The sequence below is a fragment of the Hetaerina americana genome, unplaced genomic scaffold, assembly GCF_022747635.1.
Source record: "Hetaerina americana unplaced genomic scaffold, ioHetAmer1.1.p SCAF_4, whole genome shotgun sequence".
In the NCBI taxonomy this organism is placed as follows: Eukaryota; Metazoa; Arthropoda; class Insecta; order Odonata; family Calopterygidae; genus Hetaerina; species Hetaerina americana.
The window spans coordinates 20,708,016-20,842,098 of NW_027286985.1; the positions used below are offsets into that span (position 1 = coordinate 20,708,016).

Below are 134,083 nucleotides of genomic sequence, written 5' to 3' on the forward strand. Positions count from 1 at the left end.
TGGGAATCTGGAGTGTGAGGTACACTTCCACGATAATAATAATTATAATTGTTCAAAGAGCGATGTGTAGCCATAAATTAGCCTTGTCAAACATACGTAAAACATGTGGCATCAATGATCATTTTACTGCAGAAACTTTCCCCAGAAATGCAAGAATAAAGTTGATACAAAATGCCATAATTGGAGGTTTAAAATAGTTTTCAGTTCACATTGCGTCCATTAGTCTGTCTGATTTTCGTGGTCTAAGTGAAGGCATGCAAATCTCGATTACATTTATTTCATGCATGATTATGGGATAAACATGCAACGTTTTTAATGTACAAAGCGAACGATAACTACGGCCGTATAAATATAACGGGACGAGTCCACCCCAGCCGTACTCTTATGAAAGGACATGTTAATAACAAATGGAAAGGACAAATCCAAAGAAACTGCGGGAGATGCCGCAACAGTAACTTTTAACGGAGTCATCCGCTAATGTGCATTTCAATGCAACAATTTCATTTCATTTCAATTCCTTTAAAAGCCCCAAAATTTCAAAATTTCAGTGTTTAAGAAGACGCCTCGGTAGCTTAAGTGGCTAAAGCACTCGACCGGATATTGAGGGATCTGGGTTCGTATCCCAGTCAAGGCGAATGATTTTTACACTGAAATTGTTGCATTGAAACGGAAAGGAGTTGTCATTGGTAGAAGAAGTGTAGTCGTTTTTTGGCAAAATGGATTGGGTTTTTCTAGATAGACAGAAGGATTTGTTACGGTATTTGTGTTTTATTAGAGTATTTATTAGATATTTGTGTAGAATAAGAGTACGGCTGGGGTGGACTCTTCCCGTTAAACGTTTTTAATGTAATTTACGTTTTACGAGCACTAGGGCCTCGTATATGAATATGTTGATTACACTTATAATTGCCTCACCTTTAATGATAATGGCTAAGTCAGCGTTAAATTTAGCGTTAGTCGTTGGCGACAACTCTTTCTTTTGGGTCAGCAGTACCTAACCTGTTATCCCTTAGGTGTAGCTATACCGTAATGCAGTGTGCTCTTTGTTTTCTCGGACCACTGGGGGTAAAGATGAATTGTATTGCGTTGTCCATCACCATTTAAATTTATCAATATACGTAACAACAGAGAACCAATCAGCGGCTTCCCTAAGTGTCTTCATAGCCTGAAAATTCAGGCAATGTGATTTCTTCTCTGAGACGTAGTCTATCGAATCATCCGTATGCAGAAGCGATTTAGCGGTTACAGTTGTGCCACAATATACTACGAGGGTCATCCGGAAAGTAGTACCCGTTCGTGAAATAAAGACACAAAAGTAAATATTAACAAACATAAAAAATTTTATTTGAAAGAGGATACTTTAAACTACTTCTCAACATAATCTCAAAGCAAATTAAGGCATTTGTCATAACGTGTGACAAGTTTCTGTATTCCTGCTGCATAGTCCTTCGCCGCCAGCTCATTGAGATACGCGAGGGACCCATCTTGCACAAATTTTTGCATAATGCAGATGGTGTTTAACAATTTCATGAACAATTGTTCGAGAAACATTGGGAAAATGCTCACAGATGTCATCAATTGTGACGCGCCGATCGTTCCTCACGAATTCGTCAACTGAGCTCACCAGTTGGTCTGTAATGACAGACGGTCTCCCCGAACGCTCATCGTCGTGTGTGTTCCCCCTCCCCATGTTGAAGTTGCGACACCACCGCCGAACAGACGACTCGTCCATTACATTGTCTCCATACACCTCCTTTAATTGGCGATGAATATCACATGGGCGAACGTTTCTTGCATTGAGGAATTTAATCACTGCCCTCACTTCACAACTGGCGGCGTTCTCAATTTTTTTAAACATTGTAAACAATCACAGAAACAACACAGGCAATGCTAGCGTCACGCAACTTGGCTCAGAGAAGGCAGACAAGCCACTGAAGCTATCTGACCTCGTCCAGCGGCTACTCGCGTCGTCAGCACTTCATGCGGCACGAACGGGTACTACTTTCCGGATGACCCTCGTATATACATACTCGGACTGTATTGTATTCGACTGCTTCCTTTCTTGTCTGCGATTTGGACTTAGGCCAAGGATTTTTGTTGATGTATTGGGCCAAAAAAGTATTCTTCAACCTAAAATCGTATCGTTTGCATTCGAGCTTGTATGGTGTATGTTTTTGTAGTTTGGGCGTTGACTGATCCACCGGAGCCGCCTCCAGGGATTTACTGGAAAGAAGTGACCCCTCCAGCTTCACCACCGCCACCACCACCGCCTCCTCCCAGCAAGCCACCCGCTGCCGCCGAAGCGAAGCAGGATGACGAGGAAGAGGTTCGCCGGGAGAGTGTAGAGGAGGAGGTGCGGTTGGATGCGTCATCCGCCTGCAGTGCCGTAGTCCCCGAGTTGGTCCCCTCGGCCGATCCAGTCCAACCGGCGGTCAAAGTGGTCCGTAAAGTCGTCGTGGTTCCATCCACAGTCCAGAAAGGCTATCCTGGGTTTTGCGATTCCAGCGAGGCCTTGCAGGCTCTGAAGAATAAGAGAAGTACGGCCGACGAGAACGGTGCGAAGAAAAGGCCACACGTGCTTGAGAAGGACGACAAGAAGAGACAGAAACCGAACGCAAGGCTTCCCAAGGCTCAAGCTGTGCAAGTGAAAGCAAAAGTCCCCGAGGGTAACAAAAAGAGTGGTGAGTTGGGTCAAGCCATGCATGATTTGTCACCATTTCTATATCTGTTCCCAGTAAAAAATAAATACTCTTTCAGCTTCATTTTTCCACGGTTATAAAGATGGTGTCATAATATCAGGCTAGATTTTTACTTTCCAATAAAAAAATAAAAATGGAAGAATACACAGTTTAAACAATAATTTAAAAGAGCAATATTAATGGAATTCCTCGTTGGTGAGTTTTTTCTTGGTATTAGGTCATTTAATCGAGCTTGATTTCAGGCCCACTCTTAAGTAAAGTTTATAAATTTGCCTTTTTTCCCTTCTTATTTTCTCAATACAAAATATGTAAAAATAAGGCAGTATCTATGGATTTATTTTCTTCCCAGTTCTTGCCTTTAGTTAAAGCAGGGACATTGGCATTTTTCATTCCGCAATGGCAGAAAAAAAGAGGCTGGAAAAAAGAAAGAATAAGTAAAGGTTGGGTAATTGCAGTCATGATTCCCTCCTAAAAAGCTTTCTCTTTTTAAAATTATGCCCGGGGAAATAAAGAGGTATCAGTAATTTTCCTTTCATTATTATGTAATGTTACCGGCAAATTATCGTCTTAGGTGATTTACTCCTTTCTGAACTCAACGGACTTGTTTCCTACGAATAAAAGTTAAATCATTGTTGTTGCAATTACTTTGTTTGCGTGTACAAATTAAATATTTATGTATTTGCCAGCAACTTAAACAACTTAAATTAAATGATTTACGTCAAATTGCTAATTTTTAAATTATTATTAAATATTCTTATTTATTTATTGCTCAGTCGCAAAGGAAATTACTTACTGATGTTTTTTTACCATTTTGTATAAAAAGTCGAGCCTATTTACGCACTTCGACAGTTTCCATCAATTCTTGATTCATAAATTAGCCACCAGTGGTGTAAGTTTGCGCAGGTAACTTTCGAATCAATCTAATCAAAAGCACCCTCCCTCTGCAGGAAGATGGACAGTGTAGAAATTATGGTTGTGTGCCACTAAATTATTTTGCAGCGTGTTTTTTACTTTTCTCATGAAGGAATGCCCTTAATTAAAGTCTGAGACTTACTTTCACCACTCCAGGTTTGGTCACAGTGTGTTGCTCTATGTTGCTATAATCATTATCCTTCAGTTGTTCCTCTGTCTCCTGACATGACTGTTTTTCCTCTGCACCAGGGCAGTCTTATATCCATTCCTGGTCTACTCTGAAATTCTCATCCTCCTAAGACCAATTCCAAGAAACCGGCCGAGTGCTTTTGCTCGTTAAACTATCGAGGTTTCCTATTACACCCAGAAATGTTGGGGTTTTAAGGAACAAGATGTTGTGATTAAATACCATACCGTTGTGGTTACTAAAAAGTTTATTATTTTTGAGGAGGCATAGTTATCTCCACACGTGACCCCCCCAAACTTGAGTACAAGGGTTATTGAAAAACTACGATGGGATTCCCTCTAAATGCATAGAAGGCAAGCGAGTATATATGAGAATTTTATAAAAATACAGGAGGCTTAAGTTTACTATTGGAATAATTTTATGCCTATATGTATGAGCAGGTCAGACCATGAGGATAAAATTAGACAAAATTACCTCCCACACAGAGAGAATTCAAATACTCGATCTTCCTGCACAAAATTTGCAATCACAAAAAAAACAAAAGACTAAGTACCTCAGTGGTAGTATCCAAAGAGCCGGAATGTAAACTAGTTTACCATGTAATGCAATTGTTTCAGTTCACAATGCTCTGATATAATTCAATATCAATATTTAACTTGAAAAATAATTGTTTTGCCAAATCAGGTAACCTGAGTGTACTGTGATAAGTCTGTCCCATGCCACAACACGAGGTCAAATCCATGTCACTGACATGTATGTGAACCCCTGCTCTGGATTAATTCCAATCAATCAACAAAGTCTTTATTTTCAGAAGAATTAAATTTTACTTTGAAAAAACATCACCTTTTGGAGTTTCCAAAATATGATCATGTTATTGAATGTGTTCTCTTTCCTTTTCATTGTGTCTAGAAATTTCAGGCAGTAAGCTTGTGCAGTTGTAGCATGCACTTTAATAGTATGTTGATTTTTACAGTGGCAGTTTCATTCATATAGGTGAGTCATTTTTAAATAATTAGATATCATTCTATTGCTTTTTTCTTTTGCAGCAATTATAACAACATCAGCATGGAAGACTGGCTTGAAATGGGCCAAAAAAGAATTGGGGCCGAAGAAAACTGGTAGTGGAGGCAGTAACTTGAACAATGGAAGTGTACATTCAAGCTCAGAAAAATTTCTTGAAGACAAGTTGAATGATATACACAAATTTGTCAACGAAACTGAAAATAAAATTTCTGATCATAAATTTCTTGAAGCTAATGAATCAGAAATTCATGCAAAAGTGCCGGAAGTTAGTTCCTTTCCCAAAGAAGTTAATAAACCTGTGAATGCAACGGAAGAGAAATCTGATGTGCTGAGGACATTAAATGATGCTAAAGTACTGTCCAGCTTATCAGATAAAGATATGCTCACGCATGTCATATCAAAAGGAGACAGCATTCACATAGACAAGCGAAATTATGTGGAAAATAAAGATGAAGAGGTTGAGTCTCCTGTTAAACATTACAGCCAGCTTGAAAACTCAAAGAAAGCAGGAAAAGATGAATCTCGTCACACTCAGAGTGCTCATAATTTAAATAATGCTTTCATAGAGGATGAAGAATACAAAATTCCTAAAAAATCCAATTCCTTGTGTAATTTTTCCAGTAACCCTGGTATTAAGTGTTTTGAAGGTAATTGCTTTGACTGATTAAATTTTAATTGTGCTTTGTTATATATATTGTGTCTTCATTGAGGTGGTTTGTCCTTTCAGATATGCCCCTAAAATGCCCTCAGCCATCCAAGCCATATGATCACAAAAAGATCAAAGAATATATTCGCATGCAGAAGCAGCTTAGGCATAAGAAAATGGTGGAGGAAAAAGAGAAGAAAAAATTGGAAGATGAAAGAAAGAGAGCAAAACTATTGGAATTGAGAAGCAAGAGTAAAGAGCTGGTTGAAGTAAGCGTGAAGAGGAGAAGTGCCATTCTCAAGCACCAAATAGAAGACCTTCAGGTAAAATTGTGGTTTTTGTATGCCATGAGGCTTGAGCTTATTTTTATTCATCAAGTCAATTGGCATATTTGTTAAACATACATTTTTGGGATCATCTTTTAAACTTCTTTTCTGACATACACAGATGAGTGAAACGACATAAACACACAAGTGAGGCAATATAAAGCATGGTCAGCTCAAAATTTCTCTAATGCTTAGCTGTCGTTATTAATTTATTTCTGTAATGCAAAGTGTTTCTTTGATAAAGTGCATTTGGTTTTGATAATTTGTGCTTCATCTGAAAAGTTGACATAAACTAATGAGAAATGCAGAATGAAAAAAATATTCTCTATGGGTGAACAAATGAAAATGTATTATTAAGCATGTTCATTAGAATTCAGAGAATTTTCTTTAGAAGTGAGTTGTGAAAGTTACTTGTTCACGAATTAATTGTATGCATACACATAAGCAAATATGGATCTAAATTTTGTAGGCTGTTTAAAAATAATCATTGATTGCTCTTAATTGTATTTGGTGATTCAAAAGACATTGTACCCCTCTTAATGTTCACACATTGCCGTTAAAACATGCATTATTTTAAAATTAGATCATTTTTGCCAAAGTTCAGTCATTATACTACAAGTTGGTACCACTCATGAGAATACGAGATCTTGAAAACAATACAATGAAATTTTCTTTTTGCAATGCTTGCTTCTTATATCTGCTCTCTTGTTTCAAGAAATCAATTCCCATGATATGCACCAGAGAAATTATGTATCAAGTGATGACTCTCCTAGGAGACCATCATTTTATGAAAAGCAAAAAAAAAGTTTTCAAAGCCAGATATATGTGTGAAAATGTGTATCAGTGACAAATCCTATTAGCAGGTTATTTGGTTGGCAGCTTTTCCGATTTAGAACATAGGTTTAGAACATAGGTTTTGCAAAATCAATGATGAACAAAAACATATAATTTCCACTTTTATTGTATACTGGGAAGGTTAATGCCACCCTGTATACATACAAATACGGTCCTGAAATTTTGTGGAGGATAATTTCTTCAAACCATACTGCGACATGGGCTTCATCGGCATTGTTGGAATTTACCATTTTTTATGACTTTTCTTCATGTTTGGTAGTGCTTGTGATGGTCTGTGAAACTTTGATGCATCAAATTTGATGACTTTTCTGTCAATCATATATTTGAAAAATGTTCAGTCAGTTTAAATGTGCATCAATTTAATATTTTAAATTAACTTTTGAATCCTCTTGCATCATTAGGAAAATGGTTTAATACTAATTGTAAATTAATTTTGTTATTTTTGCTCTGATTAATGTGTTTTGTAATAACGTAACATTTAAATAACTGTTTTATTTAGAGCTTTTGTCTTTTGGGTGTAGTTATATTCTTTCTTTAATGAAATGTTCATCATTTTATACCTGAATTGGTTCTTGAAACGAAGACTTTCATGCATGCATAGTATTCATATTGATCAACCTGAGATGGATTTGTCATGGTGGGAATCTTGAAAGGTATGCAATAATGCTTTCTTTAAGAATCAAAATATGTGTAATTTTTTTGTTTTCAGCATAACACTTTGGATGTGGGTGATACAGTGCAAACAGCTCCTCTGACAGGAATCACAGAGAGGTCTGAGGTGCTCAGTGAAAGTTTTAGAAGCAAAAACAATGGTGTTACATCTAGTGGTCCAGGTGAACCCAAAAATCTGTGCTATAGTCATTCAGATGAATCTGTCAATCTTAGAGCAATAGCAAAGCCTGTGAGTCATGTCTGTCTGCAAACTGGTGACTCATTAGTAGAACTAGAGCCTCAAAATGAAATAATTGAGGGTGCTTTAGAAAGTGACAAACTAGTGAGTTCCTTGAGGCTACCTTCATTGATTATTGATAATGGACACCCTTTGACCAATCCTGAGCAGGGTGTCAGAGAGGGCAATGTAAATGAAAAATCTGATGCCTCTAAGATTGAGTCAAGGAGAGTGGTTCTTGATAAAGAGACATGTACTTCAATGCAGAGAGAAGTGGAAAAACTGGCTCATAATGTGAACATGCTTAAAAAACATAAAATGATTGGTGTATTTACAGATAAACCCATAATTCACCCAAGTCCCATGCAAAGAAACGATTTTGAAGTTGCCGAAAGACAAGCACCTCTCCTAAAAAATACAAATTCAAGTTTATGGGGAATGGAACAGCAGATGTGTGCCAAAAATCCAATTCCCACCCATGTGTTTCAATCAAACAACTTACTTTCAAGTGAATCCTTAAATTTGGCCAACCCTCTGGGCTCAACACAGCCTGCACATCACCCTTTAGAAAAATCAACTTATGTAAAATCTTCAGGTGAGGAATAGTTTTATCCTTAAAGCTGCATAAATGAATCATAGCAGTTGCTCTTTTTCTGCATTCTTTGATGATATTGTATATTTTTTTCCATTTTTAGTTAATAATACTTCATTGAAAAATGGGAATATCACTAGTGCCAATACATGGAATTCTTCAAATGTCATAATACCCCATTTTAATGAGTCAAAAGATAGAACATGTGACAACAGACAGTTTCATGAGATCACTTCATCGAGTATGATAAGTGAAGGTCCTCTTCCTGTAAGTATGGTGATTGTTATGAAATACTAATACATAACCCCATTTCCACGTAAAATCTGTTTGTGGTGAAAATTCAATTACCATTTTTAATGGCAACCTGTCATTTAAAGTGTGTTTGGATGGACACAGAGTGTAACAACTGATACACTTCTAAGCCTTACTTAATATGGCACTGGAATGCAACCATCAACACTCTAATAAACCATTTGGTGCTTAACTAAACTTATGTTTAAGGTATGAATACATATTTGGTGATTAAATTTAGTTTATAATTCTAATCTATTTAAGATTTTTTGATATGTGTGCAAATGCTTAAGATTAGGAAAAATATTCTATTATTTAATTGACTATGAATTAATCCATCTTACAAATGCACTATAACTTGAGGAATGAAAGGTAAAAAATTGGTTCCCTGATGAAGCATTATTTATAAATTTGTATAGATTCACATTATTGTATATTGTTGATAATCGTAGCTCTGTTTACAGTTCTAAAGTATGGCCTTCTGAATAGCTTTATTTAAATTAGCTTGCTGAATAACAATAAAAGAATGCTATTCTTCAGTTGACAGTCAAATTATTTCAAATTGAATTTGCTTTATCATAGCAATCAAGAAAAAATTTATATTTTGAAAGTTTATGTACTCATATTAGCTATAATCACAGCATTTCAAATCTTGTTTCATTGTAATTACGCAGTGTGGACAAGTGACAAGGAAAAGTAATTTAAATTGCCCGTTTAGTGTTCCCATTTGAACAGCTGAATAAAAGTATCAATCCTATTCAAACAAGTTAATTTGTAGTATAGTCAAAAATTGAGCTTTGAATGTAATATATTTTGGGTGTAATGTAAGAACTCACGATATTGATAGGAGGGAACCTCAAGTAATACAAACTGTGGCTAAATATTTTCTCCTATAAGTTAAGTATCATTGCTAAATTATATTTATGTTTATATTTTCTTTTCACAGGAAGAAGACTTGATTGAAAGTGATATAAAAGGGGTCCCAATAAATAATTTCTGTGGTCCTTCCTATGCAAAACACTCCGAGGAGATTAGAAAGAAAGAAGTGCCATTTTGGCTCCAAAACCTTTCAATCGAATCCCGACCATATAATTTTATTAGTGCCGTAAAGATGAAATTGAATAAGTTTTTAGAGGAGCAAAATGAAAAAAATATTGCTGAAATTCCCTCAAATACAGCCCAGCAGCCCTCAAGACCAGAGCTCAGTGTTGCAAACATTGAAAATCTAATCTTGCCCAGTGATAAGTTGGTATCTGAAGAAAAGTTGACTGAAGCCCACATAGAACAAGAAGTCCAATATGATAGTGATTTTGAAACCTCAGCCAGATCAAGTACTGTTCCCAATCAGGAGGAGGCCTTGGATGTTGTCTCTGACAGTTCAGATCTTGACACTGCCACTGAGGATATTCTGCCCACAGATGGAGTACCAAGGCCAAATGTTTACCCTCCAAAGCCAGTTAAGGTCATTGAGATCAAGAGTGACTCCATCTCAGAGTCATCCCAGTCTACTGCTTCTGTCCAAAGCAATTACAGCCATTCTGATTACAAATTGGTAGTTCCACACATTTCCCTTTCTCGATCACTCAGCAGTCGTACTTCTAGATCCCTTGAATCTTCCAAGTCTGAATCCACAAGGTCCTTGCCCAGTGGTGCCAAGAGTTTGAAAATGAGTGAAGACAGTAGAAAGGAGGAAATTTCAAGCATACATGAAGTGATGGCATCAAGCATAAAAGACCAAGGCTCTAGTGTGAAATCTAGTGAAACCAAAATATCTATCACATCAAAACCTGAAAGAGTTGATGAAAATTTATTACTAGCGGCTTCGTCATCTGAAAGTGTAAGGAAATCTTCAGGTACAGCTATAAGAAGTGCACTGGCAGGGGAATCAGTTTCCAAATCCAAAGATGCTATATCCAACAGTTCATCTGGAGCAGATTTGAGAATTTTTTCAGGAAGCCATGCCAACTCAATACAGGAACTGGTAGGATAACTTGATGATGATTAGCTCACATGTTGTTTTAAGCTTCTAATATTTTACCAATAGCAATTCCTGTTTAGAGAATCAATTTTCAAATTCATTGACCCACAATCATTATATTATTTTCTAATCTTGAAAAGTTGACATGCATATTGTTCATCACTCATCATTATTGGTTTGGAAGTATTTTTCTAAACAATAATTTTAAAAGCCTCAATAAGAAATATTCAAATGAATTAATATTCAAATTCACTTAATGGTGAGGAATCAGAAATTTTTGATAATTTAAAAATATGTAATTATATATTACATTATTTCATCTTGATCAAGGATTTTGGAAAAAACTCTGTGAATGATAACATCTATGTTCAGCTATGCAGTATGTGTAAATACATATGTTTTATACTGCTTTTTCTAAATTTTCACCCCCATCTTTTATCAATTTTTATATTTATTATGGAAATAATTTCCTGTTTCTTTATTCAAAAGTTATTATGGTTCAGCATGAAGTTGATTTCATGTGCTTATCTTTTAATTTCATCATCTACATTCCAGTTTCATGCTGAGGATTTAAAGTTTCCCATAAGTTCTCCTCTCAAACTTCAAGTGAAAAATAAAAGAACAACTCAAGAGGTCACAATGAGTTGTCAACACTCCCCAAAGCTTGGCTGTGAAGAAAATAGGGTGGCAGAAAATTCAAAGGTAGATAAAGTATAGGACATGTAAGAATTCCTGAAACTTTTGTGTCTGAATCACAATTTCATGTGAAATATTTTCGAAAAAACAGAATAGTTTGGACCCCTTCAGTTGTCAATTAAAGGTTGTTGAATTCCCTTCTTATTTCACTTCCTGTATCACAATATTATGAGCCATGATTTTTTCACATCATTACTCTGAAGAAAAATGAATGAAATTGACCAAGTTCATGATGAAACGTTCAATAAGTTTATTGCTAGAATGGTTGCTGACTAAAATGCATTTACAGACATTGATATAAGTAGACATTTAAAGTTTATGACATGCAATGTCAAGCTAATGCGGTGACTGATCCAATTCTCTAGAAACTTCCAGTCTCAATATTCCCTAACTTCATTGTAAAAATTTGCCTGGGTATGTCATTCCAATATGTCATGAAGACAAAAGTTCCAAAGCTTTGCCATAAATATGTAAGCTCCAAATTCATTCTGTTTGAATGGTGTTCATAATTTTTCATGATGGATTTCTGCAGAATAAGTCTCAGACCGTGAAATTACCTACTAATATTTTGTTTTCTTGGAGAGTTCTTAACTGCTTAGCTCCAGTACTTCTTGACTGAGGTGTAATACAAACTAAACCTAAATGTAACAAGTTATTTTGCCTCACTGAAAAAGTTTATAACTTCCAGGTAGTCGTACTCTGTTTTTAAGCTTTATATCTGTCATTCTTGAAAATAAATAATAGTTTAAAGTGAAAATATTGTGTTTTCTGTTGAAGGATGTTAATTTTATTAAGATTTCCATATTCAAAATTTAACTAAACTGAGAACCTGTATTTTTTGGACCTATTGTTTCAAGGTGACTGATCAGAAGCCTTAAGCTCTCATACCAAAAACACAACAATCAACCTGAGGTCAGTTTGGTAGTTTATGGTAAAGCTCACCATTGGCTCTCGTACCAAAAACACAATAATCAACCTGAGGTCAGTTTGGTAGTTTATGGTAAAGCTCACCCAATATGATGTTTGATGGCATGTGAAATTCACACTTCAGGGCAGGGTGGCCAGTTCCTTTCCCTGTGCCAGCTATGCAAAGGCATTTCCTTTTCCAGGAAGATATGGTACCTAAAAAAAGCACTCAACTCTGTCGGAGCTGAGGATGTCCAAAAAGTTGTGCCTGAAAATCGAATCTGGGCCCTCCAGTCTGTAGTCCAATGCTGTACCTCTGGACTGCCACGTACCCACTATTTACTCATTATGAGGTGTTATTTTTCCAATTACAGATATTAACTGATAATCACTGACTCATATTTCTGTTACAAAAAATACACTTTTCTGCCCCGTGTTAAAGCTATTTTTAGTGTTCAGGTCATTTTAATATTTTGATTGCATTTTATGAAAATGATGCCTTACATGTTTGAAATCCAAAGATAACTCTTTTCAGAGGATGATCAATAATCATGCTGAGAAGCTAGCTGAGATGGAAAGGAAAGCATTTGAACATAGGATGGAAATGGAAAGAGCTTTTGAGAAGGAGAGGCTTAAACTTGAGTTGGCCCTTGCCGAAGCAAAAAGAACCGTCTTTGACTCAAAGTTAGAGGCCAGTAAATTTATCAGTGATGCTGCTGTAGAGTTAATAAAAAGCCAAGCAGAAGCAACTAAAGCAAATGCTGAAGCCACCAAACACCTATCTGAAGCTAAGGTCTGAGATACATATTTATTTTATGTAAATTTTTTTAGCCCATGTGACATCACTTGGTTCTGATGTCTTTGTCTATAAAATTTGGTGATTTAGCTTGAAAGGTGATTGTCTGTAACATGGATATGTGGGAATTATGATTTTCTCCAATAAAGTAAAACATTAATTGGACTTAGTTTGAGATTTTAATACAAAGCTTAAGGCTATTTGTTTGTGATTGATGCTCCTGGTAATTAAATTTTGCATGTCTTGAGCTCAGGTTAAAATTGATGTTAAATTTCTTTTGCTTGATAACTTAATTAAAATGTCTTTTTGTATTCATCCAATAAATTAGTAGTTCATTCTCATATTGTGTTTCAAATATGGAAATCATTTTGTTAACAATTGCAAATTTGTCATTAACAATTCATGTTAAAATATTAATAATGCATGTATGCCAGAAAATTACATTCCCATTTTTTTAATTTGGGAAGGATAGGAGTGCCCACATTACAGTTGCCACGAAACAGCATTTTCCGTGCAAACTATCTGATGATGGGTATCTATCAAATTAGTCCTTCTCGGAATTCTCTCTCAAATTGTTCAATCACATATATTTTAGCCTTTTTTTTTCTTCCATCTGATGATTTGATTCACGCTATCAAAATGGCTACCAAATCTAAATCTTTTCAAGGTAAAAATTCTTTCAAACAAAGGGTGAGAGGAAGATATTTGAGGGAAGGGAAAGGGGTAAGATGGATTTTTCCTCTCTGTGTGATCCCACTGATTAATTAGAAAATCATTTTCTGATCCAATTTTCATATGATGCAATAATAACAGATCTCACGTTATGTTGAGGGTCATTATATGTTATCATTATTATTTTTAGACGTATTACTTAGCTTTGTTTTGGATTTTTGTTAGCTTTCATAGAAGTTCAAAAAATGACTAAAAGATTAAATTGAGGCCCCAAAAATGCTGTCTGAAGCATTTCACCTGATTGATGATGATGTGCATTCATGTAAAGTTTATAATAGAGGCTAATTACATTATATCTAGGTATTTGTCAATTTTTCACTTACATATGATAATCATGAGCCAATTAAATTTAAATTGGAATATTGGTCATGATCTAGTTAATTGTTGTTTATGCGGAAACCTGGTATAAAGTCCAGGTTGTATTCTGTGTACAAAATACACTTCCATTTATTTATTTTTTTATGCACAATACAAAACGTACTCGTATGTTTTCTGATTGGAGATTTAATGCACAATTGACTTGTATATTTTGGATATAAAATACTTTTTTCAATAACACATAGCAGAGGTTACCTGATGGAATGAGATGCACATATTTGGTACAATGGTGTGCCATATTTGAGAAAGCTTCAGTTATTTTTAACCTGTATTTCCATGCATTCTGATTTAAGTTACCCCAGCAAAATTTGGAAATGTATCTAGTAATGGAAGATCGCTTTGAGAGACTGCATATTACATTCAAAGTTGCGAAGTTTGTAATTTTCAATGAAAATGCCCTTTACCATGTCAAATAAGTAGTTTCATGAAACAAGAATGTATAAGTTTCTGGTTAAAGTATGAAATATATACTAGGAAAAGTTTTATTTCATGTCCAAATCCTTTGAAATATGTATTTCTTAATCTAATGAAATTTTTATCTCTGGTATACACATGTTTGAAATTCATACTTTTGCCATTTTTATGCTCATCTGCTGTTTATGATTTATAGCACTTCAGATTTATATTATTTGATGATTGTTTTTTTTAGCAGAAAACATGTTTGACCTTTGAAGTTTCATACTGTTCATTAATGTATTAAAATTTAATTCCAATAAACTGCGGGAGATGCTGTAACAGTAACTTTTGATGGAGTCATCTGCAAATGTACATTACAATGCGACAATTTTTAGAGTGTAAAAATCATTTGCCTTGATGGGTTGATCCTGGGTTTTTGGGAGCCCATCATGTTATCATGGTAAAATAGTACTATTTCTTTTCCTCTGTCAGAGATTTCAAAATCTCCAGCAGAGATGAAAAGCATTATGTTTTACTCAAGACCTCATGGAGGACTCCTAAAACTGACATTTTAACTCTGTTCCTTTTTTAATTTTATCCTTCCCCCCTCTGTATTTAAATACTTTCTGTACAACAAGTCCACATTTCTTGTAATTTTGAATTTCAGGTTATTGATTCTCTTAAGCTGGAGGCAATATCTGCCCAAAGTGCCTCAGCAGCTGCCTTTGCTGCAGTTCAAGCAGCCATGAAACAGGTATTCATCATATTTCAGACTGGCATGAGTACTGTAAAGAATTGTTTCAGTCAATACATTTTGAAAATATTCTATATTCAAATTTATTGTTCCTTTGTAATTTTTCACACCCCAGTTTGTCAAAGTCTGGCTGTGGTTTTGGCAAATGGCTGTCATGATCAAGATTCAAGAAAATGTGTCCATTTTTGATACTGTGGTCAGTGTTTGATAAATTGTGTTGTGATAATATACAAAGTAAGGGTTCTTTTCAAATGAGTAATGCTAACCATTTTTAGAATTCTTGTTCTCAATTTTTACAAAATACAAGATTGCCATCTTAAATGATTCAAAACCATTTTTACAGCTTAAGAGTTTTGCAAAAGTTAAACATACACCCAGGAAGTCAGAAAATAGCATCAGTTCAGAGCGATCGGAAACCAGTTCACTTTTATCTGAGGCAAATGAACAAGTGTCCCTTAGTAAAGAAAGTGACAGTGCATCCAATGTTGAGGAGGTAATGTATAATATTTTGCTGTTTTATTTTTTGAGTGCAAATATATGTATGTACTTAGAATCTACTGATCTAGGTGGCTGCTTTAAGTGCCAGGGTAATAACCCCAGAATAGTCAGCCATAGTTTTAAGTAATCTTTTCTCATACATTCTTCATGTGATTCTTTTTTGGCCATAAAGATGCCAAATCATATTAAATTTGTCTTCCTGTTTTATTTTTAATAAGTAAATGGTGCTTGCAATTTGTAAGTGAGTTTAAAGAAATTGTAAATAGAGAAGTAGAAACACATCCAACTGTAAACATTATCCAGAGTGCTTAAAAATGTTTATATTTTGAAAAAAATCCTCAATTAACAGATTTTCAGATTATAATTTTCAAATGTCTAGGTTAACCCTCTGGGTTTCTACTAACCCTCAATTTCCAAAATGGCTAAAGTAATGGTATCGGTTTACTGCCTTTAGTCTTTACAAATCATTTAATTTTCATTTCACAGAAAATGGCTCAGAAAATGAGTGAGGTGGATAAAAGGAGTGAGTCAAGTGTTGCTGAAGAATTAAATGTGGAAGAAAATGTAGATGATTCTGTTGAGAAAGCAGGGGATGCTGGAGGAGAGGAGTTGAATGATTATCCTGTGGATTCTTCAATACCATCAATAAGCGAAAATATATCAGAACAAGGTGTGGCTTCTAATTTGCTAATTAATGAATAATATTGCTTCATTAGCATGGTAATATCACGTTTTTAAGTGTCATGCCATCATAATCCAGAAATTCTCTTCTTTCTCTATGCTCCAGTGTACTTACAAATGAGAAAGCTTTTGTTCTATTTTTCTCTGGCCCAAGCACAACTCTATAGCTTCATTTCTAAAGTGATTTTGATGTATGAGTTATGTATCATGGCATCTGATTAGCAATGACTCTCTTTTGTCCACAACAATAGATATGAAGTCGTATTGGTATTGATATGAAGTCTTTTTAAAAAGTAACAGTTTCAAGCATAAAAGGGTGGAAATCTTTCATGATGAAAGAAGACATTCAGCTTTTCCACATAAAATAAATTTTATGTTCTTCCAGGAATCAAATTCTGAAAACAAGCAGTTGAAACAAAATTATTCATTGTTCTTATATTTAAAATGGATGAAAAATTATTTGAATTGCATTAGAAACTTGTGGAACAAGTGGAATAAACCTAGAACATGTTAAAAAGCTAGATTTATGGTGATAAAGGATGAGTACTCTAAACAGCATATAAATTCCAATGCTTTGTTGTTTTATTTGAAGTGTTAAGCCTGTTCATAGCTGGGGACAATTGAAAGAAATGCCAAAACATATACCCCAAATAATCGATGCACATTGCAGAATAATTTAATTATATCCATTGACAGGAGAAGAACTAAATGGCTAATGGTTTTTCATTATCAGAGTGGCTATCATATCATATTTGTACTGAATTATACTTCAAGATCTTCAGCTTAATAAGGTGAAAGGTAGAAATATTCCTGGTAGCAGTGTGTTTAGCATTTTCAAGTTGATGGTCAAATCCCATACAATTGGAGTTTAAATTATTTTTCACAAATATTATTTTTGTATAATTTCTCATTCTAAGACATTTTATTTACTTGAAAGAATTGTTTACTGATAACAGAGATGGAGACTACTACAATTTTCCAGTAAATAATAATTTATTCATGACCAGTTTCGATGCTCTACATCATGGAAAATGTGGAAAATTGTTGTAGTCTTCATCTCTATTATCATGAAACAGTTCCACCACATCACACCAGAATCTGTAAATTATATTAATTGTTTACATACCATCATATTTGCATATTTTCTGAAGGAAAAGTTAATAAATTGGTCTCATGTCATATTTTAGTTTAGGCCAATGGAAAAGGTTGGATGGTTTAAGCAGGCATCAATGTATTGATATTTATTTACTGATATTTATGGAGTATTTATTGTGCTTGGTGTGGAATATACATGATGGAGCAGTATTGTTTTTTTCTGTGAAAATAAATCACTCCTGGTTGAGGTATGATCTGTTTACAGAGTATATCCAAAGAATCAGAAAAGTCTTTTAGGCTGATGCTCCTTGCATTTCTGGAGAATTGATGTACCATCTATGGATCAATAACATAAACTGATCACTATAGGATCACTGAATGGAGTGGATGATCTCTTGAGTTAATACATTGCCCAGGAGGAATTTCAATGAAATTAGTTGCAGGACCTGCTAGTGCATGGATAAAGGAAGCCTTTTAATATCTATGGATTTGATGAATGTCCTTTATAAAATATGGGATCTTACAGGCCAAGGATGGGCTGGAGTTTGGTAGGAGATAACAATGATGATGTGATAACCTCATCAAGTGGCTCGCTGGAAGTAAATTGTTAGTGGTGAATTTTGTGCCAGCAAAGGAATATTTATGATGACATTTATGTGAACCCTCATTGCGACTCTGACATTGAATAAAACTGTCAGAGAATTTCATAAATTTGACGGGTATAAAATTCATCATGATCCCAAATCACACATTAACTAATTTTCATAACTTTCAAAATGCTATATTATTTCTCAATTTTAGTGAATAATGAGTTAAAAATGGAACTTCTTTTCATTGCCCTCAGTTCAAGTTTTACCCAGCCCAAGAATTTTGTTAATATTTAAGATGTAAAGTAAAATTAAGTGTCAATAATCTACCTAAGCTAAAAAAGAATGATTTATTGGGTAAAGTTGTGTATGTATATTGGAGGATATTTGGATTAATATCTGAGGAAATTCATGTTTCAATAAATTTTGCTTGTATTGATTCAAGCCATAATTTTTCTAATTTCTTTTTGTGAATTTTATTCATTGATTCTTGTAATTATTGATCTATCCCCAGAATTGAGATGTTTTTCTGAATGCTGCTAGAAGACATTCTTCCATTTACCTACCTAGTTATTCATGATTTAACAGCAAATTAAGGGGTATAGATCCCGGCAACATTTTTATCATGTGAAAAGTTTTTTAAAAACTCATTTATACCAGAATGTTAATGTGTTTCCCTATCAATTTTTTTAAATTCTTGTTTGTTTATCATATGTATTATCACACTTCCATTAACAATTTCAATATTTTCTTATGACAATTACAGAATATTCTTCCAAATTTGATGACACAGCATCTGAAATTGAAGTTAAGGCCAAACCTGAGTATGGGAATTTGGATGCAGTTAAAAATTCAAGACTAAAAATAAAGGGAAATGCAGAAAATAAAAAAGGTTTGTTTTCAAATGTTATTATTTACAATCTTCTTTGTACTTCCAAGGGAAGGATATGGTATAATTAGCATCATTGTTTGTTTTGATCCATATTATTTAGTTCCTATGAAGAGGAAACAAGATGCCCTGACAGACAAGCATAATTTGGGCTCTGTTAGTGAGATGCAAGGTTTTTTAGAGTACCCTGATATCAATGAAGATTCCTCCATTTCAGGCAAAGACTCTTTCACAAAGTTTTCGCTCAGCATGGTAAGTGTACAATGCAGTAATATTATGATACTTACTGTTATTAGATAGATTTAACTTGGTATCTGATTAACTTCCTTTCAAAAGTTTCAGCAACTGATGAGAGAAGAAGAAATGAGAGCTCAGCACCAGCAGGCTCTCTTGAAGTTAAGAGAGGAGACCTTAATTGATAAAATCAAAGCTGAAATGACATTGCTTGAGCTGAAGAAAAAGTATGTTAAAGTGATTTTTATAGCTTTTTCATTAAAATTATAGTTATACCTTACTTCTTAACTGTGAAACATAAGTATTGAATTGGCCTTGATGCTGATGGGAGAGTTATTTGTGAAATTGTTTTTACACCTTTAATTTCAGGCATAGTAGGGATAAGGGACATGAGGATGTCGTTTCCTCCATTCGGAAGAAGCAGAGAGGGATGTTGATTAGACTTAGGTTGGAAAAGGATGAAATCCAAAGGTCTGTATGCTACCTTGGGTGATAATTATATTTGTTCTTTTATCATAGTGAATGTACTGTATTCATTGAATTCTCACGCTTGAAAATCGCTTGCTTTGATTATTCCCCAAATAGACTGAAGAAATCTCATAAAGCAGCATCACACGAAAGACGCATGATGCTAATCCAGCAGCAGCATATCATCAAAATGAGAATGTCAACAAAGGAAATAATGAATAAATTGCAAACCAAGGTATTTTTTTTCATCATCTCACTATGGTGAGTCATCAGCTCTAGGATGGGCTTATGTGAGCAGTAAATAAATATGGTTTGGGTGAAACAGTTGAAAATAACATACTGAAAAATTAAACTAAATCAAAATGTCTGGGATATCAGGCAATAAAGGGAAAGTTGAGTACAGTGGTTAAAGAAATTGCTGTGCAAGAAAATGCATTTTTATATTTTATTGTATCCAATCAATCATTCAAAGAGTGAAAATAATTTCAGTCAAATTACAGATATATCAAGCGACCATGTACATACTATTTTTGAATAACATGATGAATAAACTCGTAGTAATACTTTTATCTATCTCTGCTGAAAAAAAATCCCATTATTATTAGATCATTCAATGTCTGTAGATGTGGTATTTCAAGTGATGAAGACATAATAATAGTTAATGCTTTACAAGCAATGTTCAATGTGAATAATTCAATAATTTGAATAAGTTGCGTGTTAAAACAGTACTATGGTTTTCAATGAATGAGTCACAAATATAGTGTCGGGGAAGCACTATGGAGAGTTTGAAAAAGATAAGGCTTTACCAGAATTCCCTTTATGGAGGCTACTAAACTGGCTTCGACATGCTGTGGGGGACAGAACGGTGAACAGAATATTATTTATTTCATCCTTTCTCTTTACTCTACTAGAAACTTCCACCAACTCCTAAAGCAATCCGATCAATGGGCTTAATGAGGTCTGCTCTGGACTCGAGCAGATCTTCTGTGGATGCCAAAACAGAAGAGTCAGCTCTCGGCAGTAGAACCCAATCCAATGCTCCCATTGAAGAGCTGCCATCATTGGATGGAACGCAGTCTGATGCATCCCTCCCTATGGAACCTGCTCACTCTTCCCATGCCACAGCCTCAGATTCGGAAGGCCACAAAGGTGGTAAATACGACACCCGGGTGCTTGAGAAACAAGTCATTCATGGCCTAAATGATTTGGAGAGGAACAAAAAGTATGTATTCATTCTTTTGTTTGTATCGTTTTTGTGCAGTGTCAGTGAGTTACTTGAAAAATGTGATTGGGCCCAATTTCATATGGTTTAGTGAAAAAGTAATCCATGACAACAAATAGCTATGAATGCAATTCATTGTGTTGACAAATAAAACTCAAACACTTAAAATGTAAGAAAAGAACCTGCAAGTGTTCTCATCATACCTGCTAGTGAAATTGTCATGTTAGTAAAGTCCCTCTGTAGAAAATATTTTTAATTTACTCGGGACAAAATTGTTAAGTACCTAAGGTTAGGATTATAACCAAAATATTTGTCATGAATTGGTAAAGATTTATTAGAAACTATATTCTTGAATATTTTGACCTCAAGTGTCCCTTCAGTCTCAAATTCAAGAAAAGGTCTTTATCTCCTTTGTTGTGTGTAATCAGTTTCTCAGATGTGTTGGTCAGTTGTATGCACCAATCGTAGATTATGGGTAATGATTGCAGCAGTGTCCTGATTACTTATGACTTACATGTATCATAGCTAAAATTCAAATTTGTAAATGTTTACTCTAAAAGTAAAGTTCCTGTTTCAATTACAGATAATCACCTTACTTGTTATTGATTACTTCTTATGAGTCATTTTGCCATTATGAAATAACATGCATATGAGAATACCTGATCATGATAAGTTGTGGAAGTTTTAGAAATGAAACAAAATTTTTAATTGAGGGAAATAACTCGAAGAACTTAAATCATTTAATGCCATGGAACTTCAATTAATATTTTCATAAATTTAGCCCTTACTGATAATAGCTGTCAATCATGGTAATTTTATGTGTCTGCACCCTGGGAAAATAAGTAAGAGTGAACGAGAAGTGGCGCACTGAACAGGAAATAGTAGAATTGTGTGTCAAGTCATTTTTAATCACGAAGTTTTTTTATTATAAAGAGAATTATTAAGGCTTAGATTGTAGATGATATCAAATTCTTCTGTGGTATTGTGGATCATAACTAGCTGAAACACAAATTGATATTCTGTGAAATATATATTATATTTATATATATATATTATATTTATATAATATTATATTTATATATATTATATTCATATACATTTATGTCAATGGAGTTGAGTCTAGTTACATTCAGTTCTCTTTGTTTTTCTACTTAATTATAGGTTATCCTTGGCCCTTATCATGATACTCATGGAAACATTTAATGACATTAGAATATGTGCTTGTTAATGGGATGATTTATGTGTATTTTACTTCAGAAATCTTCAGAACATGAGTATCATTGCTTTTTAATTCATTTGTTCGACTCAATGTTTTTTGACACAGTGGATCCTTTTACAGGTTTCTCAGTGAAAGGGAAAAGAATTTGATTCATCGAAGACAAGCAGTTGAAGAACTGTTGCTTTGGCGCAAGCGGTTGGAGCTTGAAGAGGAACGTGTTCGTGCCCTAGAGTCTAAGGCTCTGGTGTCCAAATCACCAACTTTCAAACCACAGACTTCATATCTGGGAGATCAAGATTTTGTAGGATTGAAAGGTAACTACCAAATGGAATGGTGGCATTGATGAATATTGTGAAAGTATCTTGATTTATTTATTGAATTCATATGTTACAATCAATCAATTACTTTGGGTGAAAAATATTTAAAAACTTTTAAGTTGGCATAGAATTCATTAGCTATACCTTTTGGCATTTCACCCTAGGGAACTCAGCTAGATCTGTTCCAAATGGTGTTAAGAAGGTCCTCACTGTGTTTTGCTAATTCCCAAATCCTATTCTTCTGTGTAGGAGCTCCGGAGTAGGGCAAAAATTGCACTGACTCACTTTACATTGGTTGAAATATCCCTCTCTCATGCAATTATACCATTTGATTGTTGTATTTTCCATGATATCTAATTAATATTGCAGTATTTCATTGTTTTAATCCTTCTGACTAACAATAAATCTTATTGCATGTCCATTGATACAGTTGTATTTTTCCAGCAGGATTCCTTGCTTTTGCCATAACTGAACTGCATTGCTTCCTGACAGGTCCAATCTCATATTTCTATAGTGTTTCTTGTCTAAAAATTCAGTAAACTCTCTAGTATCCATGCACAGATTATCCTTATTCTCTACCTAGCACCTCAAAAATGTAATGAAATTTCACCATTAAGATAATTAAATACTTTAAAACTTCATTATCCTTTTTTTAAATTACAAGTTTGAAGTACCTTGGCTTTCTTCAAAGATTTTAATTTAACAAAATAAAAGTTTTCAATAGTATTTAATGTACTAATTTAAACATTTATGTACTCTCCATCCATTCCCATTATTGTTTCTCTCGCGTTTATTAGTCTTAAGATTGCCATATTCTCTTTTGAGATGAGCAAACCCATAGCTTTATTATCTAGCAAATAAGTCATTAGTTATCTACACTGCATTATTTTAATTGGCATCACATGGCAAATATGAATCCATGTCTGTGATCTTTTGTTAATATTTGTTGTTTGCGAGTCATTTTTTTTCCTGGCTATGGCTTTGGTTCAGCTTTGATAAAAATAGGTTCTGGTATTCATTTTATGTTGTCTTGCCTATGATTTCACTCTAATAAAATGGCTGAAAAACAGAAAAATATGTACTTTCTCTTCCAAAAAATGTTGATTAATGATATGGATTGGAAAAGGAGAGTTCCATAAATATCCCCTTGTATCACCATATTTTCTTCATATTTTGGTTGTCCATGCTTCATCATTCATCCATTAGCACAGATCAATCAATCGACAGTTTACTATAATTCCTTTTCAAAGAGCGTATTTGAATGTGCAATATTTACCTTATTAGTTATAATCATTGTTTGTTGTATTAGGCACTTTTAAACATAATGTCAAAATTTGTAAGTAATTGCAATATTTATTATCATGTTATTTTTTTCAGTTTGAGAATAATACGTACATAGGTACCTGAAATTTTTATCTTTAGTTTTATTGTTGCATAAGGCAGAAAATATAGTGAAATGGTTCACTTTGTGAAATCTGTAGAAAACAGTTCTGTATAGTTAAATATTGTAAATAACTTAGCATTAAGTCGAAGCAATGAGATAATATTAATTCATTCTCATAATTTCAGCTGACAGAAGCACTTCACCTCTCCAAATAGATGTTGGACTGAAAATGAGAGAAGATGCTGCAACATCAATGGCTGACTTCTTTTCTACGCATTCGGAAAGCATATTAGAAGATGTGCCCGTCCAGTCACAAAAGTCAAGGTATTCTGAAATCTGACACTATTAATGTGATGTTTATACTCCTTCTGTGTTTAAAATTTTTGTAGTATTACATATAAATTATTTTCATTAGAATACATGCTAAATAATTTTGATATAATCAAAGGTTTTTCCCAGAATTTCTTTGGTTTTCTACAATGCATTTCATTGTGAAATGCATTGTAGAAAATCGTCTCTCTTTTATTTGATGGATATAAAATGACAAAACTTCCATGAAGTGAAGCCTGACCCTGTATGGTTTCTTCTTTCTTTCAGTTTATCGGTAGCAGCTGAGGTTGAATCTGACTCAAAAAAACTTGAGCAGTTTAGTACTGAAAACTTACCTTCACCAAGTTTTGAATCTGTAGTGAACACTCAAATGAGCGTTGAACAGCAATCCAAGGAGGAAAGTTATTCATCAGTGAAAGAAAATTTGGAGGAAGAGAAGGTTTCTAAATCAGTGGCTACCTCCATCAAACCTGTTGTTACCAAAGACGATAGCAAGCCATCATCTCTCAGTATCAATATCAAGAGTCCATTGACACCTTACTTTGTAGGGAGACAGAAGAGGCGACATTCCAGTGGATCCGATGACTCAATCATCCTCTCTCAAAATGGTATATTTAATGCTATTAATTCTGTTACTAATTTCTTAGCATTAAATAATTATAGTTAAGGTTCCACTCTCCTTAATATTAATCTCACCCCCTTAGTCCCTCTCATCAACTCCCTCCTCCTTGTGAAAGCCTCTTTGCCTAGCGCAATTCTTCTCCTTACGTCCCTACTACTTTGGCCGTGTAGGTCCATAACACTACCGAGATACGTAAACTGCTCTACCTGCTCCAGTTTTTGCCCTACTATTTTAATGTTTAGCTTAGCCTTTTTCTTTCTATAAAATCGCATAGCCTTTGTTTTATTAATATTGATTCTCATCCCATGCCTGTCACACTGAATTTCCAATTCACTAAGCGATGCTTGCAACCCCTTGGCTGACTGACAAACTAAAGCTTGGTCATTAACAAACCTAACTGATTTAATGAATTCCCTGCCCACTTTCATTCCTACCTTCAGTTCTTCCCATGCTTCTTTGATCATTTCCTCTGCATGCAGGTTGAACAGCAACGGTGACAATGGGCAACCCTGCCTTTGCACCTCTTCCTAACACTGCCCATCCGAACTCCCCGTTCCCAACCCGCACCTGAGCAGTCTGAGACATGTACAGGTTGCGGATTAGCCTCCTTTCCCTCCAATCTATTCCTATTTTCTGCAGAATACTCATTAGTTTTTCCCAATTCACCCTATCAAATGCTTTTTCAAAGTCTACAAAACAGGCGAATACCTCCTGGTTGTGTTCTATATTTCTCTCAATTAATAATCTCATTACTGCAATGGCATCACACGTACCTCTCCCCTTCCTAAACCCAAACTGATCATCCCCTAAGTAATCATTTTCCCTACTCTCTATCCTTTTGTTTATGATCCTGAGAGCAACTTTAGCTCTGTGGGATATATATATATATATATATATATATATATAGGTATACATATATATATATATATATATATATATGGGTATACATTCCAAAGAAACTGCGGGAGATGCCGCAATAGTAACTTTTAACGGAGTCATCTGCTAATGTGCATTTCAATGCAACAATTTCAGAGTGTAAAAATCATTCGCCTTGACAGTCAAGGCGAATGATTTTTACATTCTGAAATTGTTGCATTGTATAGGTATACGTATTCAAACATGAAATCCTGCCATATGGTGAACAAACATTCATTCACATTGAAATAGACATAAGGAAAGGGGATTGAAATACGTATAAAGGATGAACACTGGAGAGGTGGGGAAGGTGGAATCGAGCAGATCACAAGGGCTAAAATATTTCCTTGACCAGGAGTTGAACACCGGATCTTTCGACTTGCCGGGCCAATGCTCTAGCTCCAGATTCTCTGCTTGTTTTTCAGTTTCACCAGTGTTTGACTGGCTGACTTGGACTGTCAATGTAGGTCAACAAGTGTTGTAAACCCCAGAAACATGCAGAATTTATGAACAAATAGTGTTCCTTCTATAATGTCTTTTGTGCTGCTATAGGCTACTGGAATATTTGCTTTGGGCTTTTTTTTGGGTGTTGAAAATATTGCAGCATAATTTCAAAGTCATATAAACCATCTAATTCTTTTAAAATTAAATATATGTACTTATTTATATACAAATTTTTGGATCATTAATTTTGTGGAACTAATAATTCCCCACCATGTTCCAGAAACTGCAAGTGAGCAAAGTGACATTGAGAGTAAAATATGTGCCCTGCAAGAGCAGTTAAGGAGGCGAAAAATGGAGGCTGATTTGCTTAAAAAGGAACAGAAGCGGTGTCTTAGAGAAAGATTGAAAGCTAAGGAGCAGTCATTGATAAAGCAAATACAGGTAATGGTCTATTTAGATTCAATTTCAGTTACTACAATATTTAAGTTGTGTATATATTTGGGTGTATCTGTACTATATTATTATTATTTTTCTTTCTTATTATGCTTTTGCTATACTATATTTACTGATTGTATGAAATCTTGCTAAGAAGTACTCACCAGTGGATAAATAATTACCATTAATTATTCATTATATAGCTTTTGTGCATACATTTTCCATCCTCAAAAAATATAAAACCTAAGTTTATTTAGTTTTTAGAGTCAAAAACACATTTGCAAATACACATTGTGTGGAAATTTGCCATGAAAAAAACAATTTGATGTGCCTTGAAAATGAACCAGCAGTGCCTATTTTATGCATGGGCATGTAAATTATAGTTACTCCATTGAAATGATTATCAAAATGGAAGGGCAATTAATTCCAAAAGATATCAAATTATTTTCACTTCCTAAATTTCAGCGCACAGTACTGGACTGTGACTGTACTTGTACGCAGTGACATTGTATTTTCTCAACCAGCCTAGACGAAGCCAAGAAATCAAGCGTGGGATCAGAAATTTGCATTCATTATGAAAACCTGTACAGTTTATTTGTTTTAAATAACTATGAGACCAGCATTCACTAAGTGAGACTTTTTCTGCATTTTAATTTCTGTCTGCGACATTTTCCAGAAAAATGTGTTGCATTATTTGGCTTTTCAATTTATGTATGATTTATGTCATTCAGTGAATATATTTTATGATTATCTGCAAAATCCATCCTGATGACTTCAGTTAATTTTACCTTGGTCCTTCTGTACTCACATGATGTGGTAAAGCTCACGTAAGGTTGAATTTACATATGTCTGTCTCTCACTTTGTGGCAGGGTTTAGGGTCAATTTATTGTTTGTGGTTGATGTGATAAAGAATTAAAGTTTTTATTATTGTGTATCACTCTTTCAGGCATATGATTCATACATCCAAAGAGCTCACAAGGAGCTGGAGCAAGAGTATGAATCACCTACTACATCATTGGTGAAACCCCAGATTAAACAGCGGAGAAACTGGAAAAAGAAACTGGATGAGTCAAAAGATATCCACGTGGAAATAACAGATAAACATTCATTGGTGGATTCGATCTCTGAGGCAGTGGAAAATCTTTCTGCCACAGCATCAGCTGTGGAGAAAACTGAGAAGTCACCCTCAGTTGAAGAAGTTGGGAAAGCAGCCTCTTTGTCTGAAAATGAAGAGTCTCAAATAATCCCTGATGACATCTCAGGAGGACATCTTGATGGTGGCCCGGCACAGGATAAAACAATGGGCTCTGTATCTGAAGTAATGGAAGAAATACCTGATCTAGCAGAAGACTTTTCAGAAAACAGTGCTCTATCATTGTCTAGAGGCTCAAGTCTGGAGACAACCATTGAAAGCCCCACAAAGCACAATAAGCAGACTGACTCATTGATTGCTTTAGAAGCAGAGGATCAAGGAGAACTGAATAAAGAGTCTGCATCAGTGGAGAATGATGTTTCAAAACCTTTGACTGCTTCAGCATTAGTTGATCGAAATGATTTGTCTAAGTTGGTTGAAGAAAATAAGTCTGATAAGTATGATGAAGATACTTTTGAACCTATATCTGAGACAGGTTTGGAAATGAAAGAGGCAACAATAGAAAATCATAGTGAAGATGCTCACTCTTCTTTTTGCCCAATCGGGGAGGAGATTATAGAAGAAATTTCACATAATAGTGCACATGAACTGCCAACTCAGCTGGCAACAGAAGAGGCTGTTCATGACATTTTGACTCCGGAGAAAACAATTGTGAGTGAAGATGGAGACAGTCTAAAGGATGTAGCTGTTGAAAACCTGGAGATTTTTCAATTTGAACAAACTTCTGGGGAGCCAATTAGTTTGCCATCATACATATTTACTGACCCCCCTCCCTCTCAAGTGGAATTACATGAGACGTTTGTTGTCTCAAAAAAGATTGAGTATGAAAAGGAGGCTGATGAAATAACAATGGAAATATTTCAGAATTTGTTTGAAGAATCTGTTGTGGAGGCTGAGATTTTGAGAAATAAAAACTCTGCTTGCACTTTAGAATTATCTGATTGCAATGAGAACGTATCAGAACTCTCCCCTCTGTACAGACTTGGAGATTTTGAAGAGATCCAAGAGCACAGATATCAACTGCCCATCAATAAGGAGGATCTCAAAGTAGTGAGTGTATGTCTTGGGGAATCGAAAGCTCAAGGTGTTGCAGAAATAGAAACAGGGGATAGGAAAGAGACTATGGAAGTAGCGGCAAAGGAAAGTCTAATATGTGATCTCTTGATGAAGTCATTGCTCCAGGATGCAATATTTGAAGCCATAGAAATTAAGGAGAGGAGGAAATCACTGTTTTTGGCGAGAGAGGGATTTGGCCTTTTAGGTTCCCCACGTGGAGAATGCAAGGACAAAATGACAGTAGACAAGAGGAACTCTGATGTTATGAAAAGGGTGCAGCAAATAATGCTTGAAAGTAATTTGTCACAGGTGTCTCCTCGAGAAAAATCAAGACCCCAAGACCTGATGATCACTACATATGATGTACTGTCCCCTGAAAGCTCCACGTGCAATAGCCCTGTGCTGGGTATGTACCATCTTTGCCTTCTATTTGCAATCAATATCATTTACATTACTGTCATTCATTGGATCACTTGTACATTTTTGTGAATAATTCCATTTCATCTCTTAATTATAAATTGCATTTTGTCTCGCCATGTTTATCTTTGCTCTGGTTTTGAATTAGTTGAAGGCCCATCTATGACTGATGGCCTTTCACGCATTCATAGGAGATATGGATTTCAAAGATTGGAGGGAATAAATGAAATAATGTCTTCCTTCTTTGAGTCTCAGTATCTTGTTTTATCATTTTCAGAGCATATACACACCTGAAGATCATAATATACACCTCAAGGTAACTTAAAAAAAGACTGATCATGGATCATGTACTAAACTATGCACGCCTCCAAGGGTGGCTTTATTTTCCATTTTAATGATTGACTTGGGTTTCTTTGTGTGTGACATTATCAAGTCATGCAGCTTCATCTTTTTCCACTTACTTGGAGTCATTTTTGAAGCATGGTCAATGATATAAATTGACATTTTTTATCCCTAAAAACCTATACATAGAATGCCCCTTTTCCAAACAACATGAAAGTACTCCCTTTTTAGCCCCGAAAACCATGTAATACTATATTATACTATTGCGGCATGTGCAATACTAAGTAGCCTTTGATTGGATCATTACACAGTGTATGTTGAATATTTAATCCCCTGTAAAAAGGCTTTCCTAAACATCTCTTGATCAGTATTTAGACCTACTCCATTTTTACTCCAGGTATTCTTGTTCTGTATAATACCCCATTTTTTAAACCTATGAAACCCATTCCTTTTCCATCAGCAGTTGATTAATCCTGTAGTGGCACCATTAACATTATGAATGCCATTGTTTTACCCCAAGTTGCACTAAGCTTTGAACCCCTGCTTCTCAGATCTTAATAATATGTCATCCAAGAATGCTGTTTTGTGCATTTTTCATACCCTACTTGTAGTACGTGACTGTTACTTATATTGAGGTTGACTTCATGGACTAATATACCCACCACAGTTGTTACTTCTGTGTACCCTTAACCATACCTGCTGCATCATTGTGTGTGATATGGCTATTTTATTTCATCAGGTGATAAGTGTGACCATTAAAATTTCTTTCTGTTTTGTGGTAACATTTATTTTGAATGCTAACTAGATTGAATGGAGAAAAATGTGATTTTAAAGAGTTTTCCTTTATCCTTCATAAAAGTCCTTATATACCTGAATAAAAGAATATAATCTTATATATTTTGATTTATCTTATATAGGCCACTCAGAAATGGAATCAGTGTTTGCACAAGTTGAAAAAATCTCATCCAAACAATCTCAAAAACAACAAGGAGGGAAGCCGATACAGTTTCTTCAAGTAAGTAATATTATCTATGTTTTTAAAATACTTTCCTTGTATCATGCACCTGGATTTTGTGTGTACTCCTACTTCACTCCCACAGATATTTTTTTTTGTTTAGGAAATTGCTTAATCTAATCAGATGCTTGCTATTTGCCAAGGCTTAGTTTCCAGCAGGTGCCGTTCAGGATGTTGTATTTAAATTAAAATTAGGTTGTAGTTAATTCACTAAAATATTTCCTGAGCCAGCCTCATGATCATTCAAGAATAATTCATTACAAGGAAGGAAAGGGAGGTCTGATTGTTCAGAAAAAAATCCAAGTCACGCAATGCAAATTGAAATGTATATGAGTTAGCAGAAAAGGCAGTGAATATATTCAGGGTTACCTTTAAAGAAATATCTTGAAGTGTTGTCACGGCTGTGTAACTTGCTTTTGCATGAGTCATTGAGATTACATGGAGAAGTGCTTAAATGTAGTAATTGGAGTACCTAAGAGCCCATAGAGCACCAATGCTTAATGCTGCTCTTCATGGTGGCTTATTGACTATTTCTTCACGAGCAGATGTCAGCAATTATGGTCATATTTTGTGGTTACTAATAAAGGAAATAATTAATTACGTGTCAAACTTAAATATGATAAGTAGTGGAGGGAATTTAGTTAATGGACCCTCTTTTTATTTAATTGTCAAGTTTTGTGGCATTTTTTGTAAAGCAGTCATTGTGGCTTTCTCTGGTAAGTGTGCACCCTTGCAATTATGTCTGATGCTTTATTGTGTCATTGCCCCTGAAGAGGAGAGCGGAATGTTTCCCATCGCGAAGAGTGCTTTTTCGGATAGTAATGGGCGGTTCACTCCTTCTTTCTTGAGTTAAGCCTTGTTTGTTAACTTTGCTCGGAGGCTAAAGCCCTCCCCCAACCCCCCATACAAAAAAATCATTTGGCATTTCTTTTCCCTCCATTACTCACTATCCATAGTCAGTCAGTCGTTTGTCATTCCGCAGGAACAGGTGGGAGTTTTGGCCTTGATGGACATAACATTTCATCACTTTCAAACTACTGTTCCCTTCGCGTCCACAATTATCTTTACTTGCACTTGTATCATTAAAGAAGGTCCGTTACGCCTTTGGAGTGCTCCATCACTCCGTCGCTTCTTTAAATAAAAGCGAACGCTCCCCTTTCAAAATGATCCGTTGAGTAATTCTGGAGTGGGCGAGAGGAGGAACTTTCTCCCGGCCACTGAAAATAAGCCCCTTTTTCACCATATTTATGTGACTTGCGAGTTTATTTGCGCGGATTCCTGGTAGCGGTGCCAGAAGCCTGGCGCGCTAGCATAATGTTAAAGAACTTCGCCGGCGAGTGACAGGGTTACGTTTGGTCGAGGTTTGATGAGATCGTTATGCCACGGAAATGTGCTGGTTAACTGCCGTCTTCCCATCCACGGAATGTGCTTTCGTTTGCGCAGCCGGCACTCCAGGGGAGTTAATTCTCGCGCTCCGCGTTGAGAGAGATTTCCATCTTCCGCCTTGTTTTTGCGTGTAGAAAACTGGGATAATTTATGTGGTGCACCTATAGTGGTTTGCGCGGAGTTAATCGTGATAACAATCATGTTGACATTCATCTGGTCAATATTGCAAGTATTTTAACTTCATTGGGAAGAGTAATAGCCATAGTATTGGAGGGAACTAGTCCATTGCATGCCTTTAGGACGATTTGCGAAACATTTAAGTGTGCGGCATGTAAGCGTGAAGCACCCCGGCTCCTCGAAAAGTCTCTCGAACAGGTGTTCAGTTATTTAATCACAAGTGGCGTTATGCATTGCCGAGGTTCGACGAGTGCTTCACTGCGTGAGGAAAAAGCGATGCCGTGCCTGCCTGTGTGTAGTCCCATAGAAATTAATGTGCTTGTTGTGTACACTGGTGTTTGGCTACTTACGCAGCATAGGTTCTAGTGGTGATTTTGTCGGAGCCAATTCAGCAGAATGTTTGAAATTATTATTATTATATGCAAATGATTATTAAATATACAAGTATAATATGTATATGTAAATATTACATACGTACATATGAATTTCTTTTCTAATTAAATGTAATGGTCTCTCCTAGTTGGAACATCCCCCTTTTTCTTGCTCTTTACTTGTGAGATACATATTTGAGATTCTTTAAGCGCGTCGTCAATCGAATTATTATATATTTATTCTTCTTTCCCTTTTTTCATTTTTTATCTCTCCAAAAATATATTGGTAACGATGTGGGAAGGAATCCCATCGATTCTAAATGCGGCGAATCCTTCACAGTATATAAGGAATAACCAGAAAGCCAAGAAATAATGCGAATTTTAACCTAACATTCCTCTGTGTACACCTTACATAAGGCATCATCCAAAGTATTCCCATTCTTAATTTTCGTTTTAGAAGTAGTACGTTTTTTCTCGACTGCATTTTTTTCCCTTAGATATATTTCTTTGTTTTAGATTTTTCGTGTACGTACATCTTGCGGTTTAATAAACCTGCGTATGTTAACTTTAACTGTGGAATTTCTTAATTAAAGACATGATTTCATGGTTCTATTAAGGAAGCGTCAAAGATTATAGTGGCATTTAATATTTTCAAATTCAGTCACAGTCGCTTTTCTCAATTTCCCTTGGGAGAAGTATCGCTTATTTTAATAAATGGTCCTTGGTGCTTTGACAGCAGAGCTTATTGCACCGTAAGTAATGGATACATTTCATGATAAATTAAATGAACGATCTACAACAGAAAAACTGTTTGACAACGTGAAGTCCGTGGCAGAGGCGCGGAGTTGCCATGGCGGCCAACAGATTACCCAACATCAACGGGGTATCGGGATAGACGAATAGCATCAAGTATCCAGAAATGCTGTGAACAAAAATCACGTCTGTCCTTCTCCGAACACATTTTTAACTTTAAACTAGGGAACTGGCATCACTAAAAAATAAAAAAAAACATCGAATACCCCAAGAAAGTAAACATGCGCAAAAGTCATACCTCTTTTTATTCCAGTACGGTTGACGAATTGAAGGAGTGGCCCTCATGGATATTCACAACGAACAGTTGTTCCCGAGCTTCGCCTTGAAAGCACTGGCCAGGTTGGTCGCCTCCCTGTTTACGCGAAGGAAGTCTCAAGGAGAATTGACCGACTTCACGAAGCTTCCAGAAATCTCCCCCCCTGTAAATCAGGCTCGAGTCACAGGTGTCCGGGCGTCATTATTGTCCACGTTGCACGCGCCAATCTGCGAGACCATCCATCAATTCCTCCCCCGAACGCCTGTGCCCATCGCGTCTTCCACCACTCTTTGCCTGCGTCGTTGCGCCCGAAACTATATTTACATAAACACCGCCGCCAAACCATTTCGTTCGGTTGTCTCTCAGCACTGGAAGCATGTGTACGTAACGTGTGTCAAACGAGCAATATCCAGACAAGCCCACGAGATGGGGGGCCCGCTAGACTCCATTACCGTTTCGATGACCGGGCCCACCACCCGTGCCACGCGCCCACCCCGTGCTTTGCGTGGGAGACGGCTCGGGGTGGGGGTAATTTTTCCTCGGGAATAAACTGGCCCTTAAGTGAGGCGGTTAAAACGTGACAATTTCGTCGGGCATTGTGTGTGCCGTTTTTGTTTTTTGTTCGGTGCACAGGCAGGAATATCTGAGAAGAGCCGTAGCACTAAAGCTGACAGGTTTCGTCTATTAAAAATTATATTAGGCATTAAGTAGGATCATGAAAGCAATCATTGTTCTCTGCCAAAAAATATTTCCCTCGTCGAGATGCAAGCTTAAGCTGTTAAAAAATATTTTTTCCGATTGAAGCTTAAGTGGCCCCTGTAGGAAAATATCCTCTTGCTCACAAATGTGAAGGTTTTACTGATATTTGTTATTTAATCCCATGAATGATAAATGTTCTTTTATTATGAATTATTGAATCCTAGCCAGAGTTAAAAACAATTAAAATAGCCACTGAAGTCTTGGAATGGTTATGGCCAATTCAGGTATATGAAGTAAGGCTTGCTTAACGACTGGAACGGGGTTTAGTAAAGGTCATTAATGAGTCAGTGACTCCTGAACCGTGGAGTGAGCGGACTCGAGGGGTAGGTACGGACTTACGTCTACTACGCCTGTATTACCTGTAGGGGTCACAAAAATAAGAGATTATTGAAAATTGAATGCGTAGAAATTCTAATTTTTATTATTAAAATCCTTTTACTATGATACTGTTAGGGGTTTCATGGTATTTAATGAGGGTGAGTGGTTTTGATTGAGTAATTTGTTAAATTATTAATTTAATTGTGAATTTAGCCTTCAATGAGACTCTAAAAAACAATTCACTGGGTGTTTCTCCAGTGTGCCCGCATTTTGAAGACTTTCAGTGTCATAATTCGTCATTGCGATCTGATGTTTTTTCGAGTTGATACTTGGAAGAGACGGCAGAAAAATTTTAATAGTTCAGGGAGACGTCAGTACAAAAGATGAGTAACTCCAACGTGCAGTGACTATGTTAGCGTTACAAGTGACAATCGGTCAATGCTGGGCTGCATTCTGTAACGATTTTTCAGGCAAAGGCTAACATTGGCAGTGTTCATTCAGTTTGTATGAATGCAATGCCGTTTCGAATTATTTTATTTAGGAAAATGCTTAAATAAAAGGACTTCAATGAGTCGCACATTCTCTTTTATTTGCCTCTTGGATTCATTATTACGGATATCTTTCATGGAATGCTTCTCCATTGGTTTTATTTCGGTCTTAATAGGAATAAAATCAAGTTGTGGGCCCACAGAAATTTCTAGTTATTTCAAACGCTTATTCAGGTGTCGTAAGATATCGAATTAGAAAAATTAGTAGCTATACCGACGTTTGTGTCGTTTCGTTATTTTTGAAACGACAGAGTGCTCTGTCAAAACTCGTATTTGTTGCATCTCTCATAGCAGATAATTTATTTGATATTAGTGTTTAATTGCTGAGATTATTTGCGGAGTTATCTGTTAAAATCCTCACTTAGTTTTCATTTGCATTTTGTTACTAACCGGAATTGCATTCCTCTATTAAAGCTATTTCTCGATCCCCTTATTTATTTTGAATGTGATGTCGCAATTTGAAGAGAAAGTTTTAAAAATTTAAAAATGAATTGAAAATCGTAAAAAAAAGAATTGTGGGGACTGGAAAAGAAGCGGTATCCGGAGATTGGATATTACCCGAATCCAAGCATTATGGGCGCAAAAGCGCTAATATTTGGCCGTATGCTAATTTATGGAGGAAATAAGCTTTTTAAAAACCATTCTAGGTATACATTTATTTTAAACTAATTATAATTATCCGCTGATTTATATTGACTATGTGAATCATGATTTAAGATGTCTAGTTCTCTATTTGTGTTACCTGAAAATGGGGATTTCATCAAAAATGTTTTTTTTGCATTTTATTTGCAACATGATAAAAGTTTTGTTGTAAATGATAAAGCTAGTTGGTACGTAGATAGCATTCATCGGATTATTTTGATCACGAACCTAAATATGTATTAGCAAAATATTTGGGCTCGCATTTCCAAAAATTATATTCCCTCACGAGGAGTGTTTGACCCCCTTACTCAGCATTTTGCCTTCGCTAAAAAACATCTCTCCTCTTGATCCGTTGAAATGATATGACTAGGTCTCAAATTAAAAAAAAATTAAATATTACCAAAACTGTGGCCATTTTCTCTCCTCACCGAAACAGGTCGTCGCTAGAAATACCTAACTTTAAAGACGCTTGGGCACTCAATGATTGGAACTCAGACGTTTTCATTATAATTGCAAAAAGTGAAGGTAGAACTTTACGATAATTTTATTAAGAATGTATTGGTTTCTTTAAGTATCACAGGAAAGATAAATTCGGTGAGCCTTCTACGCAAAAAGAAATAAATGTTGAGCCATCCGTCAAAGTCGACCTTGAAGAGGTATAAGTGTGTTATTTGGGCGTGATGCAACGTGACGATGCGTCGTGAGGTTCCGGTCCACTTCGAATCTCGTCGTAATCGCCCGCGCTGCCTCGCCATAGAAATCCTCGGGAGCAGTTGGCCGCTGGGCCTGACTGATCGCTCGAGCGCGCTGGTGCAATTGGCACCGAGATCCAGGACTTCGAACTTCTCTCTGGCCAGTCACCTGGGACCGTCCTTCGAACACCCACCGCCGGCCCCTGACGCGAGCTCAAAATTAACTCCCCCGTTCAACTATTTACTGCCTTATTTAGCGGTGGAAATCCACGGCGGAAGGATCTCAAGATTCGACCAGGGGGAGGTGGCCGCCGGGGGCCCCCGGTGTTCGGGGGAGGGAATGGGGATTGGAGGGAGGCGGTTGACGGGAGGCCAAGGGGAGAAGGGTTGACTGCGACGGGTCTGACACTCCCGACCCGAAAGCCTTCCCATCATTTGACGCGCCTCCAAACAATGCAAACGAAACTTTCGCAATGCCTTCCCGCTCTTACCCCTCTCCCCCCGCCCCCACCCATCCTCCCTCCCTCCCCCCATGCCGTCTCCCACCACCTCATCCCTCATTCCGATGCAGCTCATTGTCTCTTGGATGCAGTCCCGCCGCCTCCTTACACACGAACACATAACAAGTCGCCCCTACCGACTCTCTGCGTCGAGTTCCCTCCTCCCGCCCCTCCTCCCCCTTCAGTTCCATCTGTGGCTCCCCTTTATACTCAACCCCCGACTCTCTCGCCTCACCCCCTCCCTTTCTCGCAGGATTTATTTCCGTTTACCCCTGGCATCCCCACACCCCCTACTACTCCCCCCCACCAGATCCTTCTCTCTCTCGAAGGGAAAGGAACATCTGTGCATCCATCCAAGCTCCCTTTGCCCTCTCTGTCCCACACTCTCCCCCTCCCGCAGTTCCCCCGCGCCCCCTCGTGAGGGGCCTCTTCTCTCTCTCTTCTGCCGTCTTGTATATATCAGACACATCTCAAGCCATCAAATCCATCGAAATAGCCAGCCCTCTCCCCCTCCCCTTCCTCTTTGCCTCCTTGTGTCGTCTAAAATAAGACTGTTTCCCTCCTCCTTCTTCCTCCAAAATCTTTCCGTCTCTCTCTCTCTCTCTCGCTCCTATTTCCCCTCGGCTCCGCTCCCCCACTCACCTCTTCTCCCCACCTCCTCCCAACATCCACTCTGCTTTTCCTTCGTTTCCTTCGTCTCAGGGCCTTTTGCCTGTTGTCGCTGCTCCGATTCTTTTTTAAAAAGTTTCGCTTTCAAATAGGTTTGTGAAGTCGCCGTGCAGCAAAAGGACCTCAGGTTAAATCAATGCATAGATACGATCCTATAAATCCCTAGCTGGCGTTAAGGCGCTTAAAACGAGCCTTCGGAGTCTATTATTATGTATCGATATTTTTTGCATTGAACTAGACTTGCCAAGTATTAAATATGGTATAACTCTTCAGAACTATACTGTCGAGTTAGTTACAGAGAATTAGTGATTCCGTTCCAAGTAATATGTGGAATCGCAGTGTTTGTGGGTGTAGTTTGATTGACTGCTTATGTGTGTGCCCGTGTGGTGTGATTAATGAAGCATGCATTAGAATTTTTTATTAGTATCATTTACTTGGAATTGAAAAAATATTTTTCGATCTCACAGCTCGCTTAAAAGAGTTCTCAAGTTTTATTCAATGTTTATTAAATGCTGCGAGAAGCCCTAGGCAGTGGAATTTCGGTCATCATCGTCTGTGGATATTCATACAGTCCAATGTTTAGAAAATCTGCAGGAAGTTCATTCGCAAGTTTTGATGTCAAGGGCGACTTTGGGGGAGCGAAATGCATTTCGTTACTCGCCCTTCTTCTTGAATTTGATTTTTGTCATTTCAGCTATCAGCTAGCAACGTCGGGACAGTTACCGCGCATTCCCTGTCTTTCGTGTATTCCATTGATAGTGGTTGAAGAGAATCGGTTTCCTTTGCAAATTTTCTCAGTTAACGTAATCTAGAAACTCATTGTTCAAAGATGAACTTTATTTTACGCTTTCTTATGTTAAAGCGTCATCCGCAAGTCGAAGCCCATAGTCGCTGTTAGTATAGTTTATCGGGAAGATTGTAAGGGTCACGAGAAATAGCGGGAATTGATGGTTTGATGTCATTATAGATTTCGAATAAATTGTAAATATGTTGACGCTTACCTCATCCTAATCTTACCTTGGGGAACAGATATGTGTACGTATTACTCTCTTCAGGTGAACTGTTTCAGGAGGATTTGACTGGCGCCAAACAATTAGGTTAATTTATTTTGGCTAGAAAATATACTAACGGATATAGACTTTCAGTTTCAAATATGACCCCAAAATGTCAATTGATTACTATTTATATTACCATTACCCTATAATTTTTCCAGATTCCTAAGATTATTGCACCCTAAATCTTCCATATATACCATTTTAACCATGCTTATAATTAGTATTTTCACATGAAATTCAATTGTATTCGTAACAATTCAGCAGCATATAAGACTTTTTATCTAATGTGCCCATTTTTTAAGTGGACAGGCGATTAACCATTTACACCTTCTACCCGTAGATAGTATTTGCCGTTTCAGCAGCAATGCTACTGAACATTTGGTCACATAGGGGGGCATCGGTGAAGGAGTTGATTAAGGAATGTATCGATTATTAATTCTAGTTGTCACACGTCTTGATGAGAAGAAAGGAAATTCAACGAGGTTATCAGAGAAAGTAAGATAGGAACCCTTACAGTCACGCAGGGAATAAGTTAACATTTCATTAGTAAAAATGAAGACCTAATGTAAGGGGACCTCGGATTAACGCGGAGATTGGACAACCCGCTTAAAATGTAGCTGTTAAATAGAAGATTGTAAGACGTAATCCTGACTCCGGCACTGATAATATTTTACCATCTTACAATTTTCGATCACATCCGGGTAAAGATTGAACACCTAAAACTCTTATGATAAATGAACCATGTTATTACATGTTCCATAAGAGTATCTTCATAAATCAAATAAATAAATCGCGCAAATTAGTATATCATAGAAGGTTGGTGGTTTACCAACATCATCCGTTACGCGCCTTTGTGGCTGCTCACAGGTTTTGATGGGATTACGGATGAAGATTTCCAAACCGGACAAGGAATGATTCAGTACATACGTATTTATCCTTCACCACTTTCTCTTTCGGTTTATGTACTGTCAAGAAAAACCTGTTTTTAAGTTACGAAATGAAATGTACCCTTTTACTGCATCTTTTAAAATTACCATGGCCTTCCGTGCTTCTTTCACCTTTTTCACGTGCGTGCTTTATTTCACGCATGATCTTCCGTCCTTGGGCGTGCTAACATACCTTGTCTTGATTGTATCTTCGATCGCAGTCGCTCATAACTTTCTCGGTGTATTCCTTCCTAAAAAAAATTAGTTATGTTCAGTATTTTTCGACACATTTTATTCATTATCAAACAAAAAATTCCCAAAGAGTATTTATTTTCAGCTCCATTGGGCAAGCATGGCATTAGAAGGCCCCATTTGGAGGAACAGGTCCTAAATAATGTGTTATCGAAAATTTTATGTTCACCAAATCCCATTTTTGTTTATTTTTATCCCCTTATCCCATGTGCTGAAGTGTGGTAGCCCAGGAGGTAAAGCGCTGGGTTACTAACTGGAGGGCCCGGGTTCGATTCTGGGTGACACCTTTGGGTACCCTTAGCGTCATCCAAGCTTGGTGATTTTGTGAGTTCCACATCTTTTTGGTAAACCATACTCGTATGTAGCGCAGGGAAAGGAGCATGCCCGCCTAACCTGAAGAGTGGATTACACATGACTTTTGGGCCTAGTACAAGGTAAGCTGTACCCTCACATATCAAGCCGACTTTCGGGTGGATAACCGTTGTTTTGGTATCCCTTCTTCTACCCAATTATAAATAATTTAGGCCTCGTTATAAATTTTCCAATATTTTTTTAGCTAATGTACAAGTGAATAAGTTTATTTTTTGGGTGACGGCACAGCTCATTTTTTCATCGCTTGCGCTTAAATGCTCGAGTTTAATAGAGGTTTCCTGCCGAGGGCGAAGCTACTTAACGGAAGGCCTCTGGGAAGTTGAAAACGTCGCGAAAGGAGCCGACGTACATTCTCCTCGTAGGGCCGTGCTTGCGTATTTATCTTGCCCATCTCCGTTGCCTTTGCCTTCCTCCGGACAGAAACAAAAATAAACTTTGTGTCGGCGCGGAAAGAAACTTAAATGCATTCCGATATTGGTTTAAAATATTAGATAGAAGGGGTGAAAGATATAATTCTCGGGAGAGGAGTGATTCAGCAGCAGGTATTCGGTTCGTGTGTGTTTGTGTGCCCGGCGGGGAGGGGATGGACAGCAGGGTAAGGTGACCGTGAATGAACTGACACCGTATGCTTTTGTCTCTCGTGGAAAAATCTCTCTCCGGGATTTGAATGTTTGCCACCCGCTTTCAACCGCCACGGCACGCAAGGGTTGCCCCTACCCTCTTTCTGTTCCGCGGCACGCGTGAAAGGCCGGCTCTCTTCGTCTCTAATCGCCCAAGGGGACAGACGAAGGAATTCGCGGTGGCTCGTTAAGGTTGGAGGAAAAGGGGCGAGTCACGTAGTCCTCTGGGGGAGTGCTCAGTTTGAAAGGAGAGTGGGGTGTTTTGGAATTAAACTGATGGAGAGTGGGGTGGGGCGAGTGAATAGTATATCCTGACGTAGTCAGATCCGGGCACTTCGTAGACTAACCCTGACTTTTAATGAACAAATCGTGTGCATACTCGCATCAATTCCTGACAGAGTTCGGCTTGAGCCCATTTTATATCAATTTTAGTTTCTTAAAATCCTTCTTCCTCTTCATCATGAAAATCAGTGTCAAAAGATCGTTTTTTGATAAATGAATCATGAAGTGTACAGTACATATCGATTTTATGATCTATAATTAATAAAAAATGTGTATGTATGCCCCTGTTCGAATGCTGCGAGAGTAGACGATGTTTAATAGGGCTCAAGTAATCAGGTCAATGGTATTCAAGGCGTTTGGAAGGACTTAAAGTATTGTCATAATACTGGTCATACTACTAATAGAAGAGCACATTTTATGAATTTGTGTCAAAAGTACACTCTTTTGGGCAAGGCTAAACCAGTGCATAACCCGATAATATAGTCACATAAGGCAGGTGTCGTTCTATGCACATAACCCAACATCAATTACGCAATGACGTTCGTTGTGAAGAAAAATTGGACCCAAACAATAAGTGAAGAACATTAAATGATTGGAATGTGAGAAGAGCGCGGAAGGCTAGTTTACCCGTAAATTCCATGCACGTTGAAATTGTATTAAGATTAGATTTTGGATATTACTCCATGAACTTCTTACTTCTTTCCCAAAGGAAAGAAATAAATATTTCATGGTATTGGTTTCTCCCGAAATTATTCATCTTTATTTGGTCGGTTGAGAAAATATGGGTTTCTTTTTTAAGTTAGTTTATTCCCATCCACGTATCTATCCACAAATCGTAACCTCTTCCAAAACGTCAAATCCGGCACGGTTTACCTGCCACCTACCACACCAAGCAACGACGCCTCCGACTGTTTCTAAAAGGAGGTTTCAGAGGATAGCTGTAGCCATTTAACTGAGTAGCGCCCAGAAAAATGGCGATCTTATTCTACGTCCAACGTCCAGGGTGGATGTCATTATCATGGATTATTTTTTGATGTGATGCAGTTAAATTAAAAGTATATCTCCACTTAAAAATCGATAGTGGACTCAATGGTTGGCATTTACGTTCTGCTGGAAACAATAATCCCAGTGTAAACCTTTTCAATAGCGTGAAGGACATAACTCACTGCCTAGCATAAATTCTCGAGTGAAATTGCTCATTAGCTTGGCAAATATTTGCATATACTTTGATTACTTGCAAGGAAAACTGATTTTCACACTGTGTGGTTTGCAACTCAGCAATTGAAATAGTTGGAAAAACATGTCGATATTTATTCGTATATGTATCATAAATGATTATATCCATATCATACTGCTCTAATTGTTTAATTGTATCCAATGAACGCTTAGCCGTTCATTTTTAAATGAGACTTCCGTTATCATTATGAAATTTGATAATTTGTTTTCTAAGATCGAAGTTCAATTTTAATTTGGCCTTGTATCTTAAGATAATCCCAGTATTCTCGATCGAAATAGAATTTTTGAGCGTGAAAGAAACACTTGAGTTTCACAAGAATACTCCAAGCAGCTTCAGTTCTCTGTTTATTTCGGTTTTTGATTTAAGCTGGGCCTTTCACTATGGCTACCCACGCCTTCCCGGGGAGTATTTTTACCTGTCCAAAAATTAACAGCCTTAATAAGTGATTACCTGGATAAAGAGGTCGATGGAAGAGATGTTAGAATTGGGGAAGACCGGAAGTTGTTGGAGGAAATCGGGGAAGACAGAGGCATGTGTCGGTTGGAGAAGAGATATGGAGCGGTTTTGGGATGCCGAAGGATGTAATACGTATAATGATACGCCTATAGATCCAGCCCTGTTTATACTTCGGGGTACTCTTCATTTAAAGTAATAAATTGTACATAAATTCACATTTCTTGTGGCAGCACATTCATTTTTGGCTAACATTTTATTTTCAAAAATAAGACGTATTTTGGTTCGGATTGTAGCCAAAGGCATCTGGCTAAGTAGGTCACATTTAAGGTGTGAAAATATTGACACACATTTGCCACATGTCTATTGCATAAGTAGCTATAAATCGGCTGAATAATTTTCGAATTGATTATTTTTTGTTCAAATATGAATTTACTTTACCAATTATTGGCTCCCATGACATTTTTTTTAATTTCTCCGTGCCTCAAAACGTGTGGGACTGGTAGCGTAAGTGGTTTAATGATGCGCAATATATTTTGAATCAACCGAAGTCCATCCTCCATGTTGAGAAAACATGTTTAGTGGCAATGGAGTAATTGAAACATGGCCTTGAGGTGAACACTCGTAGATTGTGAAGCATCCAGTCAAGTGGTAGCGACGCTTGGAAGAGCACATGGCGATGTTTCGGCGTTTTAAGCATTCGATTTCAGCCGCAAGGCCTCATTCAGTCATAAAGTAAGCATTAATTTGCGGATAGGATCCTTTCGATGCGATGCGACCCAAACTGCGAAACAAGGCACGTTCCAGTATTCTTTTCGATTGGAAATGGAATGGATGACGTGTTTCATGGTTTCGATAATTATCTAATTGCCTTGAGATAAGGGCGCCGTTGAAAGTCATGGTAGTGAGTGAGTATGGTAATGAGTAAAGGGTTAGGCTGCTGATCGGAAGAGCTTGGGTTCATATCCAACTAATGCCTTTGGAGCCTTAGTTAGCGCATCGTAGTGCGTATCGCATGACACGAGGTTTTTATATTTATATTTTTTTATATTACTGTAATCTCGTTGAGTAGGAGTTTCTTACTTCTAGGCTAACATCAATCGCCTTCCTCGCTGATGGAGCCCCGAAGAAAGGTGCGTCTCCTAGCCAGGGTTAGAACCGCTAGCTGATTAGTCACTCCATCCAGCTGATTATAATAATAGACGAACTTTTAACTTTGCTATCCAAACTTTCCGCTTGGATCTCCGAAATCTATTTAAAGGCTGCTGAACTCCCTTGAGATCATATTATTTCTATGGTATTGGTCGTGACTCAATGGATACAGAAAAACAAATTGTTGACTCATTGTCTCTCTCATTTGCTTAAGTTGAAAAAATAACAAACATGGACGAATATATTGGAAGTGGGTTAGCGTATCAGGGCACTTGAACGCATAAGTTGAAGTGAAGGAAATGGCGCTAGAAGGTTGTGGATCGTCGGCTTTCGAAACGGTTTGATGATGCTGAGGAAGCGTGTGTATTTCGCGGCTCGGAAGTTTCACTCCCGAGTTGAAGTGAGCGGTTTCAGGAGTGGAGTGATTTTTGGATGTTTATTCGCGCCGGCCACTTCCCGCCTTTCTCTGCTCACGTGAGGAGTCGGCTGTTGTTGTTTTCGTTCGCGTGCTCAAAACGCAGAATCACTTTAAAGCTCTCGGGGCGGAGATTAAGGGTGTTTGTCGGCCAGGTTCAATCGCGTCTTCTAAATATGTATTCGTTCCGCCTGAGGTCGTTAAATGGCTGCACATGTACTCACATGTATACCCTGCAAAGTCACCCAAAGATATATGGAAGCACTTAATGGAATTGTCTAGAGAATGGAGTTGGGTTGTAAGCGAATGGATTCGTAATTTTGACCTCTAAGTTGCTGAGCCTAATTGTTCGCGTAAAAGAAAAGCCCATTAGCCCCATCAAGTCCATTAAAGGTTTTTGGTATAATTTCTTCAAGTTTTATGTCGCTGTTCTAATCGACAGATCTCCGATCAAAAAGCTGTCGCTTTTACTTGAGATGGAAGCTGAATCTCCGTCATATATTTTTTTATTATATGAATCTAATGCTGTATACTTCTTTTTAGTAGAACGATTCCCAGTTTTTTTTCCTGAAGCACTTTTGATTTTACCATTTTCATTTTAAACGAATCGGGCAGCCTTGCGCCCAGCAAGTCAATTTAACTCCGAGAATGAATATTTTACGTAGCGATTTGTGCGTAATATCATTCGGTTATTGAAGACTGTGGGGAACACTAATTCCTCTGTCCGACCGCGGTGGGGATAAAAATATTCGGATCAAAATTAGTCTGGTATGTATTCAAACCCTGCCACACACCGTAGCGGTGGCTTGCTGGTTACTCAAAATACTATATACCAAACAGTGAAATTTCGTCAAAGTGCCTTCACCGTTTATTCATAATAAAAATCCAAGCTTATAAGCGTTGCATTATAGGTATCATCAAGGAAAAGAAAATATACTTACATTAATTGGTGATTCTCTTACGATTTCATATCAGGATCAAAAATATCTAAATTCGAATTTTTAATAAAACAACCGTATTGAAGAAATCGAAAGAAAACATCGCAAAGAAAATCTACAAAGCCAGAAATGAATGTGGTAAGGATGCATGGCATGGATGGTGCTACACTCTGGTTCAAATTCGACGTATTCGAAATTTTGTTTACGCGTGGCGAAGCCTCCGCTGCCGGCAGCGGTGGAAAAAGATTTTTTCTAACCCTAATCTTGGTTTTAAGCTAGGTCGAACAAAATAAGAAAGTTGCAGTAATCACCGTGCCCGATGGGCATAATTTTTGGGTGGTCGCGCAATTTAACTTTCCTTGGGCTAGGTCACGTACTCTAGTCGTAGTACTTATCTTGTTTTTATTGAATGAGATGGAGATAGGTTGTGAGGAGCCTTGGGAGTGGATTATCTCCGGTGTGAGCTTGATGCGATTAATTCAAATGTGGCATAGGTGTTTAGCGTTTCTTTCGACGGAAGCTGTGGTGAAGTTGTAATGATCAATTTGAAGGTTGGATAAAAACATGAGTGAAGGCGAATGGAGTTATGCTTTATTGTGTATGGTGCACTCCCTAATACCTGTACCGTTAATTTATACCTTGTTGTAAGTGGTTTATTGGTCAAATTTCACAAAAAATAAAAGAAAATACAGCACCAGATTGTATTTTAATGCAGTTTGTAAACAAAGGTTTATAGTTATAAAATATTAAAGTTCGATAATTATACAGTTTTCCTAGCCTATTTATTATTTAAATTAATCTGAGTACAATATTGTATTTTTTGAGTAAGTATTTTTCTGTTCAATAGTCGGGTATCAATATCAAAATATATAATTAAGACAAAATGAATACGTTTCGGAAAGCCTTATAGACTTGATTTCATACAGTCAGGAGGTTCTTACCATTTCGATTTTTCCTGGTTTATTAATTACTCTGTGACTGTAATACTTCAATAATTTTACTTTAGGTTTTCTTTTTAAGACTTACTCATTGTGCGGTTTGCTTACCAAGAACATAAATATAACCGGATTAAATGCTCGTTTGTGTGCGTATTGAGTGGGAATTCCGCCAGAATATGAGGAGCTTACCATCTTTCGTGAGATTTGGGAATACGCTGTCCCTTCGACGGTCTGTTTCGTAGCAAATCTGTTAGCCTTTGAAAAAACGAATTTTGCCAACAAATTCCAATGTTGCCAACCTCGTCATTCCCCGACTTGGTTTGCAGACAAAAGCCTCGGGTCTTATAAGTCCGAGAGATTGGGGTGGGAATTCGAAGATAGATGTACGCCTTGATCCATCGTGGAACGGAAATCGCCATCGGTTCACACATTTTCGGCGTTCCTTCCGGCGGACCGCGTGCCGCGCCCGAGGAGGTGAACCCCCCTTAAAAAACCGGGAAACTCACCGAAAATTATAATAATTAAATAATAAAAATTTAATCCCATCGGTGTCCCCTCCCCTATTCCACCCCCATTTTCGGGCTTCCACAGCGGGGGAGAACTTGCCAGCGATGACACGCGGCTCATGCTGCCCGCCGCCCTCCCCCGAAACCCCTCTGGCGCCCCTACCCCCGCCACCCACGGCCCCCGGAGTCACCGACGCCACCGCTTCCCACACACGAGAGCCGCCCTCCCCCACCCACCCACTCTCCCCCTTTTCTATTTCCTTCCTTCCAACTCTCTCTCCCTCCCTCCCTCTCTCCCAACTCCTCGCCCCACCCGCCAACCCTCTCGAAAGCTCACACACACACCCAAACACGCATGCCAGTGAACACATCCACACTTCCCTTTGCTTCCTTTTCTCTCTCTCTCTCACTACTATTTCTCCTCCTCCTCCCCCGTCCACCTCTTTCAATCTCCTCAGGGCTCTTAGTCCTCCTCCTCCAACTTCTCCTCCCTCCCACTACCCTCACTTCCTGTCCCCCTACCCCCCTCATAATCTTTAGTTCTGCCCTCCCCACCCTACCGTCCCATTCCTTCTCTCCACCCATCCCCATCTCGCGTCTCTCCTCTTCACATCTATTTTGTTGTTTTAATTCCGACTTTTGGGTGGGGGAAGGACCTAAAGTCCTTGCGCTTCGAGTTTGGTGGCGCGCCACTGAGTGTTCGCCGGATTTCGGGCTGTATCCCCCGAAGCGATAGGTACTCGATTTATAAGTCATCCTTCCCTTACTCTGTGATCCACCACGCAAGGGCGTATGGAAGGGTGAGTTTGGTGCGACCCAGCCTCCCTCAGGGTGATCGATGTAATCCCGCGATTAGTCGTTACATTCTTCGTCATTTCTAACATCCTCGCCGCTGTTTCGATATTTGACGTTTCGCTTCAGAACGCCCCTCCCTTCTCTTGACGCCACGTCGTGATCGGAGTGCAGGCGTCTCCAACGTGGTGGAGCGTCAGTTTAATTTTGTCAATGTCATGTCATGATATATGAAACGCACTGGCGAATATCTGAGAATCTGAGATTTTTGTTTAAAAAAATCGGTCCAGGTTCCCCCTACGTTACGTTCCACTGTAATTGTAATCTGTCCCGAAGGTGAGTGTGTGTATCTATATATAAGAGGCATGGGAAGAAATAGAGGTAGGAATGAAAGTGGGCGGGGAATTCGTAAAATCAGTTAGGTTCGCTGATGACCAAGCTTTAGTTTGTCAGTCAGCCAAGGGGTTGCAAGCATTGCTGGGTGCATTGGAAATTCAGTGCGACAGGTATGGGATGAGAATCAATTTTAATAAAACAAAGGTTATGCGATTTTCTAGAAAGAAAAAGGCTAAGCTTAACATTAAAATAGGAGGGCAAAAACTAGAGCAGGTAGAAAAGTATCTAGGAAGTGTTTTGGACCAACACGGTCAAAGTAGTAGGGAGGAACGGAGAAGAATTGCGCTAGGCAAAGAGGCTTTTACGAGGAGGAGGGAGTTGATGACAGGGACGTTGAGTAAGGATGTTAAGAAAAGACTCGTCAAAACTTTGATATGGAGCGTAGCTATGTACGGCGCGGAAACGTGGTCTTTGAAGCAGGAGGATAGACGTAGACTGGAGGCTTTTGAAATGTGGGTGTGGAGAAGAATGGAGAAGGTGAAATGGACAGAGAAGAAAACAAATGAGGAAGTACTTGGTATGGTGGGCGAAGAGAGGAGAAATTCTATGGTGGCAGGAAAAGTGGATGACGGGGCAATTGGCCGGCAGTGGGATGTTGAAGACTGTAATAGAGGGGAGAATGTTAGGCAAACGAAGAAAGGGAAGGAACAGGATAGGGATGTTGGACGGGATGAAGAAAGTACTCAGAGATGAAAAGGGGTCTGATGTAGAGTAGGATACTGGATTTTGTATTTTGTTAGGAAGCACAGAATATTTATCTAGTAGCTGTGTCCATCCAAAAACCTACCTTAACCGGTAGATTACCTAATCATAATATACACACACACACACACACATTCAAACACAAAATCCCACCAAACGGCGAACAAATACTCATTCACATAAAAATAGCTATAAGGAAAAGGGATAGGAACACTAATAAAGGACGAACACAATAGAGGTGGGGAAGGCGGAATCAGGCAAATCATGATTGTAAAAATATTTCCTAGACCGGGAACTTGGTTCGTGAACGTTCCGGAATAGAACTCCGGATCTTTCCACTTGCCGGGCGGAGGCTCTTAACCACTTGAGCTATCTTGGAAACGTAATTTACACTGAGATCTGCGGTGCTTTATGCAGCCAAGTGTCACGATTCTTTGGCCAAGTGATGGCGTTAGGGGGCTGTTTCACCCACCAAAGGAGAAGTAGACAACACACAAGAAGAAAGAATAGTAGTTTAGCAATCATACAACATCATAAAGGATAGGAACAGTGCGTTTCGTGGCGCGCGTAGCCAGAAGAAGAGACGAGCCGCATTGGCCTCATTCACATTCAAACACGAAATTCCGCCAAATGGCGAACAAATACTCATTCACATAGAAATAGGTATAAGGAAAAGGGATAGGAACACCTATAAAGGAGTGCAAGTCCTTTAAAGTCCTATAAATCCAATTTTTCCTGACGTGTGCGTGCTGTGCTGAATGCAGACCGTCGTTTAAGTGTGAGAATGATATTGATAAGATGTCATTGTACACCATTATCAATGAAAATTTGGCGTTGCGAAAAATCTGCGTTAAACTCGTCTCGAAGGTTTTGACAGACGACCAAGCGCAGGGTCGAGTGTATGCTGGCAAATACCTTCTGCAACGGCATCGTGATTATTCCCCAATCCCTTTACAGTCCCGACTTGGCACCAGCAGTCTAATTTAAACGAAATCCTCCCTCAAAGTACACCGCCAAGGGATCCGAAGAACCATCAAATAAGCATGCACGCGTACCCTTACGGAACCTCCGGAGTACGCCTACCAGGGAGCCTTCTAGTCGTGGAAAAACCGCTGGCAAAAGTGTGTCGACGCTCGAGGGATGTATTTTGAAGAATTTTGAGGCATTATAGCCATATCTGAAATAAATCTACTTTTAGATACTTTCTATACAAAATATTTATATGTACAACTACGGAAATCTCCGCGGCCTCACTCAAGGAAGTATGGTAGGGGTTCTTAGGATGCTATCGTATGAAAATAAAGTGGAAGAAGTACGTGAAAGGGGATCGATATTAGTTTGTTTGTATCACTATTTGTGTTGCGATCTTAGATAATGTGAAGGGGAAACGAATCTTTGAATCTGTTTACAGTATATCTCTCTAAGTTTGTTATTATTTTATAGCCAGCTGATGTAGTAGGGATAGAAAGTATTTTGTGGCATGTGTCGGGTTTGAAATCGCACTAATAATACCATAGCAATAACCAGGATCCTTTCGAATGAAAGAGGACTACATGTATTTTCCAAAAATAACTTTTTTATTTGGCAGAACTAGTTTCAACGCAAATATGTCATCCTCAGGGACATAAAGATGACCCTTATGCATTGAAACTAGTGCCAAATAAAAACGTTTGGTGGGAAACACAGTATTCTATTTTCATTCAAAACTGGATTCCCACGTTGTCAAGTCTGATACCACCGAGTGTAACATGAATCCCTATAAACTCAAATGCTTCAGTATTCACTTACTGGAATGTTGGAATAATTATATCTAAATACCGATACTTCTAGGTACTTTACCACTCTGTGGAAAATAGCTTTTAATCTGTGTTTTGACATGAAATTGAATCCCATTAATGCCGTTGTGCCATCCTATGTGCAGATGCTCTTCCATTATAGAATACCATTTATCCATCAATTTTTCAGTCATCTTTTCCAGTTACGTCATGATTATCCGTATAATCGTAGATTTATCATTAAAACCCCGCATAGGCTATCGCCCTCGATTTCGTGAAAGACATCGCCGGATTGTTCCTTTTATTATGAGTTTAATCTAGTCTGCGAGTCACATTCCAGGTTATGTAGAAATTGTAGGTCCGTTACTGTTCTTACAGGCTAATTTATCACGCTCCGGTTAGATTTATGCTCTCATTCTTTGTGCAGTGCCGGATCGAAGAGGGATGGAAGGGAGCAAACATACAATCGCACCTCTCCACGGAAATAACTTCGTTTGCCAGCGAGACTAGCCCTGGACGCCGCGGGTGCCGTAGAATATCCAGGCGATGTGCCTGTTGCCTATCCACAGGGATAGGCGAAACGTCCTCCTGGTGGGCAGGCAACACTTCTCGTCAATTTAATCCCCCCCACTCACAAACCTGACTGATCCATGCGGGTGCTCTGGTGCCAAAAGTTTTCTCTATCCCTGTGGAAGCATACGTAGGTGCGCCAACAGCTGAGGTCATTTCGCGGCCTCGACCCAAGTTTTACTCAGCCATAATGTCAAGAATAAACATCCGTGCCCACGGTGGGATTCGAAACTGGCCGTCTCCGGGATCATCCGCGGGGTGCGCAGCCTCGCCAGACGAACCAGGAACGACTTTTGTTTTCCATAATTTATAGTATTTCCCCTAACCCCGTTTCTTAACGCTTTACTCCAAATTTATGTGTTTTCCTCTCGGGTGTCTCCGTAGGTAAACAAGCCGAGCCAAAAGGAACAAAAGGATGTGTAAAGTGAATGCAGATAAGAATTATCGTAGCATATTAAAAGCATGTGTAAATTTTGGCTTGGACGCCCTGTATTCTTAAAGTGAATCTCGTGTCACTAATTTTGAATAATGTTCCATGCCAAAATTAGAAGAGTATTCGTAAATGTGCGTGCGCGCGCTCCTACATACCTGTATATGTGTGTATATATAATAATAGTGGTGGGAAAACTCACAGAAGTCGAGCGTTGGTAGCAGCAGTCATGTTTTACTTCATAGTGTCGACAAATCTCGATTGTGGCGTGCAAGAATTGAAGTTTTTGATAATGCATTTCTGTTTTTTGACAGGTGGCTTCCCATCAGAGGTGGTCTGACGCTCATTGTTTGCATAGTATTCATTGACCCATCGGTCTTGATCTTTATTTAGATATTACTACTTGTGTAATTTTTGAAGTTTTACATCCACTCCATAGTTTTATGATTAAAAACCGTTTCTCTTAATGATGGTAGTTTTCTTAGTAGGCCCAAATGTTCGCGGAATCATTCCAAAAATTTCTCCACGCACCTGTACCATGTCCTCACTCCATATAAGTCCGCTGCAAGCTGTTTCGTACGACTTTTAGTTCGTTTTCTTATCCTCGGAAACATTTCTTTATCCCTACCTTTCCCCGGATGTATATTTTTAACATATTTCGTCAGTGTTTCCACATGTCTCCCTACCTTAATTATTCAATTAAACAGAGGCACGTTCTCTTCCTTAGTAATGTGACCTCATTTCAAGAAGCTTCCCGATGCATCTAAAGAAATATTTTTATTATTTATTTTTATTCACTTACTATTTATGAATTCATGTACGTGCTAACTGGATGAAGTGACTTGGGCAATGTAGGCGGTTCTTTTCGCAAAAGATATATTTCTGCTGTATTTCCTAACCCTTTTACATGGGGAATCATTCACGGGTAATGTTTTCTTACAAATTAGTTAGCATCATGACTGGGCAGTGGGTGCAAAACTCGGCTCAGGTTCAAATCAGTGTCTCCTCAGAATAATCAGAGCCAAGCTTATTGTTAGTCTCAGTGCACTTCGATGTTCCCAAAGGATTTGTGTAGCAAGTGTAGGAAAAAGAATTACCAGCTCCCTCGAGCGCGGGTATCTTAAGTAGGAGATGGGCCATACGAATGTATTCAATTTTGTGAAAAGCTAGAATGCTTACCTATCTTACCAAATCATAGTTAAAGTGAATAAACCAGTTATTTTCTCATATGTCCGCAGAAATTCTCTAACTCGTCCTTTTTCAACACTATAATGTGGTATACAGGGTTCGTCCGGAAAATAAGTGTACTGACTCCTGGGCTGGGCGCGCCTGGAGCGGCGCGCCCAGCACCGCTCTGACGGGCTGCGATTGGAGGGGGGTATGTTGGCCAGCGACGCTGAAAAAGGCAGTCGGCTCTGAGCTGTGGTGTAGTGAGGAGCTCTGTTAACGCGAACCTCCACGCTCGACCCACGTCACGGAACGCGATGCCGAAGTTTTTGGAGCAGCGTTATTCCATCAAATTTGCGGTAAAGCTTGGGAAATCGTCTACCGAAACTGTCGGTATGATTAACCAGGCTTACGGGGAGTCAGCCATGTCCAGAAACATGATCTTTCGGTGGCACAAGATGTTCGTGGAGGGCAGAGAAGAGGTCGACGACGAACCACGGCCTGGACGCCCATCAACGACACTCACCGACGAAAATGTGCGAAAAGTTCGCGATGTACTGAACTCTGATCGTCGTCTTAGTGTTCGGATGATAGCAGAGCAGTGTAATGTGCCAAAAACAATAGTGCACGAGATTATTAGGCACCAATTACAGATGCGAAAAATTTGTGCAAAGTTGGTGCCGAAAGTGCTCAGTGATGATCAAAGACTCAATCGTTTGGAAATCGCGACACAACCTCCGGATCACTGCAAAAATGATCCACATTTTTTAGAGAATGACGAGACGTGGATCTTTGAGTACGACCCGGAGTCGAAGAGACAAAGTGCGGAGTGGCACACCCCATCATCACCCCGTCAAAAGAAAGCTCGCATGAGCAAATCTCGGATCAAGGCGATGCTCATTGTCTTTTTTGACAAAAGGGGAGTCGTCCACTACGAATTTGTACCTGAACGACAAACTGTAAATGCTGCATTTTACGTCCAAGTGCTCGACAGGCTTCGAAAACGAGTCGCCCGCGTCCGGCCAGCGATCAAAAACATCTGGCGGCTGCATCACGACAATGCGCCGTCTCACACCGCGCTTGTCGTGTCGGACTTCTTGGCCAAGCACGGCGTGGCAACGCTGCCGCACCCGCCCTACAACCCGGACTTGGCACCACCGGACTTCTTTCTGTTCCCGAAGATAAAGAGGAGTTTGAAAGGAACGCGATACGGGACTTTGGACGCCGTCAAAGAGGCCGTGACGACGTGTCTTCGAGAGGTTCCCGATGATGCCTTCGCGGGAGCGTTCCAGGAATGGGAACGCCGCTGGAACAAGTGTATCGACTCATAAGGGTCCTATTTTGAGGAATATTAGCTTAAGATATGTAAAAGTGCAATAAATTTTTTCCCTGAGCTCAGTACACTTATTTTCCGGACGAACCCTGTATATTTGAATGTAAATGTACAATCATAATGAGGATATTTGAAGAAAGAGGTTGAGGAACTTCTAGTCAACCAAATATATGAAGTGCAATTATTTTTTTACTGCTTCAATCAGTTAGGTTCAAGGAGAGATATAAAGAGAAAAAATCTTAATGTTTAGAGAAATGGACACCATTCTGTCCACTTTTATAATACTTAATGAGCAATATAAATTAGAAATAAAGGAATATGATACAATTAGAAAATCTCAGCAGTGAAGCATACCTTGGAAAACATTTGCATATAATTCTTAATAAGATAAATTAGAACATTACAGAGGTTTAAAGAAGAGGGGGTGGAAAAAGCAAGTGGGGTAGAGTAATAAATGGGGAGTGAAGCTTTCTATCCAACGAAAAGACTGCAAATAGTACTAGTCTAGACATTAGGAGGTGACTCAGAAGAGCTTACATTTAGAGTGAAATTCTTGTGGGAATGGACGGATTTTAGACTTGAGAGATAAGATAACCAAAGAAAAGAAAATTGAAGGTGATGGAAACGTGATTATGCGGAAGAATAATGAAAATAAAATGTAGAGACGGAGTAAAAATTGAGGAAGTACCAGCAGGAGTACATGAAAGAGAGGTCTGTGGAGGACACTTTAAAGAAGAAGAGAGAAGTTGCATAAATAGGATATATCCTGAAGAACGATAGCCTACTGAAGACCATATTTGAAGTAAACATGAAGAGGAAGAATTACTGTGGAGGGCCAAGGCACGAGAAGCAGGTGATGGGAGGTATCGGCAGGAAGGAAGGAAGTGAGACTTTTAAAGATTGTCGGGTGTTCCAGATGGTATTGCATTTGTAAGGTATTATGGCAGTTTACGTCAAATCCATCACGTCCTGGGGGCAACACAGTAGCCGGATATTTGAGGCGGGCCCAAACCTTTGACCTCTGAATTAGCGAGCGAACACTTGACCAAACTTCTCGATTTAACTTGATACCGGTCAAGTCCCGTAGACAACTTCGATCCGTCTCGTTCTAGAGTCCAGCCCTGCCAGTAAGTACTCTGGTTGATGACTCAGATTAGAATGGAGGCCTTCGAGATATATTTCTGATTGAGTAGTGCGGCTCTTAGAAAGCGAGTTTCAGATCGGGTTCAGCAGGAATGGAGAAACAAGGAGGCAATTTGTGAGAGAAGCCGGGAAACACTGAAATATCACGTTACGGAAGGCTTGATGATTCTTCAACTAATATGGCGTTTTTCGAAGAGTTATTCAACCTCTGTTCTTCGACAAATTTCAAGAAACTGCTGGAAATGCCGCGACTGTAACTTTATGCGCAATCATCCGCCAAATGTGCATTGCAATGCAACAGTTTCAGAGTGTCAAAGTCATTCGCCAATCTAGGCAAATGATTTTTACCCTCTGAAACTATTGAATTGCTGTTCTTCGAAAAACATATATTCGATCAAAGTTATTCCACCAATAATTTTTCGTATCCGCGCTTTTTTCGTGTCTCGAATGTTTGAGTACAGTTCTTCGAATCAGAGATATTTATATCAAAGTTTTTCGAATCCACAGTTCTTGGAAAATCATTCATGAAGACGGAATTGCGTAATTTTCCGTAGATTTCTTCGAAATGTTACACGTCGAACAAAGGCTTCGAAGTACTATTCGTCGAATTTACATTTCTTTGAATCACAGACATATGAATGATATTTTTTCCAACTACAAATTTTCGAATACACAATTCTTCAAATTTAATTTGTTAAAACAGATACAAAATAGGAATAGCTCTGTGAAGTTCTTCCACTACAGTACATCGAATCAAACTTCATCAATCAGTGGCCCCCAAATTTCCGTAATTTTAATTAGTTATTCATCGGAGTTAAATTTTTTTACAGTATTCATTGAGTGGAATTTTCATCGAACTACATATTTCCAAATCGTTTTTTGGTGGGAATTTCTGTGGATCAGAGATAACGAATCGTTGCTACAAAGATCTCCGTGTGTTATTATGAATACAAAGCGCTTGTAAGTCGAAGTGATGGTATTAGTGCTCACCCATATAATTAAAAATTCCTCAAGAGTATTTGTTTGAAGTCAAAGATTTTTTATCAGCTCGTGTATCAAAAACTTACTTTATCCGTGGTCTAAAATTGTGTTAAATACATTAGGACACAGATAAATGCTAACCCTAATTCGTGAATTCCAGATTTATTTTTTACATTAGCGCGAAATAAATTCTGTTAACGTTAGCAGCACAAATTGATCCCTGTAAATTTTTGACAGGTTTACTTGCTAAAGCAAAATTCATGGATATTACGGTGCTCTTTCATTACTGCCCCAAGTAATCCCCGACCTATCCTGATCGCTTCCGTATTGCATGGATAAATCTTCATTTGCCAATGAGGATATAACTATAAAAGCCCACTTGTTAGCACATAGCATTTGCTGCTACTATTTCTAGGGGAAATAAAGCTGCTCCGTTTTTCTATTTTAAAGTTCACTCAATTCAACGAAGAATTTTTTAAAATTAAATCAACGATCGCTTTTGAGGCATTTTAAATTGACTTTTGCTTTGAGATGAGGGCAACTGATCGTCGTTCTTTTGTTTACATACCTTGGCCTGTAAATTTAAATTCTTCGTGAGTTTAATGTTGATGGAGAAGGCCATGTGTTGACCAACTCTTTGTTTTTCCCCATCGGTTTGCACCGAAATGGTGGCGGCGTTCCCAATTTCACCCGAACGAAGTCCGTTGACTGACTCGTCTCCGGAATCCTCATCCTTTTCCCACCCTGTGGCCCCCTCCCCACCCATCCTCCCCCGTCCTCCTCCATTTCTCTCCTCCCTGCAGAAATCGTCTGCTTTTCCTACTTTCCCCATCCTCTCTTCCTCCCACCTTCCCCCTCCACCACGAACCCATTTAAATTGAGTCGTAAGCCGAGATGCGAGGGACGGGGGGGGGGGAGGTCCAGAAATAAACCCGCCAGCGGGAAGATGAAGGATTGTCGCGATATTTCCTCTCCCACCTTATCCTCGTCTCCTTCCCCACCCTCTTCGCGGGCAGCACTTGTTGTTTCTGCCCCCGATTCCGTTTATCCTCACGTACGGCAAAGACGTCCCTCCCACTCTGTTTCCCCAGCGTCCCCCTCAACCGCCCGGCGAACCGCGGAACCGCAGCACCGCCATAAATCATTTGTCGTCACCTCCACAGTGATTTGGGAGTCACTGCCGCTGGGGAGGAAGAAAAAATACGGTAAAAATCGACAAACCTTCTGGGTAAACATTTAAAATTACTTGTTGCCATACTATATCTGTAGTCGCATTTCATGTAAAAAATACTTCATTTGTATCCGTGCTTTTGTTTTATACATAAATATTTTGTTTATGTACTTATGAATTTCATTTTGTTAATGGTATTAATACATCATCGCAACTCATCTCTGGTTTTATACTCTAGAGATATTTGTTCTCAATGAGGAGGTACACGTAATTATGTTGGACTAGATTATGTTAACGATCATGGTCTCTTTCATTATCGATAATTATATCTTAATTCACTCATTGCTTTGTATGAGGCAAGCTGTTTTTTCCCATGATCCAAGGAAGTCTGCTTACGAGTGCGGCACATAACATGCTTTTTTTACATGTTACCCGAAGAATGTTTTAAATATTCATATTTATATGATAACTAAAATTGAAAAAAAAATATTTCATTGCTTGTTTTCTTACTTCCGATGTTATCCATAATTCTCGATAAATGTGTAATTTATGGAAATTAGGTATCGAGTAATCACCAACTTACTAACCAATTACTTAATGAAACTAGTAATTTCATCTGTTAAAATTATTGTGATGTAAAACGGGGCACGTTTACGTCTAGTGTCAACGGAGAATGTTAGTAATTACTTGAACAATAAGTATTTGAGTAATTTAATGAATATATAATTTGTAATAAATATGTAATTTGTTAAATTGGTAATAATAATGTTTTAGTTCATTTTATTTATCGATTTTAATGTATTTCTAATTTTATGATTTGGAGGAAATTATTGAGCAAGTAACTCGTGAGCAAGGTGACGAAAGTCGTGACTCCTGTGGTACGAAAATACGGCTGCAGTTGGAGAAATTCCGCTCTTGAAGGGGGTATTTTACCCAGAAAAGCAATAATCTTATTTGTTAGCGCCTCCTCCCCCCACCCCTTTCTCCCTCCCCTTCCATCCCGCCTCGGCTCTTTTTGTCGGCCTCGTCGCCCCCGGCTCCCCATTCGCGATTCTCGCCGCGAGGTGGTTTCTCCACCCCTCTTATACTCCCGCCCCACTACCCTTCCCCCTCCATCCCCTCTTCCTGCCCTCCTCACACTCTCTCTCCCTCCTTCCCTCCCTCCCTCTCTCTACCCTCGCTTACCCGTCGGCGTGCTGTGAATCTTCCGCGAGGATATATCGAGCGTCCCGAGGTGATTCCGAGTCGATTGCGTCGTTTTTGTCTTCGTCGCGGTGATTTCCGCGGCTCTCGGGTGGTCCGCACCGGACGTCCAAAGCCTCCCCTCCCACCTCCCTCCCATTTATCCCCCTCTAATCCCACCCTCCCTCCAGGAGTATAAACCCCTCCTCCTCCCCGGTCTGCACCACGCATTTTATCCGACTCCTTTCAAGATTCCGCGACGACAAGGTCGGAGTCACGCAATTTGTTTGGCGTCGGGGGATGAGGTGGTGTGCGTGTGTGTGTATGTGAAGGGGGACCCTCCCGCTTCACTCCTCTGCCTCCTTCCCCCCCCCCTCCTCGCCCCTCTTGGTGGATCTCGGAGGAGCTATTCCCACAACGTGTGGTTTGTTCGCGGTGGTCGGGGGTTGTGAGAGTTCCCCGTGACGCACTCGTGACGTATCCGTCCCTCCATCGCAGAATGGGAAGCGTCGGTCGGTGGGAGTTCGCTCGCCGCCGCGTGTGATCGCGGAGTAATCCGGCGAGGAGGTGGGATGCAAGTATTCATTTCACCAGGGAGGGGGGGATCCTGAGAGTCCACCGCGAAACGGTATGGCTAATTTCGTACAAATTGATGCAGGTCGGCGGCATGTTTCGAAGAAGCCCCCGCGACTGGAAATGAATCGGTATGACGGAACGCAAACGGTGCTGAGTTACGCACCCAGTTCCAAGTTACCATTTGCGAGATATTTGTAATAGATTTGTGACGCACCGAGCATATTCGATTATAACATTCGAAAAGAAAATACCAAAATATACGCGTTTTATACTATATTAATAATGAAATAATGGCATTGTAATCCGAATATAATATGCAGTTCTCCTCTTAATCATTCCTGCTTACTTTGTCAATTGTTTTTGGCTCATTGCATTCCATTCTTTCATTTTTACATTTTTCAGTTATGTTAGATTTATTCCAATCTTAAGTCTTCTACCGTTGAAAAATATGGCCTCATCACTTACAAATAATGGCTTGCAGGTTATATCTTAGATAATATTAAGATTTGTTTTGTTGCATTTCATCTACTTGGTTACTGCATAAGAGGAAAAGAATACTTACTGCTAAACTCATCAGGATTGCGTCGCATCAAATTATATTTCCAGCATGACAACCTCTCCAATCACAATAACTATATATATCCGTTCTGACGACAGCGCGTGCGTTTATCAGTATAAAATCTATACTATAAAAAGTTATGAATTCACTATGGTTTAACTGATTTTTATTGAACCCATTAAAATTCTTTATAGAATACTCAGAACTTTGGAGTAAAATCTTAATATTTTTCCGCCGCATTCTTCTATCATCTAAGGACTAAAATTCTTCATACATCTTTCTTTTCAATGCCTTATTTCCCTACGTGATCGTCTTCAACGGTCCTTCATGAGTTATGATCACTGCTGCACACTCATTCAATTGTTCACTTAATTCGTAGTGTGCATAAATCTTTCGTTGCCGAATTGCTGAATTTCGTTGCTCTTCTTTTACCTTTTGGATCCCACACCACCTTTCGAACCGAAACACGCACTTCACTTTTAACACCCTTTAAAGTGTGCCAACACAAGATACCTGTGTACAGACGAGAAGCGAATGGAAAATTTAGGTGTCAAAATGAAAATAGGTATTCAAATTGATACCATAGGTTAATGCCAGTATATTCAAGTTTATTAAGACATCTGTTTCTTTATTTTCATTAAATTTACAGTAATGTTTTTCGGAAGATAAGGAATTCAATGATTATTCCCTGTCTGTTGATGAGATGTCAAGGGGTTAGTTGTCAAGTGAAAAGTCCGTAGATATCGATTCAGAGGGTTAGTGTGAATAAACTTGAATACTATTAGAAAAGAGTTATCGCTGACCAATACATTGCGTTAAGCCCTGGACAAGGAAAGAATTGTATTGTTTCTTTTTTTAATGACTTTTTTCTTCATTTTATTTAACTACTCAAATAATGACCCCGGTCTATTCCCTAGTGGTCATTTTTCGGCATAGTGCTCAATCGATTGAATGAGACGCTAAATGTTTAGTGCCTGCCGCAAATAGCGAAAATAGTGAAAATTGATATTCGCTACACTTTTTTTTGCCTTCCCCGCATTTTTCTTGCCCTTAATTTAATTTTATTTAACCGCCGGCCCCGGTTGCGGCGGGGTAACGCCCTCGCTTGCCAACTCAGGTGGCGAGTTCGATTCCCGCTGCGGTGGGTTTTCCTTGGGTTTGGGTTTTTATGGCTGTCTTTGCTGTATGTATGTATAGATGTGAGATGGAATAAAGGACTATGAAGTGTCAATCTCGCCCCAATAAAAAATTCGTTTAATAAATAAAAAATAAACAAATGTCTTTCAATCCTAATTTGCATATATTATCTCGAAAGTTCTACGATTCCCACGTGTACTCCCAGCTCTTATAGGTAGCGAATCCATTAATTTTTCGAACCTATATAATTTTATTTATTTTTACTGTTATCTGTAATTATGATTTGACGCCTGGAGAGGGGGTAATGTCTTTCCAGTTGAAGCGATGTCTTTTGATTAGTCCTCCAATTTCCGCACTCGTAAAATCCTCGCCAACTCATGGTGATGTAGGTACAATTTCATGGATGGCCTATTATTACGAATTTTTCCTGTTATTAGAGCCCTGCGCTTATGATCAAAATAGGATCCGCAGAGTTTCACGACGAAACCATAGTTGTATCCCTATTCACGAACATCACCGAATCCGCGGATATGGGAGATATGGACATGCGTTTATTTTTGTGCAGCATTAGGGTGTACCCTATCCAATTTAGACTGTATTACGAATTGAATCAGTGAAATGAATCTTAATATTAACGTATGTCATTTTTAATGAACCGCTGTCGAACTGGACCAATAGAATTACCTTTATTACATCTACCTGCGGGTATATTTACATTTAATGTGTATTATCGTCCAGTTATAAAGCCCTATTAAACTTTTATTGCGACTATCATTTGTAAAAAAAATATTTCACTCTTAGTCACGTAACTGAAGTACAAATTCAGAGAAGAATAAAGTTAGGCACTCAAAAAAAGAAAATCCTTATTTTGAGGATGTCATTCCGCAGTAAGAGAAGGATTTGTTTGATAATATTATTTGATGTAACAAAAGTGTTTGTCAACCCAGAACAAAAGTAATACCGATGTCTCTCGTGAATTCAGCTGAAGTATATTATTATTATTATAAGGTAATCTGGTTAAGGTAGGTTTTGGATGGACACAACTACCAAATAAATATTTTGTGACTCCTAACAAAACACAATCCAGCAACCTACTCTACATCAAGTCCCTCTTTATCTCTGATTACTTCTTTCCTCCCTTCATCCCGTCCAACATCCCAATCGTTTGTGCCCTTTCCTCGTTTGCTTAACATTCTATCCCCTATCATAGTTTTCAGCAACCCACTGCCAGTCAATACGCCCTTCATCCATCCCATTTTTCCTGACTCCTTAGGTTTTCTCCCAACAAACCCCTCTCCTCACCGTGAAGTATATTTGATTTTATAAATGCAGCATAAAAACATAATGTTTACTGCAAAACAAATGTTTGTAGCGTAAGTCTTGCTGGAAAATATCCCTCTATATTAACAACCGCGCTTGGCGATATGCCATGTGCACCCTTTTCTTCACTTAAGGAGCCTAACCAAAGAATTCCTACACACTCCGTGCAGTCCTGTGCTATTCTATATTTATTTCCCCTCGATTCTTTAAATTTTGTTATTATATAAAATCTCTACTTATTAATTCTACATTATATCGTTATTATTTTTTACGGCCATGAGTAACTACTTCATTAGAGATATTATTTATTTTAGCAGGCTTGTGCATTTTTTTGAGACATCCAAAATGACTCAGGTGAGTCTCAAGCTTCAGAGGTTAATTTATTCTGTCGTTCGGAATAATATACAGTTTACATTTGCCTCAGTGCTTCCCTTATTTTAATGAGTCTAACTTTTACTTTGTAATAACGTTCTTCACGCATCGTGCGACTCGAGAATAGAAGTATGGTGAAGAGCACTGTCGTGCCTAAGGGGTTCAGTGAAGGATTGCTTCCTCTCGCCTCCCCTATTGGCGTAAAATCGGCCGAAACTTCCGTAGTCTATTTGGAGTAATCAGTGGGCGGTGCAGCCTTTGATGTCAAGCCAGAGTAATTCAGCTAAAGCGACTGTTATTCTTATCCTAACTATGTGGTATAACTAAAGCCTTTTATTGTGATAAATATTTCAATGCTTGTGGGGAAATTTCGTTGTTTTTTTATATGCGAGGATCGAGTTTCACTTACACTACTTTTGTGTAATGCAAGGTTGGTCTCTGGGTTAATCGGAAAACGAAGGCCTTACTACATGTTTTAAATGCCTTATAAATAAATAAATAAATAAATATATATATATATATATATATATATATATATATATATATATACATAGATGTAGATTTTTAGACTATAGAGACACAAAGAAAGGACACTCACAATATGTTATTTGACGTTTCGACGGCTCGGCTGTCGTCTTCAAGCCGAGCCGTCGAAACGTCAAATTACATATTGTGAGTGTCCTTTCTTTGTGTCTCTATAGTCTAAAAATCTACATCTATGTTTTTATAAATTTGTGCATCGCCGAAGAGCGTTCCATTTCGAGGATATATATATATGTATACACACCCTCCATAACCTTCACGTTTTACGTGTCAGCTTCACTAAAGTGTACGATATAGAGTGCTTTATGAGTAGATATATCAATGGGATTTGGATTGGAATATATGGAGATTGTTCGGTGATAATATTACGTGTAAATTGCGACATAATTAGCACAGGATTTAGAATAATTATGGATAAAGTGCCTGAGAGGATAGGGGTAAAATATTTTAGAATGCAAAGTCAGTTTAATAAATAAATCATGTTACACTGCTGGGTTATTGTAAGTGTATTCCCCTGGTCAGCGATATTGTTGCGTTTGACGATTACTTGCACTCCGGATAACATAGGATTAATGGTGTAACTCCATCTGATTAGCCACACCTTCTTGTCTTGGGGACTTTCATTCGAATACTTCGTGATTGTGGACGTTTATTTATCATTGCATAGGTTTTTGTTTTCTACGTGAAATAACCCTTGTTTCCATAGCTTCTTTGGAATCAATCTCGTGTTTATTTCTTCCATAGATTTAGTTCTAACGTGGAATATGGCAGCTGAGTCTCTTAAAAATGAACATGCAAGTAAAACTAATACACCCTGAGTAATTTTTCTAAATCCAACCCCCATTTCTTTTACACGAAAGTGCAGTTTCAGAGGATTTCCTTGGCCCACCTGAAATGGCAGTGGGCACCTTTTCAGTTCGTAATGCATAAACGCAGTCACTGCTCGGGATAATTTTAATGATGCTCGGCGTTCTCGCGAAAATTGAATCCCTCGGTCACGGATTTCTCTCTCAAAAGGAAAAATAAAAATCTCCACCGTAAATCTCGCGCTCAATTCCCACCGCCGCCGTGTCCGTCTCGCATCCCTTCCTCTTCGAGGTAAATGGGCCGCGTCAAATGCCGCCGCCCTCTTCCACCCTGGCGGAGTGGGGTATTGAGGAAGGGGAGGGAGGGGGGGGGGGAGACCGAAAATGCTTTCGCGGCAGTCTGACAGGATTTTTAATGTAAAGAATTAGGGGTAATAGTTGAACGGATAAGCTTGCCATCCATCATTCGCGGTCCGAAAATAAAAATGTTGAATAAAGAAAACGAGGGACGAGCGGAAGTGGACGACGAAGGGAAAATGAAATGGGAAGGAAGGGAAATGTTCGCGAGTTGACTCTCGGGACGATATTTCCGAGCAAAGAGGAGTAGTGGCTGCGTGTTTGTGTTTGTGTGTGTGTCTCGCGGATAAGAAGAAGACGACGAAGGCGGCGTTTCTCTGTCCCGTTCGGCGGAAACCTTTTCCCCCTTAATGTCCGCGTCAGTGTTCCTTGTCCTCGTGACACACCGTGAGCGTGAAGGATGTCCCAATCCGTGAATCTTCGGACCTCTCCCACCCTCCCATGTTCTTCCTCTTTCCACCTTGCACCGCTTTTCCTCTCTTTGCCTCCGCCTCCGGTCCCACCTCCCGTATTTCCCCCCCCCCCTCTGCCCCCCCGCCCTCTCTGCGAAACCAACCGGCCACACCGCGCGCCCAAGTGACACTCGTGTGCATGTCATGTCCCTCATTCTCCCCACCCTTTGCTTGATCTCATGCCAGCCGCGGTCCGTGTACAACAAGAGCAGGGAGGAGAGGAGACAGATAGGGTCTTCTGCCAGCACTGGAAATCATTGGATGATCATGGAGTTATCGTAGAATTTCTCATCAGCAAGGTCAGGGGATTCCCAAAATTTTTAGATTGACACCGCCCTTATGTTTCCCGCGGACCTCAAATCAAGTTTCACAATCATTTCCCAATTTCAGGGAAACGATCAATCAAGTGGGTTATATACATGCATGCTATATATAGTGAATGTAAGGGTGTAACGATAGTAATAACGTAGAGAGCTGAATTTACCTTAATTAAAATAATATGCAAATAAATGCTTCTGTGCAGTACCAATCAGTCCTGGAAATTGTTTGAGGATTAAAAATTAATGATAATTGATTGAAATGTGAATGTTTTCGCTTTTAAGATGTATTTATTGATATTATGGTACATCCTTTTACTGTCCCTTCGATGAATCAAGCGAAGTGTGAATTACCGCCGGTGTAATTATATTTATCTGGGATTCCGGTCCCTACTAGAGCATCGGGTGGAAATCTTGCGAGAACTATTGAAGTAGCCTGAAGAGTAATATATTCCCGTCATTTTGGACGTTATGCTGTGGCCCCTTACCTCCATTCGTCTAGGTCGACTGAGAATGATGCTGAATCTATAGCCATCGTCTTCTTCTGCACCTTATTCACCGAATCTGAAACCATCTGGAGAAAAAATTCTTCACGCGTGCTGCTCCCGGTAGTTCGATCTTGACGCTGGTTTACACGATTAGGCAATAATCAGTATGATGCCAAAAAAAAATATAGCGCCCAAAATATTGTTTATTCTCATCAAGTCATCCTCGAGGCATTTCTGTGCTCAATACGATGGACCGTATTTTTATCCTCGTATTTCAGTAGTGTTAGTCTCGAAAGAGTTGCATACATTATGGTACCCCCATGCCCCCACCCCCATGGGGCGATTATACTGCTTTTGGCACAAAATGCTTTTCCCTCCTAGCCCAGTCGGACAATGTTATTTAGATCCCCTGTCCTTAGCTTCCTAATTAGAAAATGGTATAGTTATTACTCTTTGTCGGATGAAATGCCAAAAATGCTCCTAGAACAGAGAACGGGTCATCAATGCAGACCTAAATATTGTTTCGGCTAGTCATCCTGACCGCATTTCCGTCTGTCACTTTTCACGAATTTCTGTTAGGGAAACCTATTAGAATATTCATTTAACTCTCCTAATTTTAAAATGTATGCTTATAAAATTGAATATAATTAGGAGCATATTAATATTTTATTCCAAGTATTAAATGATAAATATGATTAACGTAGATATTGAAATGACCAATAGTAAATAAAAAGCAATTATGATTACAGCTGAAACTATGTTTGTTAACAGAATGAAGCTTAATTAATGAGTATTGGTACGTTACCGTTTAATTAAATACAGGTGCACAGTTAAAACTTGATGCATGCAAAAATGTGCGTCGTGGAAATGTTTTTCTTTTTAAGCAATATTTATTTGTACTTCATTTTCTATTTACTCATCGCTTAGTATTGCCAAAGAAAGTTTATTAGTAGAGAATGTAGCTTTTGAAATAGGAACAGGAAATGTCAACACACATAATTTTTGTAAATATTTGATTGATGCCCGCAGCACGTTTCGGTATATACAAACGAGTGAATTATTCTTGCATTATGTCTCTTCAAGGTTTTCGCCTTGGCCTTTCTGAAATGAGATGTACTTAGTTATGTAAGCGGGCGTTTCATTAAGACTGGTAAGTCATTATGCCTTCTAAATTAAATGCCTTGGGTTTGAATTAGATATTTTTGTTTTTCACGAAATATCGCGTAATCAGCGTTCAAACCTAGTTCAACTGATTCTGAAATAATCCAATTCTCTTCTTTGTTTCCCGTCTTCAACTTTATTACATAATGAATGTAAATGAGAAGAGCATTTGAACTTGAAGATAGACGGTTTTGAAAATTTGAAGCATTCTTTTTAGCGTGACTCGATTGATTTCCTTAATTAGAGAGTGGATATGTGATATATGCTGGTGGGTATCAATCGACTTCCCTACACGACTGACTGGGAGGGTCCCTTATTCAAATCTGGTTGAAGTATTTTGAGATCGCACCCTTTAGAACGTGGAATTGGGTGACTCCTGCCATCACTTGTAGAAACTGACCTTCGCGTTGAAGAATGTAGTGGAAGATGAAAAATCCTATATTTTAATTATCAATGATTAATGCTCAAGCGTATTATATTTGAAGTGCATATATTGAAGAAACATTACATTTTAGGAAAGGGATAGAAATATGCAACTAAATTCTGGAAAACCTGAAAATTCTGAGAATTCGGTGATAAAGAATTAGTGGTAGCCCTGAGAGTCGTGCTTATTAGATATTGGAGGGGTTTGAGAGCGATGTCCTGAACAAATCCGTCTTTCCCCACCCCCTTTGCCACCCCAGGAAAAGATTTTATGAAGAGCTTCTATTTTATCAAGGAGTTATATTCGTTGTAATGCCATTGGAGATGTTTTTACCTTTTTAAAATAATGATTTCGTTGAGCACATTCGTTACTGTTCTGCGATCCTCCTCTTCTTGCTCGAGAGTCTAAGGTGAAGGAAAAGAGGTGACCTCTTTTCCTCCACCTTAGACCTAGTGTTGGTTGCAACTTACAATTATAATTTGTTTTCAGATCTAGGGAGATAGATTTAATTATTTCCTTTCAATTCAAGGTCACCTGTAAATTTACCTTGATTTCCGCTCATGGTTGTATTTCTTGCACAATGAAAAATAAATGTTTATCCCATTCATAGTAACCTTTCAATTCAGGAAATAATGCATGCGACTCCTGTTTATCTCTTATTATGGCATAATTATTTGCGGAATCGTATTCGTTCCCGTTACTGGCAGAAATCGGATTACATTGTCATTTTTTGTTCTAACAGAAAACTTGGGATTCATAATTAATTTCCCCATGAGCAACAACGAGCGAATTTGTTTCCTTTGAGTCACTTTTGGTGCCCCGCCCATTACTGCCACGGGAATTTTTCTATGATTTCTGTGCATATCAAAGGCCACAAGAATTAATTTCATATTTATTTCACTAAAGAAGGAAATGTATCTAAATTGGCCAGTATATAAATACTGATTTCTCTGTCGTAAAAACAAGGCCACTGTCGTGTCTGGACCCGTTTGATATAATAAATATATCCTGACTCCCATTAAAAATACATTAAGGTAATACATTGGTGGTTCTAACCAGGTGCCCCAGGATAAATATATACATTAAGATCAATCTACCTTATGAAACGAATACTTATTGTATTACAGCATATATATATATATATATATATATACACACATTGTATATGTGTATATATACATACATTATATGGTCCCGGGTTCGATTGCCGGGCAAATCACTCTGGGCACCTGAAGCTCCACCCAAGCTATGTGATTTTTCGGGTACCAGGTCTTCCTGGGAAAACCATAACAGGCGCAGGGAAAGGAACTGGCCCCCCCTACCCTGATGTGTGAATATTCACACCCCGTGTAGGGCTTAGTACTGGGTGATCTCTACCACCACCTACCAAACCGACCTTCGGTTTGATTACTGTGTTTATGGTTTATATATATGAGGTACACAAGAGTGAGAGTAATATATTGGGAGAAATATGATGAGCAGGCTGAAAAAATGGATGCAGGATATATTAAGAGACCAGAGAATTGGTGGAGGACTAGCGAGGTGGGCGGCGGAAGAGAGCGGGGGAAAAATAGGAATATAGGGTGGGTTGAAGTGGGCTAGAAACTCTGAAGAGCAGATGCAGGCAATGTTGTATGGCGAATGGTGATTTCGTTGCGCGGAAGTGCTTCACGAGTTTTTATAAGCGTAATGGTTATCAGTTGCCCTCTGAGGTCCACCTCAAATCCGTAGACTGTGATAAGAAATGTATTTATTATAAGCGCTTCCCACCCCTCCTCACTCACTTCTCACCCCTCTCTTGGCCCACCCCGTCGCTCCCGTTCGACCTTCCCTTACCCCCTCCACCCCAACCCCACCCCGCCCCCGCCATTCACGCAAATGAACCCTCCTTTTCTACGCCTTCTCCTCCTCCCTCGCTCCCCTAGTCACTTATTCCTTCCACCAATCCCACACGTCCCCCTACCCCCCCCCTCGTTCCCTCGCCAGCCTTTGTTACCGGCCGCCAAGGGCGTCGTTGATTTTCGCGGCGCGGCCCTCCCTCCTCCCGCCGCGTCGGACCGACGGGGGAGGCGGGGAAGGTGGTCGCAATTAGGGGACGTCCTTCGTGGATCCCACCCCCTCCCCCCGACCTTAGCGTCACCGGCGGTGTCTTCTGTGCTGCGCGACGCCCCGCGCACTCCGGCGCCAATCCCCTTAACCCACCTCCATTCCCCATTAACACCGCCACCCCCCCCCCCTCCCAAGGGTGAATTGTGCGAGTGCGGAAAAGGCATTCATCTAATTTTCCGCCGCGCCGGCTGTGATAATGGTTCAAATAGAAAAATAAATTATCATCCCGTCGGATGGAGCGAGCGATTGGCAAGTTCCTTCGTTTAGGTTTAGACGGTAGCGGACCAAGAGTTGAGCGTGCACAGGGCGGCGGTGTGGTGGAAAAGTGAATAAAGCACTCGGGTGCAAGCGAGGGCACCAACTCCGGATCGTGGGTAGTGCGATTTTGTGGTCACTAGGAACCCTCGGGAAACAGAATGGTGGCGATGGGAAATGAACCGGTCTACCTCGCCCGAATGTGTGAATTTAAGTTGGTGCGGGGTGAGTCAAACCTTCACCCAATGAAACCTAACCTAGGGTTAATTTCTTCGTTCATTGCATAGAAATGCAAGTAAATATAATGTTTCATGCAATGTCATTACCGATGCCCATAATTAATATTTATGACGCATTTTAGCAATAATTTCATTGTATGTTGATTCTCAGTTCAAATAAGTTGCCTTAAAATTGTGTAATTGTGTTTGAATGGTATTCAGAGTTTTCTTTCGCATCAAAATTATTCTTTATATATATATATATATATATATATATATAATATGTTGTATACGTATGTATGTATATGTATGTATGTGTGTATATATAATATGTAAAAACAAAAACATATAATATTAAATAATATCTATTCATTACCAATATCATTCGCCCAATGAAATTTGTTAACCTACGTTTATCTTCACACATGATGATTTTATGATTGTTCTCTGCTCATTGAGACCATTAAAATGGTTATTTTTTATTTGGCCAGTATAAATATTTACCTTCACGATTTTTTCGTTAACCACTCTCTCTGATGTGCTAAACTGCTGATTATGTAGAGAAAGTATATGCGGTAGGTGTATTAGTAAATATTTTTGAGATCGAGTTTCCTTGCGAGTTTTCGTTGATTTGGTGAATAATTTTTCGCCTAAAGATCTTATTCTAGGCTTCATTCCAGAGGGATAGATAATACAGGGAAATTCGATGAGGAAGAAGATGGGTTTAGATTAATCAGACCGTTCCTAGCGGCATAAGGTCCCTAAATTGTGTACATCTTCATTGTGTTGGTTAGCCCTGAGTTTATTTATTATATCCGCGTTGCTATTGAGACAGTGGAGTACAAATGGTTTAATATTTTTTGGAGACGTAAGATATGAATATTGATGAAATAACTGCTTGAAGTATTGCGGAATCAGTCAATTCCACTCTGGTACTTTTGCTCAGTCTCCGATATACTTAAGCCTCTGAATACCAGTTGAATAGGGGATAGGGTACCAGAGGGGATAGGGATTAATGGAAAAATAATTTTTGTTTGATAGCATTTCAAATGAAGAATTTTAGCGAGAGTATGGCTAAAATAATTTCTGTTAATACATCTATATATTTTCGTTCGTGGATTTTTTACTGTGGAATTCCTGAAATGTTGAAGGCCATGGTAGGGAGCTGTCCTTAACTTGCGTGAGGCTCTTGGTGGGAAGGGGGGGCTAGAGGGAGTGTGTCATTTCGTTTCCCTGAGTGGTGTGCAGGGTTCCGTAAGGAATTTAAACTAAGGTTCACTTTTGCATTCTTTCAGCCGCTGTTTATGGAGAAATAATTTTAATTAACCTCGATCCCCAAATCGTGCACATCTTCTTTGTGCAAAATGCTATTAATGTTTGTTTCAGAATTATTTAAGTATATATCTACATCTTAACGGAGTTAAGAAATGTTGTTTATTTTGTTTTATGCATTTATTTACCACTTGAATAAAAGAAAACAAGTTGTCATTGATGGTAATGCAATCCTTTTCAGTACAGAAACGGCATTTAAGTAATGCGTAGATAAACAGTGAAATAGATTTAGTGAAATCTAATATTTCCTGCTTTAATAAAAATGTGCCTGTTTGAAATATTGATGATAACGCGGATAATTTCGTACTATGGAGGAGGGAAGGGGATGCATATCTTACGGAACCTGAAAAAAGGGAGAGGTGGAAAAAACGGAAATGGCAATGTACATGAAATGTATGATTTAATGTAAATAAATGTATAATTTAAGGACGGACCATTGAGGAAAAATGCTACTTACGAGGGAAAAGGAAGAAAGAAAGTTGGCGTTTCATAATCCGTGAAAGTTTGTGGTATATCTGAAGGCTTGAAGGAAGAAATAATGTAAGGCAAAAGAGTTCTTAGACTGGTTGAAGGTATTTTTAAGTCCATGACGATGTATAATAGTGGTTAGGGGAAACTCGAAAAATTCCCGATTCGCTAAATTACTTACAACAATTTCCCTAATCCCTGTTAATCGTGAGTACCACATGCGCTATTTTCACCGCCTGCTTGATTTCTCCGTCCTCATCACTCAAGTTGGATTACCAGAGAGTTTCAACCGAATTTTGTCGATATTTTCCGTGAGGCCAATGCTGAATTATTGAGAAAATTTGCGTGTGATTCTATAGTTCATGAAAAACAACATCATCGTAACCAACTAAGGTAAACGGTTGAAATGTGCTGGCATGTTATTTAAAATCATATTAGAGGCAACTAAAATAATTAAATAGCCCCCTTGCCAATGCTTTAATTTGCTCTACAAAGATGTATGATTAGATTGAGTGTAATTTAATTAGCTTGCAATCGAAGTTAATATTGGTTGACACTGAATAGGTGACATAAATTGCGTCACCGGCCTAAGAAGGTGGTGCTTGACAGTCCACACTCCATCGTTCCGTCGAACGGATTCTGTGCGGAATTGCTTCTTCCTCAAATCGCGCTGTATTAGGGACAGTCATTCCGCTGAATGATCTGACGGACGCGGGAATCGAACGAGGCTTTTTTCGTGTGGTGCAAAGAAATAGCCGCCATACCAGTTAGCGTAATTCTAGAATTTAGGAGCTCATCAAAGTGGAAGATGTGAAGGAATATAATCAGTCGGTCTGTAACTAGGAAGATGGAGTCACTCCCTGAAATCAGAAATCTTATGGTTTTGTTTCTACACTTTTTGGGGTGTTGTATTTGATGGGTTGAATTACTCTAAGTGAAACTTTTCGTGAAGAGCGTTTATGTGATGAGGTGTTAAAATAATTAGTGATATAAGTAGGGATGCTATTTCAAAAATATATATTCAATTTCGCTAAATAGTCTTCTCATAAAAAATGAATGACAAGAAGAATTACACTTTCAATTTGCATAGTTTGTGGTAGCAGAAGTTTTCAGAAGTAACAAACTTTTGAATGATTTGAGCAATGATATTTTTATTCTGAAAACGGTAGCATTGCATGCCCCCGCAGTTACTTATTTTAAGGGAAAAACTCGTCACCTGAAAACCATGCATGCATGCAATGAAAAATGAACTGAATAAATGAAATGAAAATTAAATGAAAAAACCGAGTGTCCTTGTCATTTTTTTAAGTATGCTGCGGAAGGCCTTTTTTGGGATACTCTCTTGTATGTTGTGCTTGACTTCAATCTGATTTGTTAACAGGCATTCTTTCTCAGAACCCTAACTTGTGAAAAAAATGAGAATAAAACCTCAATTTATTTGTTCAGTCGTATACATGTGTCAGTCTATTTAAATGTTTAAAATATTTTGGTTTGATTTACTTTACCTATTGCGTATTCATGAAATACGGACTGAATATTATAATCCTGGATATCGACCACAGTTTGAAACCGTCGTCATTAATTCGTGATTGTAATATTTGTGAAATATATATTTCGTTGAATGAGTTATGTGGTCTGAATAATTAAAAATGATCGATTGGAGCCAATTAAACTGCCCATCTCATTGAGAAACCATTCGGCCTCACGTAATTGCCATCATGTGCTGACATGATTGAATACTAGAATCCAATTTCTGCTTTTTGGGCGGTAAAAATATTCTTACACCAGTTATAGTCGGTTCGGCAATCTTTTTTGATTTTCTGACTCTGTTCCTTATTTTTTTTATGATTTCGTTCATGATTTATTGTTCACCTATCAGTTGAATTCCTCGTTCATGTGTGGCATACTCCTTTCCTGACCTGAGTCGACATATATTTCGAAAATCTAATAAAACAAGCTTAAGTTATACCGCTGTTTTGTTCACCCCAGTTAAATATCCCAGTGATAATGAAGCATTCTGCTGAAGGTTTTAATGAATTCGAATTGTCTCCCTTAAAATAAGGATAACTTCATCGGACTTCTTATTTCTTTAAGTTCTATTGTTATTATAGGTTTGATCTGAGGCTTGGATTTGAATGGCTCTTGAAAACTATATTTCGTTCCCCAGGGTATCTAGACATAACGTAAACACCTTTTCCTTACGCTATTTCTTTCTCCATCCCCACATACTTTCTACTCCTCTTCATTCCGTCTTAACGACCTATTCTTTTCCCCCATCTTCCCACCGCTTACCCAACATTCTCTTTTCTGTCGCGGACTTCAACATTCCATTACCTCTCTATATCTCCTCCGCCCGCGATTCCAAAATTCTTCTTTCTTCACTGCTAGCAACTTCCTCTTTTCCCCGGGAATATAAAACGCGTTCTTTTTTGTCTTCTTCCTCATTGTTAACTTTATATTATCATTATCATGCTTCAGCCTTACCCACACCTCTAAAACTCCTCATCTATGCTCTTCATTACCCTTTCGTAGAATGGGTGATGAGGAGCATAGATGTCACATCACCTTAATGCTCCGAGTTCGAAAATCTAGTTTTTAAGTTTGTTTTCTTTATCTCTTTATTTACGTTGTCTAGCCGTCCTATTGTAATTCAACCTTGTAATAAAATCTATTTGTTCACTGCACTTACTCTTCAAATGTAATTCACCAATGCCAGTTTTCACCCAAAATACTTTTAATCATAGTAGTAGTAGCGCTTTACCTTAGCTAAAAAATACCTTTCTGCTCTAATATTTTATTTAGATATAATGACTGTAGAAAAATGGCAATATTGAATAAGCCATGCGGGGAAACATTAGCACGTGAACAGCATAGGTGAGAAGGGCAAAAGCTAGAATCCAATTTCTACGTTATAGTTCATAAAATATTCTTAGCCCAGTTGCATTCTGATCGGCGGAGTTTTATTCGATTTTCTGACTTTGTTCCATATTTTAAATGATTGCTTTGATGATTTATTCACTGTTATTTTGATGATTTTAACATTGAGTAAATAGTTCAATTCATTCCGGGTAGATACAATTTTGCGAGGATTACGACTCGGTTCGCGGATCGCAATTAGGTATCGCCGGACTTACTGGGCGGATGTCTTAACCAAAACATAAACAGAATATGTGTTTAATTTTTTCCTGCATTTTTCCGTCGCGTTGGCCTGGCAAACTTCCGCTTGTTTCCCCCTTTCCGTCTTGCGTCGGTGGTGTGGTATCGGCCTGGACGGAGGGGGTTTAGTATGTCTAGGGATCTTTTGAGTTGGAGGGATAGCAGGGTCGGTTTTATCACTGGGCCATCAAATACCCGCGACGTTTTTGTAAACAGCCGTGCAAAAATCCAGTGCCTCGGCCCCGTGGATCTATGGCTCCATAAAAATGAAGGGAAGGAGGATGAAGTTTTTATTTCTTCATTTTCTTCTCCTTCTTCTTTTCATCTTAAAGGAATGCTAATTATTTGTACAAGAGATGAAAGGGCGGTATGCGTTTAATAGATCACCGGAGGGTGGAATTTTCTGCGGGTAGTAGTAGGGCGTTGATGGTTGTTTTGGTGATTACGACGAAAGAGTGGAGATCTCACGAAGGCAGTATTATCTCGGTTCAGAAAAAATACGGTATAATTCGCGATGAGCAATGGATGGTGCGAATTCGCTTGAATTATCTAGTGCCTGCTCTTCTTATCGCCTGGAACAAGTTCTCTTCGCCTCAGCAATAGCTCCCGCTTTGCTACCCGAACTCCTCGTGTGGCTTTATCGGTGCATAACTTGTGGAAAATTTTAATTAAATGATTCTAATATTTTTTTAAGTTATTAGCCTTTTATATAAAATTGCTTGCTATGTTACAGCTGCTGATAATGTTCTCCTTCAACTTTTTTGTAACCTTCTCCATAAAAACTAATCGGCATGTGGGTAATTTCACTTCGATATAGATAGCTATTCGTTTGGACATCTAACTAGTTACAGTTAACCATTTGTGAAAGGTAATTTATTTCGTTCAATTTTGATGCATCTTCCTATTTGGATTTGGACCAGGTTGAATGTAACAGGCGCTCTAGATTACAAAAAAGATCGACTCATCTCGCGGAGAAATGCAATGGGAATACTAATCATCAAAAAGACATTGAGTCTCTCATTATTTTGGTTTTTAGGCGAAAGCAGTGATTTGTTAGTTTTAGATGAAAATTATGGTGGATAGATTAGCAGTTTATCCGAATGAGATTCATTTAATCGCCTGGCAGTAATTATTAGCATCCCTCTCCACCTTCATAGGGATGCATCCAAACTGGCTCATAATGTTTGCACTGCTAGATAGATTTAGATAGCTCAATAGTTTTTAATGCGTAACTCCATCGTGTGCCAAATGTATGGTACTGAAAATGTATAAAGATAGCTTTATTCTTGAAAATTTAATTAAATCTTTTCTCTAAAACGTAAGTTAATCGCGCTGTTAAAATTTTAGCATTTACATCTTGAAAGACTTGTTCTTTCAAGCCTTCCAACTAGTAAAATCCTCTCAATTTTCTGTATCGATGTGTGAACATATAACTTTGTGTGGAAAATTTCCTTCTATTTTTTGTAACTTGGGAATTATTTTCGATAATTATCTCTTAAGTCTTCCATATTTATTTTGGACGTCATATCATTTGTTAACGTGTTACGCGGTGAAATCAATCCTGAGGGAAAGTCAATAAAAGTTTGCATATACTGATGCCAAGACGCATTCCTTCCTCGGGAAACCGACCAATGTATTTATTATTTAAGGTGATGATATTTACCATGTAGATAAAGCGTATACATGAAACCTGAACAGATTGGTAATCAGTTGTGCAAATGAAATTTAAGCAAATACAATTGTAGAACTATCTTTACATTTACTTCCACCGTGAAATGAGGAACCGCGTAATTTAAAGTTCGTAGAACGGTAATGAGGGAGACAGTCCGACGTTCGATCGGACGCTGCAGTGGTCAGACAACACATATACCTGAGTTGTAAATGAAGACTTCCTCTACGAAATGGCCTCGACCCACGGGCAAGTAGAACGGAAAACCCCTGCCGTTGGCATACCTCTACACGCAATTTGTGTAGTTCGAAAAGTTTTGTCCATTTGAAAAAATGATTCCAACCAACTAATCAGGAGTCTAGTACATATAAACCGAATAAATTATTATTGTTCGGCATTATATGGTACTCTACCGTACAAGATAGGTTATGGATGGACGCAGGCTGAAAACCTACACATTTCTGAGACTAATCGATTAGATACAGGAAATCAAGTGTTCACAATTAGTTAAATCAAATTCAAATTTTGACCATTTGTGCCTCATTTTTCACTATGTTTTCACTATGGATAAGGGTAAATCATATTTTCATTGGGCTGGTGAAATGGTATCCAAATATTCCGTAAGGTGTTCATTTGAACACCCCAGCCAGGTGCCTGAATTGTTGGAGAACTGAGGCTTCCTATCCGAAATAGTCTAAAATCTTCGGCGAAGAGGATAAATTGCCACGACCGGTATGCTTCCTCACGAAATGTATGCGGTCGTTAAAGATATCCTTTTCTGGAGATGAATGTCAGACAGAATCCGTGCACGATGAAACATCCCCCATTGGTCTTCGGGAACGGGTACCCTCCCTCCCATATAGCTTACCAGCCTCTCGTAACATGTTACTCTGCAGATCCCCACCACCATTTTTCCTTAGCGCGTGGTGGCATCCGGGAGCGTCAGGGCCCGCTCATCCACTTCTCCAGGGCCTCGCGGGAGGTGAAAACACCCACCGCGAAGTGCGTCAGCCTCCTGTCGAAGTTCCCGACCTCCACATTGCGAGGCAATTGATTCGCTTCGGATCTCCGCCCACTCCTCCTTCAACCCTTGCCAACGCCGCCACCTCCACCATCACCCCCTGCTTGACGTCTCTCCGGCCCCTCCTCCCCGCCACGCCCCCTCCCCCCCACGGCGGCGCGGGGCCGCCTTTCGCGTGGGGAAACCTCAAGAGTAATATCTCCTTCCTGTTGCGGAAATAGCTGCGCTGGGCGACGGGTTCCGAGGGACCCCAGACGCCTACACCCCTATCTTTCCGCCCCAACTCTCCTCCCCGCTCGCTCCCCGCCCGCTCCCCGCCCTCCGGATCCCCGGTCGCCCCCCCCCCCCGACTTCTTCCCCCCCTCTCTCGCTCCCTCCCTCTCCTCCACCCACCCACCACCCCATCCTCCTCCCCCTCTTCTTCCCAGCATCCCATCAGCCGGAAAGACATTAAAAATAGAGAGCCACTCTGGGCCACGTGGAGCCATTGAGTGTGTGGCGCCATATTCCCCACACTCGTCCTCTGCTTCGGCCCTTTTTCTGCCCTGCGCACCCCCTCGCTCCCTCCTTCCCCACTCCCCTCCGAAAGCGGCCTTCCACTCCCTTCCCGCCCCGTCAACCAGCCGGCCCTCCTCTCCATTGCCATCCCCCGAAACTTTCTACCAAAACCCCAGTGAACTCCTCTCCAGGCTACTATCGCGACTCCGGGGATACATTCCAGTCTCTCTCTCTCTTCCAGCCTCCCGGCGGGTGTCTTTCTCCATCCCGATCCTCTCCGACCCCCGTCGAATCACAACGTCATTAGTTTTCAATCTGGATTGCGGTTAAACTGCAGTTTTCCGTTCTTCCCTATATATCTTGTGCTGATTCCTCTCCTGTCTCATATCCCTCCTCTTTGGTGCTTCTATAAAATTTCCCCAAATTATTTTCCCGGAATACTTCTCCGCCTTTCTTCCGATTCACACTATGCCTTTCATTGTGATAATCACGGATTAATTGTAACACTGGCATGTACAATTCATCTCTTTCCTCTTTTCCCCCGTATTGTGTTCCACAGTGAATTCTCCTCTCGTGTCCCTTTGCATGCTTTCTCCTGGCACTGAAGTCTCTTTTCCCGTAACTCTCCATAACTATTTTTCTCTCAACTCGTCCTTGGGCTTCCTCTGAACCTCTTGCCTTCCCTGTCTACTTCCATAACAATGTTAATTATACCTCGTCAGAGTGTGTCCAATTAGTTTCCCTCTTCCAGCCGGTATCCTCCATAGACTTCTCTTTTCATCCACTCTTCTAGGGACTTCTTCATTATTCACTCGGTCTGTCCATTTTATCTTCATCATTCTTCTGTGAGGCCGAATTTCCAAAGCTTCTAAGTGTTTTCCTCGGCTGCTGCTGTCGTCCACGTCCCACAGCCACAGAAAAGTAAACTCCATTTATATGTTTTTATGAACCGCTTCCTGACGACCGGGGTAGTGTTATTTGTCGTTAGTGGTTGTTTTATGTGATAGAAAGCCTTCCTCGCTTGCGTCGTTCTGTTCACTCTTTCTCTCCTCCCTTTTCCACCGCCAGTGAGGCCACTTCCTACGCAGCAAAATTCTTCCGTTTTTTCGCGTCTTCCTCCGCTTTATTCGAGCTTTTTTTTCTTCCTCCAAGTATCTGTAGCCAGCGGACGAAAAGAGGAATAAAAGTACAAGACATATCCTTGTGAAATAATAAATTCCAGTGTGAAATAATAAATTTCGGACTTTCGGAAAAGCAGGACTTGCTCTCTCCCCAACCGACGATTCTCAAACTCGGCATTGATACCTTTTTTTGGTCATTATCATTAGATAATTAGGGACGTAGCCCCGTTAACAATGTCATTTGCTCCGGGTTCGCATTGTCACTCACATAGCACAAACACTACACATGACATGTATGTCGTGTGTAGTGTTTGTATTTGGATTAATTACTTTGGTTACGTAATACGGTTTGACATATTCGTTGTGAAGCATAAGATCGACATGTTCAAGTACGTGTATGAACGAAACCTTACGTAATCATTGGTAAGATCGGCAATAGTAGGGTTTTTCAGTTTTCTGCATGCAAGACACATTGTCTCCTACCATAGTGAACTCTGGAAAGAGAGAACGGTGTAATAAGGTTAGAAAAGTGGATAAAAAATATCCATTGTCATAAAAAAATGCTTATTATTTTAAATGATCGTTTGCACTCCTGAGAGCAATAGACTATATTCTGAGAAAATTCCTCTTTGTTCTTACCCCGATAAGATACTTTCTCCGAAGATGAAGTACTTTACGTGGTGGATGACCCGAGTGGAAGTAACTTGTTTATTCTTGTTCCTACATTGAATTCTCTTTGTAGGCAATATGTTTTTTGAAATAAATGCTCCATGTGATAGGGGCGTCATGGCAGTTTTAAATCTAAGTATTCCGATTTTATTGTACACGCTTTCGTCAATTTTCAGAATTAGGACCGAGTAACAGTCTTTTAAGGGGTCGGCAGTATGGAAGAAGAGCATATTCAAAGTAGTCGGTTTGAAATCGGAGACCAATGAAATACCAAAGAACAGCTTAGGTTCATTAATTTCCTTAAAAATGTAGGAATTCTGATGATACATGAAATTAATTGCGGCATTTTGACATTTTATTCGATGGGTTATGCAATAACTTACCCTTATTCACTTGCATTATCCTCAGCGGTTTTTTTATATACTAACAGAATATAAGTCGATTGTTGTGTGATTTTTCTAAAAGAATGTCCCATTCATAAAAATATGATTTTTCAGGAGTACACCTGTATACATTCATCAGTAAAAAATCTTCTCTGTAAAGATGATTCTTCTAAGATAAAAAATGCACTGGGTCGCTAATGAAACTGTTACTGGAAATTCCCATAATTATTCTGAATTTTTTTTTCTCTAAATTACCTTTTCCCAATTTTATTCCTCAATAATACTACCTTGATCAAAAAGTTCCCGGAATAACCACCGTGTGGCGCTCCCATCGTTCCGATTTGAGTTCTGTTTTTTTTGTTAAATTGGTACATCTGTTGTTGATATTCCCTTTAAATCTTAGTGTCATAACTTGACATTTGCAAAAGTTACGTAGCCAAGAGTACATCTATCTCCGTGTGTGTTGGCGATTTTTTACAATTTCAGAAATGGATTTAAATTTGCAACAACGAACTTGTATTAAATTTTGCGTAAAAAACGGATTTAGTGGCGCACGGACGTTGGAAATGTTGGAAAAGTGTTTCGGCAACGATTCTCTAAAAAAAACGGTCGTTTACCAGTGGCACGAGCGGTTCAGAAGTGGTCGTGAGTCAATCGAAGATGATGAACGCAGTGGCAGACCATCGACATCGAAAGTCGGTGAAAAAATTGATAAAGTAAAAGAAATGTTGGTCAATAACCGCAAATTAACCATCAGAGAAATAGCGGAGGACTTGAACATTGCCTATGGATCCGCCCAAGACATTGTGGTTAATGATTTGGGTTTCCGTCGTGTAGCAGCAAAGTTGGTGCCGAAAGACCTCAATTTCATGCAAAAAAGAGACCGTGTTGACGTCGCAAAAGACATGATTTGCGAGGCTGAATCCGATCCCACATTCATCAAAAGGATCATTACTGGAGACGAGACGTGGGTTTATGAGTACGACACGCAATCCAGACATCAGGCAAGTGAATGGCGTTCACCAAATGAGCCGAGACCAAAAAAACCACGTCGTTTTCAGTCAAAAAAGAAGGCAATGCTGACGGTTTTCATGGATTACAACGGTGTAGTGCATCATGAATTTTTGCCAGAAGGCCAGACAGTAAACAAAGAGTATTATTTGGGCGTTATGAGACGTTTGCGTGAAGCAATTCGCCGAAAGAGACCAGAAATGCGGGCAGAAAACTCGTGGATTTTGCACCATGATAACGCACCGTCGCACAGTGCTATCATTATTCGTAATTTTTTGACGAAAAATGCAACAAATACCATCCAACAGCCACCGAATTCACCTGATTTGGCTCCCTGTGACTTCTTTCTGTTCAATCGAGTTAAAAAACCATTACGGGGAACGCGTTTTAGCAGCCGAGAGGAAGTAATGGAAAAATCGCAGGAAGCACTGATGGACATACCGAAAACCGAATATAAAAAATGTTTCGAGGATTGGATCAAGCGCTGGCATAAGTGTGTTGCAGTCGATGGGGATTACTTTGAAGGGGACAATATAGATTTAGATGAATAAACTTGTATTTTTAATTTTCTGAATAAATTCCGGGAAATTTTTGATCAAGGTAGTATATTACAATCAGAATGCCACTTTCTTGGTGTGATTGTGGTTTTCTTTATACTCTCACTATTGATAAATGAAAGGCGATAGAAATCTTCGTGCACTCTCGATATTAGGTAAATGTGTAACTATACGCATTGTGGTCTTACCGAGAGGAACGAGTGATTTTAATCGTTTTGTTTCTTAACCAGCTGTCCGGAATGTCATATATGACATGTAGTTGTACAAATTGCGGTGATTAGAGTTCGTGTGTAATTTGAAAATTCTCCCTGGTTCGAGTGTAATTCACTTGAATATTCATTTGTTAATTACCGAGAGGCAAACTGCAATAGTACTGTGCCTTGTTACTTATTCTCCTAGTGCCCACCTATTTATGGCAATAGATACCAGCTGGCACCATTTTGCTAAATTATTTGTGAAATATAAATGATCACTGTCCTTTGGCGAACGCTAGAACAAATGAAAATATCAAATTTTATTTTCTTGAAATATTTTGTGGAGATTTATGTATGTTTCATGGTTTATGACCACATTTCTTGTTATAAAAATCTTTCGTCCCAACAAATTTCAAAGATAAAACCATTGTGTATTTCCTTCATTCTCCAAAACTATATACGAGTATATAGTTTTGTTTATAGAATAGAGTATATAGTTTAGTTATATAGAATATATAAAACTATATCGTATGAGTAATAAATAATTTTCTTAAAGTTCTATGGCCTATGGCACGGGGTGGAACAGGTATAGCAAAACCGTCTGACCACTCCTAAATAATCTTTCTCGTCATATAGGGTAGCTTCTTCGGTGAAATCAAATAAAACTATATGAAATTTTCCATTACACTCTTGTGCAAAGTTTTCTTTGATTCACTTAAACATATTATATTTATGTATTTGATGAGTAAAATATTGGATTCATGATTTCACATTGTCTCTCCTCGTAACGAATCCAAAGTCAATAAAATTGCCATAATTTGTCTAGCATAAGTTAATTGTCCAAAGGAAATGACTAGACTTCGTTGAGCGGAATATGTGTAATTTGGTTCTTTTCTTGTCTTCTTCCATTACTGTCAATTTTGAAAAACTATTGTGCCTAAAAATGTGTCCAATTAGCTTTCCTGTCCTTCCTCTTAGTATCTCGCATAGACTTCTGTCTTCGCCTTTTCTCCGGAGAACCTCTCCATCAATCTTCTTGGCCCTCTTTATTTTCATCAATCTTCGGTAGTATCAATCTTCCATCGCTCCCAATCTTCTTTTCTTTGTTTGTTTTCTGATTGATTTTACCCCTCACAGGTGTAGAGTAATGCTTTGTTTACTTATAGGTTTGATGAGAATTTCCTCATGCGTAAGCTAGTTTCACAAGCCGGCAGACATCGTTTCTTGAGACAACGCTTTTTTCTCATGAACTACTCTACTTAATATTTTCCTCTCGGATCTTCTATCGCAGGTGACTCTGCTGAGCAAATAGAAAAATTCGTTTATCTGTTCAATTTTGCCCTTCTACAGTGTTATTTGAAGACCATCTTCATAACTTCGTCTAAGGACCATTCCATTATTTGGAGCGATACTGAAAGTTGTTGACGGTATTTGAAGGAAGAATGTTCGGGATGAGGGATAATAGAGGTATTTTAGGTAACAGGAAGGAGAGTATAAAATATAAATAGGTAAGAAGAAATTGATATGTGACAGTAACAGTTTTGATAGTCCGAAATTGGTGTGGAAGTCGACTACAATGTATTCTAAGTATCGTTCAAACCTACCTCCTAACGGCAGGCCATTTTCTTATTTTTATCGTTCTCTCCATTCAAAGACCAGCACCAGCTTATTCCCTCATCTTTTTCAAAAAATATAGTATTCCTAAAGCATAAGGCTAATTGCTGAATTAAGAGGTACCTGTTTCAAGGAAGCTTTACTGGAATTTTCTGTCAACCACGCATAATTTAAATGCGAATTTTTGTTAACTACTAAAACAAATATCTCCTATATTTATTTTAAATTATATTTACTTGAGTTTCAAGGATGCAAGGTGTGTTCAAATACATTTTTTTACAGGAAAAGAAACCAAAACGAAAATATTTAACCAACTTTCTAACATCGAATGCTTGTAAATAATTTATTTAGATTCGTTTATGGATTTCAGGATTGGATTTCTGAATTACCTCATCATATTTCTAAATGTCTCTAGATCTCCAAACTAATATACGTACAATCGATTTATATATATATATATATATATATACTACCTTGATCAAAAAGTTCCCGGAATAACCACCGTGTGGCGCTCCCATCGTTCCGATTTGAGTTCTGTTTTTTTTTTGTTAAATTGGTACATCTGTTGTTGATATTCCCTTTAAATCTTAGTGTCATAACTTGACATTTGCAAAAGTTACGTAGCCAAGAGTACATCTATCTCTGTGTGTGTTGGCGATTTTTTACAATTTCAGAAATGGATTTAAATTTGCAACAACGAACTTGTATTAAATTTTGCGTAAAAAACGGATTTAGTGGCGCACGGACGTTGGAAATGTTGGAAAAGTGTTTCGGCAACGATTCTCTAAAAAAAACGGTCGTTTACCAGTGGCACGAGCGGTTCAGAAGTGGTCGTGAGTCAATCGAAGATGATGAACGCAGTGGCAGACCATCGACATCGAAAGTCGGTGAAAAAATTGATAAAGTAAAAGAAATGTTGGTCAATAACCGCAAATTAACCATCAGAGAAATAGCGGAGGACTTGAACATTGCCTATGGATCCGCCCAAGACATTGTGGTTAATGATTTGGGTTTCCGTCGTGTAGCATGCCAAAAGACCTCAATTTCATGCAAAAAAGAGACCGTGTTGACGTCGCAAAAGACATGATTTGCGAGGCTGAATCCGATCCCACATTCATCAAAAGGATCATTACTGGAGACGAGACGTGGGTTTATGAGTACGACACGCAATCCAGACATCAGGCAAGTGAATGGCGTTCACCAAATGAGCCGAGACCAAAAAAACCACGTCGTTTTCAGTCAAAAAAGAAGGCAATGCTGACGGTTTTCATGGATTACAACGGTGTAGTGCATCATGAATTTTTGCCAGAAGGCCAGACAGTAAACAAAGAGTATTATTTGGGCGTTATGAGACGTTTGCGTGAAGCAATTCGCCGAAAGAGACCAGAAATGTGGGCAGAAAACTCGTGGATTTTGCACCATGATAACGCACCGTCGCACAGTGCTATCATTATTCGTAATTTTTTGACGAAAAATGCAACAAATACCATCCAACAGCCACCGAATTCACCTGATTTGGCTCCCTGTGACTTCTTTCTGTTCAATCGAGTTAAAAAACCATTACGGGGAACGCGTTTTAGCAGCCGAGAGGAAGTAATGGAAAAATCGCAGGAAGCACTGATGGACATACCGAAAACCGAATATAAAAAATGTTTCGAGGATTGGATCAAGCGCTGGCATAAGTGTGTTGCAGTCGATGGGGATTACTTTGAAGGGGACAATATAGATTTAGATGAATAAACTTGTATTTTTAATTTTCTGAATAAATTCCGGGAAATTTTTGATCGAGGTAGTATTTCCCTTAATTCTATTTCTATCACCCTATCTCACAATGCCTGGACCTAAGCTATTCCCATCTACCTCATGTTCTGTCTGGCTAAACTTACTGGTTTATTATCTGTACTGTATAGACCCTGTACGTAATTTTTATTCCTCTTCTGAATCCTTCCTGGTTAAATTAATAATTTTTCTGCTGCATCTTTGGCAGGTTTCTTTGTTTAGATTTTCTCTTCTGATATATCTTTCACTTTTCTGTGCAGATCACCAATCGCACTCTCTCGTCTTTCCCCACGCTTCTCTCGTCCTATTATTTACCCGCACGAGTTAATTTCCTTGCACTCCGTGGTATCTCTAATATTCTATTTTTGATTATCTATATCTCTTCTATTTTATCATTTATTCCATTCCACTCTTTATATCCTTGTAAAATCTCCCCGTTCATGCTTCCCTCCTAATGTTCTCTCTAATTCTGTGTTTACGTTCTTTTATTTTTTCTGTCATCTATCCTCCTTATCACTTCGTAAGTGATGAATGGTAACGTAATCCTTTTCCTATTAACTGTTCGTTTGAGTTTCGTGTGCGTCTTTCGATATCCCTTTCTTGATATGCTCCCATTTTTTCACGGTGATGCTTCTACATTCCATTTCCTCACCCGTCTTTGCTGTTTATAATCTGAATCTTCATCCACTCTTGGGAATCTGTGCGAATTTATTACACTCTTCCTAAATCTGCGTTTCACCAAATTGGTCTACTTGCTAACTCTGAATATCCGGGCATTTTCTGCGTGTATCACCCTGGTTTTTAACCAGGTGTTCGTTATGCTTAAACCGTCTCCTCTTGAACTCAATCACTTTCTTCCCACGGTCTTTCCTTGTTCCTTAGCAGTAGTGCCCTACCTTGCTCCGATTTTCTTTTCGACCAGCATCGCATTTCAGCCCGCCATAACTATTAAATGCTCCCACCCAAGGGCACTTGCACCCATACCGTGTCTATTTATTTCTTCCTTTAGTCACTAGGTGTTGGGAAAACCTGCATCATAACCAAGTTCGTTTGGTTCAGCTTTAACTTCTCCTAATATTATTCTATCACTCGCTGTCTCCTTCCCCTCCACTGAATGATACTATACAATTTTTACTCCAACAATTTCCGTTGTCATTTACAGGTATATCACCACCCTTATCCCTAATATATCTATATTTAAATAGCGAAATAAATTAATTAATCTTTGAATGCGTGGCTTTTAATGTTTAGTCCGAAGGTGATTTAATGTAGGGATTATTTAATCAGAGCCTGAACAGATCCAGCGGAGGCGGGCAGTGGAGACTGCATTCTTGCCGTGGGTGTGGGAGGCGCTGCGAATTTCCATTTTCCCACTCCTCAATAGGTTCCTGTGTTCAAGTCAGGGTGTCGAACATGCCGACGTCTCGACACGCGCCCGCTCGGAGGCGTGGGCGCCCCATTCATTGTCGGCTGCCCCCACCCCACCCCGGCAGGGACCCGGCAGTGGGGTGAGGCGGGAAGGTGGAGGGGTCACTACCTAGTTGTCGAGGACACGCCCCACCCACCCCAAACGATTTCGGGGAGAATTGCGAAACTCCCCCGCAGGCACATCCTCCCCCTCATTTTCCCTTTAACGAAAAGAGGATTCCCTGTGGTTCGCGTTTCAAACCCAGAACCCCCGTTTCTCTTCCTAATGCGCACCCTTCCCGCACACCCCCATCCCAAATCACCAACCCGTCCGTCCATCCCGACAGCGTTTTCGACATCGCCGTCGCCCCGTCCTAGTCTCCTCCCGTGCCCCCTCGGGCGCGCCGCTTTTATTTCCCGCGCGCGCGCTCTCGCTACCGCCACCTCCACCTCCCAGCGCCCTCCTCCTCCCCTTCATCCCTTCACGTACTCCTGTCCTCTCTCCCTCCCACTCCCTATCTCCCCTCTTAAACCTCCCCATTCCCCTTCAAGTCCCGCGAGTTTTTGCGTCACGTGCACCCCCGTCTCAGTTCCCCGTTTCTTCTTCCCTCCCCCACCACATCCGCCCTCACCCCCACCACCGCCGGGATGGGGTGGGGGAGTTTATAAGGGGGAGAGGGTGCGCCAGAAGTGGGGGAAGTAGGGTTTTGCGGCGGGAGGTTTCCGTCGGGCAGGGAGTGTTGACCAACGGTAGAGGGGATGTTATGACTCGGGCGTCAGGGAGGACTTCTGTCTCAACAGTAAATTACGCGGAGTGCGCTGCCCCTACAGGACAGAGGAAGAGAGTCGAGTGGGATGAGTGAGGGGAGGTGCGTGAGTTTGGTTGAAGCGTGGGGATGGGCGTTGCGAAGCGTTGTGGAGATGCCGGGTTGGGTTCCCAGATACTCCGTGCACCTGTTACTCCCTACCCACTCCTCGATCCCCCTTTAATCTGCATTAATTCGCCTATCATCGTCCCTTTTTCCGAGGGTCGCGCGCGAAATTTATCGTTTAACCCGAGTACTCTGAAACTCTTCGGTGAGAAGAGGTAAATTGTAAGAAACCCTTTCCGGAAGTAATGAATATACTGGCGTCAGAACTTTGTGGGCCCCATGAACCGTGATCGCCCATAGAGCCGGGATCGCCCATTGAGACGTCTAATCTGCAGTCTAGGAGATGGAAAGATACAAGAAATAACCAGTTTATCCTTTTCGAATATACTAAGGAATTGTGCAGCGAGTATATTCTTTGTCACTATTGTTGACTTTTGACTTGACTAGCGTTATCAGACCTTTACAATGCATAAAATCATTGTCCAATGAGTACACATTGTTTTTTTGACTTTTGCCATAACATGGGAGTGCCACATCTTTTCATGTGTACTATAGAAAATAAACGACAAAATCCTTAAGAGAAGGGGAAGAGGGTAGAGAATTCAGCACTGGGTTTCGGAAACAGTCGTGTTTTAGGATACCTTCGTCTACTTTGGTATATATTTTGCGACACCAGTTTGTACAAGATATTGTACACACGACGCATAAGATCAGGACATAAAAGGAAATTCATACAGACTCGCAAAAACGCCTCGGCGGCCCGTTTGCCTTCTTAATACACACGCGTGTGAATATACATACAAACATATATGTATATTCACACACACACACACACACACACACACATATATATATATATATATATATATATATATATATATATATATATATATATATATTTTTTTTTTTTATTAAGGTAATCTACCGGTTAAGGTAGGTTTTTGGATGGACACAACTACCAAACAAATATTTTATTACTCCTACAAAACACAAAATCCATCATCCTACTCTATATCAGGTCCCTCTTCATCTCTGAGTACTTTCTTCCGCCCTTCATCCCGTCCAACATCCCTATCCTGTTCCTTCCCTTTCCTCTCTTGCCACACATTCTACCCTCTATCACAGTCTTCAACATCCCACTGCCGGTCAACACCCCCTTCATCCACTTTTCCTGCCTCCATAGGATTGCTCCCAACAAACCCCTCTCTTCGCCCACCATACCAAGTACTTCCTCTCTGGATTTGGATTTCATTTGGATCTGGATTTCAAAAGGGATCTGTCCTGACCTCCCCCTCTGTAACTCTGTATGAGCTAACTAGTCAAGGTCTCCTCTTTGTGGTCATATCTGGTTTGTATTAGCTGATCAAATTATTAACACTATACTCTTGATATGGTGAACAATAGTTCTTGGTTCATAAATTCCGAGTCTTGTATCTAATAAAACAACCTGATTGCTTTAGCTTTTTATGTTATTACAAATCGGAGTTCTTTTAAATGGTTCCACTGCCATTGAGTATGTTCCCATATTATGTTCATGTTTTATTCCTGTAAAACGTTTGGTGTGAATGCTACTTAGTATGGACTTTCTAGGCATCCAGATAGTTTGTTGAACAGAGTGGCAGTAATCTTTTCCTACCTTTTTTTGTTGTCTCAGGCGTAACTTTATGGAATTCGCATAACATATTGAAATGTAATGAAATAATTGACTTAGTAATTCCACACACTTTATTTTAAAAACACGACCCAGGTTTGGACGTTGACCTGACGTTCAACGTCGAAACCTGGGTCGTGTTTTTAAAATAAAGTGTGTGGAATTACTAAGTCAATTATTTCATTACATTTCAATATTTTCCTACCTTTATTCCCAGATAATGTACGTTCCCTTTGCTATACAAGGTCTGTTCAAAAAGTATCACGACTTATGTGGTTTTCCAAAAATGTTGTATTTATTCATGAATATCTATTTTGTCCCCTTCAAAGTAATTCCCATTAGATATTATACACTTGTACCTACTTGGACTACCGCGACCCATATATAGAGATGATATAGAAACACTCCCACGAGCTGTATAATATTTGGACGGCACAATAGAACACAAATAAAATAGATAACATTTGTAAGGACACTCTCATTGTAGATTGTTTGAGCTTTCGGCCTTCTCCGAGGCCTTCTTCAAGACTGAAAATTTCGGAGAGAAGTTCTGGGGGGGGGGGGGGAGAGGATGGTGCAGGGCATGCTGGCGGGGGAATTAAAGATGGCTTTAAGGGTGGGGGTTTTAAAATATCGAAAAGCTAGTATATATGCGGATTCATGAGTTCTCACCTCTATATTGGTGGCTGAAAATCGGGTAGGGATTCTAGGATTTTAAGGTAGAAACACTGGTCCAATGAAAGGTTGTGAGAATTTGCGTGGAAAGGGATAGAAAGAGAAGAGAGTGAGGCAGAATTGCAGGAGTGGCGGTGATTGTTCATTCAATGAATGGACTTTCCCTCTAATCTATTCTTATTTTCTGCAATGAACGGCAGAGTTATTCCCGATTCACTCTATCAAGCGCCTTTTCGAAATCTAAGCAACAGGCAAATATGTCCTGATTATATTCTATAATCCTCCCGATTAGTGTTATTATCACTGCAATGGCACCGCGTGCCTCTCCCCTTTCTAAACCAAAACTGATCAGCCCCTAAGTAATAATTTGCCTCGCTCTCCATCCTTTAATTGATGATCCTGATCCTGAGAACCACTTGAGCTGCATGGGAAATCAAGCCTATTGTTCTGTGGCCCTCACATGATGTAACCTTTATCTTTTTCGAAACAGGAACTAACGCTGATCTCACGAAGTCTTCATGCCAGATTCTTTTCTCATAGATGCTACAAATCAGTCCATATAGTCTCTTCCTACCAAATTTTTCTAAACCTTTAAGTAGTTCCGCAGGAATGTTGTCTATCCTCACGGACTTATTTCATTTCATCTCCCGTAATGCCTGTCTATCTCATCGTCGAGGATACCTGGACTAAAGCTATCATACTCTACGACTAACCTTGTTGGCCTGAGTTCTTTACCGTGCAGTTCTTCTATATATTCCTTCCATCTCTCTTGGATCATTTCTGTTTCAATTATTATCTTACCCGACTTATCTCTAACTGGTAGCCCAGGCATTCTTTTGGCTTTGCATGGCCGATCAGCATCCGGGTCTCAACGTCGTTCACTAATGAGAACGGTCTGAATTGTCACTTATTGGAAGCGATGAATATCGGAAAGAAAAGTACTTGGGTCTTCCGCATGAATTTTGGTGTGCGTGGCCTTTGTTTTGACTTGCAGGGTCTTGATTACGACTTTGTGACTTGAAACCTGGGACTTGGATGTTGCAGTATGTGGGGTGAGCAAATTGTTTTCTTTTCTGATCATGCATTAATTCCATCTTCTCCCTCTCACTCCTTCCCTATCTCCGCTCCCCTCTTGCGTCTCCTCTCCCTTTCCTCTCCCCCAACCATTTCTCTCACCCCTCCCCCGCCTCGCCTCCCGTTCTCCCCTTCCCCCGCCCCCTTCTCTTTCTCTCGCATTCCTCACCTCCCTTATACCAGTAGTCCGTACTACTGTTTCTTCTGAGGAAGACGGAGCTAAATTCCGTCGAAATTATTAAGAAATAACGTGTGAGTGTTCTTATTGTGCGTTCTTACATTATATATATATATATATATATATATATATATATATATATATATATATATATATATATATATAGCGCGGGTAATTTCGGACAATGATCAAAATCCCGCCCGGACGCTCTTAAAAAATAGGATATGTCCGGGAAAAACCGGACATCTGGCAAACTTAGACATATCAATAACTCCAATGCAAAAAAATACGAGTGAAATCGGTGACTCGTGGTCAAATTTTACGTAGCAATTACGATGAAATATTGTCACGCCGGAAATACCAAAGGAATTGCTATTGGGAACCTCATCTTTTAGAGGCCGACGGTTATCGGTGTGGTGTGCTCGACAGCTGAGGTCATTTTAACCGTTAAGGGGACGTGCTAAATTTGGGTGAAAGGGGAATTCGGGAATGGAGGAGAGGTGGGGAGAAACCCGATATCGATATTACTCTTTAAGAGGAAGGCGCTTCCTAAACCAAAGCTTAGCGTCACAACGATGAATAGCAGTGTAGTCGCTCGTGTGTGTTTTCCGTGCGACGCCCAAATGGAGAACTGAATACCAATGGAAAATCTTGGCAGCCTCGGGAATCGCGGAAACAACAATAGGAGAGAAAATGTTAGAGAAAACTAACGAAATTTTAAAAGTAGGTAATCAACCCTGGACTATCACTTATCTTCTATTTGATATGAACCCTTCAAAACTATACCTACATTATTATAAATGGATGAAACGAGTCTATTTTCGCAGTTACTATACCGACTATGGTTTCTACACGCGTCATTAACAAATTGATAATGGCCCAATGCATTGAAAACATGTTTTTTTAGTGAAACTTGAGCGTTTTATCTTTTTAATGTAATTAAAATAAAATATTTTCACTCAGTGGCGCCCGAGATATTATTCTAAATTCATACTTCCATTTACGTAGCTTTTTTCTTATGACATATGTTTTCTCAATTCCTCTTGGCCCCGCATGCCTGCTTTGAAGGAAGCCCTTCAAAAAGGTTCCGAATTCGTGCCATGCCCCCTTTTTTTTACATGGCGGAAAAGTGTCGCCCCTTCTCCTCAAGTTTTACTCCTGTCAGTTTTGCCTTCTTTCTCTTTGTTTTCTCTTTGTTTTTTAATGCATGGAAAATATACTTCCAGTGTGCCTTTTTGAAAGCTAGAATTCTGGCCGCCGCATTTTGTAATCTCCAGGGACTTACGGACAGCTTTTTCACCAATGTATACTCGTGTGGGTTTAAGTGACACATGTATCATAAATGAGCTCATAGGCAGGGATGGCTGGATGTTTTTAGAGGCCTCGGAAAAAAGTTATTGATGTTGTCGCGAGTAGCATTCAAAAATCTAGTGTGATGGAAACATAGACCTAAATTAAATAAAAATGACTTATAAACAACAAACTGATGCAATAGAACCATCAAGTATTTGCGACAGTCCTACGCGATCCTGATTTTGGTGTTTTATCAATCTCTTAAAAATCGATAAAGCTTAAATAATATTTATGAGATTTGCGCTATATATCTCTGAAACATTAAAAATCCCACTGCCAAATTTCCTTAGAAATTGGAAATTTCGGAAACACTCCTGCTCGGGAACACGGTCTGAGGCTTTGTTCGTCGGGAGAGGAAAATACTTTGCAGCGATTTTTTCTCATTTTCCGTGGAAAACGTTTTCTCATTTTCACGTAGCTCATGTGTCTCTTTCTTATATTTACATGTCAAATTTTCTAAGGCAAATTTTCTTTTTTTCTCTCTAAACTGAGGGTCACAACCCTACATCCTGTGGTTTACACTGCATAGGTGTGTACAATTTTCACGTTAATTAGTACATTTGCGGTAAACGGGGTACGAGACCATGGGGAACGCGGCCTGTACATTAGACCCTGGGCCACAAGCACACACTGAACGTGCTTTAAACCCCGTTTTTGTAGGCGTAAGTACGAGGGTCATCCGGAAAGTAGTACCCGTTCGTGAAATAAAGACACAAAAGTAAATATTAACAAACATAAAAAATTTTATTTGAAAGAGGATACTTTAAACTACTTCTCAACATAATCTCAAAGCAAATTAAGGCATTTGTCATAACGTGTGACAAGTTTCTGTATTCCTGCTGCATAGTCCTTCGCCGCCAGCTCATTGAGATACGCGAGGGACCCATCTTGCACAAATTTTTGCATAATGCAGATGGTGTTTAACAATTTCATGAACAATTGTTCGAGAAACATTGGGAAAATGCTCACAGATGTCATCAATTGTGACGCGCCGATCGTTCCTCACGAATTCGTCAACTGAGCTCACCAGTTGGTCTGTAATGACAGACGGTCTTCCCGAACGCTCATCGTCGTGTGTGTTCCCCCTCCCCATGTTGAAGTTGCGACACCACCGCCGAACAGACGACTCGTCCATTACATTGTCTCCATACACCTCCTTTAATTGGCGATGAATATCACATGGGCGAACGTTTCTTGCATTGAGGAATTTAATCACTGCCCTCACTTCACAACTGGCGGCGTTCTCAATTTTTTTAAACATTGTAAACAATCACAGAAACAACACAGGCAATGCTAGCGTCACGCAACTTGGCTCAGAGAAGGCAGACAAGCCACTGAAGCTATCTGACCTCGTCCAGCGGCTACTCGCGTCGTCAGCACTTCATGCGGCACGAACGGGTACTACTTTCCGGATGACCCTCGTATATATGTACTCGCTAGTATGTGATGTGACAGTGCGACTTAATCGTCAAAAGTTGGACAAGGGCGGAGAGGTCAAAGGTTATTTTGAAGTAGAAAATTGCATGTAATGGTTATGATATTCAACTATACTTTTTTTATTCATTAATAACAAATCTTTTTTAAGAATTCTGTAACCACTACGTACTTGAGTTATCTTGCGAAAATATTTGTTGTGTACGTACAGTATTTTTCCCAAAGCTAAGGCTAGAAAGCTGGCCGAATATCTTTCTAGTTGAAATTGATTATCCAAAGTTTGGATGAAGTGGTATTGGAAGTGAAATTACCTTAGCAATGTTTGCAGTGGACATTACCTCTCCATTCCTTAACTAGGGAATGATATTACGCAAATTCCTCTGGTTACCCGACGTATTTTGGGAATTCGACTTAATTGGTTTAGTTAATGACTCCGTATAATTATCTGGTTATTACGCAATAATCCTCCCCCTATATCATCTTACGAGTGTTCTTTGAATACTCTGCAGTTGTTAGCTTTTAGCTCACCTGTATGATAAGATGCTATTCATTGAAATCGCATATACTAGCATTTCAAAATCTTTAGCATATAATATACTCAATGTTTTATTACTTCATTTGCCACCTACTGTATGGCATTATGAGCCTTAAAAAATATCGTTTAAGGTAGCCTTTGTATTGTTTATGGTTTGTTTGTCTTTGTTCGAAGAAAGTTATTCAGGAGCTATTTTGGGTGCTTCCCAGATTCTCGTAATATGTTTCCAGTCCCTTACTACATATTTAATGTGGAGTACGGTGATATAGGTGAAAGGGGAAGTTTTCCCTTACTGCTCCATTTTCTGATATATTCGGCTCAGTCTGTTGTCTGGGATTAGTTCGGCATCATTGGTCGTCTTTCATTTATTGTAGCTGTTACCCTTGACATTTTGGGGAATAGTTTAACTTTTTTAAAGTTTTTAAGAACTGCGGAAAATACCGAAACAGTAAGTTTTAACGGAGTCATCCGCTAATATGCATTTCAATGCAAATATTTCGGAGTGTAAAAATCATTCGCCTAAAAATGTCAGTGTTTAAGAGGGCGCCTCGATAACTTAACTGGCTAAAGCACTCGGCCTGACATTGAGGGATCCGGGTTCGTATCTCGGTCAAGGCGAATGATTTAAAACTCTGAAGTTGTTGTATTGACTTTTGTTTACTTCCATTTTGTTTTATGTATTTTAAATACATTTTAATATGATTAGATTGAAACTTGGAGATAACACACTCGTGTCTCTTAGCAGAAAAGAAAATTCTTGCCCGGTATGATGCCACTAGTGCCACTATCCTGGGGGTACGATCCAATATTTGCATTCATAAGTTATTATTATTAATGAATAAAAGAGCCTGTCAATGACGTGTTATCTTGATGAGTTAAGGGGCGGTTTTTCCAAACTCATACAGACTTTCGACCAATCCCCGGCTGCCGACCAATGAGAAGTCCTTTCACATTCCTCTCTCCTGAGATCTTTTTAGTAAAGAGTTCATTGCAATTCCATATTTTAGGCATAAGTAAAAATAGGTTTTGAATTCATCACATTTGTTTAGTTGGTTTTAGCAGGGCGTTGACCTGTTGAGGCTTTCAAAAAAGATTTAGGTTATCAACCTTTTTCTGGGTCCTCCTCCGGTTATTTTTCTCTCAACGATTATATTTTTAAAAATTTCGTCCGGTAAACTTCCACGATCCCGCGAAGGAATCGTGGAAGTTTAAAATCCGAATAATATTCGAACCTTCGATAAGATTTGAATCGGTTCAAACAATAATTGGAGAGGAAAATTAAAATATTTAGAAAACCAAAAATATTACGCTATTGTCCGCCAAAAAATTTTAAAAATAGAGATACTGGCGCTTATTTACGTGTTTTTTTCTTGGCCATTACTGTTTAATATTATTGTCTGGAGACTAACATTTTCTTACGAAATGCAATTAAGTTTGATAAAGTTGTTCAAATGTAATGTAATGTTTGGGGGGATTTCTTGGATACGTACGTGTAGATTCATGAGTTAATGGGGAATATTACAGTGAGTGTTCAATATTTATCTGTGTATTGTTGTTCATTTTGCGGATTAGAAGTTTTGACCCGATGAGCAAATTATTATTGGCCAACCCATTGCCGCCTTTGTGAAAACTTTTCTTCGGCAAGCGCAAAACTGCTTTCTTTGTGTGGGAGGAAGGGAAGGTGTAGATGCGCTCCAATGTCCTTCGAGAATTTGGGACGACTTAAGGGTCTCCTAATGTGGTAGACTCGTTGCGACTTTAACGAGTACTCAAGCCCTTAACCATTGTTTTTTCACTTATTAGTAGTAGTTACAGGTTAACTGTATGCGAAAGAAATGGCAACAGAAAGGCGTCATATCAAGCACGAAACACGCGCAGCTAATCAGCTTATTATTCAGTGTTACACAAAAGCAAGCGTCGAATGGGGCCAAGTTGATTTAAAAGGCTACTCTTGGCCTTATAGCAGCTTTTGGCCAAGTGGCACGAATTTACTGGTTATCAGCTACCTAGTTGGTAATTCCTTTTGAAAGAGACCAACTTTTAGGGGTTGCATGCCACCACAAGATGCCCACCTTTATCCAAAATGGATTGGCGGCTTTAGCTAAGTTTCAAAAATAAATAGGAATTTGTTGAAATAGGCCATTGGATTGTGACGAAAGAAGTTAAATCAAAATGTTTACTGATGATGATTGATAAACAGTGCTTCAGGGTCAATGATTATATTTTTTTGAAAACACAATGTTTCTTTTTTAAGACTAACACTTTTTTTGATATTCTTTTCTTCTGTTTTCTCAGCGCCTTCTTCCTCATCACCTTGTTCAATATCGCCATTTTGTTTCATTTTTCCGGCATTAACTCCAATTCTTATTCGGACGCGCTGGAAGGAGGTTGTACATAAAAGCAATGCATATCATTCATTTAACCTTCTTCTCATTAAGTAGGTTAAATGCCATAATTATATTTACGCGATGATATGCGCATTATGATTTCTTCGAGTTTTATCTCTGTCGTTTGAATTCCTGCTGCCCAAAACTTAATTTCATCCGGCTTGAGACGCCCCCTTGACTAATTCCTTCCTCCCACTATTTAATCCTCAATAATCCAGGTTGAGACGTGAGGAATCGGCGAACGACTTACGTGGGAAAACAAGGTACTAATTTCGGCGTGGCGATGGACCCCGAAAAACTGAAAAAGCAGACATTTTTCGGTGGAAATTTCGCGCTGTTTATCGAGGGACCGTGGAATGTTTAGAACAGTTCAAGAGTTAATCTCGTTTTTTGGAACGGATTGTTCTGTGGTCACTCCTAATAACAAGCGCTGCTTCACATTTGCCACGTATCGCTTTGCTGATAAAGTGGTAATATAGTGGGGTGTCTTTCATAGCTCAACAGTTGTCAGTGGAAGGAATATCTTACGTAGGAGGTGGAACAAGTATTTTGTGTTTTTGGATAACCTAGGATTTTACTGAATTTTTATCACAATGTCAAGAACTACATAATCAATGCGGTTTCGTCTTCGCGGATGCCTCGGTATTCGGTCTAGCAGGGAGTGGCAAAATATATCAATACATTCTAGGAAGGTAGGGAAGGTAGCCGAGGACTTTGAAAGAGTCAAGGAGATTCCTTCAATGATTAAGATCACCATCCTTGGATTTAAATTTTCATTTGAAATTGGTATGAGCTGGAAATGAGAATTTGGCTGTTTTTGTCGAAGTTCGTGTATAATTTACAAATAATCCGTCTGCAAAATGTTATTTCAGTGTGAACAAGCCTGTTTTTCACCAATACGTGAAGAGACTCATCAGATTTGGGAAAGGAATTCAATGACAGCAAATTTGAGAATGCGTTTGAATCTAAATTTTGGGGCACCAGCTATCCAGAAACGCGCAAGTCTGTGAATGTGATATATAGCGCCCAATATTAAGTTTTTATAAGCTTACTTAGGTTTATGTACTCAGTCATTTTCAAAGAAACTTGGATCGGTCAATATAAAATGTTTAGTGGACTTTAAAAATATTGTATTTCAAGTTAAAGCAAATAATCATGACTGCGTCAAGCATGCAATCCTTCAAATATAATATTGTACCACTGTACAGCTCCGCGCCGAACTGAATTTTGGAAAATATCTCAAATTGTAATTTTGGCCTAAATAAGTCCGTACTCCACCTGGATCTCAACCTCAACCTATAGAAACGGAGCGCCAAGCGTATTAACGATAAATTCGCTTAGGGGCAGAAGTTAAACTTCTGCGCCTTAGTGGAGGAAGTAAATCTCTGCCCCTAATGCTTTCCCCTAGAGATTCAGGGTCTCGCTGCGTTGAGCGTTGCAGGGTCTAGCCCCAAACGCAGTAGCTACGCTACTGTAGTCGGTTGGTGTATATCTCTTATTTGACGAGAATCTCCTGTCCTGCTGCTTTCTAATTGAAGCTTTTAGAAACCGGAATCGATTGCAGAGCAAAATATGACTAAGATACGAAGTATTAGAAGGGTTACAGTTGATTCTGCCATGTTGTATGTGCTTTGTCATAACAATCGCCCTTTATCCTGGTAGCGTCAATAGGGAACGCAAGGACGCTAAGGACCGCCGTTCTTATCGTTCTTGCTGGTCACTTTCACTCACTTTTTCAGTAGCATTTGGTAGCTTTTCTCGAGGTAGCGGGTACCTCACATGGGGATTTCTACTTATTTATTAACCTAGCTTATAGCCGATCCTAAGGGCTACCAGCCGCAAATCCTCTGGTGGCGTATGACTGTAATCTCATAAAATAAATTCGCTTAGCTTTTTCTGCTCTAGTCATTTAAATGTAACTTTAAATTTACCTGTCAAGTCAAGGTACTGATGAAAAAGAGGCAATGACATTTAAGTTTAGGGTCCATTTAGATTGATGACGATCCCATGCTTGAATAGAGTACAATCTCTTTTTGAACAATATGGCAATCACGAGGTCTTTATAAAGACATTCTTTGTTGTTCCTTGTAGTTCGTGTATTCAAAAGCGCGGAAAGTTTTAAAAGGGCACCGAAAGAGGTGATATTATTATATTTTTTGTTTGCTCGGTAATAATTTTCTGGGAAATATTACGAGAAGAAAAATAATATTTTTAAAAATTAAAGGAAATATTTAAAATATAAGACTGAGTATGTCATGAACCCATCAATTACAAATCAAACTAATCTTCAAGTGCTGATTTGGCTCAGAGAGCACTTAAATATGTGATTAAATAACAATAGTCTGTAACCTGTATGCAGATAGTTTGGTTTGTTCACACAGTCCTATTTTTTAAATAATTTGCATCACTCCTTGTTTCATACTCTACTGCCTACCTTGGCCTAGAAAGATCGAACTCGAAGAATTCCTTCATGACCACAACAAGCAAAGGATTTAAACTTTGTCATACATTTAAATCGATTATTTATTGAATTAGTGTAAATAGTAATGTAGACGCCTACCTTCGTACAAGTGTAGCCTGGTTTGACGCCTGTGACCGAAACTTTGTCGTTCCAAATGATTTTTCACCGCCTACTTTTTGCATGTGCTTCTCAAGGTCCGTGAGTCTCAATCCCACCTTTTATTAAATGTCCGCATATTTTTTAGCTTTCACGCATTCCTTTTATTGCGTTGCCTACCTCACACAGCTGCTGATATTAGTGGCATGAACGTCAATCCCACCGTATCATTCAAAATATTTTCAATCCTGATGCCATCGTGACTTACTTTCCCCTTTATATTGATGGATATGAATATGGATAGGATATCGGGTTAATTTTTTTGGCGACTTTTTATTTTGACCCGGTTTGATGTAGTTCAACGCTTTCAAAGACTTGCTTCCGTTCGACTTGCTTCGAGTCAGCGGAGCGATAAAATAAATCAGCGCCCTGTCCTCATCACGCAGCGTCCTTATCTCTGGCCTAATTTGAAGAGTGAATCGCAGATTCTTCGCCGTGTCATAATTTCCACCGGATTCCGTGAATGGGCAAAAATAGTAGCCTTCCCTCGTGCGGCCGATTAGTCAATCTAAGATGCATTCCAAGAATGTCGCTGTTTCTTTCGCTTTGTATCACTGTCAGACGCTGGTATTCTTCCACCAACACGGCCGTAGGAGTCAATGCATCCGCGCGGCCGCAGCCGACTGATCGTAAACCTTCCAGTGTGGGAGCTCAGCAATGTCTGTGGTATGAAATTTGGTCTGTCGATTTAACAATTCTAATTACGTGTTGCGAGGTACTTTTAGGTACACAATACCCCGGAGACCGCTGCAGGAGCAAATTCTGGTGGCGTTGGAGCACGAGCCTTAGAGAGCTTATTTTCACCTTTCAGGCGTCACGAAATGGAATTGGAGAATGTAAATATCCAGATGATTGCAGTTTTCCACTTGATAACGAGTTAATTTCCGACCAGGTCTCCATGCACGTACTACATCGTCTTCAAGTAATGAAAAAATGTGCTACCAACATCGAAATACGTAAGAAATTCATTCATTAGGGGGAATTGAGCTGAATTGATCATTGATATGTTCTCTTTCGGACTAGGAAAAGTAAAAAAAAGTATTGTTATAAATTTATATCATGAACTCGGCACCCTTTCTACTTTATTTTATACCGATGCACCACTGCTTGCTTCCTCGGCCGAAAGCATGCATTGTGTCGTACGTTCAGTTCCTGAATCTTCTGACATTCAAAGGCTAGAGATCCTCCTAGATGAAATTCTCAGCCTTCTTCCCCTTCATCTCTCAAACCTCCTCAGTCTCTCTAACCCTCTTCTCTCGCCTATCTGTTTGGCGTTTCGACTCTTATCCAATCTCTCAACTTGGCGAAGCCAGCAAGGCACACTCCTTTTCATTGCCGGTGCATCTGAAGCACATTCTTTCATAATCCACTCATTCTTCACGTTCCCTCTCCTAATTTACCACACACACGCACACATTCCTTAAGTGCCCGGTCCTCAACGCATTTAGCCAAAAATTATGGTTTTTGTGGCATGCCCGAGTGTAAATACCGTGTAGTAATGTGTGGGGTAGTACACTTGTATATAGTGTCGTCATGTCAATTCCCTTAGGAAAATATTCATTTTTTAATGTACACACTCCCAAAACCTCCGGCGACTTTCATCCCGGCATTCTCACATCTCGTGTTCGCTTTCTGTTGTAGTATTATTTAAAGAGATACATAATAGGAGTGCCGAATAATACTCGGGACGAATTTCATTCTTCAGTTACTCTTGTCTTTATCAATAACCATTAAAACAACCTCGAAGGAACACCTTACTTTTTCCTTTAATTAATTTTGCTTTTGGTTAAAATATTTGCATGTTCCTCGCGATTTAGCTGGTGCGTAATTTTCCTTGTCGTTCAGTGATAATCGGAGTTTTCACTGTTGCACCTAAGGTGTGATGTATCTGCCGTCACGACCGTGATCATCTTAGCATGCGTGCAAAATAATTGTGATACACAGGTTTGGAGAAACATATTGCTGTAGGTTTATATTGAAAGGAGCTCTAGTCTGCTGATTTCTCAACTTCCATGGTCGTTGCATGTAACTGAAGCAGAGGCAAAGAAAGTTTGCGGCCAGGTACATCACGCTAAACGTTTTAATCCGGTCCGCGAAGGTGTCACGAAATGATTCACTCGGCAAAATTTACTCTGGAGGCCTCTCAAAGTATGCATACAAAGAAAAGCATGTGAATACTTCGTGCATGGGCCACGTTGCTAATCCATTCGTGCAGGTCCCACTCCGAGTGACTCTCTTGAGTGATAAAGAGTATTATGTATATTATTAATTGGAATCGTTTAAGGTTTTGCATGGACACAACTACCTCATAAATATTTTGTTTCTCTTAACAAAACACAACCCAACATCTTACTCTACAACAAGTAATCCCTCATCTCTGTATACTTCCTTCCTCCCTTTATCCGGTCCAACATCCCTATCCCATTCTTGCCCTTTCCTCGTTTGCTTAACATTCTCCCTCTCTTACTGTCTTCAAGATCCCATTGCCAATTAATATGCTTTTCATCCATTTTTCCTGTCTCCTTATGATTTCTCCCCAGAATCCCCCCTTCTGGCCCACCATTCTTAGCATTCCCTCATTTCTTTTCCTTTCCGTCCATTTTACCTTCTCCATCCTTGATGAGCGTAGAGTAAAAAACTTTGCGCTTCCACTTAAAGATTTAATACTTCACACGGCCATGATTTCGATGCTGCGCATCATCATCAGGTGACATACATGAAAACCTTTTCAACTTATATGATATAGTCCGGCTCCAAGAGGGGAGGAAGGTAGAGGGGGTGTGAAGTATTAAATCTCAATGTGAACGTGTAAAGTTTATTTTTCCACCCTCATCATGAAGGAATTCCGCAAAGTTCCGTCCGCCTGAAACCGTTGTTTCTCCATCCTTTTCCACAATCAAATTTCAAATGCATCCAATCCACGTCTATCTTCCTGCTTCAGTGACCATGTTTCCGCGCCGTACATAACTACGCTCCATATCAAAGTTTTGACAGGCCTTCTCTTAACATCTTTACTCAACGTCCCTGTCATCAACTCCCTCCTCATCCCAAATCGATCGCACTGAATTTCTAATTCACTCATCAATGTTTGCACCTTCGCTGACTGACAAACTAGAGATTGGTCATCAGCAGACCTAACTGATTTTACGAATTGCCCGCCGAGTATCATTCCTACCTGCAATTCTTTCCATGCTTCTTTAATCATTTCCTCCGCATATACGCTGAACAGCACCAGTGATAATGGACCACCCTGCCTTACACCTCTTCCTAACACTGCCCATCCGGACTCCCCGTTTCCCACTCGCACCTGAGCAGTCTGAGACATGCACAGGTTGCGGATTAGCCTCCTTTCCCTCCAATTTATTCCTGTTTTTTGCAATATACTTATTAGTTTTTCCCACTTCACTCTATCAAACGCTTTTTTGAAATCTAAGAAACAGGCAAATGCGTCCTGATTGTATTCTATACAGGCCTCTATGCCTGTACTCCTCTCGATTTCATTACTGCAATGCCATCGCGCGTACCTCTCCCCTTCCTAAACCCAAACTGATCATCTCCTAAGTAATCATTTGCCCTGCTCTCCATCCTTTCGTCGATGATCCTGAGAACAACTTAAGCTGCGTGGGATATCAAACTTATTGTCCTGTAGTCCTCACATGATGTAGCCTTTACCTTTTTCGGAATAGGAACTATCATTGATCTCGCAAAGTCTTCCGGCGAGATTCCTTCCTCATAAATGCTACGGATTAGTCCTTATAGACACTTCCACATTTTCTTAAACCTTTGAAAAATATCATCGCTCTGTTCATTTCCTCTGAAAACAATTTATTATTAGCCCTTGTTTTTCATTCATATGCTGTCTTAATTTTCATCGAAAGCATGACATTTTTATTATGATACCGGTTTTTCAGTAAATTACAGTCGATATTACGAATCTATATAATGGCTTAAAGTCAAAGGACTGTGTTAAAATTTTTATCCGTTCATCCATTGCAAGAAATTAGAATGAAAGAATATCATTTACGCTGGATGAAAGGATATCATTTTCAAGTCGGTTCTTTAATAATGTACACAGATGTGATATATATTTCCGGAAACATGTGTTTTAAGATGTTTCACCGTGAAAAAAACTCACTTATGGTTTGATGAGATGCGGATTTCGTGTTATTGACGTCTTACCAATGTCGTTCCGTGTGACACCAATATCTCCCACTTCCCAAAACCGTTCGCTCCCAGCAAAGGTTGCGGAAGAAATGTATATAATAATTATTATTCCCATTTCATTATAATTCCATGATATCGAGTCTTCCTCATGAAAGGACTTTCCGAGTTCGATATTCTCCTTTTCATAAATCCAGATTTGAAATACCCAAACTGATGCCAATAATTAAATAAAGTGGAGCTCTGATTATCTTAACGTTTTTCGTACCTAAACCAATTATGGAAATTTAGACTTATGTTTTTTGTCAAAGTAGTCTACATTTTATATTTGAAGTACCAAGGCACCCGAATTTAAAGTTCATTAGTTGTACCTTGGCGATAAAGATCGTCTTGCATTGTTTTTCGCAACTGAAACGGGGCTGCCACAGCGTTTATTTTTTTCACAGTGTGTTTAGCATGGCGTATGCTTAGCCTGATAGCTTGCAGCTGTTTATTTTATAATAATACTTGCGAAAAATTACCAGTAACAGGGGATGTGGCTGTCCAATGGCTTTGGGTATTAAGTAACTCAAACGGCATACGTATTTTCCGCCTACCAGATTCCAGCATGCGGTGAAATTAATTTAATTTTAAATGAAAAAATCATTTCAATTTCATTTGTCAAATAGTATTTTTAATTTTGTATTGTCAATTGTTTAAGTTTATTTCAATGAAATAATGATTTGGAAACTTTGCCGACTCAATGCCGTCCTCCGATACATATTTTACGACAGAATGGGAATATTGTGCTGCAGAATTCACATTTTCTTCCTGTAAACGTTTTACACTAGCTCTGGAAATGGTTTTCGTTTGTTTAGCCGCCATTCAAAGATGCTCAAGGCTTCTTTATGTTGACATTCCGGGATATAGGGCATTTCCACACCTATAATTTCACTTTGCGTGGCGACCTGTTATAGCAGGTGGGTCCCACGTGAAGCATTGCGACCTCGTGATGACACCTACTCGTCCAAATGAGTCGCCTAGTCAATGAGTTTCAAGTTGGCTGCACAATTGTTGCCTCATCTTCCGACCTTCGAACAAATATCCCCCGGATTCCGTTGTGAGCCCGGGGGATATTTGTTCGAATAGGTGAATACCTTTTCGTCCTCCGGTAAGCATCCCTCGTAGGAAAGTATAGATATCTATATATTTTTAGCACGTTAGCAAATTAGTGAGTGCACAATCGTTATCTCGGCTTTCGAGGATCGAATAGCGCATTCACGTGGATTTTTTCCTGACCTTAGCACATCTTGTGCTTCGCCTACCCCGCAACATCCAGGCAGTACGTATACTTGACAAGGAATGCCATTTTTTTTTCTTCCCATTCCTCCTTCCCCCACACGTCCACTAAATTTCAATATGTGCGACGATGGGAAATCTTTTTCCCGGCTTTCAGCGCGCGAGAAACTCGATAAAATTAGTTTATTCCGCGCGCGGCGAATAATAAATTTCTCGTCTCGCCGCCGCTACCGACGACGCGCTGAGCCGCCGTGAGGAGAGCCTAGCTCCCTTGGGTGCCCACTTATCATCGCGACATTCCGACCATTCTTCCTCCCTCCGCGGGCACACACAACCAAACATCCACACTCCCCTTCTCTCTCTCCCACCTCTCCCTTCCCTCCGCCCCCCTCTTCGCCCCCGCCCCTGTGGGCTGCTAGTCGGATTCACCTTCCCGTCCGCTTCGTAAATCACACAGGCATCGCCTTGTTCGTTCATGGCGACTGCTGTCCTCGAGAGAGCTCCTCCCCGCGACGACCTCCGCCCACCCAGCTCTTACCTACCAAGGCTGTACGGTCGGGCCGAGTTAAGCCCGTTCAATCGGTTAACCCAGTTAATCAATTAGCGGAAGGTTAACGCCTGATAACAGGAGGGGTTAATAGGATAAAAGTGATGAGCCAGCTGACGGATCATTCTTCATGTATTTTCTGACCGATTTATTTATATCTTTGGGCAAAGCTTTTGTTTTGATATGTTTAGCCGAGCTAGCTGGCAATCTGAAAGGCAAATCTTCTCTGAAACCTCGGAAAACTCTGTCCCGCGGAATTTGAATGGCTTCCATTGACACTGCATCAAATTCCTATGGATTTTCATGGAACGTTATTAAAAGTTAATCTGGAGGATGATTGCATCATTGGGTGCAGGTGAGATTGCACCACGGCGAAACCGTGGCCGTAGAAAATAAAGTATAATTGTGGAAATAGTGGAGTTCCATTTCGGTAGAGCTTACAAGATGAAAGATTTCCAACAAACGAAGCCCGCAGCTTTCCTAGCATGTTCACTGGCAAACCTGGGGCCCGCTTATTGCTGGTGGATACCCAATCTTTGCTGATTTGCTGATTGGTTGAATAGCGAATTCAAGCTCAAAATACTTATTTTGCAACGCCTACAAATCGTCCACATTTCACAAGAAATGATTTAGAAAGTTCTATAGTGTGCTAAGGAATCCTCCCGTCAAAGTTGGAGATGAAAGAATTTCGCTGTTCAGGAAGCGGAATCTGCGACGATGGAGATCGTTAAAGAATAGGCCAGGCAAATGATACATTAGTATAATAAAGATCAAATGGAGGGGTAGAAAGGGTTCTGATTAGGAGAAGAAAGAACTCGGAACATTACTTAAATCGATAATTTCTTTAGACGCGATGTCCTAAATAGGGAAAAGTGAACGGGGAGGGCTAAACCAGAGACTGAGTTAAATCCCAGGAGAGGCGTATCAAACATATAACGACGTATGTTATGGAGAAGAAACGCTTATTCATGAAGAGGTTAGCTGATTGAATAATTGAGTGTCGAGCCGCGTCAAGCCAATGTAAGGATTTATGAAAGTTGATAATGATGACGACGATGTTTTAAGTGACTAGTGAACTGAATCGTATGCATTTTAAGTTACGGGCCCATTGGATAGCCCACTGTTATATTCAGGCTTAACTGCATGAGCCGCCTGAACCAGCTGAATCGTCTGTCTCCTATTGGTATACCCCTTATTCTCCTGCCCACCGAAGTTCAATCGACACACCCCCGTTCATTCCACCACACCCCACGCGTCCCCGCCCCTTTGGAAGAAGGCGCAATAAACGCTTGAAGGCATCGTTTCCCCCGTCATTTTCCATCGCGCACATCCCCTCCACATCCCTGGCCCGCACCCCACGCCCCGCCTCAAGCCCTCCCTCCCTCCGCCGAGTTGCGTGGGAGGGCCGTATTTACACGCACGCGAACGGTTGTTGCTGTTTCGCTCCTCTTCTTTCTTTTGCGAGAAGGAATAAGATAATGAATCAATTATGCGTTGCGAGGGCCAAGGTGCGGCGTTAACCCCCTCGTTAACGCGCGGACATGTTTATGGCGGCACCATTTCTCATCCCATCTCCCGAAAATGCCTCCTTCAAATCCCGTATTTTTTTGTACCTTCGGCCGATGTAATGTTTTCTGCCAAATAGGTTTGTGGGATTGTTTATTCCGCTCAGACTCAGATCCGCCCTCTTCCGTCCGGCCCTGTCTTCTTCCTTGAACCCACGTTCTCCCGCGCTTCGTAAGAAGCTAGGGCGATTGATGATGAAAATAGCATTTCGAACGACCCGCCGATTTGAGAGCCAAATTTGATGGGCAACCGAGAGACCCAAGGAGTAGAAAAATGTTGAAATCCTACTTTTGTTTGTTGCTTTTGTTGGGCATCCTCTTGGGCAGCAAACCTAATCTTAAGAGTCTATTTTAGGATATCCTGGTGTCTTCGTTAGAACTGTTGCTTTTGCCTTCTACTTTAAAAATAGCAGTCACTCTGTTTGGCTGTGTTTTTCTGCCCGAAGAAATGAATGGGGTGTATTTTTCGTGTTCCCAGTTCGAGATTCATTTTCGGAAGTTTTTTTCATGAGTTATCAGCCCTTGCGGTCGTCAGATTTCCCTGCTGTGTTTTACGGGATCTTTTCACTGGGGTTTGCGTCTATGATTCTAGACTTCTGGAGCGAGCAAGAGATCTAGGGAATTTTCTAGAGCTGGGATAGCTCGCTGAGTCGTCACATCTAGTCAGTCAGTCGTCTCACCGTTAGAGGTGAGCAGAAACTAATTTAGGCATCGTGAAAAAAAAGTCACGAGTTCGATCAAACTTTAACTCGGTAGGTCTCATCTCACATGTTAATATGGCACTCAAAACCCAGTTAACTGACTGATCGTAACTCATAATTTAGCGCGACATTACCCTTTTCAGTATTTTAGGCTGTGAATTGAATAAATTTTCTTGATGCGAATGAAAAAGAATTTACATTTTGTTCCCCCATCCGGACCATAATCACCGCTTAATTCATAGATAACGTTTTCGCATTTGAACGTTATATCGGCAATGTCTTGGTCCTTAGGTCAAAATGTGGGCTTTCAATCTTTACGGTGCTCGCAGGCGTCCTGCGTTTAGTGTAAATTGCGTTTATATTTCATCCGAGACAATGGTTCATTGTTTTCAAGGAGGGCTAATTCTCTTGTCATGCTGAGTAATGGCAGCGGATAGAACTCAGGACCTGCGGCAATTATGTGTTTGGTTGTCCTTTTTTTTAAAGGAAAACACTCGCGTAGACGATTCCCCACCCTGTGACTCACTTTAGGCATTACTCACTGGCGCTTCTTTTCAGGTGAATGAAAGATCGCACGGGGAGGGTGGGGGAGACTACCCACATTCCAAATAGACAGGTACGGCGCACAGCTCGCGGCAATTCGCGTGTTGTCAAGGCCGAACTTCTGCATTTTCGGCGTTTGTGCTTGCTTATCACATCCTATAACTATTTTAGATCCGCCATTAACATCTAACACATTAGTCTACCTCTCCCTCTGAATGCGATCACGTGACTCCTCCGTTTTGAATTTGGATCAGAATATAGTAAACACTCCGTGCTTATGTAAGTACTCGTAACGAATGTGTAGTTTCCGGTCAATATGCGGCAACACAGGCAAAGTACGTCCTTTTTTTACCCATTTTACTTGATTTAAGCTGACCACTAATTGGCTCACGGGCAACGCCCCCTCGACATTCTTCTTTCAAATGGCGAACTCTTAAGCAACTTGTTATATCGACATTTTGTCGCGGTATATCGAAATTTAGTGTCTCTTTTACGTCACACTTCCTCTAAAGCCCTCCGCCAATGTAGGCGGGGGCTATCCTCGCGTTACATTCTACTGTCACACTCTCCCAGGACCTTCGCCCCCCCTCCCTGCCGCGTGGCGCGTCATGAGGAAGGCCCCTATTAGGGGTGGAAGCGAAAACAGGCGAAAAGGATTAGGAGCTCCAACAGAAATCGGGTGGGGGGAGAGAGGGATTTGGCGTCAGGGAGTGGACTGTGCGAGAGAGGGACACGGGCCCGGAGTTACACCTGGAATCCGCCCCTGGTCCGTCCCCTTTTCGGACCTTGACCGCGAGCGGCCGAGAATGAGAGCCCGCTCGCGAGGAGGGAGAGAGAGAAGGAGAGGAAGCCGGCGGTGATGTAGCATCGACAGCGGGGCCCTGGTTCCGCGGGAACGGGCGGGGAGGGGGAGTGGCCTAAGGGGAGAACTAAAGGCGCGGTGGAGAGGAGGGGGGAAGGAGAAAGGGGATCCACTTCCTCCTCTCCTCGACATAGATGAGTGTTTGCGGCCCATCGATGGTGTCGCACCGGTGTCCGCCGCGGAGACGGGACCCCTCCGACCAGCGCCTCGCAGGCGGCAGCGCCGGGACACCGCGCCCGTCCTCCGCCCGACAACCGCCGCCGTCGCGCAGGAGAAATCCCGCACGTGGCTCACGAAAGCTCGTTGCGCCAGTGAGTGAAGGAATCTTAACTCCCCCAGCCTCTTGTCTCTCTCGCTCTATGTCCCCTCTCCCCATCCTGACCCCTCCCCCACTCCTCCCACCAACCCCCACCATATCACCCCCGCCCCTTAGTCCTCCACCCCACGAGTCCAGAACCCCTCCTCTCTCCCTCCCGCCCCACTCGTTCCCCATCATGCTCCTCCCGACCCTCACGCAGAAATTTGCGATTCTGTCGTCTGCAAAACGCTGCGTCGGGCTACGTGCCGTCGTCGTAGGTCGTCCCTAGCGGGTGCCGCCGCGCGCGATCGTAGGGAAGGTTCGAGGGAGAGCCTGGGATCCGACTCGTCAGGCTTGTGTGCGAGGGAAAGCGTCGCGTCTCCCCTTCGACAAGCACGCTCGGATTATCCCCGGTCCCCGCACTCGTCCGCTCCACCCGCCGGCGATGGTCTGGCATCCCCGACGGTCCGACCTTTCGCGAGGTGCTTGTCGGCGGTGCAGCGAGACTAAGCCGGGCGCTCAGCCCTGCTTAGTGCTGGTCCCAGCACCGTGCCATGGGGTGTGCGTCAGTGATGCGGTGAAGGGCTTGCAAGAACTCCCGGAGCCGTGCGTGATGCCGCTGGTCTGACCCTCGCGACAGTTTGTGTTCGTTATCGTGGTGCTTGGATATGTAGGTTTTGGTGTCGGCAATTTTTTTTCCTTGCCCAATTATGTGCTTCGGAAGATTACCTGATTGTGAAACGGGTTTTCTTTTGGTTGGTTGGTTTTCAAATTCCGGAAGTTATCGAAGATTAAGATTTTATCTCGGCGCACCTGCCGAAGGAGAATGTTGGGATGTTTGTGGAACAAGGTAATTGATTCCTCTCCGTGTTTATTATTCATGCGTAAACTGCGTTTTATTATTTATTCGTAAATCCGATTGAAAAACCTCAACAATATCTTGCTATCATAGCGTCTCTACGAATGCACTTCTCATTTATTTAAATGATGAGATTATTTCCCCCTCGGATGATTTGAGAACGAATAAAAATCCTATGCCCAATTAAAATATTTTCATATTTACTTAGCATAAGAAATTTTCGCGAGTTACTATCTCTAAATATGAGTGCAGCTCCTTCAATCTGTAGCAAAAGCAGTTTGTTAATCTTATTATATTCTTAAGAGTCAAAACTGGTGGAAGTTAATGACTGCAATGCTGATAGATATAGTGGTAGAATCTCCTGCATTTAACTCTGATTTAAAAAGGCCTTTGACAGTCATTTCAACTCTGTTTATTTAAACCTTGATTTTCCCTGTGTAGTGTTGTAGTCAAGCTCATTACAGTTGCTACAAATACTTGGATTCGTTTCTTTATTTTGAAAATCAAGGCTCTAAATGTTAAAAAAAATTTGAAAGTTACCTTAATTTGACTTAGATTACTGAAATACTGCAAGCTTTGTATTTGTAAGTTTAGTGTGATAGAGTGCTACATTTCTTATTGTAGAAATGTTGTGGATTGTACATAGCTATCAAGTGAGGAAGCTTGTTTATTTGGAGGTAGGATTATGCAGAGTTAGTTTAATATTGGAACCATAACTATGCATATGTATCCACGCAATATGTATGTGTGTCAGAAGTGTCTGTCCAGTCAGTCAATCTAATAGTTGGTTTGACCTCTGTTGACATGATTCACACCTAACTAAGACTGGAGGCATGTTAAATTCATGTTTTCAGAAGTTATGGATAATTTCCCTATCCTGTTCAATCATGCACTTTCCAATGAAATTCTTTCTAGTGGCTATAAAACTGGAAAACATGGATTTTGTGTGTTTAATCAAGGGGTATTGCTGGGGTATATGATGTCAGGATCCTTTTTTCTGTTGTCAGAATATTCTACCCACAAGGCCTCTTCTGTGCCACTTTTTCAAATGTGCAAAGAAAAAATGTCGCAGCCTACCTTTGTATATTTACTTCAAGCTTGTTAATGGGCTCCTAAGTACCTGTGTGTTCATCCATACATATATAATAACATCACCCAGAACTTCCATAGGATAGAAGGGCATTGTGGTAAAGTTTGAGTTTTAAAATGATAAGCTTTTTCCTATTTTCATTCAAGGACATTAGCAAAAACCTTATTGACCAGCATCAAACTTCACACCAAGTAGAAGGGTACCTTGCAGAAAAAATGGTTTATCAGAAAGAATCTGGAAAATAGACATTTGTTTACATGCAATTTGCATTCCCATGAAATGTGGAAAATTAGGATAATTCCTTATTATGCGTAGAAATTGAGATAATGTTTTTGAGGCTTAAAAAATATACTATTTCTGCAATGTTTCAAATTTTCAAAGGCTATTAGCCATACAAATAAAGCATATGTACTTTTAAGTGCAAAATTAAAATCCTATCCTCAATAGCCTTACTGGCTAAACCACTCAGCTGGACATCAAGGCATTCGAGTTCTAATCCTGGTCAAGGCCAATGATTTTTACACTATGAAATTGTTGAATTGTAAATCCTATCCATATGCCCTCACAGAATTTTCATCTGGAGAAAGAAAATTTTTGTGTGGTAAAATGTGGAAAAATTTGGAAGTATTTTAGATCCTGAACTTATTTTAAGAAAAATTTTAATTTTCATTGAGGAAAAGAGGCTTCACACGTTGTTCAAACATTCATTGCAGTTGTAAGGGTCCTCTTTCAAAAACATAGGAAGCATACGAGAAACCCCCTCTCCATTTCAGGTCCAACTCCATTTCAACTCCATAGCTCATAAGGGCAATCTTCTCCCATCGCACTGATTAGTCTTCTCACCAATTCTTTGCAAGTAAAAAATAATGTTCTTAAGTTTTCCTTAACCTATCACATATCGTTCCATAACTGTAACGGTGATGAAATTCAAAGAACTGCAGAAGATGTTATGATGATGAATTTCCACTTTTCGTACTCTGATTTGTACAAAGAGGCAGAAGTGTTTGGGATGAGGTGAATGATTTCTCTCCTTAATGATCTGATGGCTTGCTAAGTCATCATTACATCAATGAGGAAATTTCTGTAGTCATAGAAATTCGCTCATTTGAGAACACAGTAATAGAGGGGAGACCTATTGCATAGTGAGATGGGCATGGGAAAAGAATTGGCATGAAGAATGGAGTGAAGGGAGGTAGTAAGCATCCAGAACTGAAGAACAGTTTAATATGCTCTTGAGTGTGTGTGTCTAGTTAAACAAACCTAAGAAATGTGGCCGTGATCAGTCAGCTACAGCTTGTTCTTCACCACAGATGCCATAATTGCTAATAATAATTTGTAACTTGTTTAGTGTCATATCACAGGCACTCAGCCCTCGGCTAGGAAATCTTTGCTTCATTATTGGAGCTATTAGTAGATCTTGAACTCCATTCATTGGTCATGGCCAATAATTGTTTCATTGTGAATCTCTCATTTCATTAAAGTCATCTTCACATACCTCACGAATCTTCTTGCATTGCTTCACAAATTTGAATGGAAACCGATTATGAAATCCAATAATGGATTGTATAATTAAGAGTGAAGAGTAGAAACAGATGTGGTAATAACATGTTTATACTTTTTCACATTGGAAAATTTTATACTTTCACATATTGAAAAATAGCACTATTTTGTAAATCGCAAATTTAGACCTAGGATATACTTCACCACTGCCTTGCATAATCATCATGTTCTTCTGGCCAACCTATTTCTTTTATAAGATTTCAGGACATTTTTGTGAGCAATACTCATTTTCTCAAATTGAATTTTTATTTGCTCACTATGTTTGCACATTTTTGCCTACGAATATCTCTCTGTTCAGCAAAATAAGCCTTAAGTTATTTTGAGATGTCATGTGTCAGGAAGTAATGGAATCAGTTTATCTTGGTTCCTGATTGGAAAACTTCAGTTATCTTTAATTGTGATCTGAACTCATATGAACTTAAACAAACCTAAATTTAAAGTAATATATTATTTCTGTATGAGATATAATTAAACTGAAGCAGGTCCACTGGTAGTCACCTTGAAATTTCTTGTATAAATTGTCATACCAATCAACAATTGGCATGAATGGCTCAATAGGCAATATGATGCCGTTTGGTACAATGTGACTTCTGTGAAGTCTGCTGTTCAAATTCATGTTTAATACTATAGGCTACAATTATAATTGTTAATATTTAGAGATTTACCAGAACTATGTACTCCAGAAATCGGAAACTGCACTTCATGCCTCCACTGGATATCCTGTAGCTACCACAATTTTGATAAGATAAATACTATGGAATAATCCATCCAATAATATGGAATTACTTTTCCCTTGTGATTCCTTTTATCCTATGCTCAACCCAACCTCCTCATCTTCCTTCAAGGTATTTCAAATATTTTCTATAAAATTTTATGTTAACATCTTGCAGCATATAAAACTACAGTATGGTATAATCTGCCATTCATAATGGGTGCTGCATTTATTGCAATTTAATGATGTGATTACTGAATAAAGTCCTTGACAAGAAAGAAGCTCACATCTCCTTAAAAGCCACCTCTCTGGGTTCATTGCTTAGTTGGATGTTTTATTTATTCATTTTTCAACCATAGTTTTGTTTGAAGCTAGGTGTAATTTAATTTTGTGTGTTCATTTTGTAAAAAAAAATTTACTTCCCTGTTGGCTATTCACTCATTTTGAACAGTTCAATAGTAAATGATAATTATTAAAAGTTATCTACTGTGCTTGGGTAGATTTTTGCTTGGTCCATGCACTAAACCACTGTATTTCCAAGCCCAGACTAACATGACACACAATATCAATTGCGTATTAAAATAACCCAATCCTTAGCTCTGTATGCTTTCTACCTCTCTTAATCACATCCTAAATGCTTATTCTTTTCCTTCAATGTTCTGTTACCGCATTCAGCATCCTGTTGTCTCTCATTATCTTTTGCATTCACTTATCCTGCCTCTTTTGAATTACCTTCAACAACCTACTCTCTCCCCCTAGCATACCTAAAACTTTTGTTTGGTGGTTTTCCTTTCCATCCATTTTATTTTCTCCTTTCCATTTCATGCCCACATCTCAGAATTCTCCATTCTATGCTTTTCTTCTTGACTTAATTACCAAGTTTCCAGCCAGGCAAAACTACACCATATCCCATAAAAAATAATATATAAAATATCCCATTGAGAGTTGAAATATGAAAAGTGCTAATTGTGGCACAATTGGCATATCCAAGATTTCTGTACACAATGGCTTTGTCGTAAATCAGGGTTCCTGGAAAATATTCAAATGAATACACCTCCTCATAAGATGCCGGAGATAGATATTTTCAAATCCATGAGTTTATTGAGGCATCGTAACTTGCATCCAAATTGACTCATATTTCTTCCTGGAAATTTTGCCAAGTATGAGTATTTAGTTTTGAAAGAATAAAAGTATTGTTTTTAGGTGAGCTGTTGCCTTCATCTACCAAGGCATCCCATTCCACTTTTTATGGTTTTCTAATTGATACAGTTCCATTTCTTATCCTGTCAGGTTGAACATGGTGGAAATTTGGGTGGTTCAGCAGGCAGTGGAGGCTCTCCTGGAACGGACAATGAGGCCTTCTCTCAGGATTGGTTTGAGGAAGATTTTGGCCTCAACAGTAGCCTGCGAGAGGTTGAGGAGATCCAACTGCAGCAGCTGCAGATTGAGCGGGAGGTAATGCAGGATATGATTAGCTTGTATTAAACTATGTAACTTCTCCAAAATGTTGATATAGCCATGTTGGCATGCAGTTTAGTTACATTAGCACGCATTAGTTAAATTCCTGTGATGGATATTGCTATATTAATTTTAACTAAGTGTCAGAATGCTGTACTTGAAATAATTTCATTTATTTAATACTCTGAAAATTCTTATTCTATTCTAAATGCTTTCTGTTCTTATTCCAATTCTCTATTATATCTGTTCTTATTCCAATTCTCTATTATATACTAAAAAATCTATTTATTCTCTATAAACTATAAATAGGTAAAATAATGTTTATTTCAATTCACTTTTATGACTTTCAATTCATTCTTGATTGAACCACATACCTCCACCCTAGAGTAAACATCCTGAAGGCTGCTTTTGTTGAGTGAGAGTAGTACCTCGTTTCATTTTGATTCCCTAGTTCGTGAGATTCACACATGCGAGGTAGGGAGGCCAGATCTTTTCCCTTTGCCACTCTGTGTGAGTTCATATAAAGCTCTGTTACCCAGAAAATCACCCCACTTGGATTTTAATTGGTGTAGGCAGAACCGTGACCTGCAATCTCAATTCTCACTCTGCCAAGTAGGCAAACCTTAACTAGTTCATATTCACAAATTTTTGTATCTTTTAAATGTAAAGGCTTTAACGGGTCCTTCAATCAATTATTCTTCAGAAAATTGATGAAAAGGAGAATAAATCACTGCTTTTCTTCTCTTGAAGTTATTCCTTGCAATATTTAATTTTACAATGATAAGCTACATTTCCTGAGTACAAGTCATATTTTGGAGCATGAAGAAGTTTCCCTGAAATATGACCAGAGTGTGTGTACTTTAAAAAGGTGTCTCAGTAGTGGGTTAGAGTAATTCACTATTGACGGGAGGCTCCTGAGTTCGATTCTTGGTGATGCCTGTGGACATCACCAACTTAACCAGGTTGTGCCATTTTTCAGGCACTTGAATTGGAAAAATCAGGGGGCCTGGAAAAAGAAGTGATAATTAATGATTGAATTTCATACACCATAGGGCCTGGCATGAATTTGAGCTGTAATTCTATTCTTATTATGAGTGCTTACTTCTTTTATTTTTCTTGGCTTGTAATTAGTGAAATTATTCTGCATTCTGATAGAATTAGAATGAAAAAACTCTGAATGACTGTAGAATCAGTATAATTGTTGGTAAACAATAGGATCGTTAGCACCTGCTGCATCAAGCCATGTGTTTATATTTTGTTCAGGGGTATTGTAATGGTCCCTGCTACTACAGGTAAAGGTAGAAGTAATAATACTGGTGCGAAAACAACTGCACTTAGAAGTAGTGGTATTTTATCTAATTTTATCCCTGGAGATTTTTTATATTGTAATAGTGATAGAGTCAATGACTCCTAGAATAGAATTTTCCTGCTAGGTATTGCATCTATGGTATTGAGGTTTCCAAACCCTCCAATTATAATTATCACCCTGAAGAAGATTATCCCAATTGCATGTGCTGTTACTACTGCTGTTATCCCTCTCTTATCAAACCAATTTTCAGGATAATTGTAGTGTGGTTTATGCTAAAGAACTCTTGAATAGATGAAAAATTGCATGTGTTGAAATGTATGATTTCATAAAATTTTGAGCCTTAGTTATTAGCATAAAATGTGTATATTTTAAAAGCAATAGCATAGTTGCTATTCTGAACAATTCTTTTTGACTTAAATTGTTTTTTTAATAATTTGTGAGTCAAGTGAAATGATTATATGAATAATAATGTGAAGTACTAAATGATTTAACGTTCATACGAGTTCAATCATAGATCTTATCCTCTGTAATTTATATCATTTGCAAACATTAGACCAAAACCGGGATTAATAGCACTGCTGGCAGTAGTCAATAATTTTGCTTGCAAGCAAAATGATTGATTGCTGCCAAGGTTTTCCTGTGATATAATGCATTCTTGGTCTTCTATTATCTAGTTGAAGCAGTTCCTCCACAGAATATTAAATGGCCTTATAATTTTCAGCAATTATTTTTCAGAATGAAATTGAATTTTCTGTTACTGTGGACTATGAAAAAAAGGGAAACATGGCAAAATGTTCAATAAGTCATACTATGAAAATTAATTTAAGACAGTTATATTTATTAAGTCCCTCATTCTATCTTACTAATAATAATAACCTAAATTTTTGTGACATGTATACAAACCATTTCTAGTTTTAAATTTTAAACAGAAATTTTGCCATGTGCCCAGCATTACCAGAAAAGGTAATCTGTGAAAATAAAGAACATCTGTCAATTCCATCATCCATTGTGTTCTATAGAGACTATAGGTTTTAAAATTATTGTATGTTTTTTTATTGCTTTGTCATGCATTCTGAGATACATTATCATTGCTTATTCCAGATTGAGCAGCTGCAGTTGGCACAAGCCAAGGAGCAGCAGCAAAGGAGTTATCCATATAACTTCTACATTCGGGAAATTCCGAATAAACCTCCTCCACCATACACACCACCTGAAGAAACTCCACGCCTTTCCGCGGCAATTGGTGGCCCAATTTCTCCCCTTGGAACTCCTCGAGATCCATCCCCAAGGGCTGTCATCCCTACGGAGCAGGAGGAGGTAGCCAGCTTGCTGCAGTGTGCTGTTGGGGAATTTTATGACTGCTGGAATCGCGGAGAGAGTCTGGACTCAGTGGACATGCCCCCCTCCTTCCAGTGCTCAGTGCCAGAGGAGGAAGAAGAGCAGTTGAGTGAGAGGAGCGTTGAGGAGATGCTGCAGAAGAAAAGTAGGTGGTCATATTCTCAGTTCCTGTTTGACCTTAGCAGGCAGCTGGTGGATGAGGCTTTGGACAATGTTGAAGGGGAGAAATGGGTCAGTGTGCCAACCAAGTTTGGCAGCCGAAAGTTGAAGCCCACCCTGCCACTGCCGAATAAAAAGTGTTTTGTGGACGAGGTTGTTAAACAGGGCCTTGTCACTTTGGGTTTTATCCCGAGGGAGACACGGGACAATATAATGTTCAGTTGGACTTTGAAGAAAAGGGATCGAATTGATGAGATTCTGATGAGGGAAGTGCAAGAAGAAGACAGGTACTGGACCAATTTTGATGAGGAAGAGAAGTATCTCAAAGAGCAGTTAGCTGAATCTCTGTTTGAATTGCTCCTGGTGGACACATCCAAGGCAGTGGCTCTAGCATTCGGGGGTAGGGCAGAAAGGATGTCCGGTGCCAATAGTTGATTGATTTTGTGATGACATTTGTGTCGTATTACACTGGGAAGAGACTTGGTCTAGTCACTTCATTCTGATTGCCAAACAGTGATAGATCGTGCTGTCTAATGTGCCTTTAGAGTTGTTTTCACATGTTATCAGTGTGCATGGAGTGGGCATGCATCTAGGGTATGTACTTCAGATACAACTGCCCCTGATTTCTCTCAGTGGCTCGTACACGCTTTACATGCACAATGTCTGTATTTTTTTGTGCGATGTTTCCATACTATTTCTCTTTTGAAATGTTTCGTATTTTTTTTTTACTTTATTCAGTATTGGTCTGAATGCTCAATGTTTAAGTGATCCTTGTGAGTGCATGTAAAAAATTTTAAAATATATATGTTTGTGATGTGCAGCCATAAATTATTAAGCTTAAATTTGTTATTGTTACATGAGCAATATATTTCTTTCAGACGAAAGAATAAGTTGAAGAAAATTTTGAACTTGTATGTAGAATGAATGGTAACACTTCAAATAAACTAACATTCATGAATAGATATTCGGAAGAGTGGACTGTTGCCTTTTCATTTATTTTAAATGTAAGAAGAGCTACTCATTTATATAACGTATTTTTTAGTTTAAATTTTGTTTAAACTCTCAGGGTCTTCTGCTTGGGAACATTTTTATGTCCTTGGCACCTTTTTAAGAAAAAATTTTTGTGCCCTTCTTTTGAATTTGGCTTCATAATTTGCTTCGTACAGTATCTTGAACTTCTTTTTGTTGGGAAGTATTATAAATATATCAATATGGTGGTGGGTATGGTGGGGGAGGAGAGTGGCTTGTTGGGAGAAATTGTAAGAAGACAGGAAAAATGGATACAAACCATATTCATTTCCAATGGAATGTTGAAGACTGATAGAGGGGAGAATGTTAGGCAAACCAGGAAAGGGCAGGAATAGGATAGGGATGTTGGATGGAATCAAGGGAGGAAGTATGCTGAGATGAAGAGGGGCTTGTTGTAGAGTAGCATGTCGGGTTGTGTTTTGTTAGGAGAGACGAGAAGTATTTGGCTATTGTGTCCATCCAGAACCTACCTTAACCAGTAGATTATTGATAGGTATTAATAATATTAATAACCAGTTAGTAATAATAGGATTTTTATGGAAAATGATAGGCAAAATTCTTTAAAATGTCATTTTTGTACGTGTTTCTGGATAGGAAACCAATAATTACTAAGAAGATGAACTGAAAATCTGTATTGAATATTTTAAATTAAAATATTAATCTTCCATCATGTCAAAGATGAAAGTTTATTATTTCAATAATTAAATAATACTTGATTTATAGTTGGTGTGTTTCTATGATAATTATCAAACTGCATAAGTGGTTCCCTGAGATAGGAACTTCTTAAATTAAATGAAATAAAATTCATCCGAATGTACTAAATGATTGACTATAATATATGTATACATATCATATACATTATATGATATACATTATTACATAATACATATTTCTAGACAACTTGGCAAGCTAGTAAGTTTTTATCAAGGTTTTCATAAATTAACATTTCACAAATGCTATAGCTATAGCTTTGTGAAATTTATTTATTTCATTCATTCAGTACAAATAATGCATCACACTAATCGAAATATTTTAAATTGATGTTAAACTAATATATTCTTTCCCCATTTTGCTTTAGATGCCATTTGCTTGATGTTTATATGGACTTAATGTGACTTGATATGCTCTCAAACCCATTCAGGCTTTCTTCCTTTTATCCATGAAAGGAAGCTTTTAAGGTGAGGAGGAAAGTGGGCCATCATGGTTCTCTAATCAGGTGAGTGTGGCAAACGGTGTACCAACTTCTTAACTATCATAGGTTTGAGTCTCAATGTGTAAGTGTTGTGAAAACTCTCAAGGCTTGTGCTCTGGGAGAAAATATGAATGTTTATTTCCAGGATGCAAGGTCTGCCAGAAGTATTGACAGCCAAAGAAACATCTTTGCCCTATCTTAGTATTTATGCTCCTTCAAGTATTTTTAAAAGCAAGTGAATGAGAAAACCGAATTCCAACCAATATTCTTAAAAGTCATACCTTTGAGATCATTTAGTTCCAAAAAAGTATCAATGGTCCAGTATCTTGATTCACGTTAAAACAAAATTTATTTTTGTTTCATATTTTGGATAATTTTTGGTGATACCTGTCTGTCACACATTCAATTTTAGATTTCATTATTCTAAATTGCAATTTTTCACACTTTTTTATGTTACTGAACAGGAAACAAATCATTTCCAATGGAGATAGATTGAAAATCCATATTTAGACATGGATTAAAACTTCCTTCATGATTTTGGAAGAAAGTTCTGGTTTCAATTGCTAAATACTAGTGCTTGATGACTAATTCTGTATTGTCAAGCCAATTTTGCCCCGTGCCTGTATTGACATAGTTGATATACATTTTACATTTCTTTAATTTTAAAGTTATGTTTATCACTCTTTATTTTAACTATCAATCCAGGGCATTCCTACCATCTGTAATACATTCATGAGTTCTAACTATTGCATTCTCTTGATGTCTTTTCAAGATTCACAAAACAAACAAATGCATCTTGTTTGTATTCTTTATATTATTTCCTATCAGCATCATGTATACCTTCCTACAATGCTCAACTGTTCTGCCACTTTTTGCCCTCTTTGTCATCCATTTGTTGATCATTTTAAATACTATTTTAGCTATGCAGAATCAAACTTATGATTCTATAATCTTCTCATACCAAACTGATTTTCCTTTTTGGGATATGGAAATAATACTCATATAATGAAGTCTTTGAGCCAAATTTCTTAAGTCCCCAGGAATTTTAAGATAAACAATGAAAAAGCTCATGAAAAGATTTCTTTGCAAGTTCATAAACCCTTAGTAATTCTTCAGGGATGTTATCTATCCCCAGTCTTGTTTCCCTTCATTATATTGCAATGAACCTGATATATCCTAATTGACTTTAAATTCTCTTTTTTCATCTAAACCTATTGGCAACATATTTGTACCTTATAGTTCTATTCATTCTTTTCATATTTCCTGAATCTCTAATAATTTTCCTGTTTCATCTCCGATTATGTGAATAGATTTCCTTTCTTACTTTCTGATAATTCTTTCAATTTCCTGTATAAGGCACATATTTCAAATTTCTTCAAGTCTTTGAAAACACCCCATATCTTCACATTGCTCTTTCCACAGTTTCTTTCACCCTATTATTTCGTCATCTAAAATTATAACTTATCTCCTCGAACTTTCTTTTTCCTGATTCTGTTTATTGTGTTGTATTAATAATTTTATTCTTTCTTCCATTTACTTCTCTCTTCCATCTTTACATACTTCTATTTCCTTGTTTGATCTATCTTCATAGCAATATATTGTAATTCGCTCTATAGTAGTTGCCTAATCAGTTTTGTATTTATTGTTGAATATTCAACTTTCATTATTCCATTTTTAAGATATGCCAACTTTTCTTTTAGTCTACTCATCCCTTGGTCACCATTCAGGATTTTACAACAGCCTCTGCCATTCCTTCCTTTTCCCCAGTTAAAGCTTTGATACTCCATTTCCTTCTACGTGCACTACTTTTCTTATCTCCTTGAATTTGATATTGTACTCCTTGAACACTAAATTATAATCTGAATCCTTATCTGCTGTCTTGAAACTATGTGAATTATAATAAATTACAGTTTCTTAATGTATGTCTAGCCATAAGATAATGTAACTATAATTTCCAGTTTTTTCCATGCGTGTGTGTGAACCTATTATGTTGTTTAAATCAGGTGCTAGACTGCCTCCAAAAAGTGACAGCCACAGAGCAACATCATTTTACTGAATATCTAAGTAACAATATATGTTTATGACGAAATTAGTACTCTGTCATCATGCATATCTGAATTGGATATGTATATCTGAATTCCAAATAGCTTGCGTATATGTGTCATACATTCAATTTTGAAGCACCGACTGGTGCCTTACCCCTTGGAGCACGCAAGTCAGACTACTCCTGTGTGAGTCTGGTGGTCCAGACTGCCTCCCAAGACTGCTGCAATGAGAAACTCAAGCATGAAAGCAAACATTAATTTATATTTCTTTATTTAGAATACATGACGAGTCGAGACATGAAGCTTGGTAAAACATTAATTTAATTATTGTCTGCAGGTAATAATCAATATAATATATCTAATGCAGAATCAGATTCATGGAAGATGTTTTAGAGGCCAATAAATAGGCCCTTAAAATATGCATACTCATCATAGAAGGATACTTGTCATACTTGTAGAATAATAAATCAAAACATAGGAATAACTGGGATATGGCATTTTTTACTACCAGTCACCAGGATTGCATAACATTCTCATGCAAGGTATGTCAGTACTTCTTGTTCCAGGTGTCACATGGCAACTCTCACGCTCCACTCTCCCAAGTGGAAGGTGAGGAGTACTCCAACACACGGCAAGCAAGAGTTACTAACTGAGAATACCATATTCAGCCGAACAAAACTTCCATTCAATATATCGAGGTAGAAATAGGATGATGATGTCAAGCTATCGACGGGGACTGACTGTCATCTTAAGTTGCCAGGTTGGAAAACAGAAAAAATAGTATTTGGCTTGTGAAAAATTAATAGCAATAATATTTTTCATGCATCTTTAATGCACATAATGTGAATAGGATTGCTTATGAGATCATGTGGTCTCTGATGGCAGTATAACCAACTTGTCACACGAATATTATTCAAAATATTCGGCCATTTTGATATCCTAAAAATCAAAGAATTAATCAGTGGCATTCTCAGTGCATAACCTTGCTGAGATTTAATTGATTAGAGTAAAAAATAACGGTTATGGATAAATCTTCTATAAATCCCATGCCTCTGATCTACTCCTATTTAATGCAATACATTCATTAATTCCACCCAATTAACTTTATCAAACCTCTTTTCAAAATCTGGGAAACAGGCAAATATATCCTGATTAAATTCTATGTTCCTCTCTATTATTGACCTCGCTGCATCACACATGTCACTCCCTTTCTTGAATCCAAACTGGTTATCCCTTAAGTAATCATTTGCTCTGCTCACCATCCGCTTGTCATTTATCCTGAGGAGCTTTAGCACGTGCACTGTGGGCGAAATCAGACTTATTGTTCTGTAGTCCTCGCATATTGCCACATTTCCCTTTTTGGGAATAGGAGTTAACACTGGTATGACAAAGTCTTTCCAGCAAATTCTTCCCTTATAAATGCTATAAATTAGTCCATTAAAATGCTTCCTCCTACATTTTCCTAAACCTTTTAGTAGTTCTGCAGGAATGTTGTCTACCCCGTGGCCTTATTTGATTACAATTTCCTCAACATCCTTTTTATCTCACCATTGAGTAAATCTGGTCCTAAGCTACCCTCATCTATGTGATATTCTCTTTCAATGTCTAACTTCTTTACCATACATTTCTTTTGCCCTCGATATATGTATTCCTTGCACCTCTCTTGGATTTTTCTGGGTTAACTAATATTTTTTCTTGACTTATCTTTGATTGTTTGCTAAGAGTTTTCCTTCCTACTTCCTAACAGGATTCCCTCTTGATAGCGTACAATTTCACCCTTTCTCTGTCGACTTTCCACATCCTCACGCTGCATTTTCCACCACGGTTCTTTTGTTGATCTGTTAATCACCTCACTTTATTATTTAACTCTTTATATTTCCTTTTACCTTACTCTGTGTTTATATTTTTCCATTTCCTTCTCTCGTCTATCTCTCTAATCATCTCACTCGTAATCCACGTTTTTCTAGTCCTTCTTCTGTTAACAGTTCCTTTAGTTTCTTTTGCGGCTCTCAATGCCCCTTAATCATATATTCCCATTTTTCCTCTTTAGTACCCAGCTTCTTTCCCTCACTCATGATTTCCCCCATAGCCTGCTGATATTCATTTCTTGTCAATCCAATTAATGCTTCTTCATTCCATTTCCTTAACCCTGCTTTATCTATTTGAATTGAACAATATAATTCATAATGATTTCTAAATTGTGAGCCGAGGCCGTATCTGCTACCAGGTAACTGTTCAAATTGATCATGGTGTTCCAAACTTGGGCCATAATATAGTCTAACTGATACCTCTCTGAGTCACCTGGAATTTTCCATGTATACTTATGCCTTTTGCGTTGTCTAAACCAAGTGTTGGTGATGACTAACCCCTGTCTCCTACAGAACTCAATTGCTTTCTCCCCTTGGTCATTCCTCATCCCTTAACCGTAGTCCCCCACCTCATCACCATCTCTTCCTTCTTCCGATACCCCATCACTATCATATGTTTTCCTGCAGGAACACGCACGATTATGTCCTCTAACTGATCGTATAAACTATCAACTTCTTCCTCCTTATGATTGCTTGGTGGCATCTATACCCGAGCAATGACCAAGTTTGTCACTTCTGCTTTTACCTCTACTTGTAATATTATATCTCCTTATGTTGCCCGCGCTTCTTCCTACCTTTATAGTCAGTATTATGGCAACCCTTTGTCGTCCCCTCTGCTGTACATCACTCCAGTAGTCACCGTCATCCTTCCATCTCACATCCCATAGACCTAAAATATCCATTTTTCCCCTTTACATCACCCTTTATATTCTCTAATTTACCTGTACTCGACATTGTCCTAACATTCCAAGTTCCTATTCTAACTAATTAGGTCTTCTTCTGTTACTACTACTTCTGCTACTTTTGCTTAGCTAGGGTTTCGTGAGATGTTAACTTTGGAAGTCTTGCCTCTCCTACTGCTGGGAAACAAAGCAGCTTCACTTCCAGTTCTTCTTGAACTCTTAAATTTTCCATAATACATTGCCTCTTATTGAATACATTTTACACCGCGGTGAATGCACACTGTTTCTGCATAACCTTTGAGACCAGATGATGTCATCGGCAAGCATGCACATGCATGCATCCCTAACCAATTAATTGTGCTAGCATACTTGAAAAGGATATGCAAGGAGTGCATACAAATTTTGTACACAGACCTTGTACAATTTTGGCTTGTTATCCGTTCCCTCGCCAGACATTTTCCCTTTGTATTCCATTTTTCCACACTGGAATTTAATTGCTCCAAGTGTAAGGTGCCTAACTTGCTCTGTAAGTAAGTGGATTTCCAGCTCTCTCTCTCTCTTCCTCTACTTGTTTAGTCCTCCATTAAATCCTGGCTATAAACCTACTATTTCTTATATGGTATCTCATGATTTGTGTTTCAATGTCTAAGAGCTCAGCATTTCCCCCAATATTTGAAGGTTTTGCAGCATATTTCTTCATGTTAAACGTCCCTTCTCTATAAAATTTTCTACATTAACATGATAACTAATAATAGTAAGTAAAATAAATAAAAATAATAAATAAAATAATTTTTTATTCATTCTCCATTAATTTACGGGCCTAATATTAACAATATTTCCCAAATAAATCTGTCAATTGTAACATTACTGGATAACAGTATAAAAAGCCTAACTTTGCTGTTTGCACTCTATCATAATTAGTAACTCATTTTTTGTCCAGGTGATCTTACTATTGACTGTAATTCTTTATCACATATTTAGTATTAGACACATTTTTATCTATAATGCTAGATCCTGGTGTTTGGTTTTTCCTGTATTGGCTAATTAAGGGTGCATGGCTATCTTATGACTTTACTGAATAATACATTACTTTTATATCACTACCCTATTGTTATTATTCAACATATGTTCATATCTCAATCTTATCCCTGTAATCAAACACCTTTTTGATATCCACGAAACTGTTAACTACATCCTGATTGTATTCTATGTTCCCCTCTATTTGTGACCTTATTACTGCAATGGCATCACGCGTGCCTCTCCCCTTGCTGAACCAAAACTGATCATCCCCTAAGAAGCAGAGACATTTACCCTGCTCTCCATTATCTCGTTGATGATCCTGGGAACCACTTTTGCTAGGTACAAAATGAAACTTATTGCTCTGTAGCCCTCACATGATGTATCCCTTATCTTTTTTAGAATTGGAACTAATACTGATCTGACAAAAGTCTTCTGGCCAAATTCTTCTCCCATATTATTCTCCTAATTATTAATATTTTATTGTCCACTGACCTTTCACTTTTTTTACAATTCCAGGTACTTTTCTTTATATTTGACAACTCATATACCATGAAGTGTTGTCAAATACAAAGAAAAGTACAAAATACAGGTACATTTAGAAATTATGAACATGCTTAAGAAAGAATACATTATATTGTGTTGTAAAAACACAGTCGTTATAGTGGCTAGTCATTTCAAATTTCATTCAATGAATGAGAGCCCTTTATTTGAAGGAGTTTCCTGAGTTTTATTTTGAAATTGCATAATTTTATGTCCATGAAAACCTATCCCCGATCTTTGTCTAGCCTAGTACCCTGGGAGTATTTTCTACCACCATGACCTTATAGATTTCAATTCCCTTCATGCCTTGTCTATCTTGCTATCAAGAATATGATATGAAAAATGAAGATCATATCATTGTCTGCCTGCATAATTAAAAACCATGTTTTGAATTACAGCCTCAAACGATAATTTTCTTATGTGTGTATGTTTACCTCAGGGATTGCAATGTATGAATAATTAATTGATGCAACAAAATGAAATGAAGATAAAAAAATGAAGTAATTGATGAGTATTGATGTCTTATCCATTTTGATTTGAGTTTGACTAAGCCTGTTAAATAAAAGTATTTCAAGTTGTCACGAAGAGAAATAATAATGATATTAAGTTGATAATCTGAGGCATGGCTGGTGTCCTTTAGACCTTGGTGACCTTGGCCTGTAGGGTTTCAGCCACAAAGAGAAGCAGAATGATTCAAATAGGTTAGTTCCATGACTTGCAATATCACTGCTCACTTTTTACTCATTTCCTGAGCGAGTCAACACATGGGTTAACTCGTTCAGCAAATGAGTAATTTTTTTTGCTAGAAAATTGAACAGAAAAGCGAACCTTGCTCTGAAATTGGTCCAACATTCAGTGGAGGTGATGATAACTTGAAAAGTAGCAAATAATAATAATCTTCATTCATCAAAGAGCAGCATTTTCCACTATAGATGTCATCATAAGAAAAACATATAAATGCATACATTTATTACCGTGGTAAAGAGTTACACATGTATTTACATTTCGCTCTTGAGGAATCCAGTTCCAAATATTCACTTAAAGATTACAAAGGGTTTGAATGCTCAATTACAGTTTTTGAACCTTTTATAGCTAGTCAGTCCTGCAGTACGGGGAAATTTGTTAAAGAATTTTAAGACTAGGTTATCCGACTGGTTGAAGGTTTTGCATGATCTGCATTGAGTAATGTCTAGCATATTTCTTGACCTTGTATTATGGCTTTGTACTCGTATATTGCCCTTTAATACAAAGTTATCTACATTATCTTTCATATGAAGTAAGTGCTGGTGAATGCATATGTTAAGGACCATTTTCACTCTTAGCCTGACAAATGGTGGACGACAGTGATCATGATGCCCAGAGCTGGTTACTGATAATCCAATGGGTCAACTCGTTCAGCAAATGAGTAAAAAGTGAATATTTGTCTGAGGTGAGATGTTTAGAAAGTATTTGTAACATTTATAAAGATGGCTCTCTGAGCCAGGAGATATTCAACGTGATCCTTTATGCCATTACTACTCAATATGGGAAGAAATCGAAGAGAATGTTTCGTTGTTGGGTAGATTTCATCGGCAGATGAAATCATTCTCAAGCTCAGATCTAGATGTAGTAGTGTGCATGATTAAATTTTAATCAGACTAATTAAGTAAGGAGTGTTTAGTCGCTTGTGTTGCATTATTTCTTTTATTGAAAACTTTTGCATAAAACTTGTTTTACCATAAAATAATAATACCATACACAAGTGCATCTCTTCCCCTGAAAAACCTTTCTGTTGATCATGAGAATATATTTAAACTTATCCATTTCTTTTATTTTCCTCATATTTGAACAAATATATGATATCACTTAAAAAATCTTATTAAGAACAGTCAATTAAACAACTTTTTCTTTATTTCATTGTCTATGATTGAGAAACTTATACTTTTCCAGGAATTACATGGTTAGTATTTGTAGCAGAATTTCATTTTTTATTAACATAAATATGTTGAAACATTGTGCCATAATGACTTTGTTGAAATTAATGAAATGAAAAATGAATATTTTTAATGTATTGCATTTTAGGGGGTTAGGGTTATTTTACCTTACTGGTTGATATATTTATAGAAATTGATGATTTTCCTAAGAGAAACCTTTGACAGACTTAAGTAATATCTATCGAATATTGTCCAATGAGGCCAAGCTTCAAGTATTGCATTTCAGTAATTCATTAAAAATAAAGTCTGCAGTAATTATGTCAGTTACTCTTAAATTAGACATATTCAATGTCAGAAATGAGTTATCGAGCATGTTTTTATCAAGAGATACTAAAAGTTGCAACATAGAATTCGAGTCTATGCTGCAAAGTGGTTCCAAAATGTGATATCTCAAAAGACATTGTGCAAAAAGAAATTGTGGCAGCATGACCCTGTATGACATCATTTTAGGCCAGGCACATATGCCACAATAATGGGCACAGAGTAGATGGACATGGATGCGGCAAAGAGGAGCTAAAGAAGATTTTGTATTCAATTTCTTTCTTGTAAATAAAACGCCAATGTATTTGTTTCAACAATAAAGAGTGTATTGGGTGTATTATGGGTGTAAATATGACCACTGTCGCTTTCAGAAACACATTTTAGAACACTCACCATCACATTATTTTAAACATTCATAGGATACACATTGTGTGCTTGGATGGGAGTATTTAGGTGTGAATGCATAGGTAATTAACGGATAGAGTAATGGGTTTTGTTAGACCCAACAACCAACAGGTACAAATACTGTTACACTATTATTTGCATCTGTTTTGTAAAACTAACGTGTATGAATGTGTATGGTTTGAGGGGTGATTGGTGTATATGAGTAACTAATAACAAATTGCGATTTTACAAACATGTCACCTGTGTACTTAGTGTATGCTTTCAGTAATCAGATGATATCGTTCATGTTCTACGAAAATCCTTTCTATGGCCATTGAATTGAATGTAAATGTCCTGATATGTCATGTCACATGTTCTTAATAGGTGGCCTGAGAAGGTTTTGGTGGGTTTCCCTTCAACCCAGGTAAATATCAGCCTATGAGTCACTCCCGTGACAAAAGCAAGTAAACACTGAAAAAAAAGTCTTGAAATCCATTGCCATGGAATTCAAATTTGAAAGTTTAAGTGAATATTAGCAATTCCATCGATATAAAATAAATTTGGGGTTTTTGTAAAAAACCCAAATCTATGAAAACTGAAAAACATTTAGTACAATGCACATTACAATTAAAATAAAAGAAAACATTTTCACTTTAGTTCAGCCATACACTCTGCAGTCCAAGATGGTGAGTAGTTACAGACAGCGAGGTATTATGTGCCATTCCCACGACACGTAGGGCAGAATCTGTCGCAGCGCAGGACTGTGAAAGAATTAGGATATCGAGATATTTTATAAACGAAAACATCCTTAAGTTGAAGAATGATCTGCTGTTTTCCAAGCATATTGACCATGGTGATATCTCGTCGGGATATCAACCGGCTCAAGTTCCACGTTGCTGCATCGCGTCACCGCATCTGGTCCGCCGAACCTGGATCGTCACTAACCGGAATCCTATGACACTTACTACGCCATTCGTACTTGCTTCGTCACCCGGCATTGCCATCCTGGCCGTTTTATTTCCCGTCACGCATTAATTTTTCCTTTTTTCGAACCCCAATTCTTCTTGCCTACCGAAAACTTGAAAAACCTTTAATTCGCCATATCTCGGAAACGGTGAGAGATACAGCGAAACGGACGAAATTGGGGGGGGAATCCTAAAGGGGGGTGTCGGATTTTCCACCCCCTTACGACGCTCCAATCAAAATCCAATTTGGAACACTTTCAGGGCCGGCTTCCCCAGGGCCGCCATCCTCCTTCCAAGCACGGTGACGGTGACTTAGACGCCTAGGATGGCACTACCGAATACAGATAGCGTGGGATTGTGGCCAGTGCATGATCCAGGGGCGGCCAATGGCCATCTCTCCCGAGGCGGGAGACGTTTTCCATGAAGTGCCGATTTCTTTCATTCCTATATCACCCAAAAGCCAATTAAATCATATTTTAAGAGAGCTGTGACAACGTTTCGAATCCCTTTGCTCCCTTCGATCTTTTCCCACCGCTCAACCCTGGGGCCCTTGCGAAAGTCGATCCTGGATCCGCCCTGCTTGGGCTCGGGGCAAATAACGGTAATCTTTTGCGACGCGCGATAACGGCGCATCCTCCGAGAAACGGTATATCTTGTTGAAAATTCCTCACTGACACCCTAGGCAGAATTAAAAATAAATAACCAAAGGAAAATAATGTGCAATTTCGGGACCCCCATAAAATTTTAATCAATTTGATTAGGTGATAAGTATATGATAGGCAAATAGGATTTAACATCTACCCTGAGATAATTAATTGCATTATGAATAACGTTTGTCTATTTTATATCAAGTATTCATATCGATATTTAATAAAATATCATTGGGGCATAATTCCATTCTAAAAATTTCAAACACTTACATTAAATGATCAATAAAACATCGTTATAAGAAAGTCGCAGGAATCACATTTCCGATTTTGGATCATGAAATCGGAGACACCCGGGCCCTAGTGCATTATTGTACGGGGAGACTAAACCGAAAAATAAAACCATTCTCTGAGGATAGTCGTTTGTTTCTCTTCCATCACAAGAGCCTTTAAAACTACCCTCGTATTTTGTTGGCGATGCATCAGTGATGCGGCAAAACCCTCGGCGAAGGGTTCAGGATGCTAGTAGTTTAACTGTGAGTCTGAGTCGCACATGATCGTATGCTGCAGATTCATGCATTATTTCGAGGAGTAGTAATTGGGGTTGCCATGGGATAGATTTGATTGATTTTGCGCGTGAAAGAGAGATGGCAAGTGAGAGGAGAAGGGTAAGTGGCAGGGGATGTGGAAAAGTAGGGTGACGGTAGAATTAAATATAGTAAACAAAATAAAATTAAATGGAAGCAATATTTTTTTATTTTCCTAGTTTGGCTCGACCAGTGGAAAACAAGTTATTAAGCATGGAAATGCTTATTTGGAGGGGCGCGAGTACATTAAATGTCATGGGAAAAATAAAACAATTTCGATAACTCAAGGATGCATGCATCACAGACAGTTGAAGGGGGGAGTTATCAACTGGCCGAACCCATGAGAAAGAAGAATTAATTTAAAAGCGGTGTGTTAAGCAACCTTCCTTCCATCCCGAGGGGTGACCATTCAACCTCCATGATGCGCCAGCCACACTCTGCAGTCCAAGATGGTGAGTAGTTACCGACAGCGAGGTATGATGTGCCACTGCCACGACACGTAGGGCAGAATCTGTCGCAGCGCAGGACTGTGAAAGAATTAGGATATCGAGATATTTTATAAACGAAAACATCCTTAAGTTGAAGAATGATCTGCTGTTTTCCAAGCATATTGACCATGGTGATATCTCGTCGGGATATCAACCGGCTCAAGTTCCACGTTGCTGCATCGCGTCACCGCATCTGGTCCGCCGAACCTGGATCGTCACTAACCGGAATCCTATGACACTTACTACGCCATTCGTACTTGCTTCGTCACCCGGCATTGCCATCCTGGCCGTTTTATTTCCCGTCACGCTGTTACGATGGAGCATGTGGATGTCCGGCCCTGGATGTGTGCCAAACTTCTTTTTCATCCGACCGTCGGAACGGGTGATCATGCCGTGGGTTACCCTTCGGGTAACCGCATAAATTTCGTCCGTTTTGTTCTAACTCTCACCGTTTCCGAGATATCGCGTCTCAAAAGTTTTTCGAATTTTCGAAAAATTTTTCCTTTTTTCGAACCCCAATTCTTCTTGCCTACCGAAAACTTGAAAAACCTTTAATTCGCCATATCTCGGAAACGGTGAGAGATACAGCGAAACGGACGAAATTGGGGGGGGAATCCTAAAGGGGGGTGTCGGATTTTCCACCCCCTTACGACGCTCCAATCAAAATCCAATTTGGAACACTTTCAGGGCCGGCTTCCCCAGGGCCGCCATCCTCCTTCCAAGCACGGTGACGGTGACTTAGACGCCTAGGATGGCACTACCGAATACAGATAGCGTGGGATTGTGGCCAGTGCATGATCCAGGGGCGGCCAATGGCCATCTCTCCCGAGGCGGGAGACGTTTTCCATGAAGTGCCGATTTCTTTCATTCCTATATCACCCAAAAGCCAATTAAATCATATTTTAAGAGAGCTGTGACAACGTTTCGAATCCCTTTGCTCCCTTCGATCTTTTCCCACCGCTCAACCCTGGGGCCCTTGCGAAAGTCGATCCTGGATCCGCCCTGCTTGGGCTCGGGGCAAATAACGGTAATCTTTTGCGACGCGCGATAACGGCGCATCCTCCGAGAAACGGTATATCTTGTTGAAAATTCCTCACTGACACCCTAGGCAGAATTAAAAATAAATAACCAAAGGAAAATAATGTGCAATTTCGGGACCCCCATAAAATTTTAATCAATTTGATTAGGTGATAAGTATATGATAGGCAAATAGGATTTAACATCTACCCTGAGATAATTAATTGCATTATGAATAACGTTTGTCTATTTTATATCAAGTATTCATATCGATATTTAATAAAATATCATTGGGGCATAATTCCATTCTAAAAATTTCAAACACTTACATTAAATGATCAATAAAACATCGTTATAAGAAAGTCGCAGGAATCACATTTCCGATTTTGGATCATGAAATCGGAGACACCCGGGCCCTAGTGCATTATTGTACGGGGAGACTAAACCGAAAAATAAAACCATTCTCTGAGGATAGTCGTTTGTTTCTCTTCCATCACAAGAGCCTTTAAAACTACCCTCGTATTTTGTTGGCGATGCATCAGTGATGCGGCAAAACCCTCGGCGAAGGGTTCAGGATGCTAGTAGTTTAACTGTGAGTCTGAGTCGCACATGATCGTATGCTGCAGATTCATGCATTATTTCGAGGAGTAGTAATTGGGGTTGCCATGGGATAGATTTGATTGATTTTGCGCGTGAAAGAGAGATGGCAAGTGAGAGGAGAAGGGTAAGTGGCAGGGGATGTGGAAAAGTAGGGTGACGGTAGAATTAAATATAGTAAACAAAATAAAATTAAATGGAAGCAATATTTTTTTATTTTCCTAGTTTGGCTCGACCAGTGGAAAACAAGTTATTAAGCATGGAAATGCTTATTTGGAGGGGTGCGAGTACAATAAAGGTCATGTGAAAAATGAAACAAATAATTTCGATAACTCAAGGAACTATATGCAAACACGAGAAATGGGCATTTTGTGGTCGTTGCAGCATGCAGTACAGAAGGTTGAATAGGGGAGGTATCAACTGGCCGAATCAATAAAAAAGAAGAATTAATTTAAAAGCGGTGTGTTAAACAACCTTCCTTCCATCCTAAGGGGTGACGATTCAACCTCGATGATGCACCAGCCACACTCTGTAGTCCAACCTTTAAAACTACCCTCCTATTTTGTTGGCGATGCATCAGTTATTCGGCGAAACTCTCGATGAAGGGTTTAAGATGTTAGTACAACTGTCAGTCTGAGGCACACCGGATCGCATACTGCTGAATCATACATTTTTTTGAGTAGTAGTAATTATGACACTTTCTACATCATTTGTAGCCAGCTTTGCCATCCAAGCCATCTCACTCATCATCACACTGTTTTGAGTAGTAGCAGTATTTATGGGAGGCAACCGACAGCTGAGGTCATTTGCACCATTAAGGATGGAGAGGAAAGGATATGGGGATCGAGATGGTGCCGTGGCTATTGTACTGGCTTCCCACCCAGAGGGCCCGTGTTCAAATCCCGGCATAGGAATGTTTTTAGTGGAATCTCGATCTCTATTTGAGGTGCTTTGTGGAGGGCACTCCACAGAGCACCTCAAGTAGGGATCAAGATAAACTGAAAAATATTCGGCACCGCCGGGATTTTAACTGGGGCCCTTTTTTACATCTTTGAGACTGGAAATGTTTTGCTCCATTTT

The 134,083-nt window shown here is 39.1% G+C and overlaps 2 protein-coding genes across 2 annotated transcripts; both read left to right on the forward strand.

Annotated features, from left to right (window-relative positions):
* Positions 1–5,200: 5,200 nt before the first annotated feature.
* On the forward strand, positions 5,201–19,533 carry LOC139692099 (centrosome-associated protein 350-like). Its single transcript, XM_071590133.1, has 13 exons — positions 5,201–5,468; positions 5,549–5,790; positions 7,358–8,132; positions 9,599–10,401; positions 12,536–12,793; positions 14,970–15,056; positions 15,172–15,252; positions 15,400–15,549; positions 16,041–16,224; positions 18,684–18,741; positions 18,857–19,058; positions 19,143–19,267; positions 19,410–19,533. The coding sequence occupies exons 1-13, from the start codon at positions 5,201–5,203 to the stop codon at positions 19,531–19,533; spliced, it is 3,357 nt and encodes a 1,118-aa protein (XP_071446234.1).
* A 1,056-nt stretch (positions 19,534–20,589) lies between these two features.
* On the forward strand, positions 20,590–118,450 carry LOC139692375 (centrosome-associated protein 350-like). Its single transcript, XM_071590534.1, has 9 exons — positions 20,590–20,730; positions 22,070–22,263; positions 23,836–23,974; positions 24,248–24,588; positions 26,242–26,402; positions 27,344–29,012; positions 30,283–30,380; positions 114,515–114,679; positions 117,093–118,450. The coding sequence occupies exons 1-9, from the start codon at positions 20,603–20,605 to the stop codon at positions 117,921–117,923; spliced, it is 3,726 nt and encodes a 1,241-aa protein (XP_071446635.1). The 5' UTR covers positions 20,590–20,602; the 3' UTR covers positions 117,924–118,450.
* The last annotated feature ends 15,633 nt before the right edge of the window (positions 118,451–134,083 follow it).

Bases quoted from the DNA above. Each gene is read 5' to 3' on its own strand.
- LOC139692099 (XM_071590133.1), top strand. From the start codon at position 5,201: ATGCTCACGCATGTCATATCAAAAGGAGACAGCATTCACATAGACAAG. The intron at 12,794-14,969 runs GTCTGAGATACA...TTTGAATTTCAG, and splicing joins AACACCTATCTGAAGCTAAG to GTTATTGATTCTCTTAAGCT. The intron at 16,225-18,683 runs GTGTGGCTTCTA...TGACAATTACAG, and splicing joins CGAAAATATATCAGAACAAG to AATATTCTTCCAAATTTGAT.
- LOC139692375 (XM_071590534.1), top strand. From the start codon at position 20,603: ATGGAACCTGCTCACTCTTCCCATGCCACAGCCTCAGATTCGGAAGGC. The intron at 22,264-23,835 runs GTAACTACCAAA...TCATAATTTCAG, and splicing joins AGATTTTGTAGGATTGAAAG to CTGACAGAAGCACTTCACCT. The intron at 114,680-117,092 runs GTAATGCAGGAT...TGCTTATTCCAG, and splicing joins AGCTGCAGATTGAGCGGGAG to ATTGAGCAGCTGCAGTTGGC.